This window comes from Cloeon dipterum, chromosome 3 (genome assembly GCF_949628265.1).
Source record: "Cloeon dipterum chromosome 3, ieCloDipt1.1, whole genome shotgun sequence".
NCBI classification, from domain to species: domain Eukaryota; kingdom Metazoa; phylum Arthropoda; class Insecta; order Ephemeroptera; family Baetidae; genus Cloeon; species Cloeon dipterum.
In genome coordinates this window covers 32,736,193-32,846,473 of record NC_088788.1, presented here as the reverse complement: position 1 = coordinate 32,846,473, position 110,281 = coordinate 32,736,193, and the positions used below count along the sequence as shown (strand labels likewise).

General features: G+C 40.0%; 11 protein-coding genes and 1 non-coding gene across 16 annotated transcripts; 5 read left to right on the top strand and 7 right to left on the bottom strand.

Moving 5' to 3' along the window:
• Positions 1-1,939: 1,939 nt before the first annotated feature.
• On the bottom strand, positions 1,940-24,065 carry LOC135938867 (glycosyltransferase 25 family member). The gene is made up of 10 exons (XM_065482872.1): positions 23,588-24,065; positions 23,292-23,523; positions 22,847-23,189; positions 22,677-22,796; positions 21,959-22,148; positions 6,762-6,836; positions 6,271-6,328; positions 5,735-5,862; positions 5,464-5,667; positions 1,940-3,698 (listed from the first exon to the last, which is right to left on the bottom strand). The coding sequence occupies exons 1-10, from the start codon at positions 23,830-23,832 to the stop codon at positions 3,533-3,535; spliced, it is 1,761 nt and encodes a 586-aa protein (XP_065338944.1). The 5' UTR covers positions 23,833-24,065; the 3' UTR covers positions 1,940-3,532.
• Positions 10,293-18,734, top strand: LOC135938868 (melanocortin receptor 5-like). Its single transcript, XM_065482873.1, has 3 exons — positions 10,293-10,739; positions 14,514-15,228; positions 16,590-18,734. Exons 2-3 carry the CDS (start codon positions 14,524-14,526, stop codon positions 17,109-17,111), a joined length of 1,227 nt encoding a protein of 408 aa, XP_065338945.1. The 5' UTR covers positions 10,293-10,739; positions 14,514-14,523; the 3' UTR covers positions 17,112-18,734.
• Positions 24,066-24,270: 205 nt separating the features above from the next.
• LOC135938870 (translation machinery-associated protein 7 homolog) lies at positions 24,271-24,906 on the top strand. Its single transcript, XM_065482875.1, has 2 exons — positions 24,271-24,425; positions 24,601-24,906. Exon 2 carries the CDS (start codon positions 24,609-24,611, stop codon positions 24,798-24,800), a length of 192 nt encoding a protein of 63 aa, XP_065338947.1. The 5' UTR covers positions 24,271-24,425; positions 24,601-24,608; the 3' UTR covers positions 24,801-24,906.
• On the bottom strand, positions 24,905-27,814 carry Cpsf5 (cleavage and polyadenylation specificity factor subunit 5). The gene is made up of 6 exons (XM_065482874.1): positions 27,603-27,814; positions 27,335-27,535; positions 27,218-27,281; positions 26,378-26,543; positions 25,211-25,325; positions 24,905-25,153 (listed from the first exon to the last, which is right to left on the bottom strand). Exons 1-6 carry the CDS (start codon positions 27,704-27,706, stop codon positions 25,132-25,134), a joined length of 672 nt encoding a protein of 223 aa, XP_065338946.1. The 5' UTR covers positions 27,707-27,814; the 3' UTR covers positions 24,905-25,131.
• A 103-nt stretch (positions 27,815-27,917) lies between these two features.
• LOC135941004 (protein BANP-like) lies at positions 27,918-30,398 on the top strand. 4 transcript variants are annotated; one of them, XM_065486200.1, is made up of 9 exons: positions 27,918-28,058; positions 28,390-28,701; positions 28,765-28,956; positions 29,014-29,161; positions 29,374-29,514; positions 29,567-29,683; positions 29,875-29,991; positions 30,058-30,168; positions 30,223-30,398. In XM_065486200.1, the coding sequence occupies exons 2-9, from the start codon at positions 28,406-28,408 to the stop codon at positions 30,298-30,300; spliced, it is 1,200 nt and encodes a 399-aa protein (XP_065342272.1). In that variant the 5' UTR covers positions 27,918-28,058; positions 28,390-28,405; the 3' UTR covers positions 30,301-30,398. The 4 variants fall into 4 exon arrangements, with proteins under 4 accessions (XP_065342272.1, XP_065342273.1, XP_065342270.1 ...); XM_065486198.1 differs by having other exon boundaries at positions 27,919-28,058; positions 30,049-30,168; XM_065486201.1 differs by lacking the exon at positions 30,223-30,398 and having other exon boundaries at positions 30,040-30,168.
• A 282-nt stretch (positions 30,399-30,680) lies between these two features.
• LOC135941003 (uncharacterized) lies at positions 30,681-33,072 on the top strand. Its single transcript, XM_065486197.1, has 5 exons — positions 30,681-31,146; positions 31,467-31,820; positions 32,126-32,365; positions 32,508-32,746; positions 32,803-33,072. Exons 1-5 carry the CDS (start codon positions 30,946-30,948, stop codon positions 33,008-33,010), a joined length of 1,242 nt encoding a protein of 413 aa, XP_065342269.1. The 5' UTR covers positions 30,681-30,945; the 3' UTR covers positions 33,011-33,072.
• FASN1 (Fatty acid synthase 1) lies at positions 33,056-46,297 on the bottom strand. Its single transcript, XM_065486195.1, has 21 exons — positions 46,087-46,297; positions 41,834-42,254; positions 41,604-41,777; positions 41,156-41,464; positions 40,621-40,982; positions 40,193-40,516; positions 39,875-40,105; positions 39,093-39,820; positions 38,720-38,981; positions 37,756-38,613; positions 37,105-37,604; positions 36,802-37,050; positions 36,445-36,745; positions 36,149-36,328; positions 35,318-36,091; positions 34,731-35,217; positions 34,409-34,671; positions 34,120-34,347; positions 33,767-34,039; positions 33,432-33,674; positions 33,056-33,368 (listed from the first exon to the last, which is right to left on the bottom strand). Exons 2-21 carry the CDS (start codon positions 42,231-42,233, stop codon positions 33,252-33,254), a joined length of 7,263 nt encoding a protein of 2,420 aa, XP_065342267.1. The 5' UTR covers positions 42,234-42,254; positions 46,087-46,297; the 3' UTR covers positions 33,056-33,251.
• Positions 46,298-52,918: 6,621 nt separating this feature from the next.
• TRNAA-UGC (transfer RNA alanine (anticodon UGC)) lies at positions 52,919-52,990 on the bottom strand. The gene has a single exon. It is a non-coding gene; the product is annotated as a tRNA-Ala (tRNA).
• Positions 52,991-58,642: 5,652 nt separating this feature from the next.
• Positions 58,643-84,453, top strand: LOC135938540 (endothelin-converting enzyme 1-like). Its single transcript, XM_065482222.1, has 14 exons — positions 58,643-59,097; positions 80,240-80,375; positions 80,646-80,804; positions 80,891-81,039; positions 81,097-81,159; positions 81,414-81,617; positions 81,724-81,851; positions 82,035-82,138; positions 82,197-82,318; positions 82,370-82,468; positions 82,522-82,817; positions 82,880-83,186; positions 83,568-83,740; positions 83,801-84,453. Exons 1-14 carry the CDS (start codon positions 58,753-58,755, stop codon positions 83,898-83,900), a joined length of 2,385 nt encoding a protein of 794 aa, XP_065338294.1. The 5' UTR covers positions 58,643-58,752; the 3' UTR covers positions 83,901-84,453.
• On the bottom strand, positions 84,102-90,054 carry Wdr24 (WD repeat domain 24). The gene is made up of 10 exons (XM_065482223.1): positions 89,799-90,054; positions 89,628-89,744; positions 89,341-89,563; positions 89,073-89,286; positions 88,345-88,599; positions 88,133-88,290; positions 87,622-87,808; positions 86,672-87,158; positions 86,167-86,429; positions 84,102-85,234 (listed from the first exon to the last, which is right to left on the bottom strand). The coding sequence occupies exons 1-10, from the start codon at positions 89,902-89,904 to the stop codon at positions 84,947-84,949; spliced, it is 2,298 nt and encodes a 765-aa protein (XP_065338295.1). The 5' UTR covers positions 89,905-90,054; the 3' UTR covers positions 84,102-84,946.
• A 677-nt stretch (positions 90,055-90,731) lies between these two features.
• On the bottom strand, positions 90,732-99,819 carry LOC135938662 (uncharacterized). Of its 2 annotated transcripts, none has more exons than XM_065482483.1 (10): positions 99,748-99,819; positions 99,413-99,470; positions 98,679-99,044; positions 97,950-98,430; positions 97,255-97,427; positions 97,093-97,203; positions 96,977-97,038; positions 96,515-96,574; positions 95,051-95,296; positions 90,732-93,272 (listed from the first exon to the last, which is right to left on the bottom strand). In XM_065482483.1, coding segments are annotated over exons 2-10 (1,980 nt in total). In that variant the 5' UTR covers positions 99,415-99,470; positions 99,748-99,819; the 3' UTR covers positions 90,732-92,793. The 2 variants fall into 2 exon arrangements, with proteins under 2 accessions (XP_065338555.1, XP_065338556.1); XM_065482484.1 differs by lacking the exon at positions 99,748-99,819 and adding an exon at positions 99,595-99,731.
• A 368-nt stretch (positions 99,820-100,187) lies between these two features.
• On the bottom strand, positions 100,188-106,753 carry LOC135938394 (lactase/phlorizin hydrolase-like). The gene is made up of 22 exons (XM_065482014.1): positions 106,444-106,753; positions 106,249-106,382; positions 105,976-106,110; positions 105,793-105,915; positions 105,477-105,660; positions 105,322-105,416; positions 104,888-105,035; positions 104,555-104,706; positions 104,350-104,484; positions 104,184-104,290; positions 104,008-104,125; positions 103,078-103,282; positions 102,888-103,021; positions 102,215-102,349; positions 102,025-102,147; positions 101,693-101,876; positions 101,540-101,634; positions 101,170-101,317; positions 100,835-100,986; positions 100,643-100,777; positions 100,476-100,582; positions 100,188-100,418 (listed from the first exon to the last, which is right to left on the bottom strand). The coding sequence occupies exons 1-22, from the start codon at positions 106,610-106,612 to the stop codon at positions 100,292-100,294; spliced, it is 3,045 nt and encodes a 1,014-aa protein (XP_065338086.1). The 5' UTR covers positions 106,613-106,753; the 3' UTR covers positions 100,188-100,291.
• Positions 106,754-110,281: the final 3,528 nt, after the last annotated feature.

Sequence of the window (110,281 nt, the reverse complement as noted above, 5' to 3'; positions counted from 1 at the left end):
TGATGTTTATTCTCACTTATTAAACACGATTAATATCATATAATATGACTTGTCAATTTAAGGGTAGTAAAAAGTGAGAAGGGGAACCACTCCTGACTTACAACATGTTAGGACATTACTCATTAGGAGATAGTAAAGCCGATATGGGCTAGCTATTACACAAAAGATCACAAATACATAGTTTGCTTCATATGCTTAAATAAAAAACAAAACACTTGCTTGTTATCAGGAGCTGTCAACTATTTCTGCATTGAAGCTTAAAATTATTTTTTTCTTGCTGTCGACTTAAGATTTAAAACATCAAAAGACGCTTGTCTCGTTGAGGGAGGAAATCCAAAAGCTCTGGTTGAGTTGCGTTATTTCTTTTGATGATTGTGTTTACGCTGAAAAATTCAAATAGCGATGCTTTCCCAGAATGAGTGGATGTTGTTTGTTTTCATATTTCACCGCTTCGGGGCAAATTTAATTTGCTTGTGCTCAATTAGATGTGACAGTCAAAAAGGCTGCTTTTAAAAGCTCGCTTTAAGACATTTTTAAAGAGCGCTGTGTCAAAAAGTTTCCTTGTTAGGGCAGAAAGGCGAAAGGACGGCAGCTCACCGCATCATTAATAATTGACAGAAAATCTGAGGGCGCAGAGCTTGAAAAATGTAGCTACGAGGACGGTTTATTGTAAACGAACAAGAATTGGAAAAACGAAGAAAAAAGAGGGCTTTGAACTCATTAAGTTCAAGGGAGAATAAAAGGCGATCAAGACCGCGTTTAATTGTTATCTTGCGTTGTAAACGGATCAAAGCAATTACGTATTCACTGTAGAAATATCAGCGTTTGTCACGTTAAATTATTCCTCAAGTGTGTCGAGCAAAAATAAATTTTAAACGCTCTCAGTCTATCTCCGTTCTCTCACCCTTCCACATGCGTCACAGAAAAGTGGTTCAAAATTATTCTAGAATCCGTAATTGGCCGAAACGAAAATTTTCAATTGAGTTAGAGAAGTTCAAAGGACAATAAGGCAAAGTCGGTGAAGCGCTCGTGGGAATTTGGAAGTTTAACCAATTTTAACGCTGACAATGGAGCAAATTAAAGAACGATTACTGATGCAAATTTAGTCAAGCTTTAATTCGTAAAATGAATGATGTTGCCGTGAGCGAGGAGAGACTATTGGGGTTTGAGCAAAGAGCATAACTCAAATATTGGGATGACTGATCAAAATGGTCTCAAGTATCTTGTTAAAAACACCTTTTTGAAAAACTGCTATTGATATACTTAAAATAAAAAACGTTCATAATATATGAAAATCAAACAAAGGTGGGAACTATAGGGAAAGCGATTAATCGCACAAATTTAACGTGAACACAAACTTAAATATTACGTTCGGTCACTTTCACTGACAATTGACAAAAAAAGCTTGAAAACTTGTTTTAACAATGGCTATAGCCCACAATGCAACTATAAATTTCTCTAGGTTGCCATTTCACTTTTCTGCTCGATAGTTTGCACGCTAATCAAGCGGCGAGCACTGTCTCCTAATTGAAAATCAATATTTATTTGATCAGAAGGGAAGTTTAGCTCATTATTTGCACACCGAACGACAAGAGGGATCGAAATCAAGCAAAAAATAATTCATCTTGTTTAATTTTGGGGTAGTTCATCTGTTCTTCTCGGTCCTGATTTCATAGAGATTTACTGTTGCTAAATTTCACAAACAATAAACTCAATGAATTACTTGAAAAAGTCTAAAATGACAAATGTTCTTAATTTTTAAAAAGCTCTACTTTAACAATATTATGCGCTAAACCTTTATTGATATTACCTAATGAGATTGTAATATCATATATATACCCATCAATTCGTCAGTGTAATAAACAACAACTCTTGTCACTTTTTAGCTCGAGAAGAAATGGCTCGTTTTCATGGTTCACGATAAAAAATAAGTACTTCATGCAGTAATAAAGCTTTATTAGTTCTTAATCAACATCAGTGGAAGTGTACATTTCGATTTTTGATTAAGAAGAGAGCTGAGATAAAAGTCATTCTAGGAGAACGATGATGGCACATGAATTAACGGCGGCAGGAATGTGAAAATAAATTTTTGCGCCGAGTTAAGCTAATGGCTCATTCAGTTTCTCGCACAGCTAAAGGCTAATGGCTCTCATTAATCCGCGAGAACGGCCGCCAGTGCGATCAAATTTTATGGCACGAAAAGACCTTGGAAGACCTTGGTACGACTGTCTGCGTCTGCGATTATTGTACATCATAAATAAATGCATATTTTAGTGAGAGTTGCTCTTCTTTGCGAAAAGTTTCTCTCAACACTTTGACTAGGATCTTACTTTAGTTTATTCAGTAAGAATTTTAATTCTTGTTTGATGCTGCTTTTGGAATTCCTGTTTAATTTGACTTGCTGATCATCCCGACCCCAAAATCGAATATTGCCGGTGTCCTGGTTGGAAAGATTCGTCTATGGGTCACACATTTGTATGCGAGGTGACCGCAGGCGAGGGATGAACAACAAATTGCTCAGAGACTTGCGGCTTGCATAACTTGCGCCTTTGATTGGGGACTGTGAGCCGTTGCTCACAGAATGGAATTAATTTTAGGGATTAACCCTCCATGAATGCTAAGTCAAAGAGAGAAAAAGAAAAGAGACCTCGCCACGGGATTTTAAATAATTATAAGGGTTATGATTTTATCATTTATAAACATTAATATGATTAAATTGGAGTATTTTCTAATCTATGTCCAACTTTGACGATTAAAATCAAAGCCACTACAGCGAATCAAAATTTCAATTCGAGCTTAGTGTTAAAAAAATGAACTGTAAATTAGGAAAAACATTCGTCATGGACTGCTGATTTCGATATACCGACCAGATTTATGAATGAAAAACCGCTCATAATATCGGTTGCCAAAATGAGAGAAAACGTCAGTTTTCAGGGTCTGGAAGAGCTGTCGAATGGAGTTGTAAAATAGACAATCCCTCTTTACGGCAGGTCAATAATCAAAGGGGAGTCATAAATCAGTCAATAAAAGCGAGCGAGCCAGTATTAAACACGCAAACACGAGTCGGCGCAAGAGTACATCGGGATGAATGCGTCATTCAGATCAAACAGCTGTGGGATCGGCGCTGTAATTGACGCGGCGCCGACTTAAATGACACCAGCGACTAAGCGCTGTTAATTGGCAACGAGCGGCGATAATGCATAGCTCGAGTGGCAACAAAATGGGAAAAAGGCGAAAAAGTGGCGTAACTTCAATTTCCTTGACGAATAATTACAAGTAACAATAAAAGACATGTATAAAATAATCAATACGGTTGACTGAACATAAATGACTATAAGAAATGCGAAATCGAACAAGTTCAACTAAAAACTATTTTTTACGCTTTCTGCATTCCAATACGATAAACTGCGGCACTTTCAGCCAAATAAAATAAGCTGATTGCATATTTTGAAATAAACGGAATAAAATTATCCTGTCAGATTAGAGAAGTTACACCAGCCGAGCAACGCGATATTTCCGTCACATTTGTTGCTCACAAATCGTCACGGGGCGATTGCGGGGCCGTCGGGATGCGAGACGAGTCCTCGGTGTCGCTGATGTAGCCCGGCTCGCCGGTGTAGTGCGTGGGGTATAATAGCAGGGGCTGCGCAGACAACGCAACCAAGTCACGCGGCTCGAAGTGCTCCTTCCATTTAAATCTGTAACCCAAAAGGCCTCTTCAATTATTCGAAAATAGAAACGAGGTAAACTAAATTTTGCATACGGCTTTGGGCGGCTTCTTGTTTATCAAATTGATTCAATATCCAGGACAGAGCATTTAAGGCCAACATAAATAACGAAAATAGAGAGAAAAAATGCTGCTCTCTCCTGCTTTTGGCTTTAAGCACAGGAAGACGAATCTCCAGGCACAAAACATCAAGAATTTGCTTTGTGACAAAATGATCAAAGGAGCTACTCAATTGGAAAGTGGATATTTTCTAAGCATTCTTGACTTTTGTCGGTTTTTTATACGAAAAAAAGATTAAACGGTCTCGTCCTGTAATACTGACTCGGCATTTGGCATTATTTTGTGCCCAAAATTGTTAGAACAATAATTAATTGACACATTTTGAACGTTTCAAACACCAAATTGATACAGATGAGTAGAATTAACTCATAATTTTTCGGTTTTATGAATGAATTCTATTCGGACTTATGCAAAATCGTAGAAAAATGGTCAAAGTGGGCTCAACCATTCCACATCCGAATTTGGGTTATTGGTCTTCTACAAACACCACTTTCAGCCTTATGATTTTGGTTCTCTGAACACAATCCCAAATTTGAGGTCAAGTGAGAAAGTATAATTGTAGAAAACATTTACGGTATTTGGTTCACAAATCCTGACAAAATCTGCCCTCAGAAGTGATTCCTATTTTGAGTCAAATGCCACGTCACAGTTCCTGTTTCTCAATAAGTACGATCTGTCTGAATAATAATCTAAATATCCGTGAGGTTTAATTCATTCAAATGAGATTTTTTAAAACCTCCTTACAAAAATACACGTTTTGTGTTTAATTTATTATTGATTTAAACAAATAGGAATGAGCAGAGTTGGCTCGCCCGCCAATCAGAATAAACCAATCTCTAATACCCACATATTTCATCCCTCTTCAAAGGCGAGATTTCACATTGAGAAAATGTTAGCCTTCCACTTCCATTGCGTATTGTTTGAGGGTTGCGTTACGGGCAGAGCCCTACTCCAATCTTGGATGAGAAAGTCAAACGTGTCTAACTAGTCAAACACGAACGGCCATAATGAACAAGATGCGAGGGTACATCAAGGAGATTAATCGGCCAAAAAGCAAGCTCTCACCGTACGTACTGTTGCCAGTGACACAAATCGGTCCAGGCGCTATTTTCCACACCGACTATGAATCATCGCGGGCTGCCCTCATTACAGCCCTCATCCCAAAATTGATGAGGAAGTGCAGCAGATTCAGGTTGCAAAAGGCCAAACTGTAATGAGATTTACTGCCAAGCTCGAGAGAGCGGCACTTTACGTTACGTGGCTTCGCGATTGATGAAATCTCCAGCAACGTTTCGTCCAATGAAAGGCTAAACTATGTTAGAGAACGGCTCTACAAAGCACAAAGACATAATATGAGGAAAGTCGGTTCAGTTTCAAAGCAGCAACGGTAGCTTTTGAGGAAACTCTATGCTACATCCAAATTGTTGTGATATTATCTGACGGTAAATTTACTCACGAAATTATGACGCTGTGTACAACCGCAAGTCAAATTAAAAATGGGGGGAAAATTGAGAAAAATGGGGGAAAAATTGAGAAAAATGGGGGAAAATTATGCATATATTAAGATTATGAAATAAAATCAATGATTTTCTTACTAATTTAAATGGAGTCAAAGCTAAGGGTTTCCAAACAACATGAAACATCTTTCACAAATCATCTTCTCATTTAGTACTCACTCAGGATGCCTGTCGAACATGATCGGCAGATATTCGTCAACGGGCAGCAACTTTGATAAAGGCTGCGCCGCGAGCAGTTTGCGGGCGCCGCTCTGGCTGAGCAAATAGCCGAGGGTCCAGTAAGAGTAGCCAACCCAGACCAAATTCTTTGAGGTCTGCACCGGTGGTTCATCCTCACTCTGCAGCTTTTTGCGGCCGACGTATCTGCCAAAATAAAAAAGATTCATTGCTCATTATCGAGAAAATGCAGCAACATATGGACAAAACTCACACAAGGTCCCAAGAGAAGTCTAGGCTGCTTAGCTCTGCCATCAAGTGAGTCAGTTTGGAGCGGAAGAAGTTCTCAAATCTGATGTCGTCCTCAAGCACTAACACTTGTCCCAAATTGTCTTCTACAACCTAACAAAATAACAGGGAGTTGTTGATATAACAGAGAGGCAATATTTAAACAAATTAGAATGCCGATAGTAAATTCAAAACGAAAACAAAAAATGCCAGGGGTAGCATTTAAATCCTAGATGATAAATAAAATTTGACTGCCTTTGCCTTGAAACTGATTTAATCCGAGCGTAAAATTAATGTTCAAGTTTGTGGGGGCTAAAATGTATCTCAAGCCTTAGTGAGTTTTAGAAGTAATATACAGCTGAAAATCAAATTCAACATTTAGTAAAGCCCTATATTATGAAAGGTGCGTCACAAACGTCCAATATTAAATGTAAACAAATTGCCTAAATTAGTTTGTAGTGCTCCAAAACGAAAATAGCACAAACAACAACTTAGTGTGTGAATAAAATTGAGGTGACGTACCTTTTGCCATACTTTATAGTGACTCAAGAAGCAGCCTATCTCTCCCATCGTTAGAGGCCTGAAAGACATTGTTTGAGGAGTTTAATGGAATTCAACTGGTATACGAGGGGTTGAGCCATTTTGCAGGAATTCGCTTCAAGGGTTCCTTTATGTGTGCATTTATTGGAAAACTTGAGTACAAAACGATCCTCAAGCGACCACAAAACTTAAATAGCAACAATTTGTTCAATAGAAGTTGAAAATATACATGAAACACAAAACAAATTGCGAGGAAATCATATTTATACTAGATGTAAATGTTTTTACTAATTCATGTTATTGAAACAGCGAATTTCCCAATTTTACTTCTACTGTCAGCAACAGCAAACGATGGGTACCAAACAGTAAGATAAATATTATTCTGTTCTGCAAGCTAGTTTGCAGAATAAGCTCGCAATCAATCGTAACTGCGGGCTGTTATTCCCGTAAATCATGCGTTAACAAACACTCACCGTTTGTGGTAGGGGTCCTCATAATTAGGCAACATGCGGATTCCCATGGACTCGAGCAGCGACTCGTTAAGTTGGCTGAAATCAAATGTACAATGTTGATCAAAAAAAAATTCTCATGGAAAAAGAAGAAGTAAAATATTGTCTTTCTTTGATGTTTTTTCCCAAAATTCCTGAATCATAGTATATTAAATTTAAATTCACTTTAGTAATAAATGTATTAGAATGTATTATAATACATTTATTAGATTATTTGTGCGTCATATTCATCAAAAATTGTTTTTTGGAATGGTCGTAAATATAGTGGAATAAAAGGGGGGGGATGCTTTACTTTGTGTTTTGTCCTTTTTGATTAGCCTCAATAACAACGATTCCGAGATACAGTAATTAAATCGTAATGTAACTATATTGACTGCGAAATGCTTTACAGGGACGAATTGAGTTAATATATCAAATTTATTCTGAAGCAGCAGTGAAAGCTGTCACGCCAAAAGGAAATGTTCAGGTCGTAATAAGCTCAAGTTAGGGCTTTGCTCCTCTATGTGTAGGCAACTGGGTGGGCAGGTAAGCCACGCGGGCTGTAAACTCCACGTGCAGGCAGAGCAGACAATCGCAGATGTTTTTGTTCAATAACTTTAAATTTGGGATTCGCGACCGTCTTATTCTGTCCAGCCATGCATGAATAGAACGGTTCGAATTTTCTGTCCATTTCTGGAACATGACAAAGGAAAAGAGGAGAAAGGAGAAGGAAATGAAGGTATTCATGTATACTCGCAGTACAATGAAAAATACCAAAAATACAAAGGAAAATTATACAGACCATCTTGGATCATTTCTTTAAAAAAAAACTTAATCAAAGACTCATCAAACCGTAGCACCGAGAAGGTGCAAACTTCAATTTCGTGTTTAAATTAACGGAGAACTCCCGTTCCGATCTGGTTTTCCTGCTGCAATCCGAGCGTAAATTTTAAGAGGTTTTTGCCAAAAGCGGATTTGTTCCACCTGCAGCCTTAATTTGGGTGACATTACAAAAAGATAGTGAAAACAAACGCTGGCCGTTTTTGTTTTTGTTGAGATTAAGCGGAATAAATTAGAGAGATCTGTCTGTGCAGCATTGGTTTAAATAAGCGAAAACGGAGAACACAACACTAATTAGCTAATTAAAGCTCTTCTTTGAGAGCTCAAAAGTGGAGCAAACCAAATCCTTCCAAAAATAATTTCAAAATCGAATATATTCCAACTCGGTAAATTCGTTAACTTGCAGAGATGGAGCTTAAAAGAGAGGCAAGGGATTTAACTGAGAGCGTTGCTGTTACAGCCGCTGAGAACACGTAAATCAATATTAATCTATGCTGTGTGTTTTTAAAAACCTCAAATGAGCAAACACTGACGCTTTTCAATTCCCTTTTTTAATCCATTAAGACCACTCAACCGTCACAAATATCGGAATTGCTGTTAAATACTCCGAAAAATAAAATGATTTATGTTGAATGCCGGACTATTCAAAGTTTTCAGGGGATATTTGAGAATAGCCATCAACGTTCACATTTTAAGTTTTGAGCTCCCCTGTTTTTTATCCCGTACAAAATAGCAGTGAAAATGGCAGACAAGAAAGAGGAGGCGTTTAAAATAAATCATTAACAAGCGACATGTCCTTAAATGAAGCCATCCAGAAAAGCATTGAGGTAGAAGTAACTGGTTGAAGGGGTGTGTTCATTCATCTCATTGTTTGGTGGTGTATCACATTCCTTCCAATTTTATCATGACGCGCGATGCTCAGTAAGTCAGGCGTTATATTCACCTTAGATTACATCTGTTGCTGCATGAATTCGGTGGAATTCCTCGTCCGTAAGGGTAGCTCACCGCGGATGCGTAAGTTTCGAGGGCTAATTGAATTGCCTGCTGAGCTCAACAGCGCGAAAATACACTCAGAAATTATCACGCTCTCCATAATACAGGAATAAAACAACGCCTCCAGTTCAAAGGCAAGAATGACCTTTTTCCCGCACGCGAAGCTGAATTATATTATATTTATTATATATTTCGCCGAGTGCAATATTTGTTCATTGCTTTTTTAGGTATTGAGATGACTTCAAATTAATAAAATTGCAAAATTAAAAGTTTTTCAATAATTGAATGTGACTGAAAACATCTGATTACGTCATTCTAGAGCGAATGCAAAATTAAAAATCGGGGAAAACACAGCAAACCGAATATTTAAGAAAACCAACCAAAATCACAAGAAAGGTGAAAATACGACAGTGTTCCTTTAGCTCTATCCTTGGGTGTCCTGTGTAAGTGGGCTAAAAGAGTCGGGTTGCGCAAATTTGGGAATAGCCATGTTTTCGATGTCAAACGCAAACACGTTCAAACAGAATTTGGAGCCTCTAATTCCACTTTTTTTCCTTGCGGGAGCAGCCTTTATACAATTCCCAATCGCGCGTTAAATAATTTAGCTCGATTTGCTGCCTGATAAGCTGGAAACGCCCATTTAATCGTGCTTTAGTGGGCGGTTGGGAGCAACATGCAAAGGGATTAAGCCCACTAATTAGTCCGCGTTTAGAAAAAATGTGCTGAAACTAAATAAATTCGTCAGGAAGCAAGGCACCATTTCAAAAATATATTTATTTTTTTGTTTTTGCTCTTTTTATCCCTGTTCTCTCGGACCGGGAAGGGCGCGCACTGCACTGGCACGAATGCTGAAACCCAGGTCCCAATAACACCGCGAACGGATAACATGGGCGCACCAGGCCGCACAGGGACCCAGCCATCTGAAGGGCCACTTGCCTCCGCACCGAGGACTGCATTGAAACGCTAGACATTCGTCCCGTGAAGCCAAATCACGCATGTTGGAAAGGTGCAAACCAGCAAGTAGCGAGTCGGCGACGGTGCGCCTCCCAACCCGTTGAGCAATTTGAGCATTTCGAGTCACTAAACTAACCACTTTTTGCCATGTCTGACGTTGGGTAGCCAGTATTAGATCTCCGACCTACTCAAATACCTCCCATTGCTTTGACACTCCTGAGAATGCCTTAAAAATGCGAGCCAACGGGCTGGTTTTATGGAAATATAAATGCTATACGATTTCTACGCTTTGGTGGAAACTCTGGAAAGTCTAAAAATGTATGCAGAATCCAACGTAAAACTTGTCTTTACTAAAAACTACGTGTTCAACGTGTTCAAAATATCACATTGCAACTTCATTTTGCTGTATAAAACGCTTGAAGTTAGCGCGTATCAGTTTTGTTTGAATTATAACAGAACAAGCAGCAAAAAAAATAATAAAACCCTCCAAACCTTATTCTGATCTATTTTTACTTTTTTACATCCACACGTAAATTATGTTTACACAGAACAAAAGAAACATTTTTATTTAAAATTTTGTGTATTCTTGATAATTTGCATGCTCTTTGAAGTCACATTGATTTAGAAAAAGTGAAACGAAGCAGAAATGAGCATGAAAAACAATATTGAAAGATGAACGTGCACTGTAAAGAAATTTTTGCTCAAAGGACGGATTCATTGAAGTATAGTGAAACATTTCCAGTTGAGTTTTCCTCGTTTGTCAGTTGTCCCAGGAGCAGCAGTTATAAACGGCGCGAAAGCGGGGACGAGGAGGGACGGCGAGTGTCACTCGCAGATATGGAGAGAAACAAATAATTGTGTTTATTTAGTTTTCAGCTTTGAAGTCGGACGCGGCGACACATCCGGACTTCGGGTGAACAGCCCCACAAGGCAGTAAATAGACGATTGTCGGCTGACAAGAGGCACACTAATTTTTTTCGCCGATCCCGAGTTTCGCGTCGTGCCGAGTGGACCAATTTGCTCGGCAGAAGAATGAAGGGTGCCGCATTGGAAGCGCGTGCGCGCCGCCTCTCAGGCCGAATTCACCCTCGCGAGCTCTCAGTCGACCCACTGCTCTTTGTGCCCACGGGGAAAATTCCGCACAGCTAAAGGATACAGATCTGACTCCCCAAGCAGGTGAGTGAGTACTTCAAGATCAAAGAATTTGTTGGCTGTGATCCTCGATCCGAAACAACACGCCGGGGTGTTTTCCATTAAACCTTTTTGGTTTACAATATCAGCTAAGTGGAATCAAGTTGTAAAATGTAAGAAATTATTAGCATAACAATATGGTAATCAGAGGGAAAAAGTTTTAATTCAGGAAACAAAATAGCGAATTTAGAGATACTTTTTCTATATACCGACGCAATTTAGCCCCATTGAATGTTGCGTGGTGTTTAATGATTTTTTCCTCCAAACTTCTCGAAAGAATTTCTCATATTCAGTTTATTTGGAAGTAGAAAGATAATAATACTAATCTCGGAAATGAAACGGTATGATTTGATTTGCCACATTTCATGACCCTTTTAATATACTTCCCATGCATATTAAGTGGGACGAATTAAGTTATATTTTCGCAAAATTGATTCTTTTTAAAAATTTCAATCAAGATTAAAAAAAAAACGAAGAGATCGAATTTTAGTTTTCGGTCAAAAGAGCTTTTTTGCTGGCTAGGCGAAGTCGATTTGGAGTGTTTAAGTTTGTTTGGAGAGCGCTGCTCATTTTATCTCTTTTCTTTTCACAAATAAGAGGCCAAAAAGACGAGATGAAACTTTGTTTAAACTGAGAGATGCAAATAAACTCTCGGCATTCCGGAGAATTATAAACCGAGCGTCGAAATGTTGCTTCTTTGCCCGACCTGTAGCGTGCGGGATATTCGACATTTTCGCGAGGAGAGAGTTCCGCTAATGGGACCATTCAGCTCTATTTTCGGTAATGGAAAGCGCGTCATCCGGTCAAAGCGGGAAAAAATTTTCTAACTGATGGCAGAACCTACCAAACACTAATCGGAAACTACAATTCTATTTGCAGTCAAAACAATCTGGCGGCAAGGAACTCATTAGTATCCGATTAAAATTGTAGTATGCCAAACAGTAGGATGAACATGTCAATTCAGACCTGGGTCCCAATAACACCGCGAACGGATAACGTGGGCGCACCAGCTAGGCCGCACAGGGACCCTCCGCACAGAGTACTTTATTGGAACGACAGACATTCATCCCGTGATGCCTAATCACGCATGCTGGAAAGGTGCAAACCAACAAGTAGCGAGTTGGCCTAGAGCTTTAATATAGTCGGCAGGGAGACTTTCCAGGCGGTCACCCATCCATCTACTGACTACACGCATGTTGCTTAACTTCGGTGATCTAACTGGAACAGGTGTATCCAACATTATTAGTGGTGATGCAGATTATATCTTTCACTCTTGCCGCGACAGCGCTATTTTCCACTGATCGAGCGAACATAAAAAAGAGTTGCTTTTTTATTTTTTCATATAATCAGTAGAAAACACTTGTAAGCTCCTTATAACGTTGAATATCGATCCTGATGCAAAATTCAATCTGGACTACCTAGGATCTGCTCTTTCGCATTGGAAATTATTTCAATTTGCCGGTTCAGAGCTCAAGGAAATAATGCGCTAAACCTTGGCAAAAAGTTGAGGGTTGAAATGAGCTCAATCAATTCGGTGGAATACATCCGGCCGATCTGTCATCGTTTGATATGATATTACAAGCGCTAGCGGCGCAGTAAAACGCATTAATCGCTTGCCATAAATCTCGAAACTTGACAGCTGGCAAAATAAACGCCCCGAATTTTCACGTCTGATCGGTGTGAGGGTAAAACGGTCTGCATTTTAACTGTGAAAGTTTTACGCTAAACACCCATCTAATGTTAAAGGTTTCCCGCATGTTTTTTTAATTATCTAAAAAAATTAAACGTTTAAAAACGCACTAATATTAAAATTCCATTCCGGAATGTAGATCGTAATCAGATAGAATAGCCAGGAACGTGTTTATTTTAGTTTGAGAAATGAACGCATGTCGAAAATATGTGTCTGATTTAATTTTTAATACTTTGAATACTTTTTACATCCCCTTGAGCTAGCAACATACTAATACGTAAATGACAAAGGGGCAAAGAGCAACATATAATATAATTTTGAAGTTTCCCAAAGGATTTCGTCTATAGTTAGTTGAAGTTAATGCTCTCGGGACGACATTCAATAAATTTTTCAAAAGCGCCAGTAGGCGGGGTCATGAAACAGAATTCAAGGAACCCATTATAAACGCAAAAATGGCATATATACTGTGTTTTATAAGAAAAAAAATACTATAGACAAATTGGATGAATACTGTCACATGGAGTTGCTGTCAGTCTTTTAAGTCTTTAGTCTCTCGCCAATCAGGAGGCAGAAAATTCGAAAATTATTATGTAGCATTAAAGGATGTCTGCTCCCTTTGAGTGATGCCAAATTGCCGTTGGTGCGAGGGGGGATTATTCATCGCTGCTCCGCACGCTATTCTCATTTGCAAGCTTAACTTGCGTGTAATTAGTTTAATGAAGACATTTAACTACTCTGCCAAAGAGAAGGTGTTACTGAATTTCCAGAAAGATCTGATTATCGGATGATCAATTGCTCACTGACAGTGCGAGAGAATCAGTCTGTGCTACTGATTAGAGGAAAATGGGACTATATGAGACTAAGATTTTGGTATTTTTGGTATTAAGTTATTGTCAATCACCCATCATCTAAATTTCTCCAATAGTGTGATTTTAGTGACATCATGTTTAAAAGTTTTGAACTGTTATGGTGAAATAAACAGAATTGAGAATTATCGAAACAAAACATTTTCCTTTAGATAAATATGAACCTTGAAGGCGCCGCCTACACAGCTGACAAAAGATCCTCTAAAACAAGTTTACTCTGCGGCACAGCATTTCAAGAGTGAATCGATAACAAACCTAATGGAATTGTTCGATACAGTGGAAAAGTGCATCTTGCTACAAGGGGGCTCTTTTTCGAATTCGCTTGACTGAGCAAACAGTTCCGAGCGCAATGAAACGATGTGCCGGCGAAAAATAATGCAGCGAGCGTGCCAGTAAATCTGATAAGAATTATGTAACAACAACAGGTCGCCGCCCACGCCAGAGGGCTCTTAATGAATAAAACCAAAAGGGAAGGTCTGTGTTTTATCACAACATGTGCCCCGCTATCACGAGCGCTTCTTCTCGTTTGAGAGACAAGTTGAAGCACTTTCCAGTGTGTGCGTTCCGCCACCGCCACGAGCGACCGATTTTTGCACATGATATATATAGTAAGTTTACTAGGTACTTTTAAACACGATAAATTTACACATTTGGGGGGCGCCATTAAGAGACTGAATAATCAAGATGTTGTTTCAGCTTACATATTCGCCGTATATGCTAAAAATAATAATTATAGATTGGTTGATATTTAAGTTAAAATTTGATTTACAACTTAACATGGACTACCGCTTAAGATAATGTTAACTTTTCTAGGACATCAACAAATTGCAGAGTAATAAATCTCTTATTTGATTATTATTAGAACCTTGAAATTGGAATCACTTTAAATATTGATATAGTTTTCAGTGAATATTTTATTCCAGTCAGAAAATAGTCAAATCTGTAATTTTTCTGCATTTCTAAAACAGGAATTAAGCATTCCTCTTCATCCAATGCGTGCTGGTACATCGCATATTTCGCTTATTTTTAAGACACAAAAGCATTTCCCCAAGGCTATACCTGATTATTTTTCAGACGAAAAGATAGACCATATAGGATGTGAACAGTCTTTTGGAGACTTTCTATTTATCTCGAGCTGCGATTGACAGGAAGCCGCGATTGTATCAACAATCTGAGCTAATAACGAAACCCGATCTGCCGCAGGATACCAAGAATGGCGGAGGAGGCGAATGCGAGCGTCGACCCTCTGACCGTGAACACCACATGGCCCGACGATCCGCACAGCTCAAAATCAGAGGCGACCATCCCAGAGGCGTTCATCCGAACGTTCTACCTGTACACCATCCCGCCGATGCTGTTTCTCTGCCTGGTCACTTTCATCGTCAACTCGGTGATTGTGGCGTCGTCGCGGTGGATCCGGCGGCCGCTGTCACCCACCATCTCCATCTCGATTAGCTTGGCGATGGCTGACGCGTACGCGTCGCTCGTGGTCGCCGTCGGGCTGGTCATCAACAGCCTGTTGCCGGTCGGCTTTCGGGTGTCGCTGGGCGATAACGTCATCTGCTACGCACTGGCGCTCGAGGCCTTCCGTCTCGGCGGCATCATCTCGTCCATCGCACACCTGACGGCGCTGGCCGTCAACCACTACATCGGCATCCTGCGCCCACTGCACTACGCGTCCACCATGACGCCGCGCACCACCTCGGTGGTGATCTTGCTGCTCTGGGTGCTGCCGATCGCTTTCTTCTTCATCTACTTCAGCTCGATGCCAGACATGGGCTTCCGCTCTCCGCACTGCGCCTACACCTTCATCCTCTACAAGAAGTTTCGATACGTCGTCTTCTCCATGTTCTTCACGCCGCTGCTCATAATGGGTGCCATCTACTGCCACATTTTTATCATCGTCAGACGACACCAGGCAAGTAGGAACGAAACATTTTTTTTTAAAGTCGGGCATTCATGAGCTATTCCGACGAAATTCATTTAAAATAAAATTATTGGTTGTTTGTTTGGATCATGTTAATTAGGAGTTACAACCGCATGGCGACACTTGTGTGTTGAACGATTTTTGTTTGCAAACTTACTTACGAGAAAAATCGATTTTGCATGAAACAAAGAGACCGCGGCTATTATAAATGACAGAATACGACAGAGACTTAACAAACTATATCTGGTTGAAACAGAGAAATAACAAAATCTAGAATATTTTATTTTATGAAATATTTATTTTATAATTATTGTGTAAAATAAAAAATGGTCAACAATGAAGTCCAATACCCTCAAGTCGATACCATGTATACTGTCTATTCTTTCCTTGGGGGCCAATTTACGGATTGATTCATTATCATGATTGCTGGCCTGTTTGTTAGATTTACAATCCTGTTCCATGAATGCTAATTCGGTTAATACGACTAATTCAACATTTGGTTTGGACGGGAAACAGGATTGACCTTTCGTTGATGAAGCATCAATAATGACGACCGCTTTGTACATCAAATGAACATTTGTCAACAAAAAGACTCATTTCCACTTGCAAATTGGAACTTAATTATTAATAGAATATGCTGTTTTAAAATAATATTTCTTTATCACTCGAGTCTCCACAGTTACCGCTCAAACTTGAGCTAGAGCCTGTGCATATTTGCAATTGAATTGAGAAATGAATTTTAATGAGAATCTCGACACTCGAGGTTGGTTGTCCTATATTTATTATAATTAAAAACGGCCTACATGCGTCCTTGTTGTTTTGAAACTTCTTCCTTTAATATTTCATTCCGAAAAGTTTCGGCTTCACAGTAGTGCACAGAATTCTGGTGTTGGCTGATGTTGGACCCAGTTGTGTTTTCCCATGAAATAGAGCTCTACTACGAGGCCGAAATTTGTCAGAATGAAATATTAAAGGAGGAAGTTTTAAATAAAAATGATGAATTCCCTTTAAATTATAATGCTAGCATGAATTTATTGGCTGCGCCACTTGGACAAAAGGGCGTGAAAGGTGAAAAGTGAGAGTGAAAAATTGGCTTCCAGCCCTCCAGTCCATTCATATTTATCAAATTATATACTTTCAGCCGCACGCGTCCGTTTCAAAAAGCTATCGCCTATGGGACTTGTAGTCTGTACAAATTGAAAAAAATCCACCAAAAAGCTTTTGGGCACAAAAATGAAACACATAGCTGCTCCCAATCCCATTTGCGCAAAAGTAGGACGCAAACCAAAAGTCAAAAACTGCTTTCCGATCAATTTCACGATTCTCAAGAGACAATTTTTACTCAATTACAGGCAAGCCGGCGTCGTTTCCAGAACTCGAATCAGCTGGCACGGAGCGTGAAAGCGGTGAAGACAACGGTAATGATCATGGGCACGTACGTGGTAGGCTGGATGCCGGCCGTGCTGGTCTTTTGTCTCGTGTGCGCCGACTGCGTGTACCACTTTGACACGGCCAGCCGCGTCACAATGCTGTACATCTACACCACCATCAACTTCCTATACATTCTGAAGACGCTGGTCGACCCCATCATCTACGCAGCACGCATGCACGAGATCAAGCTTGCGCTGCGCAAGATGCGTCAGAGCGCGTGCGGTGGCGCCGACAGCGACTCGACCAGGCCCAGCAGCGAGCTGTCGCAGCAGCGCGTCTCGACGTACGCGTCGCGCCGCGCGCCCGAACGCATCGCGCTCGCCACAAACGGCAGCTTTGGCAGCACCAAATTGGCGCCGAGCAGCTCCGGCCGCGCCACGACCATTGTGCCGAGCAAGTCGACCTTCAGGTCTACCGACGATAACAATAGTTCCATTGTGTAACTCGCATGCTCTGATGCAGCTTGATTAAGACTTTTGGAATTGAGTGAAAATCGAACTTGAGCCGAAAATGTTCTCACATGTGTTCCAAACGAAACGCAGCCGGAAAAAATCAATGGTAAATTGAAGTTTCATAGCATTTATATTGTTTGAAATGCTCTGACTGAGGTACTGTATCAAGCACGGCAATTTAGAAAATAGTTTACCCTCTGTTATTTCATTTCACGTTCATCAGGTTTCCTTTATCGCTGTATTGTGGTTTTCAATGCTGTTCATCGTTAAACTATTAATAAATTACGATGTCTTGATCTGCTGTTATAAATGTGACGCTTCTATGTTAAGCCAAAATATTAAAAAAATATAGGGATTATTTAAAAAAAAAAAAACGTGTGAAATCGGAGTGGTGTCTAGGACCCTAGTGGGGACCGACGAAGATGTCCTTCTAATATTTGATCTCTTTTAACGTTGATGGCATCCAAAGAGCCAAACGTATTTTGCTAAATAGAAATTAGATGGAAGTTAAACAATTTACTGTGTTTTAGAGCGGCGAAACTGGTTTTACCTAAAACATGTCATTCGTGGAGTGCCAAAATTAATACTCTTGGAGTTGAAATCAGTTGTCACACTAGACATTAAAACTCTTAAAATGGGTATCAGAGACTCTTTTGTTTAGATATATGTAAAAAATGTACCACAAAGAATGTATTTCAGGTACAGCGCTTGGATTATAAATTTTTCTCTGCGCGTGTGCTTACTCTGTGCTGTTTGGTCTTGGCTGCAAAATGTTTTTGGCAGCAAGAGGTTAACTGTGTAAACTCCTACGTGAATAGGACGGGATGAACCTGCTTAGCAAACCGTAAGTATTCGAGTGCTTTCTTCCAAAAACAATTAATTTTTTCTGCCAACCGAAAACATCAGAAAAGAGTCTTACAGATTATCATTTCCTCTGGGACGTGAGCGATTGAGATTTTGATGATTCTTTTGAGCCTCACAAAAAAGACAACAAAGTAATTACCAGTTGGTTAACATTTAGACTGTTTTTGTCATACATTGAAAATATCAAGAAATTAATGGTGAATGTTTTTTGTCTGGATTTTTCTCTACAAACGTTCAACGTATAAATATGTTTGGTTCAATATTCAAACGACTAGAGACAAAGAGGAAACAATTTTTTTGTGCAATTTACGCTCGCCTCAGTAGGGTGTTTGTTTTGGGCAAAATCAGGCGACTTGTTTTTACTGCCGCAAAATCAGTAAAATAAAATTTAATTTGATTCAACTCACAATCAGTTTTTTTTTTCAAACAAGCCATTCATTATAGAGGAAGTAAGTTTTTAACGTCATGACGCATAGATGTTTATCCTCTCTCTCTCAAATCTCGAATAATGGTTGATAGGCTTCATTTTAACCAGTGCCACCAAAACGAAATCAATAATTTTCTCGTCAACGCAGCGTTGTGGAATGAAAAAAAAATAAGATTTTCACCTTATTTCGTTTAAAGGTAATCATCATTTGCGCTGTTAATATGCAGCGTTGACCAAGCTCATTTTTTTTAATTCAGTTGCAAAATGTAAACCTCCCTGTTTTGTCACAACAATAAATCGTTCAAGCGTATCGTCTGATTTTTATTTACCGTCAGAAAATTTCCCTGTTGTAGGTGGGACGCATCTATCACAGTGCGAGCCATTTGTCGCTTCAGACCACCTTGCGACAATCAGTTCTTACCTGACGCACGCACTGGCTAGTTGAGCACGTAAGGGGATAGAGACGTGGAGCCGTTGATTACTTCTCAGTGACGTGGAAGCAATATCAAATACGCCCAGAAAGATTGTTAACGACGCACTGAGCAGCCTAACTTACTCTCATGACTCTGTCTACTGCGAAAGATAGATTTATTTCGAAAAGAAACAACAGTGGTTTGTTTCAATATCAATCGATTGAAAAGGAATTCAGCATTTAAAGAGGAGGTGACGGAAAGTGGAGAAATTTCAACAAACAACTGTTAAAGCTATGAGCCGATTCACGATCAATCCTAACCTGATCCTTTCCCGGTGGCAGTGACAGACAGTGAGTTAATTAAGAAAATGAACCCCATCAGCAGCTTTTTGTGCGCTCTCGAGAAGATTAGAGCAGGGTGTGGTCGCTGCGTTGGAAGACGCACAAACCCTAATTAAATTGCGATCCACCGAAACGAATTCTCCCCTTGTTTGTTAGCGCGACTAGCATCTCTAATGAGGATCAAATTGTTCGTGAAAGCTGCAAGCCATTCCCGGTCGACATACATTACCGGTCTATGCATAAACCAAGCGAATTTTGCAGCGCATTATCAAGCTGTCGAAAAATGTGTCATGCTTTTTATTGCTGACAATTCACGTCAGATTTTTGTTTGTTGACACAAACAAAGCACGGTACATACGTACTAAAACTTTTAGTTTCAAAAGGCCAAACGTTGGATGCCGCGACGAAGCCTGCATTTGAAAACAATTTTCGCAAGCGGCTTTTCTTTCTAAGTTGAAGCCCCTTAATTGTGCGCTCTAAATTCCCGTTCAATTATATATGTTGTCTATGTTGGACTGCTTTTGTTGTGAGAATTTTAAAATGAAACTAAAAGCACCATGTAAAGCAAAATGCGCAATGTGTTGACAAGGCCAAAAAGGTACCACGCAAGACTTCATACCAAATTAAACGCACGCCCTATGCAGGATTCATTTCCCAAGTTTTCACGTCCGCTGTGTCGGTTCAAATCATTCCTATGCCTGCTACATGCAGACGCAAAAGGATTCTGACAATGAGAGTAAAAAATTCTGAACTTGAAGCACTTTTTAATTAAAAAAAGGACTTTTGTCTATCTACAGTAGAGCGCTCGCAGGTTGATATTATGCCGCTTCAGGACCAAAAACCTTTTCAAAATTCTTCGCAGAATATTTACAATAGGAATTTAATATCTCTTGGCGAAAAAATGGACTGCAAAGTTATACCCGAATATACCAGCAAATCGGTTTCCTTTTTCATTTTAACATTTCTTTCCTGTAAAACGCACACTTTTCTCCACTTCATAGCTGTCACTATCATCAAAGTGTCACAACACACCCGTCACTTTCAGTCAAGACATGACAAACTGGTGACGATTCCATCGATCGATCGATGTTTACATATATATGTGAGAATGCGAGATAATGCATAAATATGTATTTCATATTATGTAAGTAAATAGTTTTAAAGAGGATTGATACTGCCAAGGACTGGAAAATGCTTGTTACCAATGCATGAACTCACTGATCCCGTAGGATTCAGTCGAGGCCAAAATTGACTTAAGTAGCACTGTAGATTTATGAGAAAAGTGACAGCAAAGTTAGCAGGCTTTTCAAATGGTGAGGACGGTCTCCTTCCTTGATATCCTATTTTATTTCACAACAAAGAGTTTCCATAAAAGGTTTTATACGCTGCTGGACAGATCTCGACGAAAGTAATTGAAATCTGCCAAGAAAGTGTGGTCATGCGAAGTAAATTTTGGAGAAATTTTGAAAATGTTGAATTTTTTCTGAAGCAAGGTCTTGTTTTTTGATTGAAAAGTGGATTAATACAGGGCAACAATTGAAAATTATTTGAATTGTTTGATGCAATAAGCTGTTGATAAAATTTGTTCTACAATTTGCAATAAACAAAAAAGGACCTTGCTATAGAAAAAAATCAAAATTTTCTCCAATATAGAGTGTTTGATACATTTTCTTGTCATATTTCGATTCCTCTCATCAAGATCTATTCAACAGTGAATGATATTTTTTGGGTAAACTCTTTGTTTTGAAATTAAATCAGGCTGAAAGTAGGGAGACAAGTCTTTGCCATTTCAAAAGCATGCTAACTTTGCTGCCACTTTTCTAAAAACAATTACAGTATACTACTTAGGTCAATTTTGGCTACAACAACTGAGTCCTAATTGTAAGTCCTAAGGGATAAGTATATGCATTGGCAACAAGGATTTTCCAGACTTTTGCAATATCATTCCTATAATCTTCAGTTCATTTTGATTGTTGGATCAAATTCGGGGATATATATTTTGGTATGATTAACAGAGACAATAAAAGAAAATTCCACAATTGACCAACAATCAAATAACTAGGATCCAGATCCATTGACTTATCTTATGTCTATTACCCAAACTTGTGTGTCTTCCTTGATATTTGGAAGGCCCTGCTTGCCAAATATAACGATGATCGCGATTTGTTGAAAATTTTTACCTTTTGAAAATATTGTTGCATACCAAATGTTTAAAAGTGCATAAAACATAATTGAATGTGAGGCTCTCAGGGTAAGAGATAGTGGGATATAATATTTCATATTGAAAACCATCACTTCACTGAATTTCAAATAGCAATTATTATTGAAACAATAGCACTGTAAGATAAAATCAACTAAACTCTTCAAGTAAATTTGAATTTTGTATTTAATTTCCATGGGTTGATATGATTTCTACGCTAGCTGGAACTGTTTTGAATTAAAAAAGAAGCACAACTTCATGTATTTATGATTTTCCAAATTTGTTTACCTGCTTAAATCAAGTCCTTAAATGCGAATGTATTAATTAAGCGCTAGTTGAAAATAAAAAGAAATAATATTGAACGAAACGCTCATGAAGTTAACTTATTTTGCCCTAATGAAGCATACACTTTCCAGATATTGTAAGCGCTAAACAAGAGCAGATAGAGCATAATTGATAAAAGCTGGGAAATCCGAAATAATCCACTCAGGAAAAACAAAAATTTTAAGGTGTTTAAAGGAAAGAATAATTAGATCGATAATGCCAATTTAGATGCAAATTTTGGTGTTACAAAAGGAAAATCGATAACTCACCGACCGTCCACTGCCTCAACGCTGATTGCTTCAATGCCAAGCTGGTTGAAACACTGCATCATTTTCAATCTCCTATCTGGTCGTCGTTTCAGGTTTATCATGAAAATTTTGTCCAGACCCAGAGTGTCTCTTTCAGGCGGCGGGGCAAACGGGGCCATGAGCTCACTTAGCACCAAATCCCCGTGATCCACTAGAAACACACCAATACACCTTCTAAACATTTTTTTATAAAAATTAAAAAAGTCTTTTCATTTTTCAAAGACAGACAGTGTAAATACATAGATCGGAAGAGCATCAATTTTCTAAAGCAAAATAATGAAATAAAAAATATTCCCTCCAGAACCATTATTTGCAGGGACATGGTATTACCAACATAAGGTAAGAAAGGGAGAGGAAGAAAAAACAAACTCTTTTCCTGTGATGTTCAACTCATTTCATCATAAACGCCCTCTTTTGTAACTTTTGCAGCAGCAGGACTCAAAACATTCTACAGGAAAGCAGTTTCTTCTCTACAACCATTTAAGAAGCAAAAAATAAAGAACCCTATGGTTTCCTCGTTGATCTCTGTTTTCAAAGTAGAATAGAACTCGATTTTAATGTGAAATTGACTCTGTTTAATATCAGGTGATGGGTGAATTGCTGATTAATTTATTACTAATTTCAAGTTTGTAATTTACACGGCTTTTCAACATTTCTAAAAACAAAGATCTTGCTTTACCTATGGCTTCCAATCTTATGTTGACTAGTTGCGCCTCATCGAAAATGAGAGACTGGTTTTCTTCCAATGGCAGCGTGAAATAACCATAAAAGGCTTCATTGCAGATGTGAAGAGGAACGCCTAGAACAACAGCAAATCAGAATAATTATTGAATTTTTCAATTCTATTACCAAAGTGTTTGGCAGCAAGGGCAAAAGTAATGATGTCATCCTTAGGGCCCGAATAGTAGGGGACTTTGCTTGCAACAAAAGTGAGGTTCTGAGAGGCTTTGTGCCTCAGGTTGATTAAAACCGCCGTGTGCACCATTGGCACTTCAAAACAGCCTGTTCTCTCAAGTTGCAAAATGGGTTTGTAGTCCTCAGTCCGCTTGTAATAAAACGATTTGGTCATGCCACACCAGAAGTTGGAATAGAGTCCATCTGAGCGTAGCATTGGAGAGGAAACAGTCAAGTCTCGTGCCACCATGTCCTTCAGGGTATCCATGTTTGTCAAAATGACGTCAGCATCTAAAAACTGTATGTAAGGCATCAAAATGTGATATTTTTAAATATTCCTAAGCTGCATTATTATCCAATTCAATTTGAAGGTCAAATTAAAAAAATATATATAATATACCCAAATGAAATCTGCCCAAGCGTGTCTTGCATAGGCCAACGCCTCTTCCTTTAATTTTATCAGGTGGTCAAATCTCAAAGGGGACCATTGCGTTGGACTTGACTCATCAATGAACCTTTTGGGGTTCGAGGAGCGCAGCTCAGTGTTTATGGAGTGGTACAGCCTCTCTACCGAACTTAGCCACAGTCTCAAAATCTTAAGGGTGTTGTCTTCATTGTGATCACTCCTGATCCTGAAATTTTGAAAACAAGGTTTTAATTTTTCAGATCGAATACAAATATCGCATGGTTACAAACCACAAAGACATTCTCTCCTTTGGGTAATTTAGATTCTCCAAGGCGGTGAGGAAGTGCGGTAAAGTGATGGCCTTGTTGCGCACCAGTACAGCGATGACAACTGTCGGGGACAGTTTCTTCGGCTTTGAGCTCAATGTTCCATTGTTTATGTTATCGGTGGGGTTAGTGAACCCGCACTGGCAGAGTAACAGAATGAGGAACAAGACGCGCCATCGGACATCCATTGTGATAATAACACTGCACATTAAGGAAGCCTTTCAGCCTTCTTTCTTTTCTGACATGAGGGTTGATTGTGACGTGGCAGGCGGAAATCTAGACGGAAACCATTATTTGCAATCAAGGTTTCTGATCGCTCACGCAATTGACTTTTAGAAAAGATCTGATAGTATAGCTTTCCTAGGTGCGATTCTCTGCGGCAGTGTTAATTTCACTCACCGGTGGCTTCTACACATAAATAAAGTGACGTCACGCGCACACCTTTGCTTTCGCGCTATCTAATAAAGGCTAGTAACCAAAGGAGCTTAAAAAAATCGCTATGAAGTTGTAAAAAAGGAAAGTATTATATCAAATATCCAATTAATAAAATAAAGGCAAATTTTTTATTATGCTATTTTATAATGATCTGTAATATTTTTACTAAAAATTATGTTCAGTAAGAATTTTATGCCATAGAGTACAAACTCGATTCAAAACACTCAAGTGGAAAAAAGAAACAGCTGTGACATCGGTATCGGCAAACTGCTGCTGCAAGGATTGTAACACAAACAAATTGAAGCAGAGGATAGCGTCCGAGAGCGTGGTCTTGAAAATCGGTCGTGCAGTTGCACATAACACTAATGTGAGTGGCTAAAATTTTAATTTTGTGATTACCGATCACACATAGTTGTTGTGTTTTCCTTTTTGTAGAAACGCACCTTGAATTTCCGTACATGATAGATACATTAAATTTACTCAAGGCCTAGCCACGTGACTTGGCATTTTCGTTGTTTTTCAATTTATCATTCTCATTTCAGCTCAGAATATGTCAGGACGGGAAGGAGGCAAGAAGAAACCGTTAAAGCAGCCGAAGAAAGCTGATCGAGACGAAGATGAAGACGACAAGGCATTCAAGCAGAAGCTAAAGGATCAGCAGAAGGCTTTAGAGGACGCCAAGTCGAAAGCTGCAAAAGGACCCTTGGGTGGAGGTGGCATTAAAAAATCCGGCAAGAAGTAGTGAACATTTTCTGTACACTATGTGCTCTGCAACATCCTGAGTTTGAAATACGCAAAAATAATGCTATGTACCACTCCCAAATAAAAGGTTAAGGAAACAAAAAATATTTTAGAGACAATAATTTTATTTTGAGTGCTAACAGCTTTCATTACGCTCATTTACACATCAAGTACCAAAAATTTGCACTTTTAAAGAGACACAAACATGATGATAATACCCTTATCAACTAAAAATCTTAGATGGCTAATTACAGTATGTATAAAATGATCAGGGATGTCTGAAGTTATTCGCCTGAAAATTGTGATTACGGCTCCAGCTCATGCAGTGGGCTTCACTGGTACTGGAAGTTGAACCTGAAATAGAAAATGAAGATGAATAACATCAAATTAATTAGCAAATCAAGCAATTACCGGCACAGTGCCTGCGGCAGAGACGAGATGATGGGCCCGTACCCTTGAGAGTTATCATAGAGCTCAAAAAGCGGAGCTGCGACTAACTTGTAGTTTTTCGGCACAGCAAAGAGCGCTAAAACAGGGAACAGCAGTTAGAAAACGAGCAGCACTTCTCCTCGAGCTACAGGTAGTACAGTGGAGAGTTAGTATGACAGCATTCTTTATAGAATATTCAAAAAAGTACAGTCTTCTTTTATGCTGACGGAACAATATTGTTGCTTCGAGTACAATCTTGAAATTTACAGTGCACGGAAACTACATTAAAATTGAAAATGATAAGAAGTGTACAGCTCGTATTTTTGTAAATCGTTTGACAACTTCTTGTTATGATACAAATTCCCTTAAGAGTTGAGAACAAAAGCAATTATTATAATGGTAAAAGGAATGAACGCTAGTGGTCATAAAACTCTGCACATTGGTTTTGATTGCATCTCAGCTTGAGACGCAACAAGGATAAATTTTTAGGGGAATCTGCATGAATAGTTAGCGTCCAACAAAAAACTTGAAAAAACAGCACTTGATTCTAAGAAACAGGAACAAAAATTATAATATGCTGCAACAGCGCATAGATTTCTGTGAACAATTCTCTCATTACACAAAAAGTTGATGGAACATGCTGTTAATGAGTAAAAATTGTCAAAAATAAATAAAATGTTGATGAATACTCAAAACTGGGTTTGCGTCAAGAAATTTTGAATTCTTAGTGCCGCAAGTATTGAATCTCAGGGCCTAAGCTTTCAAAATGAACATTGAAAGACGGGAGAGAAAAAACGCTTGTGAAAAGCGTGAGTAAAGGCATGGTACTGATGCGAACATGGAAACCGATGGATTAAAAATTGAGCACAATTATTAACCACGCATCACAAGCCTAGGATGCGCAGAAAGCCACTGCTAGGTTTGTATGAACACCAGCGTCTTGTCAAGAGTATTTTTCATTGATAATGTGGAACAATTTTATTTTGCTAGGGAACAAGGTTAACTTAACTGTACGAAAACCATCGTATATTATTTTGTTATATGTACATGGCTTGGTTGAGAGTACATAATTTTTTGTCCGATTTCAAAACAACAGCTAAATACTTTTTGTTTAAATGGTGAAACAAATATTTCTGAAAATTGCATTACCCTTCTCTGCCAACTGCACAAGAAAGAGCTTCTTGTGCTCTTTGGGCTTGGTGATGTGAGGGGGGACGTAAGGGTACTGAGGGGGTTCAAAGTTTGGGCGCCACCAATTGCCAATGATGTCCTCAATCATCCACTCTTGCACGACGCCGTCTTGTCTTCCCAGCGTCTGTAATCACAACTTTCAAACTCTAGCCCTTGCTTTATTAGATCTGCGCCCGCCAAATCAAACCAAATCAAAACAATTTCTCCGATTGGCACATTCAGCGAACATTCGCATCCGTGATACAGTTTTCAGGACAAAGTATGCCAGCTTGAAACTGCGACACTTTCGATAAAACATTTTGACCGCAGTTTGATGAATAATTTTTTAATTTCCCGGACATAGTAACATATTATCCACTTCCAACTCACATGAAAAGTATCAAAGTAACAATATCCCAAAATAAAAAATCAATCAATACATTGCTTTCTATGACAAAAAACTGTACAAGTGAGAGCAGCGCAATGACATCATTAAAATTGCGGCTTGAAAGAAATTTTGACCCTCCTGAATAACTAACAAGTCAGTATTAGCAAAAATACATTTTGGAATACTATGATATAATCATTTTAGTTGTTGACATATCCAACTTACACTCATAGCATTTAACTGGAAAAATTAAAGCTGAACCACAAAACAATGCCATTCATAATTCAGTGTTTGGTGGTGTGTTAAATTTACAAAACACATTTTTGACATCATCCCGCTTGAAACTTTTCGCAATACATTCTCATAAAAAAATAAACTAATGACATTTATCCACGATATAGGTTATTGAGAGTAAATAAAAATAATATTACCTCTGCCAAGAGTCGCTTCAGCCCTTCGACTTCGTCCTCACCCGGGTTCAACTCACCTCCAGGCCTTAAATTAGGACAAATTATGAACCATAACACGAGTTGAGACTGAAAAATTACAATTTGAAAAAGGTTGTTCCCAGCTGCAGCAATAATACGTGAGGTAGTCCATGCTCGTGGACAAGCAAGACGCCTTCGACACTGCGCCTCATTCCGATTTTGTCAAATTCTTCTCTCATTCTTTGAAAACGAGCAGGCACAGATGGGTCCTTTTCAAAAAGAGGTTCTTTTGTGCCAAATGTGTAGTTAGTGAGGGGATATCTGTCGAAGATATAAATAAAATCAGAACAGAATACTTAATTTTATATTTTGAAGTTTAAACACTCACAAGTTAATCGGCCTAGAAACGTGATTCTGCGCTGAGTACTTGGTCTCGAAAGGTGCTGAATTGCTAGTCCTTCTAGGCCACCCTGTTTTCACCTGGGTTGTCATCTTGATGAGACCAAATTAGAGGTGAAATTCAAGCCAAACAATCAATAGACGCCGGTCGTGCGAGCTTTTGGCTTTTATTTGACGCTGATTGATGGAAGCGCTGCGAGAGGCGTTGGCGTCGCATTCATCTCAAGCTTCTGCGAGTTACAAGCTGGCTCACAGTGGTTCACAGGCTCACGTTTTGACATTTACTTTCCCAACAGAGTAGCGCTTAAAAACTAGAAACTAACATTGTGTGAGCCCTGCGCTCTCATTGGCTGAAAACCTTATACTGCCGCCATTATCGCGAGCAGCGTGAATTTACGTGATCGTCAAATTCAAAGTGCGAGCATTTGAAGCCTTTTCGCCTTGTGTATGTTTTACTATGAATTTCTTGAGTTTTGCTTCTTGTTTATTCAATGACATCTGACCAATGTGCAAACCAGTGCCAACTTGGGCTGTTTTATAAGCCAATTGGAACAATAGAACATACACAGTCCCTCGCAAGTCACTCTCGTTTGACTGGAGTGTTATTTTATTTTTAACTTCTTATATCATAAAATAACCTCTTATATACATATAAATGCTGGTTCATGGCATTGTGTTGCATTTCGTTACATTCACATTGTATGATATTGTGGTATCATATACTTGAAAAAAATTCAATTTTGGATAAGTCGGATAAGTCCTCAAAATTTTTTCAGAGCTGCTTCGTTTAAGATGGATGATGAACAGGCACCACTAATAAAGAAGATTAAAATCGAAGCTGCGCCTCACTCTGTTATGGAAATTTGTAATCGTCAGATTTCCAAACTCAGGGACAACGTCAATGAAAAGTTCTCATCAATTGAAGCAAATTTAAAAAGCGTCTCAAGTGCGTGCAGCCTGATTTCCAGCAGATTGGGTAGCATTGAAGCATCGATTAAATCTCAGCAAAGCCAGAGGCACCCTTGCTGTCAAGAGGTTCTTAGCGCGCTTAAATCCATTAAGCAGGATGTTGCATTGTTGAAGAATGAGTAAACATATAGAATTGTTAAAATTGTGATCTTGAAACTTTCATAAAGATACATTATTATTAGGACTGCTGGTGCGCCAGTAGTGCTGGTGGCCAACTCAGGGTGTGACCAGACTTCACAGGTGGAGGCCAATGTCAGCATTGATTCAAAGATGCAGGTTATCACGTTGAACAAAGAAGATGACTATCCTGATGGCTCTTGGCTTGGAGATGAGAGCAATCCTGAGGGTCGGGTGCGAGTGCCAATTTCACCTACGTTAGTATTCTAAATTTTTTATTTGAGCAAAATAGATTTCAATCAATTCCTCTCCAGGGACTTGATCCACATAAATGGCTATTGCACCACTCCTGAGAAAATGGCGCTTGTTCTGCTCGACTATTTATTTCCTCGAGATGTTCTGGCGGTGTCTAATTTATCTGGAAAAAGCAAACATGGCAAGAAGCAGCTGTCGCCATTGATGGTAATCATAGACACTTACACATTAGTCTGTTTGTCAGGGCCGAGAACTACAGTAATAAGGCAGTTTTTTCTTTCATACATCATTTTAATTGGCATTGGAGTTTTGAAGCAATATATTATGAAAAAAAAATATTGAAATTGCATTAGGTCATTAGAGTTTTAAGTTTAATCAATCGAAAATCATTTAAGAAGAATTGTTTACTCGTTGTATAGATCTATGGCATTCGTTGTCAGCTTGTACACAAATTCAAAATATCTGAGAAAGACTGGTGTCGTATTAAGCAAAATATGGACTCAAAGTGCAGAACTGCGTGGAGGAAAAAGCTTCAAGGATTGCCTTTGGGAGGTTTTAAGGTCTGCTTATTTTTTAAGTTTGTGATCACACCCTGACACATCCAATTGACAGCACCGAGAAATTGGGGATGATGGTGATGAAGATGAAAACAGTAATGATGATATGCATCCAGTGATAGTGTCTACCAGTAGTATCGACGAGGGTGGCTCCGTTTCTTTGGACCCTGAGGTGATTTATCGTATTAAATCATTACCAAACATATTTTCAGTTTTTTTCAAATGCAAATCAAAAAAATTTCAGGATTATTGTTATAAAAATTGCCATTGCATTCAACAAGTTGAGCTTGGTTGATGAAGATGTATTTATAGTTCAGGCTCATTTTCAAAACTGCTGGAGTTAAATTAGCACATTTTCTGCAGACACTTCAGCTTTTGCAAAGTGGCCATGGAGACTCAATCAAGGTCCTCACAGCCTCTTCAGAACAGCTTGTCAAATACCAGCAAGTGGTGCAAAATGACCAGCTTCTACCAGTTTGGGTAATCATCTTGTTAACCAAATAACCAATATTTGAATAACTTCATGAGGTCTCCTAGGCTCTTCAGGATGGCTCAGGAATTCTAGCCACTGACAGCAATGGCGAGCTTTTTGTCACAGATCCTGATTCATTGTCGATTGGTGAACATTCAACTCTGGCATTAGTCACTCCCAGCGGAGTAAAAATTCTCTTGTCTCTAAGGAAATTGTTTCTCATGATGTTTTCGCCGCAGATTGTCATGGAAAGGTCCAACTCTATTATCGGCATCACAGAAGACTCGGTGGACTCGGGTGATATTAAGGATATTTAGATTGATATTCCCAGACTGAAGATTTAAAATTATTTTGTTTGATACCCTTAAGTTGCAATATTTTGAAGTTGATTAATAAATCAAAAAAATTAAATTAATCAATTTACAGCAAAAGAGTTGATTAAAATAAAAATTTCCAAAGACGAACAAAGCTTAAAAATTCGCATCTTTTGACATTCAAATAGTTTTCCCCTCATAGCTGTTAATTTGTTTTACTTTTTAAATAAATCACATTGAAAAATAGTATTAAAATGGTTTAACCGTAGATTGGTCTATAATATTATAAATCAATGCTGATATTTGTATAATACCCTAGGATGGACTATTGCTCTATACTCTCTAATTTTATTGAAGCCTTTAGCTGTAAACTTTGTTAGAAAATTACTATCTTTAAAATTAATTTAGTTATCTCGCGAAGGCCATACTGCTTTCAAAAAAGTGGAGGGGATGACAGACCTAAAAACCTTTTGATATAATGAGAAGAGGGGATTTACATTAGGTTGTTCACACACCAGATTCATTTGTGGGCTCCAATCGCTAGCGAGATATGTCATGACGTCAGATTTTCTGCACAATGGCAACAGAATATTCTTGTGGGTCCACTTAAGTTAGTAAAAGATTAGTCTAAATTCGCTAGTGTGCGAAATGGAGGCTTGGATTATAAAGACATTGCTCCCCAAAATCCTGGCCACCGCCTACCCCAAAACAGCGCGACTCGTCACATATGAAATTGGTGGTAAGAAGGGAGGCAATGCCGGCGATGGTGGGTTCGCCTCCAACACTTTCCAGATGAAATTGAATGTTGACACTGATGGGCAACAAGTGTCTGATCATTTGCTAGCAAAGGTAAACCGTACTATGTATTACTGCTCAATTAAGTTTTCGTGTCCTCAGCCTAATAAGTCAAATTTTAAACCCTGTTTGCCTAAAAAGCAAATTAAAAGCCCGTTTAATTCCCAGAATATTTGTTAATTTTAAAATTTCTTGTTTTTCAGCTCTATATTTCCATTTTAATGTTTACGAATTTTAGTAATTTAGATTATACCCCATTTAACCTTTTTAATTTTGACTCATTTGAAAAGTTAAAAGAGACCCTTTTTGAAAATGTTTAGTAATGTACCCATAAATTAGGAAAACCATAGTCTTGACATTTTCAAATTTTGTAGATATTTCCTGAAGATGAGGTGATGCGAACCTTGCACAACACCGAGTTGCAAATTATCAACGAAACGCTTTGGTATTCGCAAATTGTGCCGGCGTACACATCTCTGGCCTCTAAGTTCGGCGTCAAGCTCGTCTGCTTGTGGCCGAAATTCTTCGCATCGGAGCTCACTGAACGCGCTGCCATTGTCATGGAGGATTTGTCCAAGGAGAACTTCGCCCTGGCCACTCCTCCAGCCAACTTGTCCTTTGACCACGCGCGCTTGGCCATGGAGAAAATCGCAGTGATGCACGCCCTGAGCTACTCCCTTGCTGCACACGAACCTCAGACGTACCAAACTCTAGTTGGATCTATGAAGGTGTGGATTTAGTGAGAGAAAAAATCAAATATTTGAAACTGCTTCAGTAATTTAATTAATCATTAGTCGTATCATTTATTTTTGCTACTGTTTCACTCTCAAAATATATCCAAATAATTTCAAAATATCAATTTATCTAAGAATTGTTTCAATAATTGTATTATCCAGTTCCTGCCTCATTTTTTGTTGCCACAGTGCAACAAATAAAATCTCAAGCGTGCTCAAAATTTTTTTTTAGAATTCACTACTCTAAAAATAGTTAATAACTGATAACGTAATGCATTTGAAACTTTTTGGTCTTATAGGACAATCGTTTTGATGGAGCCGGAGATGGTTTCGACGTGAGCTTTTTAAAAGCAACCGCGCAGAGAGGGCTTGGCCCCCTGCGCTCAAGGCCAGAGTGTGCAGATATAGTCACCGCTCTAGACAAGCAGTTTGAGGACGCTCTGAGTATGCAACGAAGGCTGTTGACTGCCTACGACAAGAAAACAGATGTTATATGCCATGGAGACTTTCTGCGCAACAATATTCTTTACAAACACCAGGTACGAGAATACTGGAACCGTAATATAATTTGGATGGTAAATTTTTAAGCCACTCTCAAAAGTACGATTTTTATACTATCAATGTACTTGTGACTTGGATGAGAATAAACATAAATAATAAAACAAATCTCAATGTTAACAGGATGGAAAAGCAGTAGACGCTTGCTTGATCGACTTTGCCACCATTCGTGTTGCGTCGCCATGTTCTGATTTGGTGTTGTTCATCTACATGTCTATTGATCCTGCGGTATTGGAAGGCGACGGCTTGGAAAAGATACTAAGAATTTACTACGACAAACTGACACACACTTTGGGCGCCATGGGCAAGGTTGCAGATCCTTGGGGTGGAAAATTTGAGGATCTTGTGAACGATTTTGCCAGGTGAGATAGAGTGGTCACAGTCCCTATATCTTTTTTCATTCACTTGCATTTTTCAGATGTACCCCATTGGCATATTCAATCATCACGTTTTTCTTGCCCCTGATGATGGCGCCCAAGGAGGATTTTCACATGGAAGCCATGATTGAGCTCTCCCCCGAAGAGCAAGAACAGCAAAACATGAATTTAGGAGGGCCAGAGGCAACAGAGAGGCTTGTACATGTGATCCTTGACTTCCAAAAGAGGCGTTTCCATGATTATTGGTGATATTCTTAATAACTTTTTGTTTTTTACTCAGAAAATATAGACAACTTTGTTTTGGTACTCAATCAACTTTTTATTTCTTTTGCAAGGGACTTAAACCTATAAAATTAACAAAAAATATAAAAGAGAATTTGTTTCAATATTTACAAATACATAAAAATAAATAGGAATGCACTTTAAAAGCATCTGTGTCTTTTCTACTTGAGAATTTTAGTCAATGAGAAAGAATCTAACTAAATACAGTCTAGCTAGAATTTGACAGCATTTTGTTGATGAAGCTGGCTGTCGTAGATGAACTATTTTGAACCAGATCCCTGTGGTTGCCCTTGATTGTATGAACCACCACCTTCTTCTTGCAAACCTGCATGAAACAAATACAAAATTAATTATCTTTTAGCATGCATCTTATAGTGCATTAACTTACATTAGAGAGTCCGTAGTCGTCAGACAAAGAGAGATAGTTTCCATCAACCCTGAGGAGCGTTGTGTCTCCTCCAAATTTGCCAGAGGGCTTGTAAGAATCGGCCACGATCAGTTTTTTGTAGAAGGATTCAGCGGCCTGGTTGATTTCAGACACCACCTTGTTGCCCTTGTTTCCGGCAATCATTGATGATACCCTGGCTAAACGCGCTTCCAGAGAAGGTAGGGAGACAAGGTCGTCCTTTACCTTTAATTAAAAAATTATATTATAGCAAAAGAGAGTTACACGTTATCTAGTTAAAAATAAATGGAATAAAAAGATCATTTAAATATAATTACCTTTTGGGCGTCAATTTCCTTGAACTGTGAAACAAAGAACGTGAGCGCGTCTGCTTCCTGCACTTCTGCTCTTTGAGGAGAGGTGGAGCGAGCCTGCCGAGCCTTGTAGTTGCCAGTGTGCGCCGCAACATAGGACGGTGAGCCGTCCAGCAAGGCCAATTTCACCTTTTCTCCCAATTTCTCCAGCTGGACGCCCATTTCAAAGGCCACGCAAGCTCCGAATGAATATCCTGCCAGTGAATATGGCCCCTTTGGACTGAACTTCTTAACCGCCTAAAGCAATAATAATTTTTTAATGACACAGTTTTAACAGCTAAACCACTCAAAAAATATATTAAAAGCTCACTACACACCTTAACATAGAAAGCAGCAAGGTCTGTGATGGAAGTAAGAGGCGCCTCAGCGGTGCACTGCAGGCCGTAAACAGGCATGTCCAATTTGGAAGCCAAGATCTTCAGAGCGCTGACGACACCTTCAATGGGGTGGACGATGAACAGCGGTTGGCCCTTGCCGTCTTTGCACTTGCTTGGGATCTTGGTCAGCACCTCCTTTGGCATTATCTGCTCCATATCGATTTGCACCTGGAATATTGAGAAAAAAAAATGAAAAATCTTCACAAATATTAATTTGAATTATGCGTACCAAACTATCATCATTGCTGCCTGGTGCGTGGTTTCCGTTGGTGGTTGCGGCGTTGTTGGTTGCGGGCACAGCAGGCTGTTCGGCACCTCCAGGGCTCTGCAGGGCGTTAAGTTTGGCGAAGTTCAGGCCCCTGATGTCTTGGGCGCTCAGCACCAGATCAAATCCTCGCTCAAGCGTCTGCTTGATTTCGGCGCCCATCAGAGAGTCCATTCCCAGGTCAGCCAGGCTGGCGGATTGGCTTACAGTGCTTGGATCTTTGACACCTAAAATCATAAGAGAAAAGAGTTTCTATGCTGTTGTTTAAGTTTTGTCGCAAACTCACCAAGAATGTTAGCGACGGCCTGAACGAGACTGACTCCGGAGTTACCGCCCGCATTTCCTCGTTTGTCCGCGAGAAGCATGCTGGCGAGGACCGGCTCAGGCTGCTGCAGGAAGAGGTCGAAGGCCTGCAGACACGAGACGAGCCGCTGCGGCTTGGTGCCACCGACTTCGCTCTCGTTGTTTCCACCCATGGCGTCCATGATGAGACCGACGTCGCCGATGGCGCCCCACTGGATTGCCAGGCCGGGCAGGCAGCTCTGCTGGCGCTGTTCGCAGATGCGCTCCAGCACCGAGTTGGCTAGCCCGTAGTTGCTCTGGCCAGCGTTGCCGCGGCCGCAACTCACGCTCGAGAAGACGACAAAGTAGTCCAGCTCGGGACACATTTTTCGAGAAGCGATGTCCAGCTGCACGGTGGTGCCGGCCTTGGGATTGTACACAGCCGCATACTCTGATGAGGACTGATTCTCCATGAAAGCGTCGCGCAAAACCTGTCAATTTAATTTAACATTTTATAACCAAATTGGATTCAAACTAAAAAAAGGACAAAACGTGGGAATTTAATTTTAGTAAAAAATAGTCATCACTTACGGCAGCTAGGTTAAAGATGCCTCCGATGGGTCCAAGGGTGGCCGCCTCCTTCAGCAGTTTGACTGCGCCCTCTGCGGTGCTGCAGTCGGTAGTGGATACGATCACGTTGACGCCTGCGTCCCTCCAGCGGCGCACGCACAGCGACTGGTAGCCCGTTCGGACGCCGCTGCGGGAGGTCAGGATGACGTTCTTGGCGCCGCGGAACACCAGCCAGTTTGCCAGCTCGAGGCCAAAGCCACCGAGGCCGCCGACGAGCAGGTAGCTCTTGTCGGGGTTCATGTACGACCTGGGGATGGCGTCGACCATCTTAGGGGTGGGCTTCACCTTTTCAACCCTCTCCTCGTCCCTGATCTTGAGCAGCACCTTGCCGATGTGCTTGCCCGAGCCCATGAAGCGGAAGGCCTGCTCTGCCTGCGCCTCCGAGTACACGGTGGCCGGCAGCGGCCGGACGGCGCCGCTCTTGATGCCCTCAGACAGCAGGGTGACCAACTGCTTCTTTTCCGCGTCGCTGGCGTCGAACAGGGCGTCCAGCAAGATACCATGGAAGGTGGTGTTCTTCAGGAAGAACGCCATGCCCAGCGGGTTGTTGTTGGAGAAGTCGAGCTTGCCGATTTCCAGGAATCTGGCGCCATACGCCAGACACCTGACAGACGCCTGAAGCTTCTCTTCGGCCAGCGAGTTGAGCACAAGATCGACACCTCTTCCGTTGGTGGCCGACATGACGTGCTGCTCGAAGGACGTATCTCGGGAGTTGGCAATATTGGCCTCAGAGAGCTGACGTTCATTAGTTAGATTGATTATATTATACCAAAAGAGACAATTGTTTTTTACCTGTGGGAAACGCCTGAGCAGGAACTGACGTTTTTCGGGACTGCCGACGGTGGTAAAGACCTTGCAACCCATGCTTAGTGCGATAGAAATCGCGGCCTGCCCAACTCCTCCCGTTCCGGCGTGGATGAGGACAGTCTCACCAGGTTGCATGCGGCCACGCACAACCAACGCGTAATAACTCTGTAAAAATCGAATATGAAATCCCCTGCATAAGTTGGATGTATGCAAACTGCTTAACAAAGCTGTCAAGCGGGTTGCATTAGTTATTTATAAGGCGATTTTAAATAATGACTTACAGTGGCGTAGACGACAGGCACAGTTGCAGCGTCCTCCAGGGTCCAGTTGGCAGGTACGTCCCACAGGAAACCAGGGTCAGCGAGCACTGTGGTGGCCAAACTCCTGGCAGGCACCATGCCCATAACCTTGCGGCCGTCGGCGCCGCGACCAGAGAACTCCAAGCCAAGGATGCAGTCCTGGCCTGCCAAGTCACCAGGCAATGCGTCAGGTGGCAGCTTTCCACTGGCTAACATGATGTCTCGGAAGTTCAGCGGCGCGTAGTAGACGTTGCATAGCTCAGTACCTGGATGGTTTTCATTCCTAGAGAAAAATAATTCGTTAAGAAAATACTCTTATAAAATAATTTGGATATTTACTTGTAGAATGTGAGTGGACCTTCAATCCACTTCAGACTTGCCAGGTCACCACGCGTCAGGGCGTTAATGTAGGCGTGCTCGACGCTCAGGGTTGCGCCATTGGTGGTCAAGGGCATGTGTCTGTAACTGCCCCAGGTGCCATTTTGGTAGACGTTCATCAGTACGTCTTTCTTCAGTTGAGCAGCGTATTTTGCATCACTTTCACCCTTGAACTTGGGAAGGGCGCCAGCGCTCTGAACAAATATGCACCTGCAAATTAAAAATTAGTTGAACATTCATAAAATATTTAAATTTAAAACCAACCTCAGGTTCACGCCACCTGGCTCCTGCTTCAAACAGTTGATCAGACCGACGATTCCGTTGGTTTCCTCGCCCTCGCTGATAACATAAACCTTATTGCCCTCCTTCTCGCTGATCTGCATTGCTTTCTTCAGCTCCTCGACCCACTCAAACTTGGTGCCGTTAACCCTGACAATGGTCGAAGGAAGATTGTTGGTCTCCAAAGGCTTGCGCAGGAGCACAAAAATGCCCTTACTGTTGGTCTGGCAGGCAATTAGCTGCAGACCGGCCTTTTCAATCACAGGTTTCTTCTGGGCATCCACAGCCTTCTCTTCCCTGAGAAGGATGAATCCACCGGCCTTGATGGCAGAGGCCAGCACTGGGAGCTGACCAGAATCGCTGGAGAGCACCTTCCTGGACACAATCAAGTGGAGTGATGCGTCTGCAGGGATTTTGTCGGAGCTCTTGACGCCATATGGCTCCAAATCGGCAGGGACAGCGGCGCCGTTTAATACCATATCAATCTAAAATTGAATTAAAATTTAATTTAACAAAATTTAAAAAAATACAACCATGACAAATTTGAGTTAGTGACTTTATACTTTTAATTTATTTGCCATTGCTCATGTATTTTAATTGATTTTGACTGTAATGAATGTGCGAAAAAACACTCACATGCATCATAGGCTCCTTTTCAACAATATCAACGATTTCAGTGGTCAGCAGCTCGTCGGCATTCTCAGGAACGATTTCCAGAGCCTTGATCTTCATGGCGGGAGTGTTCTCGATGGCAAGGTGCACGCAGATCTGCATGGCGGCCGCCTTGGTCAGCTCACTGCTGCTTTCATAGGGCACGAACATGTACTTCTCCAGCTTAGGCTCGCTGCCTGGCTGCTGACGCCTGGGCGCCAAACTGGCCTTGAGGCCACGCAGCTCCACGCCGCCGCACTGCAGCACGTTGATGTCCCTGAACATGGTGACCGGGACACCCTTTCCTTCAGCTTGGGCCAGTGACTGCCGGTGCCTGGCAGGGTCGATGAAGGCCCTCTGCAGACGCGTTGGCAGGTACAGCTCGCGCGTGGACTGTCCCAGAATGGAGAACTGCAGCATGCAGTCCATGAAGCTGACCCAGTTGTCAACCCAAGCGAGAGTGCCAGTGACGCCACGGTTCTCAGCAGACGCGATTCCCTGGAAGATGCCCGAATAGTCGTAGCCTCGCAGCCTCAGTTCCTTGTAGATGTCGTTGGTGCCAAGGGGCAGCAGCGGCTCCTTCTCCTGTTTTGGGGCGGGAGTGTTGAGCGTCAGGTACTCCTTCTGTGGCTCCTCAGGCTGGCGGATTTTGCCGGAAACAGCGACCGAGCCTCCTTCGCTCAGCTCAAACTGGCCAGAGCTTTCGAAGATGGTGATCAGAAATTTGACAGAGCCTTCCTTGGGCATGATAGTGGCGCGGTGGAACTGGATGTCCTCCAGGATAACCGAAATGTCCTCAGGAGACTTGCCCTGCAGCTTAGCAAACATCCTCCAGACCAGAGTCTAAAATGAAGAACAATTTTATTACCTTTTAACCATGCTTAACTTAAAAATTAGCCCTACTAGCGATTTTCAATCGAAATAAATTATAACATAATGAAATAATTACAAGGTAGCCAGTTGCTGGGAAAAGAACTCTTCCATCAATACAATGTCCAGCGTAGAAAGCATCGCCTTCCTTGGACAGGTCGACTTCCACGACACATTCTCCAGAGCGACCAGCGCCCTTCCCAAAGTTTGCAACATTCCACTCATGGCTGTGGTCCCAACGCACGATGGGGGCAATCATGCGAGTGCCCTTTGACACTGGGAAGCTAGGGCGCACAGTCGAAAGGCGTCCAACCTTAGGCTGCAGGCCAGCAGCATAGAGCCTATAGTTTATTTAAATCTTGATTAATATTTTAAATTTATCAAATTGAATTGTTTTAAATATGTATATTTGTTGTGTTTTGAAAATTTGGATTGAGTGAAAAGGCACTCACTTTCCAATGTTGGAGAGGAGGAAGAGCTGGTTGTTGGGGTGGCCCCTCCTGACGAGTCCCACGTTGAGGCATGAAGGGTGGAGGGAGGAGCGCCTGAGCACAGCCTGCAGTAGGCAGTGCGGCGCGATTTCGATGACCACGGCGTTCTCTGGCACGTGCATGAGGGCCTCAGCAAAGAGGACAGGCGACACCAGGTTGTTAACGTGGTAGGCGGCCGACGAGTAGGTGGCCAGCTCGGATGACCACGCGTCCTCGGGGATGGAAGAACTGATCCAGCGGTTACTTCTGGGCTTCGGGTTGGTGATCACCTTGTCCAGGTAGGCACGCAGTTTAGGCGCCGCCTCGGCGATGTAGCGGCTGTGGAACGCAACGCCGCCGCTCTTGACCTCCTTTGCGAAAATACCCTCGTCGGTCAGGCTCTTGACGAACGTTTTAATCAAATCGGCGGGTCCTGAGATGGTAACGCTGTCGGCCGAATTATGACAAGCGGCAACAACGCCTGGTGGGCAGCGCGCCTTCACGGATTCCCAGTCGAGGCCGACGGCTGCCATGCCACCGGGCGGCAGCTTGGACTCGAGAATGCAGCGGCCACGCCAGTAGGCGGCCAGTACAGTTTGCTCAGGCGTGAAGGTGCCGTCCGCGTAGGCGCAGCCCAACTCGCCCACCGAGTGGCCCAGGATGCCGTCAGGGTGGATGCCCACACTGGTCAGCACGTCAACCAACGCAACCTATATATTCAAGGCATATTTTATGCCATTTGATATAAGATATGATCTTTTTACCTGAACAGCAGCAATTGATACAAATGAGTTGAGAACGTTTTCAAACGTCTCATCGTCGCCGTTGGTGACAATGTCGATGAGGTCGAGACCGTGGGGCTTCAGGGCGTCGTGGCAGCGGCGAATGCCGGCCTGGAAGGACTCGATTCGCATCAGGTCGCGAGCCATACCAGCCCACTGCGAGCCCATTCCAGAGAAGACATACCAAATGGGCCTCTTTTCGCCGTTCCATTGCTGAAAAAAAGAAAATAAATTATATATTAACAAGACATTTCAGGCCAATCTTTTTCTAGGTAATTTATTCATATAAAAAATTCTCACCATGACTTCGGACACTTTCTGGTCTGTGCCGGTGAGTGTGAATCCACGGAATTCGTGTCCTGAAATGTTGTTGGAATGGACCTCGTTGACGAGTGCGATGAACTCAGGGTCGGTTTGGTTCTTTTCCACCTCCCTGAGAAACTCCTGCACGGCCTCCTCAGTGCGGCCGGACACGGCCACCACACTGGGGTTGTTTTGCAGGGGTGGCGAAGAGGGCTTCGGCTTGGGGTTAGACTTAAGGATCACGTGGGCGTTTGCGCCGCCAAAGCCGAAGGAGTTAACAGCCACGTAACCACCAGGGAATGATGTGTTTTCACTTACGACCTGAGCAGATTAAAAAATAACCAAAATTAAATAAAAATGGAGACATGAAATTTTGACAAAAAAAAATCACCTTCTAAAACACATATTTTGAAATATTTGCTTACCTTCAGTCTTCCATCATTCAGAGCTGGAATGTCTTTGTTGGGGTTCTGGAAGTGCAGGTTGGCGGGAATGACGCCGCTTTCCATGGCGACCAGGACCTTGGCGATGGAGCACAGCCCGGACGCGGGTTCTGAGTGGCCCATGTTGGACTTGACGGAGCCGATCATTAAGGGCGTGTTGCGGCCCTTGCAGAACACGTCAGCGATTGAGTTGACCTCCTGCGGATCGCCGACCTTGGTGCCTGTGCCGTGAGCCTCCACGTACACGACGTCACAGGGACTAACTCCCGCCTCAGCGTACGTTTCCGTAATGAGGCGTTTTTGCATGGCGCCAGATGGGAATGTGATGCCTTGTTCTTTGTTGCCTGAATAAAATAAATAATTGTTAATAAAAGTTTCTGTTGATTACCAATTTGAAATAATTTAACTTTCCAGGGTTTTGAAAAGACTATTAACTAATGTCATTGATAGTGTTAAAGACAGAGTTAGACTTGAAAAAAATGAATTAAAGGAAAATATATACTGTCAGATTGCCTACCATCTGTGTTTGTGCGGGCGTTGACGACAGTAGCGTAGACCCTCTTGGAGACACTCGCCTTCTGAAGATAGATGACAACTGCGGCCTCGCTCCTGACATAACCGTTGCCGGAGGCGTCAAAGGCCTTGCACATGCCCTGAGGGCTCAGCATGCCAAGCCTGTGGAACTGCAGAGAGCACGTAGGCTTCAGCAGAAGGTTGACGCCTCCGACGATGGCTGCGTCGCACTGGCCAGTGCGCATTGCGCTCACGGCCTGTTGCAGCGCAAAAAGCGATGACGAGCACGCTGTGTCGATTGCGTAGCTGGGTCCTAAAGATTTATTGGGTTTTTATCACATTACGGAGTAAAAATTGAAGATTTCATGCGTTAATATTTTAAGACCAAAAGGTTATGTAACTTAAAATACAATTTTTAAAGATTCTATAGTGAAAAGATTCAAATATATTACCTGAGAAGTCGAATGTGTAAGAAATGCGATTGGGGAACATGGCGCGGCAGCAGCCAGTGAGGCCGTAGCCGTTCACCTGCTCAGGGTCGGAGGTCCAGAACTCGTCAGACTCGCTGGCCGAGACTCCGATGAAGACGCCAGTGCGGGAGCCACGGACGGAAGTGGGGTTGACGCCTGTACAGATTAGAACCCTGCAGAAACTGTATTTGGGGCATCAAAAAGAAATTCACCTGCGTCGACGATGGCCTCGTGGGTGAGTTCGAGCAGCATTCGCAGCTGCGGGTCCATGACGTTTGCCTGTTTGGCATGCACGCCAAAGAAGGTGGCGTCGAACCTGTTCAGATCCTTGATTTTGCCAGTCCTGGTAGGCAGGCCGTGCAGGCCCGAAGGCCAGCGGCGCTCGTCGTCGGTGATCAGGTCGACGCCGGCGAACAGCTGCTCCCTGAACTCGTCGATGTTGGCAGACTCAGGGAGACGAGCAGACAGGCCGCTGATGACCACCTCCTCGCCAGGGGGCCAGGGGGCGGCCAGCAGGGGCGGCGGCTCGATGATTTCGGGCGCCAGGTTGAGCGACGGCGGCTGGATCAGCGGCGACTCCATGTGCGCGATTTCGGGGAAGCGGGCGGGCATTGTGCTTTTTTTAATCTAGTTCTGAAACCAAAAGTAATTTGGCAATTAGTAAACTTGATCTAAAATACGGTATTTCAAGATTTATTATAAATATACTTCTTCAGCATTTCAGATTGGCAAAGATATCAAATTTTAAACTCTAAATTAAAGTTAAAAAACCAAAATATAAAATTAAAATTCTTACTCCACTCCGAATATCATCCATCTGCTCTCGCTTTGCGCGGACTTTGCACTAACTCTCCTAGCTCCACTGACAATTGCTTTTATCGTTCCCTTTTCTAGTTCGCGCGTCATCTTTGGAGACAAATATTTTTGCGGAAACTTCCCAACGATTGACCTCATGCAAGGAAAGCCTCTTGACCGATCCCAGCGGAGGTTGAAATTTGCGAAATGTTCGATCTGATAAAATTGTGGAGCAATTATAAAATGCAATCGCAGCACAACTGTCGTTGACCATAAAAGCGCGAATGAAGAACGACACAGGTCTAGGCCAACCCGAAGGTCAATGTCAAAAGGTACGTCTCATACGCAAATCTGATGAAATGCACTTTTCATATTTGGTAATAAGTTTTGTTAACGCACTGCTGGCGAAAAACAGAATAGTGCTTTTTTTCAGTTTTTATTGAAACATTATATTCTAAATGACACTTGGAAGCTATAAAGTGCAAGTAGATGTGATTAAAAACCAAAATTATATTTGGAGAGCATTTAAAAAAAAATTATCACTTCAATTATTGTTCCCTTTTCTTGTAAAATAAGAAGGAGTATGCCTCAATTTATGGCAAGTAAGTGCAGCTTGTCGGGCTTCAAAATCACGATCTCTGCCGGATTATTTTGCCTTTTCAGGCTGACGAAGACATTTAAATGCAAAATTAAGTTTCAAATCGCGGCCAGCAGAACTGTTTTTTGTCTTTTTTCCACCTTGGTTGCCCTTGGGAGAAAGAAATAAAAAAGATGACGCCGAAAAGTTGTAATTTGGTCGAGTATTCAGGTGCTGACACAAAGCTCGAGTGTGCGTCACGGACTCTGCTGCTAGTGCAGCGTCACCGCAGCGTAATTGCATAAAGGTGATTTGTAAGAAACAGATCGAGTCACGCAAAAAGTCGAATCCTAATGCAAAACGCACACAACATGCGAAGGTTCTGTGTTTCGCGAACTGCGCATTTGCAGCGCCAAAAAGGGTCAAAACTAGAAAGCGGACGCGAAAGAAATCGACGGAAATTCTGCGTATGAATTTCTCACCGCACGCACTCGCAGACGCACCGTTAATTATATCCTAATAATGATCGCATTCTCTAACTGTTAACGCGCACGTCCGCCAAACAACTGCGTCGAATTTCTGTTGTTCCTTTAACCGTCTCAAAGATGAGCACAAAATCGGTGTAAAGAATTTTAGTTAACATCAAATGGGAAACTTTATATTATGAGAAAAGGAAAATTATGGGTCTTTTCATTGAATCAAATTATAATAAACCTGAAAGGAAACATTTTCAAAATATTCACGCACCAAGTCATCAAATTATTTTCAAAAATATTTATTTAAAAGTGTCTATATATTAAATATTTTGGCTATAGAAAGTTTCCTGAGCGAGATGAGTTTTTTTTTCAAGAAAAAAATTATACGCAATACTTCCCAATTGATTGAGAAAATAATAATTTTTAGAATATAGAAGGAGTTTTTTATTTTAACGTTTTAAATTTCCACCGCGCAATAATATCTCCCTGGTAAACTATCGTAATTATACAAAATTCAAGATGTAATTGATACCGCAGCAACTCGCACTTTAATTTAAATAGCATTTTTAATTTGAAATTAGTAACCACAAAGCTTGAAGGTTGTAACTCTGGCTGTGATCAGATTCAGACAAGTCTCCGTGCTATGTAATTTGAAGCCTGCCGCAGTCAGTAAAGTGGACCGAATAGCACAACAATAATAATAAGCCAGGTCTGCACACAAAAGCAACTCTAATTGCAGAGTTATCTGGTGATGACCACGTGGTCGACGCAGTGCGACTCGATTCGCTGGTCTTGTGGCGTGATCCCTGCCCTGGCACCGCAGACACACCGACCGGATCGATCGTCCTGACCTAGCCACCGCTAACAGGTGTTCCCAACGGCGCTCTATTGGGTTCGCTTAAAACTTGAACTAAATTAATCCAAATGGGGCGTCCATTTAAAATTAAAATTTGAATTTGCCGTTTAAGTTTAACAGTTGTTACAAGCAATAAGATTAAAAATGGCAAATCATTGTATATTTCACAAAAATTACATAGTTTGCTATTGAGAGACAAAATAATTAATTGCTATTGTAAACGCAAGAAATTCCTGTAAAATTGCTGATCTACAAAATTATATATAGGAATGTCTGTTTCAAACTAATGGCTTTAAGTGTTTAAAGAATAATCCAGTCAGTTTTTTGTGATAAATTTCCCTATTTCGACAAAAAAATGTTCATTGGGTAGTAAACACAAAACGATTAGTTGTCATAAGCGTGACTAGCTGGAATGGAATTGGATCCGTTTAAAATGAATTGTGGCGTTCTAGGAATTCAATAATTATATCATAAATGCAGTAAATACAGCTGCGATTAGAGCAATAATAAGAAGCTTTCACAATGGGGATTTTCGTTCAGCCGACGCAATTACATCACAATCCGATTGTGTAAGTGCAGCTCGGTACGAAAATAGCGAGCTGCGAAATTCAGCTTGACAACCGGTGTCTGCATCCCAAGTTCAAGGTCCCTTAAAACGCGCCGGCAGACTGGTTTCAAGCGTGTGGCGTGATATCCGAAAGCGAGTGAATCACCAGCGGAAACAGACAGAGAAACTTCCATAAGCAGCCGAATGGCCGATTCTGCGAGCGCTGAAAACACGAAAAAAAATGCCGAATCGCCGAGACGTAGATTGTCATGGAGAGGGACGAGCAGTAGCTCTAATGGACCGGGAATAATTTTCTATAATTTGAGGCAGAGCTGGGTTCATTCACACCGGCTGAGGTTTACTACTGGGCCCCAAAAGGAGAAATAAATGGCCTACTGCCACGTTTTTGCTGTCATTATTTTTTTCTGCCAGGCATGGAAAATTACAGATGAGTAAGATATATTTTCAATCCGAAAACCATTCAATATTTTAAATCGAATATAATTTTAGTCTGATATAAACGGCGTTTTTTAACATTTCTAAACCTCCCGATAAAAGCAGCACTGCTGACGTCGATAAGCATTTTAACTTGCCTTTTTCCGCCCCAATATTTGCTTTCTCGCGCAGTGTATAATAATAATGGTTACGATCTGTGTGTTGTGTATGACGCGGGGAAAGCCGCTGCTGTGCTTTGAAACGAGGAGTGGCGTGATCCAGAGAAGTAAAAAGCGTGCGACGCGATAGGTTCGCAGGTCTCACGCGCGACTCGAGTAAGCCTTTTAGCTCGTCGCGGCAGCTGACGCGATTGATTCCATTTTATGCATATGATTGTACAATTGTTATGCGGTGCGACTCGGCGCTTTTGTATCAATGGGAGCAACTAATGGACGCGTCGACAATTAATTAGCATAAGTTCCATTTGCTTGTCAAGCAAATTTTTCCATGTAAGGCAATAATTTTATTCCACTGTAAAAAGATGTCTGAATTCAACCAAAAAAATTTTTTTTAAGTTTTGAAGTATAAAATATCCCAAATTAATTCCAGAATTGTTTTGCAGCCACAAAATATAAAATTTAAACCAAAATCAATAAAATATTTAAAATTTTGGAAAGCTTAATTGGAAAAATCTAAATTAAATAAATATGAAATTCATCGACTGTGGTTAAAATAATTGAATCTTTATAAACAAACAACAAATTGAAACTTGTACTCACCGTAAATGCGGAATAATTCAAAATGCAGCGTTTTATCAGACCGAGTAGATACTTTTCTGTCAACGCGGGCTCTGTCTTTTCTCCGTCTAAAAATCTTGTGTCCCTTGCAGTTGATTGATTGAATATGATTGAGTACGTTTGCGGAGCGTTTTTGGTAGACAGGCCCGTCTGTGCTCGCGTCCAGAGCTTGAAGGAAGACGCGAATTTCAGCGAGTTCTTTATTTGTGTGGTGAGACGGGTCAGGCGAGGCCTGAGCGCCAATCAGCGCTCGCCGGAACGCGCACCCACCAGGCGCATGCAGGCAGCCTCTCCGGCAGCAAAAATCGCACGCCACAACCCTTTTTTCGCCTGCTTCACGTGATGCACACGAACCCGACGGTCACAGTAATTGCTGCTCCCCGACACTCTCATCACCTGATTGCTCTCGCAATAATTATTCTCGTGTCCAAAGTGACTTTTGCCAATCTGGTTTTGTCTCGTTTTGCGAAAAGACTTAAAAATTTCCAAGAGCCAAGGTCGTCAGTCTCCATTTGTTTAAAAGATTTTCCAATATTACGTGACATAGAATGTGATAACTCTTATTTTAATTTCTGTGCGACGTATTTAAGTGCAAAATGATTTATATATAGTTTTATTTTTGGAATTGATGTGAATATATTATATTGTAATCAAATGTCAACTACTGATTCTTCACGGATATTAAAGTGGTAATGAGTACAGAAATTGATATAGCACATCAGGAAGAATATGCTCAACTTGCTACAAGCATTATTAAAATTGTGGACGTTTAATTTGCATTTTTCAAACTATTAATTGCTATATTGATATATTTTACATTGTGAGCTGTTGAATAATGACAAGTGGAAAAAAATAAATAAACTCCTTGCATCAATCACTATTTTATTATTGATTACTGCGTTTTAACATTTATTGCTAGAGATTTAATTGAATTAAATTCATAATCAATCTGTATTTAAATCCAACTAAACTAAATCGTTTGTTCTGCGTTATAGTATATACTGTGAAGGAATTTCATGCCGCAGCACTGAGAAGCGCAATAAAGCAATTTTTGGAAAGCAGAAATGGCTTAAAAATCAACGTTGTGAAAGGTATAATGAAATGCCTTTTTTAAGAAAAGCTTTACAGAAAAATTGTAAAAATTCCTCTTTACCTTTGCTTGAGATATATTAAAAATTAGGAAAAAGCTCGAGAATTTCCAAGGTTTCCGTTTTAATTTTTATACAAAATCGGCTTTATTTTAAACTTTTTAATAAAACCGTTAATTTTTTTTCAAGAAATTTGGCAAACTCTGAAATTGAACTGTTTCTCTTTCCTGATTGTATTATTGCTCATCGTAGAATCAAACTGTTGCTAAATTTCACAAACAATTACTCAATGTACTGTACTCGCTACAGTCAACAATGCAAAAGGTTATTAATTGTTGCCCTGTAACGCTCTACTTAAACAGAAATTTCAATAAAAATGTAGAAAACACAAATCATGGACAACTTTTATTTGCATTAAAGTATTGAGGAATTTAGTGATAAGGTAAAATGTGCCTAGATTATAGAGGTGTGTATTTTCTTTAATATAGGAGATGGAGAACTTGATCAATATCAAGAGAAAAACACTCCAGTTATACTATTCTTGGATTTCTCATCCTTTCAAAATCAGATCCCATGAACTCTGTTTGAGTCACACCGCAGGTGCTCTACACAACAGCGCATGAGAGTGCCACTGCGGGGAAGTTTTAAGATAATTTTTGTTGTGCGCGCTGTCGAAATTGTTGTAGATAGTATGTTGTCAAGGAACCAAGCAATCTGCATTTGACGATTTCGCAAAACTAGCGTTGAGAACCCTTGAACATTAAATTTATTGAAGTTAAGAAGACATTAAAAATTAAAATTAAATTTTTTGAATTGATCCAAAGAGGAACTGATAAAATTGGATACAGCTCTGCTGATATGAGAAGGGTAAATCTTCATTGCAGCATAGGTCAATGAGTAAAACGTGTGAAAACTTGTGTACCATGAAACAACACAAAAGCGCTAATTGTATAAGAACATGCTAAAGAGCCACTCTTCTTTGGTTGCTTGTAACATATTTTGACAAAAATTCGTCCCTCAAAACAAAATCACGCAAGCGAGCAGAAAGAGACGAGTCAAGTCTCTGTTTAAAATCCATTCCAGTCTGAATTGCAGCTTCATATTTATTTGTTGACATGCAGCATATACATACTGCAATTATCAGCATAGTACCCTGTTTTGCCAGTCATTATTTTATTATTGGTTATTGATAGGACCGAAGGACATGCCAAAAAACTTGCTAGTTGTCAAGAGCAAGCTTAGCAGAAAGATCTCGGCTTTCCCAACGTACTCATTGACTGATGGATATTAAAAAAGACGATCCACTGGTGTTGCTGTTTTATTAAAAAAAGCAGCTAGCGAGGGAGTGTTTTCAATACAAGCCTAAGCCGTTAACATAATTTTCAAGACATTAAAAAAGGAAAATGAAATATTAAAGATTGAGATGTTTTTCCTAAATTGCACGGCCAGGAAATTGAACATCTTGGGATTTGATTTTCCTATTCTCGAAAATTTTAAAACAATTTATATTGCACTGTTTTGAAGAATATTAAGGATTGTAACATAATTATCGTTGGAAAATGTACAGTATAAGAGCAAAAAATTACTCACTTTTCGCGGAAATGCTGTTTTAATTCCAATAGACATGGTGGTCGCCTGTGTACAGCTCTAACCGAAACCACTTCTTCAACTATACTGGTCTCTGATCACCTAGTCAGCTTGCCAGGAAAAATCTAATCCACCTTGATGCTGGCGTGCTTATTTTCACCTTCCTAGCTATTTTCCTTTCTTCATCGCCGTGACCGATCGCTTGAGGAGGGCTGAGGACACGAGCACTCGTCCACTCCAAGGGAAATATTAACATCGCCATTACACAGCGCGCGTCCGTCTCGTCAGAGCAAAACACACTGCTCCCTGCTGATATTGAGTATATATGTATGTTGCTGTTTAATTTATTTAAGAAGTGAATTAATAAGAGCAGATTAGTTTTGAAAAATTTAGTCGTATATTTTTTAATGATAAATTTACAACATATGGTAAAACGGAAGAACTGTACCAACAATTGTGTTTGGATTTATTCTATCCTAAAAGTTTTATCAATTTTGTTTTACACTTAGAGATATAGCTAATACATAAGCGCGAATTCTATGATAAATCAATTTACTTCTTATTCCATTATTATTATCTTATTATATCCATTTTGTTTGCAGTATATACTTTCTGTGTTAAAAATAAAGATTTCATACATGGTTCATACACTAATGGATGTCCTACTCTCGATCGCAGTAACAGCGTCCGGTCCTAATAAGGGTCAGTTACCCTCTCTCGGTCATAAATCTAAATTGGTGTAATTGTTGTTTAAACAAACGACTAGATGTGCGCGACGAATTCGGTTCTTTGAAATTAACAGGTGGTCAGTTTTTGAATTTCTGCTTTTAAAACAGAAAACGAGCGTCTGACCGTTCAAAATAAATATTCTTCCTGAAGGATGTGCACATTTTGGGCAATTGTCGTTTGATATTTTCTCACACTCTTTCACATTTCCAACATAAATCATTTTCTTCTAGCTGACCAAGCTGTGTTTTTTATGTATCCGGTCGCCAAGGATGTTTCTTAATCGTTGCACAAGTATTGAGTTTGTTTTTTTCATTGATTCTTTTTACCAATTTCTTTATTTGTAAATATTACAGTTTCTGCAATTCATTTCAAAAGGGAATTTTAGTACCTTTTTTAAATTTAATGCGAAAAAAACACTTGATTATTAACTTTATGCCTGTAAAATATTCCTGATTGATCGAGTAGCGATATTTTAATTTGCATTTTGATCGATTCTCGTTTCCCGTGACGAGAAAGTGCCTTTGATATTTTCAATGCCGGCGAGTACATATAGCCGCGTGATACACACACACATCTCGCTGCGAGATAAGTAGAGTTATGTCACTCTCGTGTTTCAGCGGAAATAACGCGAGCACTAAGGAGAGTTAGCGAGCACAAGGCGTCTCTTGCTGCGAGCCTCAGGTGGGATGCACATTTCTGCAATGCGGTCAAGACCATTGATCCGCAGGTGCACGCAGCCAGCCGACCTTCGGCCACTTATGCACGCAAGTGCGTTTTTGCTTTTGTAGAAAAGCTGGAACAGGTTGCACTCGGTTTTAAATCGCCTTTATGGAACCAATTCACACCTGCTGTGGGGAAATATACTAGTACCAATGGCGGCAATTAAAAAGCAAAATAATGTGCCTCTTTCTGAAATGGAAATGAGTGCGGTTGCAAGATGGAAATATAATTGACTATATTTACAAGAATGTAGCTATTACCTTCATATGGAAGATTCTGGTAATTATTCAAGAAAAAAATACATAGCTCCGACCTAGCTTCTATGAAGGATTTGCGGCGGTTATAGAGGTATTCCCGTTCATAAATATCATAATTTTTTGTGACACATATATATCCTCTACAATTACTGTTTCAAAGCATCAAGTAAACGCGTTGTAAGAACAAAACAAATTAAGCAGAGCTTCATTTATTGATATATATCAAGGGCAATTTGCAACCTTTAAGTAAAATTATAACTCCTTGGATTGCTTTTTTGTTATTTTAATAACGTTTTCCTAGGTAACAATTATTTAAGACGATACGTCACGGTTCAGAGGACAAAATTGGAATGGGGCTATGCAAACAAATACATTTATCATTGTCCTTGGTCAAGGTCAAATGTCATTATTTTTGTTATTTTTTAATTATAAATTTGGAATAGCTGATGATTTTAAAACTGTGCTCAAAAGTTGTCCCATGAATTGTTGTGTGAACTTAAATAAAAATTTAATACTGGTCTTTCTTCTCTGTTGTTTAGCAATTCCACTTCAAAACTCGAAATATCACGATTTTTTACTCTTTCGAGTTTTGCAAATATTGCCAACTCCAAATCTTGGGTTCTAACCATCAGAATTGAAAAAAAAACTGAACACCGTTAGACTCGTCACGACCTCCCCTGACAAGCTGAAGGGTTTAAGGGTCCCACCACTTTCAACCTCCCTGCCTCAATTTCAATAGCATAAACTAATAATCATGCTTCCTCAGTCCTTATAAAATCATCCAAAACTCACTCTAAATTACCATACATTTTTTCAAATTAAAACCGTTTATTAAATGCTAAAAAAATAAAAAATTCCAGCGGCATGAAATTTTTAAATTTTTTCGAGGGAGTTGAAATAAATCAATTTAGTTTTTAAAAGCGCCTTTCAGGTCGAATGGCTGTAATTTTAGATCAAAAAAGTATTTCATTTTCTAAACTATGTAGCTTCATATAAATTAACTAATTTTGCGCTAATAAGGCTTTTGACTTTCTACCAGATTCGAGTTCGTTGAGTTCACAAACAATACTGATTAGTGTTCTATTTTCTCCTGGGTTGACGAACCTCCACGTGTTGCTTTCAAAACACAAGCGTTATTTGGCTATGGTACATGCGATTAGATAATAGAAATCTGGTTTTGCCGGGCTGGACCTTCCTCAACCCGTTCTCCCTTTCTCTCGCGATTAAATTATATATACTATCGTAAGTTTGGAAGACGCTGTGTCGCGGATTTCAGTGTCAAGGATAGAAGATATTATGTTGTATCGAGCACGCCGCAAACACGTGATTGTACACACATGCTGCGAGCGAGTGCATATTATACCGCGAGTGCCACGCGTGGCAGCGTGGGTACGTTACCGAATGGGATCCGATGAGAAGACGTGGAGTTTAATGCTGATGAAATTATTGCATCGTCTGTTGCCAAGGCGCTGATAACAGGGCAAAGTGTGCAATTAACTGGATCAAATATAGAAATAAGAGTACTCAAAATATGTGCACATTCGAATATAAATAATTACTAATTCAAATATTTTAGACTTTTAGTGGAAAAGCGGTGCATTGTTTTTATATCTGGGGCAAAATCGCTAAATATCTGAACCATTCACCAGTGTCGATGAAAGCCCCCTTGTTATGTTCGAAGCCGCGAATAGATGGCACCAGCGGTTACTTTCGATTTGAATGCACTTTCGTTGCGATTTAAGTCTCAATCCTGCTGCTTTGAATTCTACTCTTTTTTTAAAAAAATATGTTGAAAACAAATACCAGTCCAGGCAATCACCATATATATAAATGTCAGCAAACATTTTGTTATTTCAAAAAGATGTTTTTCTCGTTTCTTTGGTTTCCAGAACATCAAAAGAAATCATTTTAAGGGCAGCATAATGCACAGCCATACGATTTAGTCATAAATCTCAACGGAAGTGCCTTTAAATAGGATCTATACGGTGGCGCTATCTATTGGCAGCTTCAAATACCAAGGGTTGAAATTGAATAAAGCGTAAATGTTTGGCGTCTGGTGATTTTTAAATAATTATAAATCAAAATCGGCAATATGCTCTTTCAAAGATGCCCCTTTTGATAGCAACGGCTATCATTTGACTGTTAAAATTAGTCAGCAATTTCACTATGATCGAAAAATACCGTATTTGTAAACTTTCCAGTGATTTATGTTATATATTATATATTTATGAATCAATATTTGTGTCTAGAACACAAGTTTAAAAAGAAAATAATATAAAACTCGTTTATTTTTGCTAGTGGAACGGTACGCCTATGTAAGAAGATCAAAATTAAATAATTATTGATTAGTTCAATTATTTTCAAAATCCTGATGGGGTTTACACCCTAATTAGAGATCAGTCTAGCGAGTTTTAAGTTTAAAAATTCAAAAATTGGAGGAGCCGGGGATTGAACCCGGGACTTCTCACATGCAAAGCGAGCGCTCTACCACTGAGCTACACCCCCGCATAGAACATATTTGAAATTAATTTCATTCTGTTCAGCAATATTGCCTGATTTAAATTTTAGCAATACTTGTCCTTACACCACAGCCAAAATAATAGAAAGCTCAATCCATAGTGAAAAGTATGCTTCACATTTATTGAATTTATATTTTAATTATATTTATAAACATTTTTCTAATTAAATAAATTCGAAACATTAAATAGCCGTTTATTAAAAGTTGAAGAAACAGTGCAGAAACACCTATTAACATTAACACCACATGACTACAGGCGCTTAAACCGCAAAAGGACACTATAGCGGGCATATCATATTATTCATCTTGCTTTTATATATATATATATATATATATATATATATATATATATATATATATATATATATATATATATATATATATATATATATATATAAATAACGACATAGTGACTCAAAGTGCAAAGCTTCATTCGATTGGTTTAATCCTGTAATGAATATAGTTATGATATTTATCACATAATACTGTAAAGTCGATTTTTCGTTCGTTTTCTTCTGTTCAAATATTGTGGCACTCTGTTTGACTAATAATTGTAAGTGTGTAATTTCACCAAAACAAATTCATAAAATTTATCGTAAGTGAAAAGTTATGATATCTTTTAATTCTTAACAATTCTCGCCATTCTCTATATTCTTGCAGAACAATTCAACTGTCACCGTCATCAAATCAAATTTCTGGCATAAATTTAATGCGATGAGGTTGTGATTCTGCAGCAGCTCCACACTTTTTCGTGTGTCAAGTTTCAACTCAAATGTGCTGGCAAGGTTATCAACAACTCGTACGTTTATTGCAGCTATATAGGGTTTAGTTTGTTATTTTTCATTCCAGAAACTTCATTCAAGTTTAAAATCCAATTAAAGACATGCAAATGCATCCAAGAAAAAATTCCGCAGCGACTTTCTACTTGTATGCAAAACGCGCCTAAAGGTTTAAATAGGACAGAATATCTTCTTGGTTTACGAAATTAGCGTAGGCGCAAGAAACGTTGCAAAATTACAATATTTATTAACAATTGATATATTTCGTAATCATAAATAAAGCAGTCTAGTAAATATAAAACATATTTAAACATTTTATGGTGTTTTTCGTACTTTTTAGTAATTTCAATTTAAATGAAAATCTCAGCTTCAAATTAATTAATACACTTGAAATTATTAAGTGCAATCGCCAGTCCCCTTTCGAAGCATGTAAAATTGCAATCAAATATGTTTTGTCAGAGTTGAATTTTTTCAGTGTCATAACTTTCATGCGTTCCTGTTTATTTTAATATAGTTTTTAGATTTACGGGAGTGCAGAGATTTCCGATAATTTCGTAATTTCCTTAGTCGACAAGTCACATTGCTATTTGAGAAAGATTTACTGTCCCAAAACAGGCTCATAAATTTCGCTTTAGTAAGCAAACCAAATGGAAAAATGGAATAAAAATTCTATTCTCTTGCTTCTGCGACTGAAAATCAGGATACTGCGTGATGACGATGGTCTCTCTTTTTCTCTCTTACTCTTGTGTTTTTATTGTGATTTTTGAATGACGTCAAACAGTCCAAAAGTGCTGACTCTTTCGCACTCATCCGCGTAGTATAGTCTCTTCAGGTTGTGATTACCTCCAACAGCTAAGCAGTCTAAGCCAAGAATAAATATTTTTTTTTAAATTGGAGTCTTTTAGGTTTCTATTAATTTAAGGATTTAATTTCCAAATCAAAATTGGAGCATTTAAGTAAAAAAACTCATAAATTGTGGTTCAGAAATGATCTTTTAATAAATTATCAAAGTCCGTCGGATGTTGCTGCAGCTGCAATGCAGAGTTATCTGGTTTGCTGCAACCGGCATTGAAGAAGAGTCAAGCTGGTTGCATAGATCCATGTTAAACTCATTTTTGCCTTGTTAAAATTCAACGTAAAATCGATATTATTTTTTTTTTTCAAAATGACCAAAGAAGTGATAACTGGCTTTATATGTTTTCAAATTCAAATTCAAATTTATTTTGATGTTCAGCATGGCAGTACACTCAGGTGATGATGTTCTCACATGCACCCCATCTGATCACAAAATTATAAATTTATAAATTTGTAAGGGTTAAAATTTAATAATTTTTCATATTCATTTTAGTTTCCCTTAAAACAAAAAAAACTAGGTCTATTGTACACAATATATTTTCTGAGAGTTTAAAAAGAGCCACTGGATAAGTTTAAATAATGTTTTGTCTTGTAATCTTTCCTTTGCTTTGGAAATTTCAATTATAAATCTGAATTTTTAAGTTATTTCAGAGTTTTGAACGCGTGAATGGGATAGAAAAATTAGCAGTGATATTTTTACTGGTATGCACCACCTAGTTTCTCCACCGACAAATAAATTTGATGCTCCCGTCGATGTTTCAAACTTCAAACGCTAAGTTTATTTACATCATCAGCATTTCACGAGCCCACAGCATCCAAATTAGAGTTGAACTTGAGAAGAACCGTTACTGCAACAACTAGCAGACTGACTTTTTTGTGAGAAAACCGAAATTAACCAGCCTAATTAGGGGCGAGTAAAGGGGAAATCTGCTCTGCAATCACTCGAGACGCCGGCAATAAACTGGCTTATGGCGCTTGTGCGATGGGCAATTAACTTGATTTAAAGCCTCTCGACGCGCGCCACCGAAAAGACGAGTATGCAGCAGCGTTCATTCAACTTTTTACACCGAGCGCACAAGTGAAAATCATGATTATGAGCGACTAGTTTATTTTTGTTCTTGAATGCACCTCTCGAGAGAGGATAAATATGCCACTTGAAAATGATGCTCCAACGTCTTACATGATCCAATTGGGAAATATATTGCGCTTAACCGAAAAAACGAAGGAGAGAAATAAAAGCTCGTTCAGAATTTAACACTGGCAAATTTAAACAGATTTAAAAAAATATATTTATAATCTACAAGCGGGCCGAAACATTGAGCTTTATACAATTCGAAAAGGAATGACATTGCTTTATTGCAATTAATTCATATTAAACCACCACATTCCGTTTTTTATGTGCCGATTGCCGTAAAACCTAACTTTAAAAGAAAGATGCTGCAAATTTTCCGTAAAACCTTAAGAATTGGAGAGAAAAATGATCAATTTTCAATATTTAGATTTCCTTTTTATTTTTTTTTATTATGAAACAAAATTTGAAAATGGAATCGCTTTTTAAAAACACCCTCAAAATGGTAGGCACTGATAGGCTGCTTAGAAAAGCCCCCAAGACTTTTCTTTTTTATTAGACGTGGCCTGCCCTGCTGTGATTCATTGAAACGACAAGTTTTGTCAGTGGTGCAGCTGGGAAGCCGCAAGAGCGGACACATTATGCATGCGGCCGAGGAAGAAAAGTCGGTTGGCAGCACACATTACTTTTGCACGGCTCACTTGGCCCGACTTGCATTAAATTTGGTTGCCTCTTCCACGCTGCACAAAAAAGGTCAAATCAAAATTCACGCAGGAAGTATGGCACAAATTGATGCACATCGGAAATCGTCTCGTTCGGAAGTTTACCCGTTTCCTTATTCTCTCCTTCCGCCTCATTTTTCACTTCTGAATGTGAGTATGTTGGTAGGGAATTTCCGAACAGGTGCGACGGAAAAATTCAGGTGACGCGAGATAAATAACCCAAATATCTATTCCTTTTAAAAAGAAATAGTGACCAAAATATACAGAGTAGTAAATTGAAAATAATATTATAACATATAACTTATAAGAGGTGCACAAAATATTATAGTTCAGAATGTTGCATTTCAACTCCAGTTATTTAATAATTTTAATTTTATTCCATGCTCTTCGCCAGTTTCTAAACTAAAAAATTCTCAGTAAAAAATATGATCTCCATCATGAATTTACAATGAGGAATATTTTCTGATTTCTAAAACTGATAGAAAAAAAATTTAGCTTGTGTCCCGATTTGCACTATTTTAAATTACCAAACATTTTTATATTGAGATGATTTCTTACTCTCCATAATAACAACTTGTGTGTTCATAACATTCGATTAAGATTTAAAAGCGATGTTCATCAGAGAGTCATCTTACTTTTTTCATGGCATATTTTGACAGTTTAAATTTCGAGTTTAATCTGCCGACAGCCCATTTACGATTCGCGCGACGCAATTTTCCCGCCAGAAATGTCGGCATTAGTATGCATTGGTCGGCGTCGCGGTGACTCTGCATTACCCGCAATAAAATCAGGCGGAGGGAAAAATTCCTCATCTCGCGGGAGCAACTGCTCGGCGCCTGCGACGCGCCGCGTATGCAACCGGCCGCACTCGCGAGCTGCGCCGGTTCACTGTTTGGCCGTTGGATTTTACGACGCGTGCTCAGCCTCGAAAATAATGCAATATCGGCCCCGCTGATGGCGATTTTCTGCAGCTTAACACACGGGGTGGCGGAGAATGCATTTCGAAAGGCGCAGCGAAGCAAGTCTGCTGTCCGCACCACTTTGATCGTGTGTTTTTTGAGAAAGAAAAATAAACCGCAGTGGATTCTTTGAGTCCGTCGAAAGAATTATTTCCTAGCGATAACTCTGGAATTCTTTTTTACGATCGTAGGAGAAACATTTTTTGTTTTAACGGTTTTAACTCTAATGAAATTCTGCTTTTGCCCCACTTCAATTCATACAGAGCGCATAAATTAAGTGAATATTACTATATTTACCTTCTCATTTTCTCTCTGTAGTCTGTACAGATATATATTACTATGAAAACGTGGGGGTCTTAAATAAATCTGGATAGTATGATATTTTACAGTCTGAGCTATGATTTGTTTTCAAATAAACTCTCTTGCATCTTTAAACTAACCACTTTCGACGGATATCCTAATATGAAAGCTAAAATCTACCACTTTTTGATAAAATAATGAATATTACATACTTTCTTTGCGCTTTGGATGGAATTGGGGGCTAGGAAAATAAAATAGCTTAGTAAACAAATTCAGTCCGAAACAGTAGTACCAGAAATTAAAAAAAAAAATCAGAATAGCCGTTGCTCAGTGCGAAAGCGTTTAAAGCAATTTCATCTGAAAATAGTTCATTCTAGCAACCCATTGCTTAATTTGCTTCATATGGAAGAGGCTGTTTTAAAACCTATCTTTGATAATAAAAAGTACAAAGATCCTTAGTTGGTGAAAATTTAAAAAGTGTGGAAAGAAAACATAACAGAAAAATGTTGAAAAGGTTGATTTTATGATTTTGGCTAATCTCAATAATTAAATAATTCATCCCATAAAATCCTGCGGTATCGGCTATAGTTGGAATATTCATCCTTATTCACGTGTATCTTTTGATAAAAATTTGTTCAGTTGTTGGCTTTTCTTTAATAAACGAGCAAACTTTCCCTGCTGTGATCTTTCCACCAAACACGCCGCTCCTATTCTTGAATGGATGCTGAGCCGCGGCTAGACAAACAAATCGGAAGGCCACTGACACGCGGACGTCGAGCCCCACGGGAGATGAGACGGTGAGACTCACCTGTTGTGCGTGTTGTCTACCTGGCGCGGACGACAGGTATGCGAGTCGGCGCGGTTGCCTGGCAACGCCGCGCCGTGCGCCGTACTCGCTGCTCTCAAGGCTGGGCGGTGGGCCTGATCGCAGCGCGGCGTCGCTCCTTATCCTCGCGGCTCGCTCTCAGTCGTCAGTCTTGAGTCGGTGGGCTCGAGGCGCGTGTGGCCATGTGCTGAGATCTGCTATACAGTGTCCAACCGAGTGACTTCTGCGCTTGTTGCACCATGGCCGCAGCCAAGCCGCACGACATGAACGGCGGCTCCGAGATGGACCCGTGTCTGATGCTGGACGGACACCGAAAGGCCAAGTTCGCCGAGGACGGAAACTCGGTGGACGTCGACACGCCGAAGGGCATCGCCAGGAAGAGCGCCCTGCACCGGGCCGAAACCTACCTTAGGGAGAAGACCGAGCTCAACCGGCGGCAGTTGATTTTCGTGCTGGCCACCGTGTTCGCCCTCTTCCTCCTGCTCATCGTCGTCATCGTGCTGGCCGCCTGCTGGCCGCGCTCCACGCACGCCAAGGACTTCCCCGTCTGCAGACTGCCCGCCTGCCTCCAGGCCTCAGCTCAGGTACACTATCCTGTCCTGTTCAACGCAATTTCGTTGGAAAAATAGTTGATACTTAACATTTCATATCAATATATTTTAATAAAATATATTTGTTAAGATTTGAGACAAAGGAAAACGATAAGTTTAATTTTTAAATTCTAAACAAAATTACGTTTATTCTTGATTTCAATTATTTCATAAATGGATGGTACCTTTTGTCCGGTCTACTCTGACGTAACAAGCGCGATTTTTTACCCCGTATTAATTTTTCTGCTTAAAACGAGGGGAAACCCTATAAAATTTATATTTATTTATTAAATTACAATCCGGAATATAATTTGAATTAATGCTTCCTAGATTATAATGACTGCTTTCTTGAGCTTTCAAAAAAATAAATTTCCAAAGACGTAATCTGATCCCCCATTCTGTACCTCCAAAATCATAAATTCATCTGTCTAATACATATCCAATAAATCTCGGCTGTTGAAAACTGCGTCTTTCATACTTAAATGTCCCGTTCCGGTCGCTTACGACGCTTTAGAATTTGTACAAATGAAAGAAGATGGCGGGAATATAAAAGACTGCTCCCCTGGTATCCGCGGTCTCAGGTATGGTTTGTGTGCCTTTTGTCTCCACAAAGCAAGCGGTAAAACGAAAAGGAGAAGGCCTCCCCCGGGTAACACTGGGAGTTTCGTGATCCATCAGCGAGCCTCACAAAACGTTTTTCTTTTGAGCAGGTAGAAACGAAAAGTAGTATAATTATCACGCATGACGATGGAACATTCTAATAGGATTCTAATGCGGCACTTGAGCAAACATGCCCAACGCATTGTCTAAAACTCTTCAAAAATGATTAATGAGAAATGGAGATGATAAAATGCGAGATATAAAGGAGAAACTGGAGATATTTGATGTTCCTCGTTATTCTCCATCATTTAGTATTTTTAAACACAATTTTGACATTAACTTTTCTACAGATAATTTAATTAATTCCTTTCTCTTTCTGCTCTTGCGCTTGTTCTTGAAATATTAAAGTTGGCGCTCTAATCGGTTGATATATCAATTGTCTCTGGGCTATTTTCCGGTAAATTGGCGAAGGCTGCACGTGAAGCAGTCGGCGCCGGCCGGCTCTCTCTCGACGGAATTTGGCTGGCGTGCGTGTTTGTCCAGAAAAGCAACGGCTGAGATGGAGAGAAGCGGCTAACTGTAAACGCCGGCATAATAAGTCTGCACTCGCTCTCTCGCTCATTGCGCGCACCTCCCAAGCTCAGGTACCAGATATCTATCAGCGAGCATTCCTTTGGCCCTCCTCAATACCATCATATAAATATAATATCTCATCATGAGACATGAGAGGGGGGCAAAGCGCTTGCAATATACATTTTTTTACATTCTAATTTTGATTTGAGGCACTGCTGAAATTTTTTAAAAAGTAATCTGCAGTTTTGTTAGAACTCCAATTGTAAAAATAGTTTGGAGAACATTTCACTTAATCAGGTCGTGATGTATCAGTGGTTTTTCCGAGTTCAATTAAAGTTTTGAAAAATGAAATTGAAAGATAATTCTCTCCAGCGGCATCTTTCCTCGCCTTAGAAACTGATTCCTTTTATCATCTCGCCGCAATTTTATCTTATCGCAGAGTGGCAATAGCTGTTGTCGTCATTTGCTTCAAATTAGATCACGCTTTGCTGCATATTTTCCACATTTAAACGGAATGTAAACGCATTCACTAAACTCTCAAATTTCTCCTGAAATTACTCGCCCCTTTTTGTTCTAATTAAACGTCTGGATTGTTCCCAACATGCGTCGTTGCCAATTACCGGTTTTTCCTTTACACACGACTCGTGCCCATAATTCATGCCTCCTGAACCCGAAACGGAACCATTGTCCGCCCTTTGGCTGCGGCCTCGTGAGAGATTCTCCTTTACCCGCACTCCCACGCCTGCATAAAAGATGAACATTCCTAGACGCACTCCACATCTCTCGACGAAAAAGATCCTTCACGCATACAACACTGAAAATTAGACGAAAATTTCAGAATTTAAATATCTCCATTCAAAGCGTTCACCACTCTCAGACGAAACAAAAGATACTATTTCGAGATCAAAAGCGCATTCGGTTGACAGTGAGAGAAGTGTTGTCGAATTTACGCCTGCGAAGACAGTGGACTGTCGTCGCGAGTAGAATTTTTCTCTCCAGCATCCCTCTCGAATCGATTGAGAAAGTTATTTTAATGCTCCTTTGTTGCTGCAGTCTTTAAATTTTAACAACCTCCTGTGGCATCACGACGCGCGCATCGAGTTGTGTGTGGCACTCGAGGGGATAATTGCACCATCTGCACCCCTACCGGCCGCGCACTTTTTACTACGACTACGTCGCCAAATACGATTGTTCCGACGAACACACGCAAATTGACTCGAAATTTAAAAAAAAGGTTTGGTCGCTGTTAACACCATTCAGGAAATTTAAATTGTTGCAACGAAACTAATAAAAAAATCGTATAAATAATTTTGTATTTCAATATGAAATCCAACGAATTATTTTATCGCTGAAAACACTGGAAAATGCGAGATCAGTGCATTTTCTCATTGAACAGGGTTTTTTTAATTTTCAGTCCCCTGCTACAGCCCTTAATCATAAACACTTGAAGATGAATATTAATCATTCATCAATACATGAGCATAAATTAGTACTGCAGCAGCCAGTTGAAACCAAACAAATAATGTCACAAATTCCCCGTTTAAAGAGGAAATATCCATTCCTCCAATATAAATTAAAAACTTTGGCCAGTTGCATTTATCAACTTGGCATTTTAAGAGATAAATCCGTCACCAAATTTGTGTTATAAGCTCATTTGCTGCAAGATGAGTGCCGGGGGAGCGTTTTATTTCTGTCCTTGAGCGTTAATTGCTAGAAAAATCCGGTGTTTCGAGAGAGCAGAGGTCGTGCACTGAAAAAGATGGGTGCCCGGTACATTATGTAGAGAATAATAATGAAAAGAGCCGGGTTCTTGACTCGTGCGGCGCGGCAGACAAGCTCGGATCGAGTTTCGCCCGCTGAGTGTCACGCCCAGTGAGGACAAATTTCTCATTAATGGGCATTTTGAGCAGATCGGGTTCGAGCTAAAAATAGAGGAATGTCTAGAATCGAATTTTGTTATAGCCGACAACACCGTGCACAGTGCAATAAACTAATTAAGTTTGTTTTTTTATGGCCACACCATCCTGAATTCCTCGACCCTTGCCGCCATGGCACTTGTATGAAGGACGAAACCTGAACGTTTTGTGTATAAATTAAAAATCTTCGCGTCTGCGGTCACGCAACCTCGGCAATTCCGCTTTGGGGAACGCGATGCACCAATTTGCGAGGTGAGAGAAGCGCGCGTGCTCTTATCGCGGTCTTATTAATCAACGTGTATTGCGGTCACCGCAGCATCCGACGCTGATCCGCGCTTCGTGCATAGGGTTGCCACTCGGCGCTGCAAGAACCGGCTCCCTTGAAGACGAGCCTCAACTCGGGCCCAATGAGCAGCTGCTGACAACCCTGGGTCCCTCGGGGAATGCTGCGTGCATAAACAAACCGGCTGCATGCATTTATATATTTATGCATGAATGGAACGTCGCAAGTGAAGATAAGTGGGGAATATTAGCTCTCGATAAATTGCGCAACTGCGACTTGGATCACCGCGTATAAAATCGTCGCCAAGTCAAGTATGAAATCACCGTTGACAACGCACCGCCGGCATTCAGTTTTCATTTTTCGTCTCGACTCGATAATCTCCCGACTGGAAGCAAAAACAAGACCGAATTCGGCAAGAACGGGTTTTCAAAGAGCCTCAAAATGCAACACTTTTAGCGCTTCACGCTTAAGGTGGCATCTCCACGCCCTCAATTATTCGCAAAATGAATGTAATTTAACATAAAAACGTGTGTTATTTCTAGAGAGTGGTAAAAAAATGTCTATTAGTATAGTTGAAACAACTATTGTATCAGACTCCAAAATGCAGAAGCATGAGGAATTTAACGATCTTTTGGTAATGTATTTCTGCAAAACGTCAGAAATTTATTTTTTATGCGATAACTTAAATCAATTTAAATAAAGAGCCACGTCCACAATCTGGAATTTTATTTTGTCATTAAATTTCTTAATAAATAAATTTGATTTTACAATTGCTATTCTCATACAGGCAAACAACAAGGAATGAAAGGCTAAAAATTTTACAAAAATATATAAAAATAAAATAATATCACACGTTAGTGTACCGTAAAGCAACTTTTTCGACACAGCAGGCCTCATCAAAATAAAATTCATAACTGCAGTATTAGCTGCAGAGAATTTTGAATAATAGATCGTTGAAATCGTCAGCCTCCTCTCATCTCTGAATGCTACAGAAAAGATCAAATAGTAACGAAAGACAATCCCACGACTCGCATCTCCCTGTGTTTAAAATCTCCTCTTACATTTGTCCAACTTTATAAGCCAAAAATTCCATCCATTATTATTTGCGCTATATTTTCGTGCTCCTATGCTCCTAACATCACGAAAAAATTCTAAATAAGAAAAAATAGAAATTTAAGGTAACTTCTTAAAGGCTTAAATCAAGAGGATTTAAGTGCTATGAAGTTTAAATTTCTCAATCTGAATTGCATCATTTAAAAAGCTTAATCAATATTTTAAGCTCCTCTCCTTTTGTTTCGTTGCCAAGTGATTTTTAGCCCCTCATTTGAATCTGTTTGCAGCGTTTGTGCTTTTTACATTTGAGAAGAAAAAATTGGAAAACACGTTGTTTAGCATGTAGGCCGCGTCCTAAAAGTGTACATCTCCGTCGTATTTGCATATTTTCGGTCCGTCAGCTTCGTTCCGGCCGTTGGCTGCCAGGGTTGGCACCACCCCAGGCCACCCACCCCTCGCCTGCGAATCTTTATTACAAGGTGGCGTCTCGTAAATCTCGGCAGCGCCGCTTATCTCTTTCGGGTGAGATTTTGACTTATTGCTCGCGACCACCCCCGCCACCCCCCTTGTCCTGGTGATTTGTACTTTTATTTACTTTGCCGACGTGTTTGCGGCGCTGAGAAAAGTGAGGCAAAAAGCGAAGATTAACTGCCCGTTTGATTTACGCCCAGCTTGTCTTTCTTTTCGTCTTCGTTTCAGACGCAAACGTGCAAGTCATTTTCTAGTCCGCGCTTCATAAAACGCGCCGATTACAAATATTTGTCTTTTGACGTGCATGTCAACATACTCTGCAAACGCCATAAACGGAATGATTGCATAAGGCTATATGGATTATTTATTTTCTTTTAATACAAATACTTGTTTAGTTTCGCATTATAAGTTTATTTTTTTTACACAAATGCATCATTGCATGTTTTACGTAGATTTTTTATTTCAACTTGAAAGCTTTTGGCAATCTCTCATAGTAGAGATTATGAATTTAACGCAGAATTTCTGTTTTATTATTCTATTTTAACAGTGCATGTAGTAAAACCTTAATTTGATCGTTTCTTTAAAGTTTACAATGAGTCAGTTTATCTTGCATTGAACATTTCAGCCTCTCTAAAGTATTGTAATTTGCATGAATTGTATAAATTCATTTTTAAAATCCAGCTTTTTCGCTTGTATCTTTATACTTCATCTTCCTCCTCATCGATTTCTTCAGGTGATGGATGATTGGAGGCAGCTAACCTCTCACTCCTCTCACTCCTGTGAGTTTTAAAAGATTGGCATGAAAACTGTAAGATTTTGGTTGCGGAGTAAGTACTTAACATATATATAAATAATAGTTTCAAACATATAATTAAGAACAGCACCATCATGAAAACGCAAAAATAGATCACTGGCATCGGGACTTTCAATGGTTGTCCGTTGGGTAATTCAAACGGGAACATTTTAACCTTAAAATGATACAAGAATTAAAACACATTGATCTCCTAGTTCATGTTTGCAAATTAAATCTGTTAAGCAGCCATACTTACGTATAAGCCTGTGAAAAGGATTCAATTCCTAAATTAAACGATTAAGGACCGCGCTGGAGAATTCCTGGTGAGTCATTCTGTATCGACGTCTGCTTTCACAATAGGTGCAGGGCTGGTTTTGAGAAAATTCTTAAAATTCGAGGAATTACTCAATGGATGGCATATTCTCCGTCAAAAATGTTCCATTCTAGAGAATTTCGTGCATGTTTAAAACGCTAAAATTGATATCTCTTTTCAATTAAGTAAATTTTACATTCACGAATGAAAAATGCATGTTGATGAGCTTTTAATAATAAATCATGAATCTTTAAGAAGCATCGAATCCAACACAAAATAATTTAAAATGATCAAAAAGAAGAATACAAAATATTGCATCTTTCCCTCTGAAACGTCTAAACCATCACAAGCAGAAAGTAAAAAAAAACTTGCTAAATTGGCAAATAAGGAGTCAATAATAAGGAACTCGGATTATTTAATATTCTTGTCCCAATCGCAATCGTCTTTTTGCTTGTTGTGTTCAAAGTGGAGCAATTGAGCTGCGATTTCTGCAGGTGTGTGAGCGGGTATGACGATCACGTACATTCCAGTCGCGAGAGACGGATTTGATCGCGGCAGTAGCTAAACTTGACCGCAGGTGAACTCTCGTAAAAACATTTTCACCGACTCTTTACGAGCCGAAAGAATAAACGCGACACACAACACAACTATCACGGTGCTATCTTTCGATCGAACGGACGCCTCGCATAAAAAGCGAGAAGTGCTTCTGTCTTGAGCAAATTTACTCTTGAGGTGCGAATGTTTGCAGTGGGAAAAGAGTTGTTTTCGTCAACCATGGAAATTTGGGAGGTAACGCTGAGAGGTTTTCGTCTGCTCTTGGTTCACCGACCTAACAATTTAAAAATTAATTTTATGAATAAGGAAATTATTTTAACATTTCTGGGAAAACATTTTAAATCATTGCTAACTAAGAACTAACATCATTTAAAATTAATTCGTCAATGTTTTGTTAAAAAAGTAATTACTTAACGGGAACGGTTAATACGAAATGGCGGTAACTTGCCCTTTTGCAGCTTGAAACGCTTCACAATTTATTTACAGAATGTCCAAAACTGACTATTTTTTAAAGGAAATAGTTATTTGGAAATTTGGCATGTCCAGCAAATTCCCTTGTGCTTCTCGGCTGCACAGGACTGATCTTTATTAATTACAATGTGAAGAAATTTACATTGAACAGAAAAATTAGTAGCTCATCTTCTAATCCTTTCAAATTAATGGCAATTGATAAGACTCTCTGTCTCCAATTCCCCGATTTCTCCGCAAATCTAACAAAACAAGAAACGGATTCTGTTTATTGTTCTGTTATTTCTGTGTAATGTCTAAGCTTTCGTAATCTCGTCCTGGCACATCATGAAAATTCGCAGAGGCGCGTGCGGTTGAAATTGTAGTAAGAAACGGAGGATGGGCGTTAAGTTGTCACCGCGACAGGAGAATCTCCAATGTTTTCGATCGCGTTTCAAACACCTCATAAAACTGCTGCTGCTGCTCCGCGTCTGTCTATTAATATAGAGCAGCTCGCGTCGGAAACAACACAAAATTCCGGCCAGCCGGCGCTTTTTGTCCCGCAATGTGCGCCATTCAAGAAGCGAAATTCTAAAATTAAGCCCGACGCATTTATGGTAAAACGGCGGCTGTTTAATGCGATGCTGTTGTTTTGCCGCTCAATTCTGGCCAAGGTCGTTGCAATAAAATAATTGACCGCGATGGAACTGAATCGATGACCCTTTGCCGCCTACTTTTCCTCTGTTCTTTGCTGCAAATGAAGGAACGACACTGTAAATAAATTGAATACTCGGATTATTTTTCAATTTAGGCTAATTTGCCACAAAATCAGATTGGAGATTACTGATTTTCAATTTAAAATTAGACAGTAATGCCAGTTATTATAAAACGCATCTAATTGAATGTTAAATTGGTGGAAATCCTATCTGACTGTTTGGAATTGTTTAAATCTTCCAACTATATATTTGATTCTTCACTGGCTGAGATCATTTTGATGTAGCACTATCACACCAGTTATATTTGTTCCCCCTGTTATCAAAGGTGCGATAATTAATCATCTGATCGCGTGCTCAAACCTGGACGGTACACATTTCGGTGTGTCGCTGCAATTAGTAAACGTTGACCGTGCTGTGAGACATGAGATTACAGAGCAGAAAGATGGATGGCACTGTGTGGTTCGGCAACCACTACTATTTACATAAAAAAATTTTTGTAATAAAAGCACATTTCAGATATTTCTTGCAAAAACAATCAGCAAAATGAATGCAGAAACGGAAGAAATAATCCCGAATAGAGCATTCATTTGCTGGACTCATTCAGTGATTTGTTCTATTTTCCCCCAAAAAATTCATTGGTCGAGTTTTTCATTTATAGGGCTTACTTAATGAAAAGCTCTCTGTTTTCGAGGCTTCACAACTTTTACGATCAATCTTATTGCGGGGGCTGGCGCGGCGTCGTTAGAGGGTCTGAATTGCATAGTCGAGAGGCGGATACCGAAATACACGAGATTTGCAGCAGCATAGTGTTTCTGGTGACGCAGAAAGTGCACATTAGCGATTCGATTGCACACGCCATCTCATAATTAAAGAGCCGCGTGCTCCTTAAAAATAAACACGAACACACGCGCCTGCCCGCCCAGCTTCAAAGGTTTTCGCTCTTATCGGACCGACTTTTTGTTTGGAAAGCTTACAGTGGCCGCCATCAGGCAGCGAATCATAAAATAAAGCGCGATGGTGCGGCGCTTTTTACACACTCGATGCAGCGGGATGCAAATTTCACGCCTGCTTTATGCATTTGTCCCGCTGCGGCGTTAATGGCGCGTTTAACGGCCAAAAGTTGCACCACCAAAGATGAGCTGCATGCGCATTCTCTTCCTGGAATCGTTTTTTTTTCAGAACGCTGCATCGCAAGCTCAAAATTACAAATTACATTTTTTTAGCATTTTATGCGGTCTCAATAATTCATACATTTAAATCAATTTCTCTAATTTAGATAAACGAATTTAATTTATTGACATCGTGATTAATCTCTTATGAACTTATAGAAATACCAAAATAAGAAAAAATGAAACGATGGGATTATTTCCCAAGTGATTTGTCGTATTGAATTTTTCACGTAGCTGGAGAGATTTGGCTGCTGATGCGGCACAAAAGCGTTCACCTTGCTCTCCACACATGTAATGCGTGTGATCCTTAAAAGGAATTGGGACTGACGCGTTGTCGTCGGCTGCTGCTGCTGCTGCTGCTGCTGCTGCTGAGAAGACGGAAAGAGAATGGAGATATTATTGAGAGATGAGATTTTCGTGTACGTGCCGTCAATCGGTCGGTATCCGTATATTTACACAACTTTTCGATAGGACACGGACGTCGTACATTATTTCCTACTTTGCAGCACTCCACAATTCCACGCTGCATCATCTCAATTCTGCTATAAGAGGAGATATTTTTGTTTTACATTTTTGATCGTTTTCAAATTGAGCACCAATTCAAAAATATAACTTATGAATTTACCTTACAAATATTTCTTGTCTTACCATACGGTTCTTCAGATTAAAAAAAATTGCTCTTCTTACAAAAATGATAAATAATTGTCTCCAAAAAGGAAACTCTCAACTATTAGGGATCTGCAGATGCTTTCAAGCGTAAAAATACAGTATTTTTGTTACAAAAGTTTTATTTTTCCAAAGTTTCAAGTTATTTTTGCACTAAATTTACTACTGTTCTGTTTATTGTATAAAAAGAGAGCTAAAATGTGAATTAAAGGTAGTTGAGGATTTCTAAAATTATAAGAATGTTCATTCGTGATCAATTCTCTTGTATTAACAAATTTCAAGTTCCCAGTCTGACAAAGTATCCTCTAGAATGCTGCATACAAAATTCGTGTTATTGCATCAATCGTAACATTTGGTTTGAAATTAAATTACCCGTTGGCCAAGACGGGGAACCTCCTCTGAAGCATTTTGTATGCTAAGTAGCAGGCGAGTGTAGCCATTGCCAAAGCTGCGATGTATATCAGTGGCTCCCAAATGTGCCATTGATGAATCGACCCACTGGTACCTGTAGAAATAGCTAATGCAAGTTGTTAGATAGGTACACAGTGAATCTGTGGTTGTTTCTTTCATTTAAACATTTGCTCTGACAAAAGGTTTCTATATATGCGGTAAAAATATAACGGCTTACTCTCGTTTGTTGCGTTTGTAGACATTTTTCTACGCCTGAAAACAAAAATCATAAAATGGATACTAAAAAATTTTGAATGAACCATTTTTACGCACCAAAAGGCCAAACTTTTGAGTGTTGGATTATATCTGTTCTTTCTGGACGGTCGGTATACGATATCAAAGAGATTATGCCAGTCCAAGTCTTACTCTGTCTTGACGGGGAGAACTGATAGTATATATGGTCTACTCCCTATAGTGTATGGTGTTGCACTGGTCAGCATTCAGAAAATTCTCGCGATCATTCATGGAATGACAACATCATTTTTGTTTTTCTAATTCCTCCCCGGCTAGTTTGAAGCAAGTACAGATTATTGGAATTCTCACGTTTCTCTAGAGAGTATACGTGATTAAAAATTGAAATTTTTAGTCAAAACTATCCTTATGACTTCATCCATGTGGTAAACCTTCTTTTTTCCCCATTTCCAGTTCGCTCTCGTTTTTAGAAAAAAACCAGACAGACTCTACCTAGAAAAATCGTAAAAATATGATCTTTTAAGTGTTTAATTTTAGTAAAAGGTAAAACATAAAGTTTTATCTTTTGTAAATTTTCAATTATACATGCATTGAAACGCGGTTGTGTTATAGAATTTTTTATTCATGTAGCTAGTTCAAAAACAGCATATTATAAAGTCCAATCGGGTCATAGATTTTGTTGTATTACACGATGGAAAAAATAATATTAGATTTATAACATTTTTTTTCCACTCATGAAATTTTCAGATCATGCTGTCGTTGTGCACGCAATTGAGAAAATGAGCTGCGACTCGAAAGGCGCTCATTACTGCGATTCAAGTACTCAGGTGATTGACCCGATTGAGTACAAAGGAAGCTGTCCGGTCGGCTGCTTGCTTTTCAAAAGGCACTTTGCATAATTCCGAGAAGCCGACCGAACAAAATCTGCTTTTCAAGCCGCGACGACAATGAGGCCGAATTGCTAATTGGCCAGACGCGAAATCAGAGCACACAACTTGACAGAGGGTAAACCAACACGAAAATTACACTGCATTCCTTGCAGCGCCATATTTCATCATTTAAATTAAATATTTGTATTTCCTCGTTAATACATCACAAGTTTTACTCAACGCACACAATATGGTTCGTATTTAAAAGATTAATATTTTTATTTAACAAATAAAATGTTCTGTTGAGGAATAAATAACATATATTATGTTGCTGTAATTTTTGGGAAATGAAGGATGCTTTTACCTCTTGAGAATAGAGCTGCAGGAGAACCTAAATATTTGTAGAGATTAGTACAGCTAAGACTGTTTCTTTAAAGCAAAAAAATTATAATGTTTTGACTCTTCCTAAGTAGAAATTTTTTATCAACTAATGCTTCATGCACTATTTAATATACTAAAATCATTTGTCTAATTTTCTATTTGTAAATAATAAGTAACCGTTTGTCTGCAGTTATTCAGAAAATATACGCCACATTCCTATGTAGCGTAACTTCAGATTTTGTTATGAATTTGTTGTTCGCATCCTAAAACGTTAAATGCATCTGCAGCTTCTTCCTTTACCAAGTTTAATCTTGATGTCTAAACTTTTTCCCAGTGAATTCCATCGAACGAAGCGAATAAACGGAATAAACGGCGCATTTTACGATGCCGTCGTCTCGGTTTCCCCTTCTGTGCAGTTTTTGCAATTAAAATTTTATTCATGAAGCGAAATTAAAAGTGGAGAGGCTGCGCCGGACGGATAATTGACGAATTATGCAGATGCCGTGGGTCGGGGGCCACCCCCGCACCCCTAGCCGACCGACCGACCCGCTTCCGGGACTGCTTTTACGGCGTCGCTCTTCTTTGTTGTTTATTTTCCGCAGCGTGCACGCGGGTGAGAGACTCTCGTGCGAGGAAACTTGGTTCATTTATCAAATTAGGAGCGCAAACCGCGGGTCTTGCGCCGAAGCCGGCGATCAGCGCGGCAAAAAGCGGCAGGCAAATCATTAATTCTGCTCCTGAGAGCATCTTCTTTTTGACAGTTCTCAATTAGGAACGGAATGACTTTGATTTTTGGCAATGTGCCTCCACTACTGAGCCGCAAAACAAGCGTTTTGTTTGTTCAGCCACCAAAACATGATGGCACAACTTTCCACTCCGCTTTATGGAAATTCGATCCAATTTTTTTCCTGCCCTAGTCCGCGAAAGGAAGAGCACAATATTTATTGCTTCCAAACGTTGAGCTTGATTCTAATAATTTACAGCCTATTGAGGTAAAAATTATTCTTATTTCGCTTCAAAAAGAGACCGTAAAAAATAATTGCTCGTCGTTGTTACCTGCATTAATTTGAATAAATTTTTATCAAGGAAATTCTTGCATAATCAGTAAAATTAGTACCTCTCACCATGAAGGAAGGTTTAGTAAAATTTAATTTCACATTTGGACAAAACACGTAAAAGCATAAAGGGCTGAAATAAAAAGTCAAATGCCATACGCGAGCCTAAAAATTGAATGGGAAACAATTTCTCCTTTTTGGAGCCGTCCAAGCAATTCGACCAATGATTTATCTCCCCTGTGTGTTAAATAATTTAAATTGACCGTTCCCTCGGCGTGTCTGTCGTTTTATTCCGATTCGGTTGGAGCGACTGCAAAGGGCGAGAGGAGTAATAAATTCACGGGCACGATATTGCCGCTATCAGCACAAATTGCCGTCCACGAGGGCTCTTCACTCCAAATTTTCATATGAATGCAGAAATATCTTGACAAGTGCAGACACAAGCGTAAATCGTAAATGCCTTTTTTGTTTCGTGACGCAGCCATATCCGGAATTTCATTCAGGCTGACTAGTGGAACAACTACTGCTACTTAATTTTTATGAAAATTTTTAAAGGATAACTATTTTTAATTTTTTTTAAAAAACAAAAAAAGACTGATAAATTGCCAAGCCTGCAGGACATGGGAATAAACGTTTTTTTAGGTTTTTTGCGACTAGTTTCTTTTGCAAACAAAATTTTCAGCCATTGACTTTTGCTTGCCAACTTTTATAAGACAAATTTTGGATAAAATGGATAAAATTTGTTTTAGATATTTTTTACGAAAAAATCATTTAAAAATACCAAACACTAAAAGCCTCAGATTTTTAGATACCGTTGAACGTAAGTTTTAATGGTAAAAGTGGTAATTTTCGAGTTCTGCACATTAAAAGTGCAATAAACCGAACGAAACTGGTTAAAACCGCTAAAATCCACTGCACTGCAAACTCCCCGGGAGATTCCCGGCCCTGGAAAATGCTCAGATTATGCAAAAATTTGGAAATGTTTATGATTAGAAAAAATAGTCTCGCACCTGATTGGAAATTCTAACGTTCAACTTTTTCTTCCCGTGATTGTTTTCGTGCAGTTCCAGATTCATTAATTTGTTGCGGTTTTCTATTCTAAATATAAATTGTAGATGCTCCAATTCATTTGTGAAATCGTTTATGGATTCAATCATCTGTTTCATGCGTGGTGTTGAAATCGGTGCGTTTATTTTTGTGCTGGAAAACAAACATTGCGAACGGCAACAACATTTCTAGCAGACGCCACTTCTCCCCAGCAGTCGTAAAATCAGGCGAATTTTTATTTTTATGTTTGTACACCGACAGCCGAGTTTTCTCGCTGCCTGTTTCACCTGCGCGTAAAAAGTCGTGTGCGGGTCGTTATCGAGGGGGTGGCCTGGCGAAAAGTTTGCTCCCTTCTTTATTCCAGCGGCAATTCAAATCGCGTGCCGACTCGGGTCGGATGCGGGTGGCGGCTGATTGTTTCGCTGATGAGAGCGAAGTGGAGCCGAAATGGATGAGTGCCAACAGCAAATAGTATCAAGTAACGAAAACAAACAATTAAAAAATAGTTTCCTCCGCCGCGGCGATGGCTGCGCCGCTTTTACTGCTGCCCGCGCAAAGTGTTTACCGAGAGAGAGAACGAACGAGATCAAGAATAAAACTGCACCAAGCAGAGAGCACCACCAATAAAATATCATTGCGGCCGGCACGTGCGGCCTAATCACCTCGCTTTATTGCACCCTCCAGCCTCGCGAATGTGAAAATGACATGTTTAAAGTGCGATCCTCGGCGATTGATATTTGATCTTGTTTCTTCACTGCTAAACTCCAGTGCTCTTTTATGCGATGACGAAGCGTGAATGGACGATTGGGTGAAAATAGAATAGTGATTTTAGCACATTTTGGAGCAAACGCAGTAAATAGGGCTCACAATTCGACACCAAAACTGGAATTTTATTTAAAAGGGATTTCAACGGTTCAGAAGTTTGTTTTTCAAAACTGGCAAATAACATAGCAAGTAGTTCATTCAGTTTATCTCTACTATGTGCAATAATTATAAAATCAGGACCGAGAAACAGTTAAATTTTAGATGGTGCCAAATTTCTCGAAAAATTAAATGGATTTTCAATGTTTTTTGCTTGATTGCTCGGATATTTGAAAACAATAGCAAAGTTTGGCGGATTGTTTGATATTCACTTCTGTTTTTAATGAGTTTTCCATTGAAAGCTTTGAAAAAGACTCCCTAAAACCCCCTATTACAGCTTATAAAAGTGTTGGGAATAAATTCGATTCAAATCGGATCGATCGCGCAGCTTTGAAAAGTTACACTTGGCTAGCCAGCCATCCATCGTCCATTGCAAGCGGCATTTTTGTTTGTATTTTGATGCGAGAGAGCCGACGACAGCAATAACAGAAGAGCTTTTATTTCCTCTCCAAATGAACGACACCCAGAATAGAAAGGAAAGTGGATTGCACTCGTCGACCTGGCTTTTGTCCACGCACTCAGCCTTTGGAAAAGGGAATTCACACTGTTTTGAGTGGAAGCGACTGCCGGGCCGAGTTGGAAATATGAAAACTTTCTTTCAGCTGAATAAACCCACCTTTTGTTGTGCAATTGCGTCAGAGGGGTTTCATCATAAAATAGTTTTTCAAATTTCAAACTGAAAAGCTGAAGAGAGGTTGCATGACTTTTCTCAGAGTTTTCCCCGAGATTTCTCATAATATGCAAATTTGTTTTGTGCTGTGGATGAAACCGCACGCAAGAGCAGCAGGGTGAGGCCATTATTTTATTTATGTCTCGCGCGCAAACTGCTGCTGGATGCGCTAAAATCACAACAGCTGCGCCCACATTTCCTTTTAATATTTTCGGTCATCATCCTCGCGCTCTGCTCCCTCTTTCCGCGCGCGTGCTCTTGTTTACCACACGCCATGCAGCCTAAACTGGCCGCGACACACAAATTTATGCCTCGCCGATTCATCTTGACGAATTTAATCATATTTCGCCGGCAAAAAAGATATGCAGAGGCTAGACACGAGTCTAGATTTATTTCTGCTGCTTTTTGTTTCAAATAAATCATGGATATGCTGAAATGAAACATGAGACCACTAAATTAGATCTACTGGTATTAATTATTGCTGAGATAATTGTGAAAAACGCACGAAAAGAATTTCTTGAAAGATAATTAACATAATTTGCCACTTCCGACTGTCTGAAAAATTGAGTGACAACTCAAGGATCCACTACAAAATAATTGTTGCTCTTCATTTTGCGTGTCTTTGCGAGTGCGAAGGAGAGAAAATGTTTTCCCTCGAGATGCTGAGAGGCGATGAGAGATGTTTAAAAGTGCATTTATCACGCGCCCTACGCTTTATTATTCTTTGTTGGCATTTTTCCGGCAAAAGACAAACAGAATCCCGAAGAAAAATTGGCCGGCGTCCACGCTTAGGGGTTTGCACCCGAGGGTGTCCGCCGCACTCGCCCCCGAGATGCATATAAATCTCCATCATTTTTTATTCGCGCGAATAATGCACCGCAGTAGCGCGGTGAAAACGCACTCGGAGACATGAGAAATGGTCAAGCTTCTGCCCAGACAGTGTCAACCAAGATATAAATGGTGCAAAACGGTCCACTCCTAGAGGTCAGCAAACAGAAATTCTGAATTATAATTTTATTTTCATTGGCAATACATCCGTTTGACGGGGAATTTCGGGAGTTAATATACATTCTTACTAAATATTAGGCCTTGAAAGAAATGTGAATCCCTCACTGTACCAATGCAGAATTCACATAGAAACCAAAGGAAACTTCCATGTAAGATCAAGATCTATATATACTAGGACAATACCTCCACCAAATTCATCAAAATTTAAAGACTCTCTGTGAAAAGGGTTCTACCTAGTTTAGTTCAAGCCATTTAATAATTACAATTTTTTTGCAAAAAAAAACTGAAAGAAAAAATTAAAGAATAAAGCACTAGAAATTTTTCAACCCCGAACTGTATTTTCCTTTAAAAATCCGACACGAGGAAATTTTCTTTTCCACGTACAGGGAGGTCTATTTTTCGAGACGGAAGACGTGCTTTTCTGCCCGCACACCCGTTGTGTGTTATCAGCGTGAGATTTGTGTTTATTCCCCTTCGCGTCTCTTCATACAAGCAAGCTCTTCTTGGCAAGACGAGCAGTTGCGCCCTCGCTGCTCCCCAAGATAAATAACGACGACTCCAGGTGTCACTCATTTTGTCAATTAATTTAAATGGTCGTAGTGTGTTCCGCCGAGATAGAACACAGACCACTTTTCGAACCCTCCAGTGCATGGTGTAATGAGAAATGGAGATGTTGATCAGCTCCAAATGGCTGTTTTGGAAATCATTCTGGCGATCTTTTTAAAAATTATTCTTGCATCAAAGAACTCCCACTCGTTTATTAAATCAGTTGAATAAAAAATTGTTTTAATATTTAACCTCTTTAAAATTTGGTAATTTATTCTGCAAAGCCGGACACACGTGCTTGGATCGAAAAATGGCCCAATTCAACTCCTAGATAATTTGATGCAAATTGCCAAGTGGGCAGACAGATCGACCGGAATACCGATTTCCAATTAATGAGAGTCGCTGATTGCGTCCGACTCGGAAGCAAACGCGCAATTTGCACTCGCGCGTTCGTGACTGTGCGGCGTAACCGCGTGCTGCGTTGGTGCATCTTCGCCGGTTGTGACTCTTCATGCTGGCACGGCTCCACGAACGCTGCACGCAGGAAATCTGACCCCAGAGTCAAATAGAGCCGCTCATCTTTTTACTCGGGCCTATTCATTATGTTATTATACTATATTTATGCCGGCAGCCCCACTCGCGCGGTGAGAGACTTCGCTCCTGACTCTGCTCGGCACTAAATCAAGCGCCGTGACTCTCTAATAAGCGCACGGCAGGGGCATAAATCACACAATCAATGCGTGCCGAAAAACATCCTGTCAATCGGTTCGATTATGTCTGGCCAGAATGAAGAACACAAAATAAATGCCATCCAATTAAGTTGCGAAGAAAAATTCCTACAACCGAAATGAAATTTTTGCTCACCATCAATCTACAAGCTTGTCAATGTAATAACTTGTAAAATTGGTTCCATGAACAGTCACATGTTGGGTTTAAAAAATGTGGTTAAATCTAATTTGATAGAAAAGGGCAGGATATAATTGTCAAAATTGTCTTCAATAGGTAGGTTTAGTTATGGAAAGTATCTATTCAGATAAAAATCTTGCAGTCCTTGCCACAGCTTGAGAATTGCGTTAATTACCCAAAATTTCCCATGGTACTTATGTAATTAAAAAAATGACTGGAACGTTCGTGTGCTGTTTAATTAGGAAGAATGGAGCCTACCAAAAAAGGAATTCATTTATTTTGAAAACGAGCAGTGAACTGTGATTTCCTCATATATTGTGTTTGTCTGTTGTACACTTTTGGTGTTTAATGAAGATTTCATCATTTATTATGAAGCCATAATGTTGGATTTAAATCTTGAGGAGAGGAATATGAAAATCATAGTCAAAGCTTTTAATGAATAAAATTAAAATTTTATTGCAGCTTTGTTCTTAAAAGCTTCTTAAAGCTTAAATTGTCCGAGGTAGCACTATGTATATACATTTTTGATAAATCCTCGCCTGAAAACTTGCTTTATTTCACAACAAAGTGTCATTCACCGAGTGTCATAACGAGAGGAATCGAAATCTGACAAGCAAATATGGTCAAGCCTTGTAAAGTTTGGAGGAAATTGCAAATATTTGAATTTTAACTTAAGTAAGATCCTCATTTGACTGTTGCACACTGTAGAAAAAATTGATTGTCATTCTAGCCAACGATTCTAATATTTTTCTGTTGCTATACCCTGTATCAATCCTTTTGATGGAAGAAGGAAACTCAATTTATCATAATTGTTGCTATTTATTATTCCGTTAAACTCAAAAGGAAGGGTGTGTGCAAGAGTTAGAATCAGAAGTTTTCCGAGAATAAAGGTCTGGAAGAAATTCACCACACCCTGCGAGGTGAAATAACGAGTTCTCGGCGCGCTCGTTTTGCCCCTGCCTTATTCCTCAAACTGCCGGCGTTTGTATACATTTGGCAGCAGTGTCGGGTCACGATCTCGCAACGGGCGGGTTTGCACCTGAGAAAGGTGCGCGTAAGACCTGATTTCGCGGTCGGTTGGGGACACGCGAGAAGCGCACCCTGACAAAGAAGGGTTTCCAGTTGCGCCGCCCAAGATAGAGAAATACAACAAATAACGCTCTCGCCACCCGTCACGCGGCCTTGCCCGCCGACAATGGCCGCAAAATAGCGCTCTTAGCTATTGCAAATTCTCTCACACTACAAAGCTTGTGACACGAGTCTGAAGTAGAGAATCTTAACTCTAAATTTCAAAAATATGAAATCATGTTTATTTTAAACATTAGTACTCGTCGCCATTATGAGCTTTTCCCAGATTACCGAGAAAACATATTAGGAAAATCAAATTTCTCCATCAGGTCAGTTTTTTTAAACATAATTTAAATTTAAAATTTTCAAATTGATTTTAGGAGATTACAGAAATTATTCTGCCCCGTCCTTTAAGTCCGAAATGATGTCAACCCATTCCGGTGGGCCAATAATCCGCTTTTCTGATGTCACGAATGACTTTGAAGATACGATGTTAAATGCAAAGCACATTGAAATTCATGCAAATCACCCGATAAACGGAGCACACGTACGTTCCGCTCTTTTGTGTTGTGCGCGCAGAAAAGTTCAAAAGACGAGCTCTCTTCCGCTACGAGAACATCTTTAATTACATCGCATGCCGCGTGTAAACGCTGAACTGCGAAATATCATATTACACGCGACTTTAGCATGCAAGGTGCATGTGTTTTTCACGCCAAGTAAAAATGATGTGTCCTATGGTGGGTTTACGAAATAAACTATAATTTAAATGATATGAAAGAGGTCTTAAATTTTCTGTTAAAATCTTTAAAAAAAAGTGATGAAGGAAAACCTTTTGGACTTCCGCAGAGTTCATGTTAAATTTTAACCATCAATTAATCAGCAAACGAAACGAAAAAAGTCTTCAATTATTTGTGATCCTTTAAAGTCTGTGCCATGAATCAATGCCAAGCCCGTCGCGCTGAAACGGCCGCGAATATGTGTGCAGTCGCGCAGTCCTCGTGCCAAAGCTTAGAGCCAATTTCGAGGGCCAAAAGTCGCTTCCAAAAGAGGGAAATGCATCACTCGGCGCGATCCCAATGACAAAACAACAACACACAGCGCGGCAGTTAGTTTTAAAAATGGAAATTGTCGTTGAGCATAATAAGCAAGAGCAGTGGGAGGACAAGAGAGCGCGCGTCCAAAAATAAACAACACGCGATTTAACACGCGCACCCTCTTTAAATTCTCCGAGTGACGCTTGCTCATGTAAAAAAGCCTTTCTGCGACACTTTTTGCCGCTCTCCCGAGAGGAAAAGTCGCCTCTCATTTCATTAAGTCTCCAATTCGCCGAAGAAAAAAATGCACTGGCTAACCGAGTTAGAAGCTCGAAAGTGAGGAAATCTGATTTTTTTAAAGAGGGTTATAAGAAGTCTTATCTCTTTGATGACGAATATTGACTTTATTATCAACTGAGATAATGAAAGGAACATATTCATTTAAAACGCCCCAACTCTAAAGAGCAATGCATCCTTCAGACAAAACAGAGTAGTTTAATAAACCAATCATCAAAAGATTGAACATGACATTCCAATCTACTTGACGTCAGATGAATTCATCTGGAACAATTGCAATGTGGGTTTTTGTTTATTAAGTATTGACGCATAAATTTTCAGCTTATAATCTGTTTCTAAATGGATTTGACAGCTAAAATAAAATTATTCCGCCCCGGATTTTAAATGCAAAGTTTGATTTTTTTAATAAACAGTATAGTTTGCTAACAATAAGATCAAAGTTTTTAAAATACTAAAATAGGTCATAGCATCTTCAGAGAATACAAATTGCATCAAAAACCATAAAACTTTATCAAGTTAATTAAATCTCAACAAAGCAATAATTCCATTCACATGTTAGTACTTAGCTCTATGAGAAGCTTTAAAGGCTTAAAATAATTCAACATCTGTCTGCATAGAAGTCTGCGTGCACCAAAATGCAGACGGCGACTCTCTTCTCTCTCATTAAAATATTCTAATCGAAGGGAGAATGTGGGCAGGTTGAAAGGTCGGTCTTTTACTTCTTATCAGCAAACATAAAAAAATCAGTCTTCAAAGCACAACTGTTTTGGTTTAAAATAACCACCAGCACCACCTCTTTTCCGCCCGCCCGTGTAATTAGGCGCAACTCCTCGAGTGGAATCGGATGTGAGAGAGAGAGAGCTAAACGCAACGACCCTCCGATTTGATTCGCCTAATTGCCACACCACGAGAGAGATAAATAGAAATCACTTGAGGGAGGTTCCAAACTAATTTTAAGCCTGAATAAATGCGGACATTGAGAAACCTTAAAAGAAAATTAATAGAGAAACTATAGATTTTTAGCGTAAATTTTATATTTAATCAAAAATTTAAGTTAAATATTTTGATAAGTTTTCAGAAAAATTCCCTCTGTTCTGAACGAAATTTTTAACAGTTGCATTCATTGATCTTTTGCAGATGTTGCACATGATGAATGAGAGTGTCTCGCCGTGCCATGATATTAGGAGTTTCTCCTGCGGAGCGTGGCTCAACGACCACCCTTTGCCTTCAACAAGGTCAATTTGGAACCAAAATAAACAGCTGGAGTTTGCAAGTAAGGTTTTTTTGAGTTTTTGTCTTTTTAAATAATTTTTTGTCAAGAAATATAACGCAAAATACTTTTACAAAAAAGATGTAAAAAATAAATTTCAGAAATTGTTACTATGCATAATTATTTAATTATTTCTAATGACATAATTTTAAACTAAATTATTTGAACCGTGACCGATGAAATTACTTTGAAATCGTTGAATAATAATTTTCATTGAGACGAAGCAAAATATAAATTATCCCTTTGCTAATATCCTTGCTAAAAATTGCGCAGCTCGGCAGCGGATACGAGAGCTGATCAACACAATGCCACACGAGAATCGAATCACGTCAGTGTCATGGAAGGTGAAACACTTTTACGAGTCGTGCATGTCGCTGGACAACCTGGAAGCAGACAAGGCGCAGCCGCTCAGGAAAACCATCACTCAACTCGGTAAGTCCAGTGGAAAATTTCCAAAACAGGTTTACACTTGGATTTAACGGAAGGGAGATAAAAATAAATTTATTTGATTTTCAAAGGTGGATGGCACGTTTTGCGGGACTTTGATATGCTCTCCTGGGATTTTCCACGCGTCTTGGAAATCCTACACAAAGACTACGGCGTTAGTCCTTTCTTTAAGATTTCGGTGGTTGTAGACGCCAGGGACCCAAGTCAAAACATTATTCAAGTAAGTGGCGAGAATTGAGTTTTGAAATAAGATCAAGAGGTCAATGATTGCTTATAGGTCAGCCCATCTGGACTTGGACTTCCTGACAGGAGTTACTACTATCGAGGGACGAACAACCCTGTGAGTACATCACTCTTCTATCAGCATAGATATTTTTGGCTGGGAATTAATTAAAATTTATTAATAGCATCTGCCTGTTTGGCTAAAAATAAAACTTCCAGTTTGCAAGAGTTAATTTATTATTTTATAAATCCCAGAGTGGTGTTAATATCTAAAAATTGAAGAAAAATTGTCTGCTATTTACTTTAAAATGCCTATTTATGTTGTTCTTGGCACCGCTGATTTGTATTCATTGCCACTCTTTGCTGCTCCAGGTGGTGATTGCCTACAAGCGGTACTTAAAAGACATGGTCCAGCTGCTGGGTGCCACTGGTCCGGACGCCTCGAGTTTCGCTGAAGAGATGTTCCATTTCGAGAAGCGTATCGCCGAGATTACACCGTCATTAGACGAATTGCAGGACCCAGCCACCACGTACAATAGGATAACACTAGAGGCCCTCAAGAGCCATGCTCAGTCGGTCAGTTCAGATTTTATTGACCGCGGCAGAGGTCAATTTTTCCCGATTCAAATTTCGCAATCAATCCCGTGTTGCCCGGCTTTTAATCTGCTCATGCACTCGACAGATTCCGCTGCTGCAAATCTTGAACGCGATGTTCCCGAAAAAGAACATTGCCGAGTCCACCGAGATTCTTGTCGTGTCCAGGCAGTACCTTGGCACAATCTCCAGGATTATTTCGACGACAGATAGGAGGTGACAAAATTCATCTTCGCTTTTTTATTTTCATAAAAAATGAAGCAATCAATTTGGCTGATATACTTTTTATGTACCGCCATACAATTGTTTTGTACAAGATTTCAACTACATTTATAGCGGAAGAGAAAAATACCTAGAAAGGAATAAACATGCTTGAAATTTTAATTAAAATTATTTCAGCGCTCTGAACAACTACGTTCTGTGGACATTCGCCTCTGCTTACTTGCCCTACCTGTCTCAAGAATACACTGAAATTGTGAACGAATACATCAAAGGATTGACAGGTAAAAAATAATTTAAACCCAGAGAAAATTTAAATAAAATTTGAAACTGCGCTTCCAGGTCTGTCAGAGCCGGTGCCCAGGTGGGAAATTTGTGTGAGCACCCTACAGAAGTTCATGGGCCTTGCCGTGGCTGCCATGTACCAGAAAGCAGAGTCAGACACGGAGCAAAAACGCAAAATCGTAAAAATGAAATTTTCCCTTGACCTTAACTTAACAAGACTCGAAAATAAGGTGACAGAGATGTTTGACGACCTGAGAGGAGTCATCAGTGAAGAAGTGTCTGCGTCAAACTGGATGCCCGAAGAGCTGAAGGACCACGTGTTCCAAAAGGTTTGCTTTCTCTGAAGTACAAAACCCTGATTTGACCATCAACCATTTTTCAGGTGGCCACCATGGGCATTCAGGTTGGATTCCCACAGTTCATGCTGGAAAACTCGTACCTGGAGAACTACTACTACGACTTCTACATCCACAAGAAAGATTTCTTCACCAACATCAAGTACGGGGTTGTGTTCATCAGAAGAGACGACGCCCTGCGCAGGTACAAAGTGCCTTCGGAGGAGAACCGGTGGTCAGACTCCCTGATCGGCTCGGACGTCGTGTACGAACCGACGGCCAACCGCATCATTGTTCCACTGTCTCTGCTGCAGCCGCCCTTCTTCCAGGGATACCTGTCCAGGTAAATTGCGATTCATTTTTAGTAATAAAAATCCAATCTTCAACCGACATAAATTATTTCAGAGCGATGCTGTACGGAACGCTGGGCGTGCGGCTGTCCAGCGCCATCGTGGCGAGCACCACCCTGTACGGCGGCGTGTTGGCAGACTCTCAGGGTCGGCTGCTGCTCCCTGAGACTCCGAGCATGAACATAGACGGCTCGTCCATGCCCAGCAGCATCCATGCTCAGGCAAAGGCGGCCGCGAGGAGGGCGCAGCTGTGTCTCGTGCACTCGCTGGCCAGCACTGAGAGTGAGACTGACAGAATCAGGGTCAACAGGACTGCCCACCAGGTCAACACCAACATCAACGCTGTCTCCCTGTCATACAGGGTGAGGATAATTACAAAATCATAAGATTTGAAGTTCTATTTCATGGATACAAATGGAGATAAATTATAATTATATTTTAATTGCTTTGCTGAGAGTGATGCTACAGACTCCAACTAAAAGCTGTCGAACTCGTCTTGATTGGTTATAGAGTTCATACCCGTGGTCATAGATCAAGATCACTTAAAATGACGCCTGGAAATTCAAATTTTACAATGGTCTCCGGCCTTTTTATAAATTAAATTTGAGTTGGTACAGAAGCAATGCGCTTTATGCAGTGTTAAATGTAATAAGAAGAGATTTTCCTCCAGACCTCGAAAGAAATATTGCAACCAAAAATAATATCACAAAATATATATTAAAAGAAACATTCGAATTTTATAGACAATGATGAGGACGTCGAAAGTGCTGCCTCACGTGCATCAGCCTGCGTTGGAAACGTACGAAGACGATGCGCTTTTCTTCATTTCATACACGCAAATGACCTGCTCACAAGCGGCTCCTCAGCAGCAAGACATGGACGAAGTCGTGAACTATCAACTGGACGACGTTTTCCTGTAAGTTACACGCGCCAAAAATTTGTCCTCGATCGTGTATAATGATGTGATTATTCGTAGGTTGCGGCTGACTATGAGAGAGCAGCAGGCATTCAGCAAAGCGTTCGACTGCTCCCGAGAATCTCTACTCTATTCCAGAACGAGCTGTGTCAAATACTGAAGAGTGAGGCGCAGACTTGATCATCGTGCAGAACCAACAACTTACAAAAACAAACATTCAGCATAGCCAAGCACCGTCCAGCATTTCCAGTTCTGTTGAAGCATTTTACGTTGAAGAGAATCCATGTCATGTATTACTTATTAGTGTTAATGTGCCAATAGTATTTTAATGAGCATCACGCGGCTAGATTTCGTATTAGCATTTTTAATTTTTAGCTATTCTTGTTCCTGAATTTGGCATGACAACAAACTATATACGTGCGGGATCGTCGAATTTTGTGTACATATTTAAGATGATTCTAGGATGAGACGGTATTCGAAAGAGACTTCTGAGTGTGTAAATACGAGAGTTTGTCGGCAACAAAATTAAGGTAAAATAATATCTGTTTTTCGATACAAAACAAAAATGGCAAACGAGTAAGTTAGAAAATCTGCAAAGAAAAACAATGCTGCACTTTGTGAGATTGTTGATCGATGCAATAATTAATCGTTATAGAGTGCTTGTGGTGATGTACAGCTTGTTTCAATTAAACGTTGCACAAATTTGACCAAAATTTCATTGAGATTTTATTCATAACATAATATTATCATGATCGTCACAAGTTTTGACAGCCTTACGCAATTCATTGCATATTTAACATAACAATCTTTGGGCAGGAATAGGAGACTCATTGCGACGATAGCCTCAAAATGAACGTAGCCTGGTTGAGCTGGAAAAACTCGATATGAGCTTGGCAGTGGCTGCAATTACTAGAAAGAGCGTAACAGATACCTTTTTTCAATAAATAAGTTCACAGTATTTAATGCAAATAATAAAAATAATTTATACCTAATTTTTAACAAAAAATAAACAAAAATTTATGCCCCATTAAAAATATAGATGGGATGGCCATAATAAAAGCTAATGAAACAAATTAAAGCCATATAATAAGAGAGTAGCCAGCTCTTACGAAAGGTTCATTACTTGCTCTCCCTCAGTCAATCAGCAAGCTCCGAATCCAGTCACTCAAGGCAACAACACTGCAAAAAGTACTTCACCGCGTTCCCTCAGTCAAACTCACAGGCGTGTCCGCAGCCAGCGGGACACAACCTGTGCTTCTGCAGCCAGTCACGCATGTGCGCCAGGTGGCCGCCGTGCGAGCAGCCCTGGCACCACGAGAACACGCCCTTGACCAGTTCGTTGCAGACGGCGCACTTGCCGCACCACTGCCGGCAGTTGTCGCAGTGCCAGCCGCTGCGCCGCAGCGGTCGACTGCACGTCTCGCAATTCGTCGGCAGGGTGGTGCTCTGCTGGTTTAGCTGGGTGATGCTTGGAAGCCAACTGTGCTTGATCACCTGCCAACCATAAAATCACCACTGCAGGCAACACTGATTTTCTTCAAATTTAGTTTCAATGCAGTGAATGCATTTGAACTGGACTTAATGGGCTAGCAATTGGTTTCAACGACATACGATTTGTAAGTAATTATCTCATTTTAGCTCATTTAGTTCACAAAGCAACCCCTTGTTTGCATAAAAAATCCAATTTTTCAAAAATTAACAAAAATCCCCATACGACTCCAAAATAAAAAGGGAGCCCTGAGTCCGCTCCGCTTTGACACGCATTTTTTTATTTTTACTCCTAACTTTGTCACTTTTGTGATGTTTACGTTTACATGGATAAAAATAAAGAAGTTTGCAATCTATCATTGTGTTCTACTTGCTGCCCGGACAGTTTTTTTTAGGAAAAATCAATTAAAAATTAAAATGCAATAATTGTTCAATCGTGATGAATTTTTGCACATTGATTTCTCTGGCCGAGGCAAATTGAATGATGGATTATTTTTTTACTTTTGGAATTTCTCAGATTTTTCCGCAGAGGTGACTTCAGGAACCTCTAACGGTTTATTTTTCAATTAAAATTAATTTTATAAATTAATGCACATAACTCTTAAAGCTTGTAAAATTTACTATATTTTGCTAATTTCAATTATTTTTAATTTAATTTTAAATTGAATTTCGTAAAACTTGGAACGTTTTGGGCAAAATGAAGATCCTTTCAATCAGGTATACATCCTATTTTAAAGAGTATTAACAGGCTTAACACATCAAATAATATACTAAACCTGCTACAAAATAAAAATTTCAAAAATAAGAAATTTGGGAAACGAATAAATAAATAAGTGAATAGCTCCTTTCAAATCAAGACACGCTAGTTCGCCTTATCCCAGTTCACGAATGCACTTCATTGGGAGCGAAATTTCATTGAAAGAAAAAGTGTCAAATACCTGAGTAGCAGTATTCCACAATTTGTGCCTGCCAAGAAGCTCCAAGTAGCCGAGGATCCACTGCTCCTGTTTGAACTCATCAATTAGCGCCATCCTTTTCTCGCCCAAAACCAAAAGGACTGAGGCGGCAGTCTGCACGTCACTACTCTCCGCGTGTTTGTTCAGGGCAGACGCAATCAACTCGCTTGGGTCCCAATGGCTCAGGCGGGGCAGGCCAGTAATGTCTATCAAAGGAAGAATCAGGTTGCCCTCATCAGGGGGAACTGAAAATAAAAGTTATATTTGCTCAAATTTATAATTCGATATCACATTGAAAAAAGGAAATGGATTCTATACTTCAACAGTTTTTTTTCTTTTTATTTTTAAGTTTTACTTTTAAGATGAAAAGAAATGGATAACTTGAAGGAAAAACAGGCTCAGGATATGAGCAAACTAAATTTTATATATTTTAATAGTACAGTAAAAAACAAGACTAATTTTAGAGAGTCGATTTGAAATAAATTACCATCAAACATTTCAACTGCACAATGATTGGGAAACTGCTCTGGCGGCGGCGATCGGTCCTCAATTTCATGTCGCAGATTGAAAGCCTCGGTGGGCAGCGTCCACTCTTGCTGCATGTCCTCGGTGCTCATCTGGTCATCGTCAATGCGCAGCTGGTCCATTTCGCCCTCGGCGCCGTCGCCAAAGAAGAAGTCCCCCTGGTTGATAGCCAGCCCAGTGGCGATGGTGCTCAGGTTCCGGTCCTGCTGCTCAGGTTCTTCAGTCTCAGTGTCGTTGTCCTCGTTCTGAGGCACGCCATTTGGCTCTCCCTTCTCATTTTTGTCTGTGTGCCGCAGGTCGGTGCCATTGTGCGCCTCTGACGCACCCCCTGGTGTTATGTTGGGGTCGTCGCGCGAGTCCTTGCCCGACGGCGTCTGCTGCAGGTCAGTGACCTTGCCTGTGTTGGGGGTGCAGTACAGCGTTTTCACGACGCCCCAGACTAGACTCACCTGTGGAAAAAGATGGGTTTAAAACACTCCTGACCTCCTGAAGAATCAAAATGAAACTCTCAATACATATTTTAATGCATTTATGCAGATAATGAGCTGTATTTTAGAGCTTAATGCGTTAAAAATTAATCATTTATTAATCAAACTTCTTAGTTCATTTTATTTGGTCAACGATGTTGTTGATTTTCAGATTATTGCAAAATGCAATAATTCAAGCTGTATAGATCTGTCGTTTTGCAAAAAAAAAAATCAAATTGAAAGTTTTCAAACAAGGAAATGGAGGAAATATATTATTTCACTTGAAATGTTTCAGGTAACTGAGAGCCTCATGACTATGGCGCCAGTTGGAGCCGAAACACATCAAGAGACAATTAAATCTCAATTTAGAAACAACAAGAACAAGTCCGATTATTTAATAATTGTTTTTTAGCATACATGAATTAAAAAGAAATCTTTTGAGTACCTGATGCCTGCCAAGCTGCTTGGCCACTGCAGCATTGTGATCACAGAGTTCGGCGAGAGGTTTTCCCGAGAGCTGATACCTTCTCGCGCATTCCAAGAAGCATTTAACTTCCTTCTGCGCCTTTGATAAGAATGTGTGCATCGAACTTGTGACTGAGCAGAACTGGTCACTGTGCTGAGGTGTTTTCCTATGGAGGTGTTGCCACAAGTGAGAGGAGTTTATTGTATGGGCAAACAACAACCAAGTGGAGGATTGGAGAAATAAATTGGTTTTCAATAACTCAATTCTGTAAATAAAAAATTTGTGATCAATCTAGAACTGTTATATACACAAAATAAAAAAAATGCTTGCGTCTTAATCACAATAACAATAATCTAAATTTTTAAAATAAAAAAGATTCATCGTCCAAATTCATGAACAATTCTCTTAGCTACAGTAAATTAATTAAAACATATTATTATCAAGAAAATCCAATGCCACTATATTTTAGATAATAAATCACGCAAATCACCTTAAGAGATTGGGCAGTTTGGACAGCGTTCCAGGGTTGATGCTGATTTTGCAGGAGAACGACATGTCTCCCTTGCTGTTGAAGGCGATGCCCTGAGGATTGGCCTTGCTCTCTGGTCTGGCGGCGTCTTTGAACACGTGCTGATACAAGGTGAAGTCCTGCGAACAGACGTAATCGTTAACCCTGGCATTTGCACTTTGTCACGCACAAACCTTGCTGGTGGACAGAATAACGTGTGGGTCGCCGCGCCACGCCACTCCGGTCGCCACGTCCTGGTGTTCATTGAACGAGGCGAACGCGATGTAAGGCCTCCGCACGTCCCAAACGTTGACGCTGCAGTCGACCACCAGGGCACTACTTGCGATGTGGTACTTGCGCTGCGGCCGCCACTTGATGTGTCCCACGGACGCGATCGTTGGAATGATGTGCTCGCACACAGGCTTGTTGATCGTCGCTAAGTCCCAAACCTACAGAGTTTGGGTAAAAGAGGTATTTCTATATTAATTGCCTGTTTAATTAAAATCTGGACGTCTCAGTCAGCGCTGGCAAATTTTGGATCATGTGGGCAGCCGCAAGCCGCCGTGAATCTGGCTAAGCTGCGCCAGCCACGCCAGACGCCAGTGAAAAAGGATCAAAAATTAAAAAGTGCAGGAGAAAAAAAGGTCTTCTAGCCCTTCTGGCCGTTAAGCACAATCAAACTGCACGTTTAAAATATTGTCAGCCGCCAGTGAAAACGGCCAGCCGCCTAGCCAAAAATTCTCCTAAATCGGTCCCACCAGCAGCCGTCCTCAACCTCACGTCTGACAATAAGACCTCTACTGATTGTAAATTCCAATTTTGAAATTCCTTATTCTTGTTTATTGTTATGCTCTAGTCAAGTACAATAAAATGCAATAAATTATTAAGTAAAAATAAATTCCAAAATTTCCCATTTAATTACCTTAATTGTTTTGTCCCTGGAAGCTGTTGCCAGCCAGGTAGTTTCAGGATGCCAGTCACACGCGAATATTGGACCACTGTGGGCTGTGAATTGGTGTAAACACTTTTCAGGTTTCCTCAGATCCCACAGCTGTACATTTCCATTTTCTGAAACAGCCGCGAAGGTGTGCATCTGGTGAGGGCTAAACTGCACATCTCTCACACTCTCAGTTTTGCTGTGGGGTTCATAAAGATTAAATATTTTTTCCAGCGTATATAAAAAATTTAACCTGATGAAGGTCCGCGTGACCTCTTTGATCCGAATGTCAAAGCATTTCATGGTGCCATCTTGAGAGCCAGATATTAGCCAGAAGGGTTCGGTCTGATGGAAGCTGACCTTGTTGACGGTGCGTCGGTGGTCATTGAAGACATGCTCTTGTTTAGACCTGGTAGGCTTGTTCAGGTTCCAAACCACGACCGCGCCGTTTGTGGCTGCCGTGGCCAAAATGTTCTCTGAAAATTTCATCCAGCAGACATCATTAGAGCACTGACAAGCTGACAAGCAAAATTAAGCTACCATCGTAAGCATTCCAGGCGACGTCATTGCAGGAAAAGTTGAGGTTGATGTTCTTGCCGACGCGCAGATTGCAGACTTCCACAAAAGCATCGGATTCGATGAGGAAAACCTTGAAAACTTTTGGAAGAGTTATTGTACTGCTGACAAAAGCAGTGGAATTAAAGGTCTCACCGTTTCTGCCTGCGATCACAACCTGGCTAAAATCCTTGTTGAGAGCCAGAGCGTTTGCAGGCCCCTCCTGCGTCGCAAACATGGTCTTCGCCTTCGCCAACGCCATTTCGGGTATCTCTCATCACCGCAAAAATCAACGAAGAATCTAGTGTCGATCAAAGCTTACGCTTGCTCGCAATGCCAAGCAGAACAGTCGAAGACGGCTCGTCGCACATATGCATAAATTACTTGATCTGGTGTAAGGAGAGTATCATCTGGTGAATGGTGAAGACTGAAGTTGTTTGGCATTACAGCTGGTCGATGCGCCTCCGCACGTACGCCATTGGTTGAGATGGCGCCGACAGACCAATAAGAATTAAGGGCAGAAAAAAATATTTTTACCGCGATACCCGCAGGGCAAAAGGTTCTGGTTGAATTCGATTAATTCCCAATTTTTTAATTTTATTTTATTTCATTTAGCATAAATCTTTTAAGTACAAATGGTTCTGGTAAAACAAGGAATAAAATCTATTTCGAAATGCGCAAACAATTTAATTGATAATTTTTCAATTTAATTGTTTTTACAGTAAGGAGAGTAAAGTAACCTTTACTCTCCTTATTTTACAGTAGGGTAGGTGTAGCAAATTGTAGCTTTTTTAAATAGCGAATTGTTTCAAGACAATGGAGCTATTTATAGGTGTTTTAATATACCTCATAGATTATTGAAAATTGAAGGTATACAAATAAAGAAACGGCATTATAGATAGCTATCCCTACAAAAAATTGCATGGATTAGTGATAGTCTTTAATACTTGATTTTATGGCTTAGCAATAAATGCGCAGGTTTTTCCAATCTAACGGAAAACATTGATTTGTAGCTAATTTTAACAAAAGGGCTGTAGCATAATATTTAAATTTGAATTCAGGTAGATATTGTAAACACAAACGACCAAATCCAGTCAACATCAGAGAAATTTATTAATTCTAAATTTACAGTACAAGGAAATAAATAATAGGAAATCATCTAACATCACAGAAAGAATTCCTAGTCGCACACAGAAGAATTTCAGTGTGTTAAGTGTGCAGTGATATTTCTTGTCGGTACTTTCTTTTTACTATTCACAAGAAACTAAGACGTTATGAACCATCCATCAAATTGAGCTTCGATGCACTATTGTAGTGCGGCAAAGAAATTTCCATCAGCTCAAACTGATCAAATCACAGTCCACCATCCAAGCATCTAAATTTTATATCTTTCCCCATTCAATTCGGTCAGTTCATAGTAATTTTCTGATTTCTTTTACAGTACGTCACTCAAACTTTGACTCACAGCCAAAATTTCAAGTTTTCATGAGAGTGAAGTACAACAGCAGGGGTGAAAGGTCGATTGAATTGAATACCGCTTTACGGATTTACAAAGCACCTGCCAATTGAACTATTCTTCGTCGAGAGATAGCAAAAAATATTCAGCTAGCTGCCACTTCTTGTCGATTCCTCACACGAGACTGATCAACAACTCTGTGTGTAACATTTAATAACTCTGCAGTCTATCATATGCAAGACATGTTGCGCAAAGCACACACATTCATTTTGTCTTCAACACCAGGAGGAATTCCATTAGAGAAATTACAGATCTCGACCTATTCTGGCGATAAAGCTTTACGCTGATATTCCTATTATTTTTTCAAGTAACTAGTGAGAATTTAAAACTAAAATAATAACAAATGCCAAAACCAATATTGAGGGTCCAGAATTGAGATCCAACTTAAGCATAAGTCAGATGGAATACATAAAATATCTGCCTGCCCAGATTCGAGAGTCGGCGATCTGTAATTTTTCCATAGATGGCAATCTCAGTTGGCCACTACGAAACAACTAGATCAATCAACTGTCTAAACATGCGTCTACTCTCAGTTCCTCAAGTAGTTTACCGAATGGGAAATGTTTTCAATATTGACGAAGCTAGCTTTCATCCATTTTCACTGATCTGATATAATATTGCCTTTCAATGCACCTGCTCAACACATTTCAGCTAAATTTTAACTTGTGCAGGTGCAATCACAGCACAGTCATTCTTTAGAGAGTCATTTTGCACAACACAGTAGCAGATGCAGTTTTCTTTCAATTTACATCTAGATTTTGGACCTGGATCAATTTTAAAGTTTGGAATACAGGGAGAAATGTACAAAAGTTGGCCGAGTTGATGCGGCATGTGAGTTAAAGATAATAATTATATAATGACAGGTTGCTTGTAAACTGAATGACGCACGTATACGAACCAACGCACATATACGATTGTCTTCAAGTTTTGAATGGAAATCGATAATACTTACGAGCGAATGCACACTATCCATAATGATAAGATTAATATAGGCTAAATTACTGGTTACTAACAGAGCTAGTAAGCACTTTTCAGGTTAAGAAATCACCTTGAAACAAATTTGGCATTTCCTCACTAGAATTTTCTGGAATCAGTTGATGCGAGCAGTTAAGCAAAGGCAAATTGTGCAATATAGAGAAGCAACATCCCCTAAGGAGATCTAGGAAAAGGAAAAAAATAATTGCTGAAACCAACCTTGTGCTCAAAGCAATTTGTCTTCAATCGACCACAAGGACGGATTGGAACTAATTCTCAAGACCCTGTTCTTTCACCACCAAGTCTTGCCAAAGTTCCGAACAAGAGATTTTACAAAGAAGAGATCGTCACTGTTGACTCCACAAAAGAGCAGCAAATCAATAACCACATTGTTTAAAGGACCACTTAATTCAGGGTGCACCTACTGTAGATTCGCGCGCACGTGGAAATGAGATATATTTTAAGTAAGGAAATTAACAGAAACCCAGAGGACATTAAACCAACAGAATAAAAATTTGAATACTTCAAACTGAGACGTATTGATGAGAAATTCAATTTGAAAGTATCCAGTTGGTTATGAATACATCAAATGAAGCTGACAATTTGAACAGCGGAACCTCATGCCTTCAGGTGCCACCCCGACGCAGCCTGATTCTAATCCTAGTTTGTGGGAGCGGGAGCGGCAGGCACCGCCGCAGCGCCCATTGGGTTGCAGAAAGCATGATAGTAGGCCTGGTAAAAGTTCTCAGCGGGGGGTGGGGGAGGCGGCTGCGAGGTCAGGGCCTTGAAGGCGGCCGCCGTCGAGGATGTCGAGGCCGCCGACGCCCCCTGCGAGTTTTGGTAGGCGTAGCCGTATGAGGAGAGGTCAGGCTTGGTCTCGCTGCCGCCACTGCCGCCAAACGAGCCGAGTGATGGAGGAGGGATGCTGAAGTTGCTCTGCGGCTGCTTCGAGGGCGGTGGTGGCGGTGGGTGCGAGTAGCCGTTCTGCCCGGCGGGCTTGTCTCCCCATCGCCCACCGTTGGAGGATTCGTTTGAAGCGCCGCCGCCATAGTAGCCATTGCGGCGGACTGGCGGTCCACTGCCGTTCTTCATGTCGCGGCCGTTGCTGTAGCCATTTGAGTTGTTCCACCGGGGGCGATCTGCAATTCAGACAAGGGACAGCGGTTAGTTTATTTTCATTTTAGCAGAATACAGGACAATTAACAATGCCATCAAATTAAGTTAACGCAATAAGGTAAAATCAGTATGAAAATAACAAAATAATTAGTGTCGATCCAAGTGGTTGTATCCTATATGATTGAACTAAAGTGGACTGATACAAGGCAATAAGTAGTAAAAGAATTCCAATTTATCCAAATTTACAGTGGTTGGCCGCATTTTCTTGGCAGACTTTGATTCCTCTCGTCAAGATCTAATCAACAGTTAATGACACTTTTTGGGAAAACGCTTTGTTTTAGAATAAAATTAGATTTAAAGTAGGGAGAGAGTGTCCTTACCTGCATCCCAACTTCACAGCCACTTTTCTCAAAAATTTAGTGCTACTTAGGTCAATTTTAGCTTCAATTGAATCCTAAGGGATGTATTGGCAACTAGGATTTCCCAGGAATTTGCAGTATCAATCCTCTTCAATTTGCCACAATATTTAGCAATGGCTAGCTTTAGCGTTTGTCCCCCAGCATTAGATAACATTTTTTTTTAGTGAATTTTGATATCATAGTAAAAATCTTCTAAATCCCCCGGCGGGGGTGCATGGTTTTTGCTTGGAGCGTAATGGAATTTTTCTCGCGATTTCTTTTAGTGGAATTATTTAGCTTTATAATTATTACTGATCAATTTTTCAGTCAAAACAGTTTTACCTCATGCGAATGTAGGTGTATACAAATTTACAGACCTGTCGAAATAGACAAAACTTTCCTCAATTTAGTTCTAAAATTTTGAGTTTTCTAGCTAAAAACTTAATTCATTTTAAATCATTCTCAGATCGTTCGTTTTGGTGGTTTTACAAGAAAAATCCAAATCCAAATTTAGGTACAGTTTTAATTGAAAAGAGGTGTAAGGGTCATCAATATATAGGCAACTCACTCTTTCCGATCCGATCACTCACATTTCTCGCTTTGATGGAAAGAGTCGATGTTAATGCCCTTTTATATTGAGAAGTGTGAGTTGGGCGATAAGTGTGATTCTTCCATAAAGGAATCAAATGATTACGCTTAGTTTTTCCTACGTTAAGGATTTTTTTTATTAAAGATGATTAATGCTAAGTGTTAATGGACTTCTGGATGTGGCGACGACATCGGAAATATTGGCTGAACTGAATGAATGAGTGCGGCGAGGAAAGGACGGAGTTAGTAAGATGGTGATGAGACTCGGCACGTCGTGATGACGTGTGCTGTGTCCTACTTTATTGGACAGGACAGCAACGTTCCTAATTGGAACGCCCGAGGTTACGCGCAGGTTACGCCAGATGCTGTTATCGGTACTGGCGACTGCGAGTCTCTCTGCGACGGCTTTGGTATGGTCTGTCTCTTGAAAAGGTCATCTGGTCTTGGTGGTTGCAAAAATTCATGTCTTTTTTAATTTTGTCGCGTCCATTTATAATTACTCGTCAAACAAAGTGTGTGTGTTGAGTGATTTGTGTGTTGTCCTTGTTTGACGGAATTTAGATATCCCAGGTATCCCTACAAATTCATAACCAACAGAAAGGGAAATTTTGACATTAAACACATGTTGTGGCGAAAAACCATCTAAATCGGCCCATAAACCATCTAATTTACACGTTTTATAATACATCACTATTTCCCGAAACATATTATAAGCATGCAACAGAGTAAATTATAATTCCAAAGCAAAGAAAAAAAGTACTAAATTACTATTTAAAGGTTTAAAGGAATTTAAAGATAATAAAAATTCCACTCACTCTTTCCATTCATGCCTCCGTAAGATCCCCTGCTGCTGACCAGTTCCATCAGCTTGGGATTAACCACTTGATTGGCCTCGCGCAGCACTGACACCAGGTCCTTGGCCTGGCGAGAGTTACTCGGCGTGAAAAAGGCGTATGAGGTGCCGCTCTGGCACGATCGGCCAGTCCGTCCGATGCGGTGGATGTAGTCCTCGGACGAGTTTGGGTAGTCGAAATTGATGACGAACTTGACATCCTCAACGTCTGTTGAACAAATGCGATCAGTCACATGATCCGGCGGGAAATAAGAAATCGTAAGGCATGCACTCATGCATTTCGACAAAAGAGCAGGGGGGAAAATTGCTGATTCGTTTATTTGCAAAGTCTGTCACATCAGGAAGAGTCAACAATTTTTCGCAACTCCTACTTGTTAAACTAGACGAAAATATAATATCATATTATCATATAAATGGTGAGTTGAAAGTAGCACATGATCAAGAATTGATTATTATTTGAACTATGAATGAGGAAGCAGCAGAAAAAATGACATTGAAAAGGAACAAAAACGCATCATTATCATCAATTAAGGTTGTCTGGGCACAACATTTTTAATTGTACAATCCTATCAAATAGGTCAGGGCGCTGGCATTAAAATCCTTTTTGACTTAAACATGCGCGGAGTTGGTTTCTAATTTGAGTGAGACACAACGCTTCGATTTTGTGTCTTTGAGGGCAAAACTCAAACCCAATGGAAAGCAAGAGTGGCATAAATTTTCATTAAATTATGTGTATTGATCTAAAACGGAATAAATCAGCGATGCTTCTATCAATAGAATACACATATTTGCGCATGCGCAAAGTTATTGGAATAAGCTACTCTCTACAACTGAATTCAAATTAAACGCTATATCATCGAAAACCCAGCCAAAGAAATATTGTTTCTAATGTTTTGAAGTTTTAACCTTTTAAAATGATGCTCTTTGAGGCACCATGTAAATGGGGGAAACTAGGAAAAAATTTAAAAACAGTAATAAATTGGTAAGACTAGAGAAATGAGACTAAGGGGTTTGGTCGCACCCCAGACAACCTTAAAAAGTGTACGGACTAATTAGATAGGTTCGCTTTTTCAGCAAGACTTACCTTTGAACAAGTGCAGCCTTGCTTGCCAAAATTAATTCTTAAAGAAAAAAGATTTGCGAACCAAGTCCGACACAGACCCAGTGTGGCCAAGAGCGTGATGCCCCTCACATTAGTAGAGGCAATGCCCAATGAAGCAGCGTGATTGCGGCTCCGAGCCTAACAAATTCACACAGCAACCATCAGACACCTGCCTCTGAAAAAAATACAATGCAACAAATGAACGTGGCACCAGACTGTCGGTTGTTCAGTTATTATTTCGCTATCCTACCATCATGCTACCAGTCTGGACCCTTCCAGTGCTACCTTCTCACCCAACAGCGCGCGCACAAACATTCGACTGACCTAAGCCTCGTGCCGCTACATCGGTGGCAACCAGAATCGGGCACCGCCCATTTCTGAACTCTGGAATCAAAAGAATAAAATCATTACCGGCGGCATCTCCTTTAGCAAGTAAGAAAACTGCTTAAGAGAGAAAATTTGTACTAGTGGCAGCGATGACTATTCATTTCATGCACTCAACTTTCAAGGAAACTTTATTATTCCACATTTTAATCTGCCAAGAAAATTGAATGAGAAGCATTGCATTAATGTTTTAAGCGAAATCTTATGATGTAGAGATCTTTGATGAAAAGAATCGATTGATCTCACACAAAAACATTCCCTTGCAGTGCAAAAATACAGCACATTTTCTGAAATGTTATGGAATTAGTATTTTATCACGTTGGTCAAGTGCACACATTTACACAGATAAGACTGTAAAAATAAAAGGCGCTTCCTGTTTCAAGTTTGAAAAGTAATATTTACCTTTCAGTACATGGTCACGCTCTGGTTGTGACTTGTCCCCATGGATTGCCACTGCGGGCCAACTAGAAAGGAAACAACTCTGTAAGATATGTGAACCACATTTTGTATCTTCTCACCCTTCACGCTTGATGTTGCGAGTGATTTCTTCCACTTTGCGCTTTGTCTCAACAAAAATGATGGTTTTGCTGTCACTTTCCGCTCTCACTTCCTGGAGAAGTTTGCTTAACCTGTCAATGGAGGATGAGCACTTTGTAACTTTAAGAGAAAGACAATGTTACTTGAAAGGCTTTTCATGTTCCATGCAAACATCCACGATTTGGAGAATATTGTGATTAGCAGAGAGCTGCAAAGAGCCAATGTTGATTTGGATGTAGTCAGTGAGGAACTCTTCAGCCAGGTTCTTCACTTCCTTTGGCCAGGTTGCTGACCACATGAGAGTCTGTCGGTCAGGCTGAAAGAAATTATTTTATTAATGAACGTTACATTTTAGAAAACGCAACATGCGGTGTTTAATTTTTAAAAAAAAAGTCTATGTTTACTTCTAGTCAATCAACAAATTTTAAAAACAAAAGAGATTTACTGCTGCAATGTATGTCATTCATTGTTATATTTAATTGAAACTTGTTAATTAGGAAATGTTTTGAGACACCTTAGAAAAATGTGAATGAAGCTACTATAGAACTCGAAATGGGGGCGTGAAAACTATCCATTTAAAAGCAAAGATGAACAAAAACAGCAGATACTTGTGATTCAATTGACCTATGTGTATTAAGTTATATTTTAATAGGGAAGAATTCTGCATTTCTGATCAAATACAAACAGGGTGACTGATGTTTAAGTAGCTTGTAGCTTTTGTATACATTAACCTTTGCGCTTCACCAAACAAGCAAAATATTCATTATTTAAAATTAAAATCATTTGACAAATCAGAAAAAATGGGAATCAAGTGGTTGCAACGACAGTTTACACCCACCCTGATCTGCTCGACAATCTTCCTGATCTGGGGCTCGAATCCCATGTCCAGCATGCGGTCCGCCTCATCAAGCACAAGGTAAGTGCAGCGCCTCAGGTTGGTGGTGCCCCTTTCGAGGAAGTCGATCAGCCTGCCCGGTGTAGCAATCACAATCTCCACACCCCTCTCCAGATCCCTGGCCTGCGGCCCTTTGGGGGCGCCGCCAAAGATGCACGTGTTGCGGATGAAGGAGGAGGTGCCAAAATCAATGGCCACCTGCTGGATCTGCTGGGCCAGCTCGCGAGTGGGCGCCAGCACCAGGGCGATTGGGCCGTCGCCCTTGCTCAGTGGCTGCTGGTTGTTGATGTGCACCACCGAAGGCAGCACGTAGGCCAGTGTCTTGCCAGAGCCGGTCATTGCAATGCCCACCATGTCGCGTCCGCTCAGGGCGATCGGCCAGCCTTGTGACTGGATTGAGGTTGGGTCCTGGAAACCTTGTTTCCTGCAATAAGCGAATTTAACTTGATTAGCCAACAACAGAGAAAGGATTTCCTTGAACATTACATTTTAATCAAAACAAATTTAGTAAAATAATGGTGGATTTCCCTAATAATTAATAAGGAAACAACCTGGTCATTGATATTGAGAGTGAAGCTTATTTTTTACGAATTCTAAATATAAATATTAAATAGGAAGAATAAGCAAAAAAGTTGAAAGTATTTGTGTACTGAATTTGATTGAAACACGTACTTGATTTCATTGATGATGTAGTCAGGGAAGTTTCCCTCCTCAAAGTGTTGCAGAGGATTGGGAACCTCAGTGCCCTTGACCGTGATTTCGAGCTTTGCCCTGTAGGCCTCAACCTCCATGCGTGACCGGTTGGACACGTTGATGTGCGGCTGGTAGAAGTTCTTGTGGAAAGGCTGCAGCGACTTCATGTTCCATGATGGCTTGCGCAGCGATTCTCCTGGCTGCTTGCCTGATTTGCCATTACGACCAAAGTCACCGCCGCCGCCCCTGTAGCCGCCGCCGCCACCAAAGCCACCACCGCGTCCATAGCTTCCTCGATCGTCGAAACGCCGTTTCATGTTTTCGTTTGAAGAGTTGTTGCGGAACCTAATGAATTTTGTCGTTTCTTGAGATAGCAATTCGTACAGAGAAGGGGAGACTTTTATCAATAGATAACGCACACGATCAATTTCATTGCATTTTCGTCATTTAGTTATGCGGAAACAGTATATATAATCTATCCATGCATTGAAAACTAGAGCATTTGAAAGTGCATTTTACCGTTACACTAGATTGCAATACACAACGGACTATTAACATGAAAAGAAGCCATGACGGAGTTCAATCTAGTAATAAATTATCGCAAAAATTGATCAGTTTGAGCAATTAACTTGGAATAAAAACCAAAGCCTTAGAGAAGCATTATTAGAGTGTATTTTGAGAAGGAAATAACACACGTTCACAAGAAAACTTACATGATTTTGAGGTGACTATAGCGAACGTGGAGGTTATCTGCTGCAAAAGTGGAACTCACTGAAAAACAATTGAACATGCATTAGATACATACACCTACATATAACGTTGCACGAGCTAGAAGAGAACAAGGATAAAGTGACATTTTACATTGCAGTTATTGATCGGATTTTTGGTGAGCTACCTAACGCAACGTAGCGGAGGAAAAGTCTCCTTTTATATCCTAAATAGAAGCTTGATATTCTTAGTCTTGAATAATTCTGTGTAATCAGCTAAAGCACCTCATAAGAAAGAGGATTTCCGAATTTTTTGATGAAAGAAATCGAGATTGACTTACCCCTGTCCCACAATATGGCGGAAGCGAGATGAGTGAGTGTGAGTGGGGGCCGGCCGGGAAACAACTGAGAGAGCGAGACGCGCAAAAGATGCGCAAACGACGAGTTCTGCGCCAGCGGCGCGAAATAGGTGCGGGATTTTTTTCACTAATGCAAGTGAAAAGATATCTGATATTATGGATTGGCTCGCTACCACACCGCTCATTCGAGGGGGTTTTCTGTTTTATTTACATATTGCTCAAGCAACATTTTTGGCACAACATCTATTTATTCTCGTTTAATATTTTGCTTTTTCCCATTTTTAAATCTCTAAAAAACACTGTTGCTATTTCAGAAAATTTAAAACCTAAAAAATCTCTTATTCCAAACATACAATTTCCTTATTTCTCATTTCGAACTTTTCTCTAACTGGGGAAATGAGAATAGAATAAAAATCCTACAATTATATTTCATCCTTGCTATTTTCTCGGCTTTTTATTGAAATTTTTGCATTCGTAGCAAAACGTGTCATGTATTTATCAAAAGGGAAAAATAATATTTTCCCCGTCAATTTTTAGCTGGAGCTGGGAAGCCATTGTCAGCAATGATTTGAGCGTAAACTTGAGCGGAAAGCTTTCTCGTCCTCGGCCTGGCGGGATCATTGAAGTCGACACCATACAATCCGAATTTTTGCCTTTAATTATAAAACATTAGGAATTTCAAATCACAATTTAGACGTAATGTTTCTCACGAGTATCCAGCAGTCCATTCAAAGTTATCAATAATACTCCATGCGGTGTAGCCATAAATGTTACAACCGTCCAGGTTGATGGCTTTCATAAGTTCATTGATGTAATTCTAAATTTTAACAGGCATTAAATCCTTTTTTTGTATGGTCACTCACAACAAAAGTATTACTGTGTAATAATTGGCCCTGTCGACGTCATTGATTTCTCCAAGATCAGCAAATCCATTTTCAGTGACAATCAGTCTGACGCCGTTGAATTCGTTGTTGATCCAATTCACTAGTTTGCGGAATCCCCAAGGAACGACCTTTTGGATTGTTTCAAATCACATTTTAAAGTTAATTTTTAAGGCTTTTTTAAAAACCTTGAGCCAGGGAGCTGCAGATGCGGGCCATGACGGATCCTGAGACTTGTATAAATCTTGGTCCTTGTCATAACTGGTATAATTTCCTTCCCTGATACCGTATTCAGCCAGCTCGGTGGTGTAATGATTCAGTCCAAAGAAGTCATAGGTTCCTGCAGATAAGAAAGTGATTTATATTTGAAAAAAATCTATCTTTTAACAAATGCAGCAACCTCTATCAATAAATAATAATTTAATCAGTTGAAATAGTACAAATTTTACATTAATTTTTTTTTAACTTTGGTTGCTAAATTTTTTATATCTTTTACTAATTTATTAATTCACGAGCTCCAGACCTTTAATATAATCCACCCAAGTTTGTCCAAACTCAGGAAGTCTGGACACAGGGTAGCCTTCCTCAGCACTATGCCTAGCGACGTATTCCTTCATGATTGGCGGATAGTCTCCATCAACGCTGAAAATCGGATGGGCGAACCATCCAAGCTAAAACATAAATTTTGGACCAAATTAATATTGGTGCTCATTGCACTTACTAGAAAAAGAAATATATTTTCTTGACAATAACGGGGGTGTGATGATTTTCTTAATTCTCGTGAAGTGCAAAAACATTTAGGGATCCCAGTTGAACATTTATTATCATTATTTTAAAATTTCTGCCTGTATATCTGATCTTTTAGTCAAGAAACAAAATTTGTTCATAAAAACCTTAAACTGCATGGCGCGCTCAGCTGCCTCGATGTCCGCGGCGCTCTGTGTTTTCGGCTCAATCCAGCCGCTGTCCAGAGTGATTCCAATCTCGCCTGCGACCAAAAATCAAACAGTCCAATTTTCCAGGCACCTCTATGCTTATGAACTAACCATTCTGGGTTGCTCTGTAGTTGTCGTCGTAGATGTGCCAGGCACGGGCGTGCGATTTGATTTGGTTGTGTGCCGCGATGTAATCCGTCTGGCCGCTGCCAACCACACGGGGTGCGTTTCCTCCATAACCGTAGCCAAGTTCGGACTGAACCCAAGGCTCGTTAAAGGTGATCCACGACTTGACCTGGTGCCAAAAACCAAGACATTTTTTACATATCATCACTAAACAATCTTAAATCAAAGTTTTCTTTTAGTGAGGTCCACTCTGCCAAGAGAATAAACACCACACATATGTCATGTGTGCTGATCAAATTTAAATCTAGGTAAATTACCCTATCACCAAATGAGCTAAACGCGAGGTTAGCGTAATCTCCAAAAATGTCAACGACTTCCTCATTGAGCCATCCTCCAGTTTCCTGCAGCTGTTGAGGCAAATCCCAGTGGTAGAGGGTAACCTGTGTTTGGGAAATCAATTTAAAAATTATTATTCGTGTAAGAGGAAACGTCAGCCAAAAAGCGTACAAGAGGAGTGATGCCATTATCTAGCAGAGCGTTGATCAGATTATTGTAATAGTCGATACCGGCTTGGTTGATCTGGTCGATACGGCCAGTTGGAAGAATACGCGACCATGATAGGGAAAAGCGGTAGAAGTTCACCTGCGGAGTTTGAATTGATCCATTTAATTATGAGAATCCAATAACATGATAAGTAAAGTCTTTGTTCTGTTTTATAATTTCTGTATATATGACACCTGTTATCATTATAATACCCTAAAATTCAGATTTGTTTAGAGTTAAAAAATAACTCTCTTATCTTTCATTCTTATCATATAATCAACCGCAGCGTTTAAGCTGACTGATGTTATAGATTTTCAAAAAATTCCAAGCAATGAATAATAATCAGTCTTTTTGACTATGTTTTATGTTTAAAGTAATCTCGAAATTTTCACAAGATTACAATGTAGTAGCGTTTAATGTATTGTTTTTCATCTATTTGAGCAAGAATTTTCACAGGGGGTCACAATGGCTGCAATAGAAACAAATTTTCATGCTCTATACACAAGGCATAAATATGATTCATGCAGATATCTTTGGAAACTTCGGAATTGGAACCAATATTAAAATAGTGCATTCTCCTCAAATTCGGAGCTTAAGGCACCAATCAATTGAAGCAAACCAATTTAATCTCGCTCACCCCAGTTTCTTTGAGTGCGGCCACGTCGTCAAGGTACTTGTGGTACGAGTCGGCTGCTACATCTCCGGTCGAGTAATCCGCAATACCTCCATCGAAGGCGTGGGTCATAAAGTCCCAGATATTCTCTCCCTTGCCTGCGAATCAAACCGATATCGTAAACTTGGTCTGAATTAAAAAAATTAGAGCGAACCATCCTCGTTCCAGCCACCCTCGATCTGGTAGGCGGCAGTAGCGGCGCCCCAGATGAAGCCGTCCGGGAAAGTGCCGTAAAGGAAATCATCCTGGGCCACGGCGGGGCCGCAGCGGCCCACCACCAGCAGCACCAGCGCCAAGCACCACTTGCCACCTGCCAGGGTCATAATTGCAAAATGCTGCCGTGCGGCTCTCCTCGGTTTTATTTAAATAGGCAGCCATATCAGATGATAAGGAGTAAAGACAAGATCAGCTTTATGGTTTCCCCGTAACAGAAAGCTGTTAAACTTTGCACTTCTTGCCAGATCCTTGAGATTTCTTTTGATAAACCAATTATAATCACTACCCGCAACTTGTCTTTAAAGCAAATATCATGGACATAAATAGTATTAAGTACCTCAATTCATACAGAAATAGATAATTTAATTGCTGTTAAAAATAAAAATTGGAAATACATGTATTATACAAGGTATAACTACAGAGCAACCCAGAATGGTTAGTTCATAAGCAGGGTGCCTGGAAAATTTGACTGTTTGATTTTTGGTTGCAGGCGAGATTGGAATCACCCTGGACAGCGGCTGGATCGAGCCGAAAACACAGAGCGCCGCGGACATCGAGGCAGCTGAGCGCGCCATGCAGTTTAAGGTTTTTTGGAATACATATATATAAATATTATGATTCTACTTATAAGTCGATACCTTTCATGTTTTTTTTTGTGATTGCTAATAACCATTACTATTTATCATAAACACTGCGAATTTGTAAATATTTAACTGTATGTTTCAATCAATTTCATAGTATTAAAAAAGGATATTTAGAATAAAACCCAATTTTTTATTAACAGGTTATTATTGCAATATCAATTGCCCTGGAGGATAGCAAAATATAGAATTGGCAAAGAATAAATGGAATTCTATTCTTAATTTTTAGCTGGTGCGGGGAAGCCATTGTCAGCAATAATTTGTGCGTACACCTGAGCAGAATACTTCCTCGTCCTAGGTCTAGCGGGGTCGTTGAAGTCAACGCTGTACAGTCCGAATTTTTGTCTGTGATTTAACAGTCGTTAAAATATCTTAAATCACGATTAGACGTAATTTTTCTCACGAGTATCCAGCAGCCCATTCAAAGTTATCAATAATGCTCCAGGCGGTGTAGCCATAAATGTTACAGCCGTCCAGGTTGATGGCTTTCATCAGTTCATTGATGTAGCTCTGTTTTCCTACAAGCATTAAAAATACATGTTTTCTCGGATTGGCTCCAAAAACATTACAGTATAATAATTGGCTCTGTCGACGTCATTGATTTCTCCAAGATCAGCATATCCGTTTTCAGTGACGATCAACCTGACGCCGTTATATTCGTTGTTGATCCAGTTCACCAATTTTCGGAATCCCCATGGGACAACCTTTTTTATGGGTTTAAATCATATAGACATGTAAAACTGTACGTTTATGTATGTAGCGCTTTTTAAAAACCTTGAGCCAGGGAGCTGCAGACGAAGGCCACGATGGATCAGCGGATGTAGATACATCTTGGTCCTTGTCGTAACTGGTCCAGTTCCCTTCCCAAACGCTGTATTCAGCCAGCGCCGAGGTGTAATGGTTCAATCCAAAGAAATCAGAGGTTCCTAACGAGTATTTTGATTTTAAAATGGCTTATATATCATGAAAAATTTTAATAATATATTTTACAAGAGCCAAAAATATGACCGAAATTATTAATTTTATATTATATCATGATTAGATCTGACTGAGCTGTGATACAATAAAAATATATAACGGATTTAAAATGATAAAAATAATTAAAACCTTTGATGTAATCAACCCAAGTCTGTCCGAACTCTGGAAGCCTTGACACTGGGAAGCCTTCCTCTGCACTGTGCCTAGCAACATATTCCTTCATGACTGGTGGGTAATCTCCATCAACACTGAAAATGGGGTGGGCGAACCATCCAAGCTAAAAAAGTAGAGATTTTGATACACCACATATCAGGAGTTCCTATAAATATTTTTTCAGTTTTGAAGGTTGGAATATTATATAATTGTTTTATCCCAAGTATTCATTCAGGTATTTAATGAATGTGTGCACGCAGAGAGTGCAGAGTGTGAAATAAAATAGTCGATCTCTAGTAGCCAAACTGAGCAGTTCATTCCTTTCTCCTACCCGGCCACCGTGCAACGCATACATTTCAATAATGACATAAGTCTTCCTGTAAAACAGTTTTTCAGGATAGATTTTAAACCTTAAACTGCATGTTGCGTTCAGCCGCCTCGATGTCCGCGGCGCTCTGTGTTTTCGGCTCGGCCCAGCCGCTGTCCAGAGTGATTCCAATTTCGCCTGTGGCCACAAATAAAAATAAATATTGCGACTTTAAACAATCAAGCTGTCCGAACTAACCATTCTGGGTTGCTCTGTAGTTGTCGTCGTAGATGTGCCAGGCACGGGCGTGCGATTTTATTTGGTTGTGCGCTGCGATATAGTCCGTCTGGCCGCTGCCCACAATGCGGGGCGCGTTTCCGCCGTAACCGTAGCCAAGGACAGACTGAACCCAAGGCTCATTGAAGGTGATCCAAGATTTAACCTGTTTTACAAAACATACCAAGAAGTTTTGTGTAAAATAAATTCTCTCCACTTTGGTCGATTTCACTCTTATGAATTTTGTGCCAAAAATCTCAAATTTCTTAAGTTTAATTGGTCTAACAATTATATTTACCCTATCACCAAATGAGCTGAAGGCAAGGTTGGCGTAATCTCCAAAAATGTCGACGACCTCCTCATTGAGCCATCCTCCGATTTCCTGCAACGGCTGAGGCAAATCCCAGTGGTAAAGGGTAACCTAGATTTGGCACATTGAATTAAAATTTGTGTGTCGGGGAACGTCAGCAATAAACCGTACGAGAGGAGTGATGCCGTTATCTAAAAGAGCGTTGATCACATTATTGTAATAGTCGATTCCGTCTTGATTGATTTGGTCGATACGGCCGGTAGGAAGAATGCGCGACCACGACAGAGAGAAGCGGTAAAAATTCACCTGTGAGGAGGAAATGGTCTCATTAAAACATTAATAAATGAACACAACCGACAATGGCTATTTTTACTGTTTTATTTCTATCACTATCAGTTTCTATTATGATGACCAATAATTTAAGGAAACAACTATATTTCTCACCCCAGTTTCTTTCAGAGCAGCCACGTCGTCAAGGTACTTGTTGTACGAGTCTGCCGCAATATCTCCGGTCGAGTTATCCGAAATGCCTCCATCGTAGGCGTGGGTCATAAAGTCCCAGATATTCTCTCCCTTGCCTGCGAATTAAACCGCTATCGCAAACTGGGTCTGAATTTAAAAAAATTAGAGCGAACGTACCATTCTCGTTCCAGGCGCCCTCGATTTGGTAGGCGGCGGTAGCGGCGCCCCAGATGAAGCCGTCCGGGAAGGTGCCGTAAAGGAAATCATCCTGGGCCACGGCGGGGCCGCAGCGGCCCACCACCAGCAGAACCAGCGCCAAGCACCACTTGCTGCCTGTCGGGGTCATGGTGGTGATTTGATGCCAAGCTGATTTTCTCGGTCTATTTTAAACTAGCGGCCTTATCGGATGATAAGGAGCAGAAATTATAAATTATGAAATAATATGCATGCACTTAAGCTGTCAGTCTTCAAAGAAGAGGGAGAAAATCGTACGCTTCACCTGATAACAAGTTCAGATTACTTTTGTGAGCGGTCAAATTTCGCCAGGAAATGACGGGATTCACTCAGCAGTTTGCGTAAAAAAGGCGGCTACTTGTGAGAGCAAATTATTTGTGGCTTATACCTTCAAGGTCAGCCCCACTCATTTTCAAAGGAATAAATTTTTAAAAGCATTTTTGTCGAGTTTCATATGCGTGTGTAATGCTTGCAAACGGAATAATATCTCATGAGAAATTTTATAGGGAGGCAAAACATTTTTTTAATACAAAAACTGAACCATTTATAACACATTGAATCGTATTGTTAAGGAATTTATGCAAGATATGAGAGATATATTCATGTATTTTGAAGATTTATTACTCGCTGCGGAATATCAGAGATGACAAAAGGTGGTTAATTTATTGACTCAAAATGCTCAAGTAGCTCAACGGGTTGGGACTCGCCACTTTTGCTGGTTTCGCACCTTTTCCAGCGGCTTTTGGAATTATTGTCTGGCGTTTTAATAAAAGATTGGTGCTGGGAGGCGAAAATATGGCCATATTGGACTCAAGCTCCTCTATGCGGCCACTCGGTGAGCTCACATAGTCCTCGGGAATTGCGCTGAGCAGAGAAAAATTTTAAGACCATAGAGAGATATATATATATATATATATATATATATATATATATATATATATATATATATATATATATATATATATATATATATATATATATATTAAGAATATTAGGGGACTTAAAGTAATCTGTTTATGGAATATCCTTTAAGTAGAGCAAAATTAATTTCTTTGGGAGAGACCAAAGAAAATATATTCCTTGGTTTGGTCTCAAATTTACTTTTTTCTACGTTTTTAATATTAAAAGTTTGCTGAATTGCAGAGGAAGTCGCTTTAAATTTCGACTTACAGCGGTGGAATGCTCATCGGTGCATATATTTGTCCGGATTCACACACGGGGAGAATAAAAGCGAGTTTGCAATAAAAATTCTTTCGGGTTGGGGAAGAAATGATAGAATGGGGATGAGAAGCCTGACAAACCCGTGTGTAAAGCTTGTGCTTTGGGTTGCTGCTTTTTTCGCTGTAATGATTTATTTCCAAAGTAAAATAATGTACATGGAACTTAAAAAATTATGATAATTTGAACTTTAAAACCACCACTGAAATATCAGCCCTGCAATGAATGCTTCTGACCATTTTTACTTTTTGCCTCAAAATGTTGACATTTATTTATTTATAGTTGTTTATTCTCAATTGTGTCAAATTACAATTATTTAACGGGATTGTAAAAAAAGTTCATATTGCACAATATGTTTCACGACTGTGAGCAATCATTAATGAGCTGAATGATTTAGCTGAATTAAAGTGTGCAGATTAATTTGAATGGTAGTTCATTGATTTAATTTGTGCATCTCGTAAAACCATCTTGCCATTCAAGATAAAATCAGACGTCCTTGATGTTTGCCCTTTTGAGAGCAGATTCATTAGCAGACGCATAGTGTGTAATCGGGTTTGGAAGCCTATGAGGTGGTTTGGCTTGGCCACGCATGACACAGCAATTTGCATATTCACTCTTTTTGCAGATGATATTGCATCACATTCGCGTGATTCTACAGCAAGAGAAAAGCGCAAAAAACTGCGCCCTGAAAAAATGGAATTTTTAATTGAAATTTATTTTAGTGTGCCAATTTATGCTTAAAAATTGTCTTTAATGTGCCCTGAATGTCCTTCACAAAAGCGGAGCAATAGACTTGCGTGACCAATCGCATTTTGGGATATCCTCGTCGTCGAAATTCGCTTCCAAGCCACAAGACAGGCTGGTCACGTTTCACGTCCGGCTTTTCATAGATTTTCCTTTCATAAAAGGATTAATTATTTTTTGATTAGGAGGTGAGTTTCGCCCAATCAGAGGCATTTTATGTATTCGTATACGTGTGTATGAGTTTGTTAGTAATATTTTGATTGGATTATTGCTCATAATAACGGTAGAGGGCACAGCAAAAGAAAACTTACTCGGAAATACTAATCTTATTGGGGCAAAACCAATTGTGCTAGTTAGCTGTTATAGGTGAATGTTAAGAGAATACATTTGTTGTAAAAAAACTACGTAAGATTTTCTAAAAAATCCTGGAACAAGTTCTTTTATATAAATTTATTTTGTTATTGGCAGCCCCAATTTACTCAATGTCGAATTTGCTGAATTTTCAGCATGAGAATTTCTAAACTTCAATAAAAGTTCAGAAACTGCTGTGTACTCCTTCACCGCACACGCTATCTTTTTGATCAAAGGAAGCACAAGGCTGAAAAGTCCGAGCCTTTAAATGCCGCATTGTTCCGAGGTGATCTTGATCCCCTTTGCGCCCCAGATCGCAGCCCCCGAGCGAGGGGGAAGCCCCAGCAGTGTGGTGGCACGCGGGGTCCGAGAAACAGCCAGCGCGGCGCAGTCCATCGACGACCGACCGACAGCAGACATGGCGGACCAGAACCGACCAAGCACACCTGAGCTGAGGGCGCAACAGAAGGAGGAGGAGACCGAGAGCAAAATCGTTAAAGTGCTCACCGTGATGGCCTACCTGTGCTCCGTCTCCACCGGCGCCTTCCTCCTCTCGCTTTACTACATCTTCCTCTGGGAACCCAAGGTCGAGAACCAAAAGAGACTCTAACTAACTAACCAACCGGCCGCAACATTGAACGATCAAAGTAAGTTAAAGCACACAATGCAGAAGAGCGTTAATCATTTTTCGCAATAACAATGATCATCATATTGAGCAAACGAGAATGATTAATTATTATATAGTAAAGTTGAAAAAGGGGCGATAGTATAATATATCAAATTAGTTGATTTAATTAAAAAATTATTTTGATTAATTCTGCAGGACAAAGAGCGAGCTGTACAGAACGGACACATGTTATATTATTTTCTCTACTATTAATATCCTTATGGCAACCCAATCCTTATTTTCCGCAAATGGGAGAAGCCATTATTTATCTGTTTTCGAATAAAATTAAATCTATTGGGTAATGAAAATTATTAAAATATGTTTTTTTCGAATTGGATTTTATTTAATGTCAATCAAACACCCCTTTTTAACAGGAAATTGGTTATGTGTAGCACACATGGATCAATTTATAGAATGAAACCAAAAATAGCAATGATTGTCGGTTCTACTCAATTTTATTTCATATATTGACACCAATAAAAATTATTTCCAATAAAAAAGCCTAAGTATGTTAAAAATTTGTGTCGAAACCATACTAGAGCACAACGTGCCTGTTACTCAAACAAACTCGACGCATTTGGTGACACAGCGCGCGTAGCATATATTGTATAATCCGGTTCTCGCGCGACGTCAGTAAGAGTCGGACGCTTGTGTATTGACAAAACGCACATGGCCCGCCGTGACTTAAGATTCTTGAGAGAGGATAGAAGCAAAACCTCCAGATGAAACAGCAATGCAAGCAGAGTGACGGAAGTAAGAGGAAATGTACTTTTTAGCAATACAGTTTTGAGCAAGAAAAGA

Coding starts and splice junctions, on each gene's coding strand:
- LOC135941003 (XM_065486197.1), top strand. CDS start 30,946: ATGGAGGCTTGGATTATAAAGACATTGCTCCCCAAAATCCTGGCCACC. Junction 32,366..32,507: donor ATATTCTTTACAAACACCAG/GTACGAGAATAC, acceptor CAATGTTAACAG/GATGGAAAAGCAGTAGACGC. Junction 32,747..32,802: donor CTTGTGAACGATTTTGCCAG/GTGAGATAGAGT, acceptor TGCATTTTTCAG/ATGTACCCCATTGGCATATT.
- Cpsf5 (XM_065482874.1), bottom strand. CDS start 27,706: ATGACAACCCAGGTGAAAACAGGGTGGCCTAGAAGGACTAGCAATTCA. Junction 27,536..27,602: donor GTTTCTAGGCCGATTAACTT/GTGAGTGTTTAA, acceptor TATCTTCGACAG/ATATCCCCTCACTAACTACA. Junction 27,282..27,334: donor GGAACAACCTTTTTCAAATT/GTAATTTTTCAG, acceptor TCCTAATTTAAG/GCCTGGAGGTGAGTTGAACC.
- LOC135938867 (XM_065482872.1), bottom strand. CDS start 23,832: ATGTGCAGTGTTATTATCACAATGGATGTCCGATGGCGCGTCTTGTTC. Junction 22,797..22,846: donor CCTTGCTGCCAAACACTTTG/GTAATAGAATTG, acceptor CTGTTGTTCTAG/GCGTTCCTCTTCACATCTGC. Junction 5,668..5,734: donor GACTTCTCTTGGGACCTTGT/GTGAGTTTTGTC, acceptor TTATTTTGGCAG/ATACGTCGGCCGCAAAAAGC.
- LOC135938394 (XM_065482014.1), bottom strand. CDS start 106,612: ATGACCCCGACAGGCAGCAAGTGGTGCTTGGCGCTGGTTCTGCTGGTG. Junction 105,916..105,975: donor ATAACGGCATCACTCCTCTC/GTACGGTTTATT, acceptor TGCCAAATCTAG/GTTACCCTTTACCACTGGGA. Junction 102,148..102,214: donor ATAATGGCATCACTCCTCTT/GTACGCTTTTTG, acceptor TCCCAAACACAG/GTTACCCTCTACCACTGGGA.
- LOC135938868 (XM_065482873.1), top strand. CDS start 14,524: ATGGCGGAGGAGGCGAATGCGAGCGTCGACCCTCTGACCGTGAACACC. Junction 15,229..16,589: donor TCATCGTCAGACGACACCAG/GCAAGTAGGAAC, acceptor ACTCAATTACAG/GCAAGCCGGCGTCGTTTCCA.
- LOC135938662 (XM_065482483.1), bottom strand. Junction 98,431..98,678: donor TACATCATCAATGAAATCAA/GTACGTGTTTCA, acceptor CGCTTATTGCAG/GAAACAAGGTTTCCAGGACC. Junction 97,204..97,254: donor GAACATGAAAAGCCTTTCAA/GTAACATTGTCT, acceptor CTCCATTGACAG/GTTAAGCAAACTTCTCCAGG.
- LOC135938540 (XM_065482222.1), top strand. CDS start 58,753: ATGGCCGCAGCCAAGCCGCACGACATGAACGGCGGCTCCGAGATGGAC. Junction 59,098..80,239: donor GCCTCCAGGCCTCAGCTCAG/GTACACTATCCT, acceptor GATCTTTTGCAG/ATGTTGCACATGATGAATGA. Junction 81,852..82,034: donor ATTTCGACGACAGATAGGAG/GTGACAAAATTC, acceptor AAATTATTTCAG/CGCTCTGAACAACTACGTTC.
- Wdr24 (XM_065482223.1), bottom strand. CDS start 89,904: ATGGCGTTGGCGAAGGCGAAGACCATGTTTGCGACGCAGGAGGGGCCT. Junction 88,291..88,344: donor TTATTCTGTCCACCAGCAAG/GTTTGTGCGTGA, acceptor GTCTGTTCGCAG/GACTTCACCTTGTATCAGCA. Junction 87,159..87,621: donor AGCAGCTTGGCAGGCATCAG/GTACTCAAAAGA, acceptor CTTTTTCCACAG/GTGAGTCTAGTCTGGGGCGT.
- FASN1 (XM_065486195.1), bottom strand. CDS start 42,233: ATGCCCGCCCGCTTCCCCGAAATCGCGCACATGGAGTCGCCGCTGATC. Junction 36,746..36,801: donor GGTCCACTCACATTCTACAA/GTAAATATCCAA, acceptor ATTTTTCTCTAG/GAATGAAAACCATCCAGGTA. Junction 33,675..33,766: donor AGGAAATTGACGCCCAAAAG/GTAATTATATTT, acceptor TTTTAATTAAAG/GTAAAGGACGACCTTGTCTC.
- LOC135941004 (XM_065486198.1), top strand. CDS start 28,406: ATGGATGATGAACAGGCACCACTAATAAAGAAGATTAAAATCGAAGCT. Junction 29,515..29,566: donor TGCCTTTGGGAGGTTTTAAG/GTCTGCTTATTT, acceptor TCCAATTGACAG/CACCGAGAAATTGGGGATGA. Junction 29,992..30,048: donor ACCAGCTTCTACCAGTTTGG/GTAATCATCTTG, acceptor GAGGTCTCCTAG/GCTCTTCAGGATGGCTCAGG.
- LOC135938870 (XM_065482875.1), top strand. CDS start 24,609: ATGTCAGGACGGGAAGGAGGCAAGAAGAAACCGTTAAAGCAGCCGAAG.